The sequence below is a fragment of the Anabas testudineus genome, chromosome 7 (assembly GCF_900324465.2).
Source record: "Anabas testudineus chromosome 7, fAnaTes1.2, whole genome shotgun sequence".
Classification (NCBI taxonomy): domain Eukaryota; kingdom Metazoa; phylum Chordata; class Actinopteri; order Anabantiformes; family Anabantidae; genus Anabas; species Anabas testudineus.
Genome location: NC_046616.1, coordinates 13,992,893 through 14,135,806, shown reverse-complemented (window position 1 = coordinate 14,135,806; position 142,914 = coordinate 13,992,893). Strand labels below are relative to the sequence as shown.

The window sequence follows — 142,914 nt, the reverse complement described above, 5'->3', positions numbered from 1 at the left end:
TATTATTATTCCACGCTCAGTCCAAATAGTTTCAACACTACTGTAATGATAACGAAAGCGGTCACGCTCTAACTAGAAGACTTTCAGTCGTGACTTGTGGTGATATAGTATAATGCTAATGACACAGATGGAAGCTTGTAAAGCTAAAGCATGCCTGCTTAGTCTCCGTAATGTCATTCTCAAGCTATGCTAGCCTGGTACTAATGAGTCCCTCACCGCTTTGTGGTTAGTATGTATGGAAAATCTGTAGTGGGGACTTGAAAATTAGAACATCTTAGCATAATGTAAAGGTCTGCATCACTTAACTCATATCTAAAAATGCTGTATTTGCTGGGTGCCAGTTCATTTCCACTGTTTAAACCTTCTTGCTATTTATCATTTAATCATTTATCAATCTTCCAGGAAACATACAAATATGTATGTATGTATGTGCATGTACTCTATGGGTGTGTACTGTATGTTCATGTGCATACAGTCACCTTTCAGACAGTTACAATTACAACACTGTAAAAACTGAATTCATGGCAGAGCTGCTTTAATGGATTACACCGGATTGCTCTGGTGTGCCTAATAAATCAGGGTGCGTTGAACTCCAAAGAAGGTGCTAGCTGCTGCTGACTAAACTCTCCAAGCAGAGGTCTCAAGTAATGAGCTGCTGCGTGTTCCATTAATTCACCTCATAAAGAAAAGGAAACAGACCAACATGGATCCTAACATGCTGTGCTGTGAGTGTAAGCTACTGTCTTAATCATTAAGTTAACATGTGACTTTTTAGCTACTTGTCAAATGATAAAAAAGCTAAATTGACTCTTGGACTGTGCGTTAATACTGATGTAGCTATGAGCAGATTAGAGGCACAGCTTTAGACACTCATGCATGTTTGACAACCGGCCCTGGAGACACCTCTGGGTCTGACATTGCATTTTTTTTACCTGATCACATGACGTCTTGCAGATTTTCCCGTACAGAACTTTTATGTTCAGCTGATTTAAGAGTCTAGAGGAGTCGTGGTACCACAGGTTCCCAGGATCACGTTACAGACTGAAATAAAAGCCCTTTAACAATGGTTAACAATAAACCTACATACACTACTGAGTTTGTACTGCAGATTTCTGACAACAGTACAAATTGAAGCCTTTTAAGGATTTCATGAGTTGCTTCAGTCCTAAAAATATCATCTTATGTGTTAGAACAGTGATCCCATAACCTGTGGACTGACCTTCAACACTGACGTTGCCAGGTTTCTCCATTTCTGTATAAGGCAGGGAAGGACAAGGCAATCCCATGGAGATGAAATTGTTATATACGGATAGCAACCCAAATGCAAACAATGGAGACGACTGAGTGAAAAGAGAGCAATGGAAGTGTTTAAATGCAGGAGATGAGCAGTTGCGGGTGTGGATGAGCGTGGCCAGAGGGTGAGTGACACTAAAGCAGGCAAAGGAGATCAAACTCACCAAAATAAAAGCATGAAACAATATAGACTCATCCCAGATTTTGAAGTTGTGTGGAAATAGTGGTGATACACTTTGTTGTCTACTTGAGATAAACGATGTGTGTGTCCAACATTATTTTATTATTTTTTAATACCTGACTGCTTTCTTTTAGTTTTATTGTTGCCAAGTTTGTTGTGTTGCTCAATCAACACAATGTATGTTCTTCCTCTGAAGCCTACAGTAGAGGCCACACTGTAAATGTGATATGATTACACATACTTTGTGCTTGTGTCTGAACAAACAAGTGTTAATCATCCGTTTACATGTCTGACAAATGATGCCCAAGTGCAAAACAGACGCATCCGCTTGCAGAAACTCCACCTGCTTGGAAAGCAATTGAGCCTGTGTTTAAACTGTACAAATTCCAACTATTGCGCCAGAATACATTCAGCCCCTCCGGTCCGCGCTCATAACATGTCCTGTCCAACCTTGCACTGATTCAAGAATTTCACAGAGAGAACTTTACGTGCACACAAGATGAAAAAGACCACTGTGTAAAATAAGTTGTGTTTGAAATAAGCGCACACTCACTGTAAGCACCAAAATGAACTGAAGTGATGCAAAAATCTACAAACACAGTTGATAAATGAATCTTCTCATACATAGGATTTGACATTTGAGAGGACAACCAGCTCCACCCCAATCCACCTGTCCTCCTGTTCATCTCTACCTCTCTGTTGAAACTCTATCCTCGTAGAGAGAGAGGTATACAGAAAGAGGGAACCAGGATTCTACCTATACCAGTCTACCTTTGTACTCCCTGCCTACTGTCCTTCCCCATGCCCACCCCCTTCTACCTCACCCACCTCACCCAGGGTAGGGATTAGGTGTCCCTCTTTGAAATCTAGGATGAGATCAAACACGGTGCAGGCATTTGACAGGGCAGCCTCACTGCCACCGGGACCCTTAATGGAGGAGTAGAATGACTAGAACCTGGGCCAAATAGTGTGTGTGTGTGTGTGTGTGTGTGTGTGTGTGTGTGTGTGTGTGTGTGTGTGTGTGTGTGTGTGTGTGTGTGTGAAGAAAGGAATGAGAGATATAGAAGGAAATTTACAACTAGGAGTTGAGCAGTGGGGAAGCTGGTGTTCTTTGGGTGTCGGGGATACATTTGAGAGCTAATATGCAGACAGGGAGGTAAAACAGGGAAGCTGCGTTCTCTTTAGCTAACAATGTGGCAAAGTGCAACCTGCAGACACACATCTGGAGCACATTGGCTGATTGGAAATTTCACAGTTTAGAGTCATTCTAGGAATGCATTCAAAAAGCAAAATTCAACCAGGCAATATGAAACTTGGGCAGAGTTACAACATCACAGAAAATTTATAATAAATGTTTTTCTTTATAATCTCCATTACAAACCCAAAACTTTGTCCAGCCATCGAGGGAATATGGGTGGTATGGATCATGGCCAAAAGGCTGCGCAGCCATATATTGAAATGCATGTAGGTTCTGTTCTTGTCTCGCTCAGTAATTGTTTTCAGATTGGTGTTCCAGGCATCTTGAGAAATTTCTGCTGAACTAATAATACTGCTTGTCTGAGTTGTGATTTAGTTATTGCTTTTGTGGTCAATTACAGTGGCATGTTACATTCCAAATCATAGCTGTGGAAAGATGGACAGATACCGACAGATTATGTTTTGCTTTTGTGTTTTATGTCCAGGAATTGTATTGTTCTTTGTCATGATATTCTCTGGAAAAATGTCCCTACGCTCTTTTGGTGTGGTAGACAGCTTAAAATCTCCATTTATGTTTTTAATATTTTGGTAATACAATATGTGCCCAATGTGCATGCCCAAACATGGACACACATACAGTATGATTCTACGTTTGCTTAGAAATGATTCAGCTTGTGGTGACAAGTTTGGGATGGGACATAAGTTCCCACATGTTAATGTGCTTGTTTGATGTTTGTATTTCAATGGTTGCAAGAGTCCTATTGTACACATGTATTACAAAGGAACTAGGCTTAATCATTCTAATTATATGCTTAACATGAACCCAAACCTGATTCTCACCTTAACCTTAACAGTTGGTCTTAAGCTGAGACTAGAAAAAAACATTCGCTTTCCAACAATGTAAAAAGTCTACAGCCACTCTTACAACTCTTCTCCATCACAACTGACCCTGTAGGGGACACAAATTCTTGTACCAAATGCCACAAATCCATCCAATCACCACTGAGACAATTCCCTGGAGCACCAAGAATGTTTATATAGCATTTCACAATAACACATTTAATAGTTGGATTATAATAGCTGATGAGATCATTCAGTTCCACCAACATTTTCAAGTCTGGAAATCAGTCTCACAGGTCCTCACAAATAGGAACTCTCACACAGAGATCTGAAACTAAGTCTTAACCCAAAAAAATATATAGCTGCTCGTGTGGGGACTGGATTCTTATCCCCATATGAAAGGCGAGTCACCACATGTGATGATGTGAACAGATTTTTGCACCAACAATATAATGAATTGCACACGCTCTCCTTAGTAATGAGAAAAGTGTCGTGGAAAGATGCCAGAAGACCTGAAAGTGTTACCTTTTTTTAATCTCTTCCTTTTCTAACACAGGTCACGTTCATAGTGTTTCTTCCCTTTTCATCTTGAACACATGATTTCTAGTTTTAGAAAATGTACATGTACTGTTCATGGCGTCAGGGGTCACCGTAAAAGGCCATGTTTAGCTTTTTACACAAGCGGCTCTATTAGTTTCATGTGATCACCAGGAGCAACTAAAAATCTTTGTAAAAACACATCAGGTACACTTTGAGGTTTCAGGCCGCTCACACACAAATTCATTTACACAAAAGCGCAGATCATAATAGTGCTTTGGACTGCACACAGAGTGCAAGTCACAGACAAGTTCTCACATTTCCCTAATGCTTACATTCCACTTACTAGCTCGTACTGCCTCTGGTGAGTTTACACAGTCAGACAACCGAGCCGTAGGATGACAAGGTGACATCCAGGGCTTTACGGCTCTGATGGATATACACAGAGAGATGAATCGGGTGGTATTTGTGTCTCTGGACAAACGCTTGTAAAAGTGGGACTGTGGAGCTCTGTAAGACATACACAAAGAGGGAACAAAGAGGAGGGAGGCTTCAAAACCATCAAAGAGTTACCAGAGAATTCACTCGGCTTGAGTGATTCTGCCAAAGATTAGCCTAGCCTCTGGGAGTGACCTGGGTTGCTTTGGGGCTGACTGCCTACATATGTTTCGCAAGGATGACAGCTCTCTAATTCACTGTGTATACATACAGAAAGTACGCATGTACTAAATCCCTCTTCACCTAGCTATTAATGTGTTATTTTGTTCCGCTGCGGCCTTTCAGCCTGTCAGATTAGGCAAAATATACTGTTTGCATTACAGGTGGTTGTTTAGCCACTAAAGTGGAAGAGGAAGTTATGACTCTGTCTTTCAGGAAATATGCACGCAATAAAGTGTTTGCCCATGTGTGAGTGTCTACGTTTTTTTATCTATTCATCAATCACAACTTTTCATTTGCTCCCTTGTATTTGTGTTCCCTGTGTCATCCCCTGTGCCACGAAAAAGGATGTTGGCTGATTTGTATCGGAGCTAGAACGTGTGTTTGTATGTGCTGCAGTATATTGTTTCTTTAGACGTTAGGATTTAGGAGATTTAGAGAACATGTTGCTTCATTGAAGCTCTTTTTGTTTAGGTTTACTCGTGGGGTTAAGCTCAGAATCACGCATTGGTTAAGTTTTGACAGTGTGCACAGTAACATTTACTTTACTGCAGTGAATGTGCTTAACATGAGGGCTTTCATTTTGTACTTTTATATTATACTCCTCCTGCAGTACATTTTAAATTAAAATATTTACTTTTAGTCAGCTATTTTGCAAAATACAAATGTACTGTACATACTGTATAGAATATGTAATGTGCCTATAAAGAATGACACAGTGCTACAGGTAAACTACCCAACAATAAATAAAGTAGCCCAAACCAGCTCCATCTCAACCAGTAATAGTCCAGGTTAGAGTTAGAAATGATAGTTAGGGAGTAGTGGGTTGAAAAAGTGTCAGTGAGGGTCTGTATGAGAATAAACATGTGTATTGCTAGCTGTCACTTGCTGCTATCACTAGCAATGCACATATTGCTGATGATGAAGAGGCTGCCGAAGGTTCTTCATGGTGCTTGGGAGAAAACACTGTGGTATCCGTGTCATTTGCTGCCCCCAGGTGGTCGATAATAACACTACAGAGACAAACTAAATGGAAAAAAAGCCAATAGAACAGGTTTATCAAAAATAATAAAAAGGTTTTCAGGTAGGTTTTCAGATTTTACATTAATATAATAGAATTAAAAAAGCTTCACAGCTTCAACGTGTGAAAACCCTAAGCATCTATTATTATCTGGAGTTATCAAAGTCCACAGTGACACCTCTGCTCCCTGTGTGGTAGTTCGAGACTGACGGCTGTTAACCGCTATCTAGATCAAGCGCAGCTATCTTCATTGATACCCACTGCCCCTCCTCTGTTCTCTTCGTCCCTTGGCAGTCTCGGGCCGAGCCGTGGTGCACTTGTAATGCAGCTCTGGAAACCCAAACCCTCATTACCTCCCTCATTACTCCCCTCTGCACAATGGGAACCTGTTTTCTGGTTATCACCCCCTCCCCAGATAAAACACACACACTCACACAGACACACACACACACACACACACACACACACACACGGACGCGAATGCACCTCATGCCCTCGTCTGTCTCTCTAGTTATTCCTGCAGGGTCTCTCGCTGGTCCAAGGCCGTGGTGATCAGGTGTCTGCGGCTCTTTGTCTGCTCTTTTGTACTGAAGAACAAAGACGGGCTGTCTCTCTCTACTTCTTATTTCTTTTGTTAGTTTTTAAAATCTACTTCTTTAAGTTGAAGAAATACTAAAATTCTGATTCCTGATGTGTTTTTATGTGCTTTTCCTTCTGAAAATCTTTCTTTGATCAAGTTTACCCTGTTTAATTCCCCTTTGAGACCACTGGGGTGCAGCAGTACTCACCTGCTCATTGCTCTTAGTGGAACAAAATTATGATAACAATTCATCTGTCAGCCTGAGTCCTTGTGGTTTATGATGTACTTAACCAAGCTTTCATAACCACACGGATCACAATTAAGCTCTGTGGACTGATCGTATCTGTTTTAGAGTCATACTGCATTTGGCCAGCCAGCAGGTTTTAAATGATCTGGTTAAGATGACAGCTGCCAGGGGTGTGTTCTTTAAGGCTGCAGAAGTTGAGCTCCTTAATGTGGTAACACACAATGCTAACCTCTCTGGAGTGTCTTTAGGGTGAAACTAATAGCGCGTTACATTCTCAGCTACGCATCAAATCCACACATTCATGTGGTTTCTCAGAATGTCCGCGTGGATGTGGGCGTTATTGTGTGTGTGTATGTGTGTCTGTCTGTCTCCATGGGGACACTCAGACCCCCCATGTGAAACTGGAGCTCGTCCACATTAATGCACACATTGGACTGCGGTCCAGGCATCTACAGGATATGTTCAGCTGTTTTGTGCTGTTGTCATAACACAGCCTTCACCAAAGGAGCCTCTTATCACTTTATTAGCGGCACATCCTGCCAGGAGAGTGGTCAAGCCTGGTAGTCTGTTTAAGGCGGCACTCACGAAGCAGAACAAACATATAAACATGTTACCCAGTGTCTGGGTTGAGTAGAGGCTTTCCCATAAATGTGCTCTCAGTGCCACAGGAGTGCAGCTACAGGTGTTTATGTTATGAGAAAGCTGCCTCATCATCTTTTTCTCTTTTTATTTTTAAATGTGAACACTGGCTAATGACCCAAATGGTGAATGACTGCAGATGCATCACTTGTGATGGCTCAGGAAGTATAAGAAAGGCAGTGAGTCAGTCTTGTCTAGTGTTGGACATTTCCTTTCATTAGTATGTGCACATGTTGTCAAGCAGCTCATTCTGTTTCCCTTTCCGGTTCATCGACTTATTTTAGTGGCTCTTATTTTGATGCAAAGAAAGGCTGTGTCGGGTTTTCTTGTTGAATGTGAAGCAAACATGAATTTGATTGTGTAGCTCTCACACACTGAGTGCCTCCATCTGGTTGCCTGAGGTGTTATTCCACCATGTGTAATCATGACAAAAACAAAGCTAAGCAGTGTCTTACCACCCTCGACACATACGCATGCATGTGCAGACACACTTAGACACACAGCCTCTCTTTCCATCTCTCACTCTCACACACACACACACACACACACACACACACTTGTCAAATGGAAAGTGGATGTTTCATCCAACAGTGCTCCATCACAGAGGGTCGTCCTCAGTCCTGGAAAAACACTAAACTGGGTCATGAAGGAAAGACTGGTGTGGTGGTTTACTACTGTAGCACATTTGGACCACTGTGTGTTTACACACATGCTGTGATGAGCGGGGCAAAGCCAACCAGAGATCTAAACACTAATGAACTAGACAGAGATCCCTGGATCTTGGATTTGGATTTGAATTGTTCTTTTCGGACTTTGTTTAAACTCTGTCCCTCTGGAGCAAACATGAAGACCTGACAGTTAAAACAACTTAATGAGCTTTGAACATAAATTGAGCTCTGCTTACGGAAAAAAAAAACTATGTGCGTGTGTGTGTATCCTTGCCTGTCTGTCTTGTGTGCTACATGTGTAAATGATTACGTGAAACGTTTCCTCTTGTGCCACAGGCTTCTAATTACCAGCTTCTTTCCATGCCTGCTTCGCCTTTGCGAGTATGAAGAGATCATATTAAAGGCTAAATTTATACATCAACTCAATGTACTTAATTGCATCCTAATGACTAAATTTTTTTGCCAGGAAGCATTGTGTTTCAAGTATTTCAAGCATTGCTAACTGAAAGAGCAGGAAGTGGCGTTGTGTGTGAGGGAGGGAGGCAGAGAGCGATGGAGACAAAAGGAGAGGTGAACAGCAACAAGAAGATTTGTGAGTGAATCGAATGAAATGTGATCAACCATCCTTATTGCACATTTCTAATGTTAGTGAATGAGAATCTTTAGGGAAACATGATATTATATTATCGCACACACACTTTCTCTCTGTGACACACACACACACACACATAGGAACACGTGCTACAGCCCTTTCAACTGAGTGACTGTTTTGTCCCGCACAGTGTTTGCAGCTGCTCGTCGGAAATCTGCATTCCTGTCAGTGACTAAAAAGATGACATGCTTACATATGCCTGTGCTGCGTGCGTGTGAATGTGCATTCCCACCTCTGAACTATCAGCTGTTTTGCTCACAGCTTTCAGAGCACGGAAAGAAAATGGGGGAGGAGAAGAATGAAAGAAAAAAAAAAAACCTGAGGACAGATAGAAGCAGTCAATAAAAGGTTAGCGGAGGTAAATCGGCAACGTGGTGTTACATTTTCACCATCACGGAAAAACAGGTTTTTACACACAGAGACACACACACACAGGCAGCACGCTGTGTTCCAGAGCTTTACTGTACCATGAGGTCGCCACCCTCTCTTTTGACAAGACTGATATTTTGTCTTGAGCTGTTTGTAATGAGCCACTACCCTCTACTCTCTCCTTTCAACTCTTGAGTTACGTAACAGATGAATACCTTTCTTTCCTCCTCTCATCTTTTCTGCCCCGTCTTTACCTCCTCCCCTCCGAGTTACGTCACTCTCCTTTGTCACGCTCTCTCCTCACCTTTGTCACTCTCTCTCTCTCTCTCTCTCCCTCTTCTAATCTGTGCCTGTGGTGAATAATTCACTCAATGCAAAAAGGACTGAAGCTCTTTGATTGGCAGCTTTATTCACCTCTCTGTTACATTATTAACATGCCTCTATTGGACATTGTTGCTATGGTAAAGGCCATCTCAGGCCAGAGGAGACTCAGCAGTTTAATAGCACGGCCACTTCTCAAATACACATCCTTCTGAGTGCCGGGTACCATTTTGATTGAACACAATTACATATAATAAATAAAGGCTGCCTGGACCTACGCAGCACACAACAGCATATTTTGAACTTTTTTGTTCATTTCTTTTTTACCATGACTTAGTGGTTGAGACATATTTAAGCACTTTTGAAAGGTTTTTAATGATATCAACTTTCTATGTGTATGTTTAGAATCAACCTAAAATGAACTGATGACAAATCAAACTATTTAAAAAAGGACAATTCGCAGTGTTAGTACAGGGAAGCACAGGGACTTGTTGATCAAACATCAGTCAAGCCTTTAGCTTGACTGATGTTTTAGGAAATATGAGTGATGAATTATAACTCTGAGGCCTCTGTTCTGCCACATGTGCCTGAAATTACTTCCTCAAGAACAGTCATGATTCCTGCAGCTTCCCCTGGACTCGGTAGATTGCTTTCTTTAATATCTCAAACACAGGTCCTCATTTAGGACAAACACCACAATGAACATGAACATGTGTGATTGCACAAAATCACAAACATTCAAAAGAGCAAACAAATATACTCCACAAGTATGATAAGGCAGGAATGGGAGTGTAGTGTGTAAGTGTATAAGTGAGTAAATTGAAAGTTGGAAGAATGGAAAAGCACAGCGGAGGACAGAATGACGCTAGAGTCTTGTAGAGATTGAGGGCATCATGGGTGCAACGTAATTGAGATTTAACTGTGCCAATGTCATTCTGTTCCATGGTTGTGTGGCCGAGTGCATACTTCTGTGCATGTGTGTGTGTGTGTGTGTGTGTGTGTGTGTGTGTGTGTGTGTGTGTGCATGTTTTCTTTTTTTCTGGGATTCAATTCACACTGTCTCACATCCCCCAAGATGCCTGAGGAAGTCATCTGTCAAAGTGGGAAGCTGGGGTGTATGTGCCTCTGCGGCATGCGTGTCTTTGTGTGTCTCTGTAGGTCTTTGCACGGCACTTCTTATTTGCTCTGATTCCTCCAGTCGCTCAGGCCTTCCATAGTCTCAGCACTATTAGCCCTTTGCCCTGTTCTGGTGGAGAAGCTAGAACAAAAAACACTTTATAACCTTATACTTGCAACAGCTTCTGTTCTCTTGTCTTTTCTTGCCTCCTCTTTTCCTGTCCTCCTCTTTCTCCAAATAGAAACAGCGCCGGGTCCCAGGACAGCGGCCTCACGTCCACCAGAGGTGAGTGAAAAGCACAGATGTACTGACTTTGTGGTCTCGCAGTGATGTCACTCACTAAAATAGTGTGCTGCAGTCATTATCTCACAGTAAGTTAACAGGCTGTTTTGAAAGTTTTTCTATTTTTATGCCTTCAGCTCCAACTATTCAAGATTCTGAGCTTCTGTCGGCATTTGTACCTGCATGTGGGTCCATCAGGAGGGATTCTGTGTATCTTCCCAAACTTACAGAAGGAGAAGTCATTGAACTGCAGTAATCATACATGTGTTTATGTATGCGTGCAGCTTTGCCTGTCTCCGTGTGCCTCCGCACGTGCACGCGTGAGATAATCACATGAGGAGCCTTTTATGGGAAGCCGCGAGAAATTGGGTTAGTTCTTTCATCACATTGTGCTCCCTCACAACAGAGAACAGAAAGCTCGTGCGTCTAATTAACAAGCACAGAATCACAGGCACACGATGCACCAAATGACAGAGGGACTTTTAAAAAGATTTTTGAAATGTCTTTTCTCGAGCCTTTAAAACAGGTTGGAAATCTGTTGGCGTACAAACTGACAAAACGACTTTCTGTTTCTTTTCTGGCTCTTAATTGGTTCGTGCTTAGCTAATTTTGTGTCCCACCAATTAAATTTTTATCTCTGCTCCCAGGACCACTGACTGGGCTGCTGGGTAAACTGTTTAATAATTGAACGTGTTTCAATAGGCTTTCATCCAAAGGTCTACTGCAGTCCTTGATTTTTGCACTGTGACGTTGTCTCCTGAGACTGTTTCGTGAAGATCCATCTTTTGTTGCTATGTTAAAATAAATACTTCTGGGAATGTGAAGCCTTAGATACTTAGACAAGTTTCCACGTTACACAATGACAAGTGAGCGTGCAAGGAGTGCAACTGTGTCCACTGATTCACGGTTACATGATTTCCAAGTTAAACGTTGTAATGCCTCTTAATGCAACAGCTCCTCTGGCCTTTAGACAAAAAAGACGTTGAGCTCCTGTGATTTCAAGTCCGTCCTTCCTCCACCAGGCTCTGCTTTGATTGGCCAGCTCGTGGGAGGCTTCCTGTCAGTCCAACTCTGCCCCAAACAGTGGTCGACTGTGAAAAAGTCTACTGTGTACTGGGGCAGGAAAAAAGTCATGAAGCGATAGTTGCTGACCTGCAGCTGTATCCATTGTTGTTTCATTTGTTTTCAGTTGTGAAGGAAAAGTCATGTTTATTTTTCTTCACAGCTGTAAAAACACTTTCTGAGAGAGATATATAAACCTCTGCATGAACTGGCACTCACCATGAGCGAAGTGGTGAGAGCTAAACTCAGAGGGTGGGCGGGACGAGATACGGCACCTGTTGATATATTGAACATGCCGTGTACTTCTGATGCCAGATCCTCTTTAGGAAACTTTGACAGCAGTGCTAAATTATTTCCATTTATATACAATTTGTTTAAGTGTGCACCACAAACTAATCTTTAAATGCTTTGAATTTCATGCAATTCAAATCTCAGATCATTTATGTTCAATAACTACTGATAAGTCAATAAATAAGTATTCTGAGAGTCTCTTTTGTTAGAGTTCCCTCCTCCGACCAGCTGGGGCAGTGTTCCCGGACATCTTTGTGTTTTCGTGTACCTGTTTTTGTTTTTTGTCTCGGCTGGCTCGAGTGATCACAGGTGTGTGTTTTTAGCAGGTGTTTAGTGTTTTTCATTACTGTGTCTTGTATTTGAGTTAGTGTCTGTCTTTTGCTAGTGTGTCACCTGTCTGCCTTGTTTGTTCCCTGTTCCTGCTACCCACCCTTTTCCCAACCTCTAGCTCTCTTCTCCATGGTTTGTATTTCCAATGACTTCTCGTGTTGCTAGTTCGTTCCAGCTTGTGCTGTGATATTGTTTTTCTTGATTTTGCAGCCAGTCCTTAGTTTTCTCCTCCTTTTGAGGTTTTAGTTTTTGCCCCGATAGTTGCATTGTAGGAAATCTGTTCTGTTTTTTTTTTTTTGTATCATTAAACCTTTGTGGGAAGTTGCACTCTCTACTCGTATTTCTGCACCTGGGTCCGCTTGTTAGCCTGTTTGTAACATCTTTTGCAAAGTCACCCATATTTGTTATTGCAATTTCTATTTAGAAAATAAGCATAATATGGCATGTAGCAATGACAAGAGGCTGTACAGAGCAGGATGTAAGAGGGCTGTGTTGCAAAAGATTTATGTGACGCACACATTTAAGTGTGTGTTCTCTGTTGACAAAGGCAGAATTTTCTAAATGCCAAAACTGAATAATTTATCAAGGTAACACCTTTCAGTGAGATCAGAGATGGGAGTTGAAGACAGAAATAAGATGAGTCTGATGAATGAGTGAATGATGAACGATGGCTCTCTAAGATTGATCACAAAAATACATTTTGTCTTAATGAATTACTTTTTCTGTAAATATTGAAGGTTTTAATTGATATAACGAAATCTCAAGGATTCTATCTTATGTTTAACTACAAGGTGGTGTAATGGAAAAATACACATTTATTTAAATCTAAGATCTTCCTGCAGAGAAGCAGTAGACCTACATGCCTCTGACTTGAAACTTGACTCAGCAAGCGCCTGTCAGCAGGAAGGAATCCATGCTGCAAGGCTCGGCAGACATATCACTGACAAATGTACAAGGCTGCAGAGAGCTAAGGTGCAAAACTTTATTAAACAATAAAGGAAAGATCAACTTGCCTGTAGCAAATTTTACAGACTTTTCCATCTGTCCATCCCTCTTCTTCTGCTTTTTACAGACTTTTATAAAGACAAAAGATTTTTCAACTCAACTGAAAGACTTTGCTGCTATAGTGATAGTCAGACTGGTACATTTTGATAGATTAGAAAGGGAACAGAGTGCAACAAGATGCAAACTCATATGTCCATACATACAAATGAAAACAAAAATTGAATAGTTTGCAAAGATTAGTGGCCACAAGTAGCTGTAAATAATGGAGCTTTTGTGAATAGTGTCATTAGTGCGGCCTTTAATAGTGAGTAAAAGTGAATGCAGATGTCAGCAATTCATCATTCATTTGTTTCAATGCTTTATTTTGTCACCATGTGTCATCGTGCAAACTTAATCATGACAGTATAAATGCGTAACAGCTACTTGATGGATTTTCTTTTTTAAATGTCATCTACACACACCTAAATGCATGTACTGTATGTGGAGTGCATAAGATACTGCAGAGGTCGAGGAGTTGATGTCATTGGTAAAAATAGATGACAGAAGATTAATTTACACTGTTAGTGGGTGAAGAGCGTGATCTGAGGTGAAAGAAGTAAAATAAATAAATAAATAAGTAAACTGAAGGAGAGAAGTGTGTGATCGCACTGTTGCTGTTGGCAAAGACAAGATGACCCACTTACCAAGGATGTACGGCCTCAGAGATAGAACGCACATGGAGGCCAGGGAGGCCACCAAGGAGCTCGAGCCACAAAGTGCGTTTGTGTGTCAGCTTAGTTCTATTAATGACTTATTGCCTCTGCCTCTGTGGAGTCCAGGCAGGTATTGGAACTCCTATAACTCAAGCACACACCACATGCGCACACATCTTGGTGCTTCCTTTTCCATTTTCAATCATCTGTTAGGCAATCTGCAGGAGAAAGCCACAAAATATGACAGTGAATGTGTGTAGCTATGCTTTTGAGTTAGTCTGTCGGTGCACAATTTAAGTCCTGAGTGAAACAAAAACACAATCTCGCAGAGCCACTCACATGTCTGTGGACACTTGTTTCTTGCATCATGACTCAAATGCTGCATCTTTTCTTGCTGAAAGGATAAAAAGGTAGAAGCTGCACATCGGTGCCTGTTGGAGTGCATTGATTTGTTTTGCAGCTATTGTAACGAATGCTAAAGCTGTAACCAAAGCTTCACTATTCAGTGGCTGCATGTTGCAGTGAGACTAAGTATTACATTTTCAGATATCACTATCTGATGAAACTGTGGCCCTGCAAATCTTTTTAGTTGCTGACCGAGGTGGTAAATTTAGCTTCCTGTTGGTGGAGTGCAGGCTTAGTGATGTTTAGCAAATGGTTTTGTGTTTCATGATATCTCAATTCCACCCTTTATTGATTGAAAACAAACAAAAAAAAAAGCATGAAGCATATCTATTACTGAGGATAAGATGCTCTGTTCTGTTTCGACGTCAGTCTTTTTGGGCTGAATAAAATCATTGTAAAAAGTTTGTTTTAACAATTCAGTTGAGGAAAAGTGTTGTTACACTTTATTCTAACATGTAATAATTTAGCTATTAGCCTGAGCAATATTTTATATGTGCTTCAAATAGTCCTGTGGTAGCTGAGGACAGTAGGCCTCTGTGGTGACACAAGAGCATATTTCACTGCATGTACCAACAACCATCTGGACCAACTGGGGCACAGTGGCTTTTCTGAGCAGGGCCTTGGTGAAAAGACAGAGTCAGGGTGGAGCATGTCAAACAGAGAAAAACCATGAACACAGATGGGCGCCAATATGTTCCATGTATAAAAATATGTCATAAGTAATGTTACAAAATGCAATGTTTGCATCAGTCAATCCATTCAGTTGAAGTACCTGAGTATAATGATTTGGAGATAATAAAATACTCAGTGATGAAACAATGATAACAACATTTTGCATGATATAAAGTCTACATTTTTAAAGATCTTTTCCTCTTCAAAAGCATAAGCTGTTATCACTTCTATGCTGCCTTAATTACACCTTCATTTCCAAATTAGTGACAAACACAAAGCTCACAAAATAAAATCCTAACGATATATGGGAAATACATTTTCTACTACTGTTCCTCATAAAAGTAAGGAAATAGCAGACAGAGGTGACGACATGCAGGGTGAAGAAAGGAGAAATTAAGTATTTTGCTCAAGGGAGAGAACTGAAATATTGTAAGTTGGTAGATGAGAATAAAAAAGAGTAGAGTGTGTGGAAAAGACTGAGAAGAGGTGAGAGACAGGGAAGGAGAGACGAGAGAAAGAGGGAGGCGGGGATGTAGACAGGAGGGCATGTGATGTCTGCTTCTTTTTTCATGATATTCCCACTAGCATGAATTTCCCAATCCTTTAACCCCTAGATCTGCTACCACAGCGAAGAATTTGCACGCCGGTTTATATTTTATAGGCTGACAAATGAAGTAACTCTTATGTAATGCAATTATTCGGCAGCTGTTCTCAGGATTGAACCTCTTACTCATTGTGACTCTTCGGCAAGAAAAAAGATTTGGTTTCTAAGTAAGGTCTAACTAGGACAGAACACAGGGAAAAACACTCTAATTAATAGATTATTACATGGCTTTATAATTCATCAAAGTCCTGCACGGTCTCAAGAGCTTCAACATGGATAACACATTAAAGTCCTCACTTCAATCAACTTTCAACTTTGCAGTATTTCTATTTGCAATTATGGACTTTTTTACATTTTATTGTCCTCATTCTGTTTCTAAACGCAACTGATAGTTCGTGTGTGAAGTAGGGGAGTCCTTCTCTCCAGCTGCTGCAGCTGATATGATCTGGTGGGACCGTATATATTATGTATACATATCGCCTGCCGCTACATCTTCATATTTATGGCGTTCCAACCATGCAGGAACTCTCCCGAAACCCAACGTACTGGATCCAAATCAAACTGAAAAGCAGATGTCTCTAAGTGGTTATGTCAGGTTCAAAATGGTGAAAAGTACGGTGAAGCAGGGAATGGTTATGTCTGTAAGTGGTGTGTATGTGGTGGGAAGATACTATTTGTTTCCCTCTGTGTCTCCAGCCAGAGGACAGAGCTGATCATCAGGCTCAAACAATAACAGAGTGTCACAGGCAGCCAGGCTTCAGCCTCTGCCCTCTGCCTCACTACCACATCCCTTGCTCTGTTGCCGGGGTTACAGCAGGACCTGATGTGGCTCCTGGCCAGTCGGGCTTTGTTCTACAGATGGCTCTGTCTTCTGTCTTCTGTCTTCTGTCTCCTGCTTTGTTTCTCCTCCTGTCAGCTTCCTCTGTGCCTCTGTCATGTGCAGTTCTACTTCAGCCCTGACATCTATAGTTATGCTAACATAGGCAGCTAATTAATTAGGCTGCACACACAGGTGCTTTGTCCACATGCGCCTCCACTTCATTTGTGAATATTCCCATTACGGCACGCCTGAGTCCTTGTAGGAAGAAGATGTTGGAAGAGTGAGAATATGTCACTGTCCTGACTGAAAGTGAAGTGATTTGAAAATAAATCTAATTTATCACAAAGATTCCTGGTGCAGTTAACAAGATGGTGAGGACGGGTGGTAATAAAAAAAAGACTCAGACTATGAAAGCAGTTTCATTTTTCATTACCTAGCGACAACAATAAAATGCAAATGATGTTTTGCATATATTAACCATTATAATTACAAAAGCTGAGAACAGCTTGAGAAGTAAAAAATATGAAGTCAAAATGTTCTATATTAACCCTGCACTGCATCACTCATACACCATATTAAAGAGACTCCCACTGCTGTTCCCTTGTGAATAAAATATGTCTGTCTACATGTCTCTTTCAATTTGGTATTAGTCGTTCTGTCATTGCCTACAGTCTGTCCTGGGGAATATGACCAGAGAAGCACTTAAACTTTCTCCACAACTCAGGTTGAACAAGTGATATGTTTCTCCAGAATCACACTGACAGGATGCTTCACCAACATCAAGTGACACATCAAGAAAAGCAAACGTTCCAATACAGCAATAACAACAACAGTGTGATGGTGGTAATAAGTCAAATATCAATGTTTACACAAAATGAATGTAATGCAATCTGTTCTGAGCTTACACACACTAAAGCTGACCATTAGATGGTGGAACAGGTTGTCTGATGTGGTATGTGACCCCCAACAAAAGTTTTCTCTTAAAGGCATTAACTTCACCCTTTTTCCAGGAACTATGTGGATGGAGGCTGCTACGTTTTCCTTGCAGAAGATCCAAACCAGCCTATTTTCTCAAATGCAACCAGATGTCCATGACCTCAGCCAGCTGAGCTGTTCTCTCTACAAAACAACCCACTTCTGCCGCAGTCTTTGGGCCTGTTTCAATGCCTTTCAGCCAAACACATTCCAGTCTGAGGCATTCAACTGCAATGTGCAAGGTAGCCTAATTTTGCAGGTTAATAAGGGAGCTGGGGTGGTCCTATATTTAACATGGAGGGTGGAAACCACATTAAAAGGCCCCGTGGCCGTCCCTGAGCTCTTTCCCTTAGGATTAACTGGCCTTTTTAAAACAAGGCAGCTTCAATGTGGCCTCGATAGAAAGACAGGCCGTGTGTGTATCATCAGTCACAATCATTATTACATAGAATTGTTAAGCAGACCAGAATTCAACTTAATCTTTTTAAGTTTAATCTTACAGTTTAATCTGCAACAGTGCAGCATTTTTTATTTAAAACATTTAAATCTGAAAATAAGCAATAGCTGTAAAATGAATGTAGCGATGTACAAAGCAGTTCTTCTCCCTTTGTTTTACATTCATTTTTAATTATGATCTAAATCTAAATTTCAAAGGTAATTTTGAACCTCACACTCAGTTAATACTGTTTCAACTCCTACTGGAGCTTGTCGATGGTGAGACTGCCTGCTTCTAAAAATATTTAAAACAGCATGTTAAACCACCCATTTTCTTAAAGACTATGTTCAAACTGCTGGTGGTGCCCCCCAGTGGTACTAAATAAAAAAAAAAAAAGAAACAGTGTCCATGTCTGGCAGTTCATTTCAGTGTAATGTGTGAGATGTGAAATGCAGGGAGCGGGTGTAATAACCTCAGAGGTACAGTACCAGTAACAGTAATGTTTGTTGTGTGAACTTGTGAAGAGGGGGGGGGGGGGACTACAGTAGATGTGTCAGGTCGGGTGTCGCCACACAGCGCCCATGTTGATGGATGTCTTCTCAGATCAGTCCAGTCATAACATCTAATTTAATCAGGAGGAAGCAGATGTTTTTGAGCAGCAAACAGTCATTCCTCATAATTAGCCCGAGGTCTTCATCCTGCCCTCCTCCCTTTGGGGAATTTTTCTTTTTCTTTCCACTTGTTGATATGTTGTCTGAGAGTGTGTATGCAAGGCTGTCTGTAACGTAAAGAGTGTGAAGGTAAAAATACAGAATCCTAAGGGGCGCTCGCACAATCAGCTCCATTTGGTGAAGACGTCAGAGGAGCTAATGCTTCAATGGCTGCTTTTATGTTAGGTTATTTTCTTTGTTCTGCAGATTCAACTTAGTAACCAGTCAACTATCTCTCTCATTTTATTCTCAGCTCACATATCCACCACCATCCGCCTACACACACACACACACACACACACACACACACACACAAGGCGCTTGCCAGTGGCAGTATTTAGCTTGAAGACCTTTGACTTACATTGATTCCCAAACTCAGAGCAGCTCTTTGGTTGGATTTTGATTTTGTTTTTCACCTTTGTGAAGTAGTTGCTGCAGATTACACATGACTTAATTCATGAGATGATTTCTGCCTTCACGTGAGTTATGCCAAATATGTTATATATATAAAAAAAATATCTTAACTCTTAAGTGTGTCTTTCATTTCAGCACCTCGGACAGCAGCCCTCAAGCTCAGTTCAGGAAACGCCTCAAAGTGAAATATCATAAGTCAAGTAGTAAGAAAAATGTGCAACTCGGACATGTAGAGCTTGTAATGTCTCATTTCAGCTTTGTCATGTACTAAAATGTTACCATGTGTTGTCACATGAGCATCCAGGGATCGTCACTGTTGGTAAAAGTAATATAACGAGCGAGCACAGCAGAATTAGTCATCCCTAAGTTTATGAAAGCTGTAAAAACAGGTGGGAAAGGGCAATGATCTCTCTCTCTCTCTCTCTCTCTCTCTGTGTGTGTCTCTGTCTCTGTGTCTCTTTCTACTTTTGTCTTTCTATGTGGTGAATCTACCACAGAACTGGCGATGCCGCGTAACGACCCTTCTTGACATTGGCACTATTTGCCCTCGTGTGTGGACGTCACATTGTTTTTGTTTTTATATTATACCACATTGTAAATGTTCTGATGCTATTATTTGAACAGCATTTATTTCACTCCCTTCTCATTTTCCCTTCTCCGCCCTCTGTTTGCTTCTCTTCACTTCACAGTCACTGCTTAAGATTAAAAACTCCACTCATCATTTTATGTGTGCGTAAATATGAAAGACTGACCGAGCTGACTGTTTTCAATCCTGTATTTTGCCGTTTCTTGGTTGAACAAAACATGTAACTAAAGGTTGCGCGTAACTCTGGTCCATCTGATGAGAGTGCTCCCGGAAAATTAGGCTCTGATATATTTATGAGTAGCCTATTTGAAAATGTCCTGTGTGCAATGACCTTGTTTGAAAAGGAGACAGTCTGGATTCCCTTAAGTGTGTGCGTGTTTGTGTGCAAGAGCGCGTGTCCACAAGACGAAGTGGGGGCAAAAGGGGGGGGCGGGCACGCCCAGGCCATGGTGTTGAATGACGCCCGTCTGTTGCTCCTTGTGTGTATCGGTGCGTCCTGTGATTGGCGGAGGGATGGGGAAAGGTACCCAGCGCTGGCGCGCCGTGGGCGGGTGTAAGGCCTGTTTATAAACCCAGAACTCTCCCCGTGGGCGGGAACATCAATAGTAGGGAGCGAGAGTGAAGCGCTGAAAGAGAGTGAGGGAGACGGTGGAGAAGACGAGGCTGTGGCGGCGGCTGTGATTGACCGGGGTTCGCGGAGGGGGCGAGGCGGCCGCCCCTGTATGCGTCTTCAGCCGCGCATGGACGACCACCTCAGCCTCCTTCAATCACCCCCACCAAGCGCGACCAAAACCCGGGGCGACAACCTGGTGAACCACGGATACACCGAGACCGAGGCCGACGTGATGACGGTTGTGGCGTGTGACAACATGCTGGAAGAGTCGGCGGCTCTGCCGGGCCACCACTCTCTGGATCGGTACGAGCCGGATCACGAATGCTGCGAGAGGGTGGTCATCAACATCTCAGGGTTGCGCTTCGAGACTCAGCTCAAGACGCTCTCCCAGTTTCCAGAGACGCTGCTGGGTGACCCCAAGAAAAGGATGAGGTATTTCGATCCTCTCAGGAACGAGTACTTCTTCGATCGGAACCGACCCAGCTTTGATGCCATTCTGTATTACTACCAGTCTGGCGGGCGCATCCGAAGACCAGTCAATGTGCCCATTGACATTTTTTCCGAGGAGATTCGCTTCTATGAGCTGGGTGAGGAGGCTATGGAGAAGTTCAGGGAGGATGAGGGCTTCATAAAAGAGGAGGAGCGGCCGCTGCCAGAGAACGAATTTCAGAGACAGGTGTGGCTGCTTTTTGAGTACCCAGAGAGCTCGGGTCCCGCCCGGGGAATAGCGATAGTGTCAGTCCTGGTCATTCTCATCTCCATTGTCATCTTCTGCTTAGAGACATTGCCGGAGTTCAGGGACGAGAACAGGGATCCCATCACCATTGCGCCTGTGATAAATGGCACACTCCCATATCTCATCAGCCCCTTCTCAGACCCGTTCTTTGTGGTGGAGACGCTGTGCATCATCTGGTTCTCCTTTGAGCTGCTGGTGCGCTTCTTCGCTTGTCCAAGCAAAGCCACGTTCTCCAAAAACATTATGAACATTATAGACATTGTGGCCATCATTCCCTATTTCATCACCCTGGGCACGGAACTCGCAGAGAGGCAGGGGAACGGGCAGCAAGCCATGTCACTAGCAATTCTGCGCGTAATTAGGCTTGTCCGGGTCTTTCGCATCTTCAAACTCTCGCGTCACTCCAAGGGGCTCCAGATTTTAGGACAGACTCTGAAGGCCAGTATGCGCGAACTGGGCCTGTTGATCTTCTTTTTGTTCATCGGTGTCATCCTGTTCTCCAGTGCTGTCTACTTTGCTGAAGCGGACGACCCAGATTCGGGCTTCAACAGCATCCCGGACGCGTTCTGGTGGGCTGTCGTCACCATGACCACCGTGGGCTATGGGGACATGCATCCCGTGACAATCGGGGGAAAGATTGTTGGGTCTTTGTGCGCAATCGCCGGTGTGCTGACCATTGCTCTGCCTGTACCTGTCATCGTCTCCAATTTCAACTACTTCTACCACAGAGAGACGGAGGGCGAGGAGCAGGCACAGTACCTGCACGTGGGCAGCTGCCAGCCTCTGGCAGACACAGAGGAGCTGAGGAAGACTCGCTCCTCTTCCTCGCTCAGCAAGAGCGAGTACATGGTGATAGAGGAGCACGGGATGAACAGTGCGTTCAAGCAGCAGCCCAACTTCCCCACCACGACGCAGAACAACTCCCAGAATTGTGTGAATATAAACAAAAAGATCTTCACCGACGTGTAGCCAGTTTTAGAGTCATGGCCCTGAACACGCGCAAAGAGGGGGGGGGGTATGTTAACACACAGCTGGTTGTGTCGTTGCGCACCAGCGTGTGGAGGCAGCGGTACATCAGAGGGAGAGACAGAGAGAGAGAGAGAGAGAGAGAGAGAGAGAGAGAGAGAGCAAACCCTCTCTGTTCAGAGACGCTGCTTTGTGCTCCATTCAAAGAATCAGGACTTTTCCATTTCACTGATCTGAATTCATAACTCCTCACGATTCCATTCGCGCTCGGAGAGAAAGAGCTCCTTAAATCACCAGGCCTACTATTCTCTGACAGGGGGAATTGACCTGTTGTGCGTTGTGCAATAGCCAAAAATATTCTCACAACAGGTAGAACTAGAAGCTTTATAACTGTGAAAGATCCCAATGTGCAGATGTATGCTACTCGAATGACACGTTGTGTCGACATGCGTTATGAGTCGTGATTCGTCAGTCATAGCCTATGTATAATATCCAGAATCATTAATAATGTGTGTGTTGTTTAAACACATGTAACGTCTGAAAACACAATGCGACATATATTATCTCAATTAGACCGTTCTGTGCTATGCCTTTACTGTGCGTTAAAGTCTAGTCAAATGCTACTGTCTTTAATTCAATTATCTTTAGTCCTTAATTTATAACAAGACTAAACAATATTTGGTCTTTAATATCCCCCCTATCATGTGTTGGTATGACTTGGTAGGCTATTTAGTGCGTAAACGGCACCACATATACACAGAGGCCAGCCTACTGTTTGTGTCTCATTATCGGTGCAAGACACGTGAGAGAGGAGCAAACACGCAGCTCCTCTTCCACGCACACACACAGAGATCAAAGATGGAGCGTGCTTTTCTTTGGATGCCTCAAATATAGCCCGCTGTGATGCAGTCTCCATGGCGACGGTCGTTTCCTCGGTAACCCCAGTCACCGTTGCCATAGCACCCTTGTTTCCACAGTAACCTCCCAGATGGCTTGGAAGCTCCGTTGAAGATTCTCGTGTAAAAAAGCTCTTCAGTCTTAAATCAGGCTGTTTTTTTTTTTGTCATTACGCGTTGGGTGCGTAAAGTAGAAGCCCAAACATGCCCAGCGCCACTACCCCTCACCCAGTGACACTGACGGAACCATTTGGAGTAAGGAGGTCTGTTTACAAATTGCCACCGTGAACTGTCCCCTAAAAATAAACCGTGCACAACTCAGAGGGAGAGGCAACGCGTGTGGAATTATGAATGGACTGTGTCTGGCTCTCACTAGTGTGCTACTGCGGGCGCTCGACAGAGGCTGCTGTTCTCCCACCGATAAAATAGGTAAGTCCTGAGCACTACGACCGTCTCCTTTTTTAAATGCTCACTTACACTGCTTGTGAGCATAAAACCAGGGTGTTTAATAAAGTATTTCATCTCATTCATGTATGTATGTAGATTAACACAACTCTTTTATACACTTGGTAGCTGGTTATTTCAAATTACAGACTAAAAGTGTATTAATAGCCATTGTCAAGTTCACTTTTTATAATTAATATCACAAAATGTTATCATTTATATTTATTACTTTCCATTATAGTCACCTGTCGCCAGTTGTGCGTGTTTCTACCTGTCAGTCTGATTGTCTATTTAGTCTTTAGTGTTCTGGGCGTGATGCTCCTGCAGTGATCTCAGGTTGTCTTTCACCTTCACGTGACTTTGTCAATGAAATGAAAAACACCCAACTGCATTCCACCCATTGTTCCTCTATGCTGCCCCCGGGTGGCCACCGTCTTCTGCTGGCAGAGCAGGTGGCATGTACCTCCACATGACCTCTCCGTTATTGTTACTGATGTTTACAGACACACAGAGGTCAAGCACCATCGCAAGAGCAGAAAAAGAGTTTCTGGTTGTTGTTGTTTATAGGGGCTGCTTTCTCACTTAGTCATTTTATTCTGAATTCTACTCGCCAAACCAGCAAATTATAATTTACATGCTTAGAAAAACTGTAGACTGTGACTATGCGGTTGTATATTTAAAAATTCTCTCAGTTACAGTGTGAGCTTCTACTATGCTTCCCTCACCCTAACCTCATTAATATCTAGATTTATGCTCCGTGACCTCCCTGAATGTGATTGCTCTGACTGTAACAGCAACAAGGAAAGAGAAGATAAGAAACCAATAAAAATATAAAAAATAGGCAGCGAGCATGTTCTGAATGCATTTGTCCACTTGCATGCTTCTTTGTGAAACTAGAATAATAATATGTACATACTTGCAGTACTGCTCCAATCATGGTTGAGTGATAATTAAGTCCCACAGAATGACCTCTTCATTGATTATCCCTTTCTATTTTGACCCCTCTCCATATTTTCTTCTGTGAAATCCTCCGTATTAATAATCAGTGAAATTGCCTGCTCAGGTCACATAGAAGCTCCAGTGAGGAGAAACGTTGATCTATGGATCAGAAAGGGAGCTGTGTTATGGAGGAGGGAAGAGCTACTTATTTATGTTCTAATATGATCGGTGAGTCTGGAAGCTACTCTCATGGCCATGGACAGCCTGGATTGTTAGAGACTAAAACACAGACATAATAATATTCCACCGTGCACCCTCCTCTTTTCAGTCTCACTCTGCCCATTAGCAGAGGCTAAAGTGCATCTTCACTCCAATTCAATTACCCCTCCTTACCCAAGCTCCTCTTGCTCTACATTCACTACACCATAGGCATGTAGCTGATAACCATGGGTAACTTGCAGCTAATGAGCTGTTACAGTAAACATGTTCACCTAAACACACTTGAACATGACATGGGGCTGGAGATCCGAAGAAATCTGACTGTCTTGTTACAGGACAGTCTCTCTTTTTCCAAAGTGCCCTGCACCCTCTAAAGTGACAGTGTTTACAGTTTGACTTTTGCATGAGTGACAATGAGACAGCAGGGAGTAAAAGGGGCAGCCTTGTGTTATTAATAACACCACCGAGCTGTGTGATCCTGTGGGTCCTGTTACACTGTGTGGTTCTAACAATTTAGCTTTTTCTATTTCTTCTCTTCTCCTCTCGTTTTCTCTCAGGTAAAAAAAAAAAAAGGTTCAATTTCCTGCTCAGACCTCCTGGAAAACCCTGATGACCCCAACAAAAGTGCCTTCTACTTAGGTAAATAGACTGTGCTTGATAAGGAGAGTAAATATAACGTGGTTGAACTTCTCCCAACATCGCCAGATAATTGCTTTTAAAAGCTGCAGAAAATACCCATTAACCTGCAGTAACCCCCCTTTGTTCCTGCAGGGGTGCAGTGACTCTGGTCTTCCTATTGGGCCAGATGGGCCAGAGTAAAGAAGTCGAAATTCCCACTGGATCAATTTGAATTTCCCAGCCTTCCTCCTCCTGAATGGTGTCCAATCCAGGACTTCAAAGCAAGCGGCTCCTAGCAGTTTTCCCCTCCTGTGGACGACCGATCCATCCAAACTGCAGCAAAATGCAAAAATGAGATATGAGAAGAAAAACACATGTTCCACATAAAGTTTTGTAGCTGCTCTTTTATGGCTGCTTCTACTCTGGATTGAACCCACTGTGAGCGGAACCATCACAGGATTAAAGGTGATTCAGACGGTGACAGAATTCAGTCGGAGCCGTGTTATAGGCTGTGACATTTCTCCATACTGCTTTCTATAAAAAAACACAAACAAAAACAAATCAAAAGGACAGATTCAGGAAAAAAAACACAGCCAGCAGTTTTGCAAAGCATATTCAATTCCTGGCTTTTACAAGGATTTCTACATTCTGTATTCATATTTTTCAGAACTGATGTTCATTACGGACAATAACTGACAAACAGCTTTTGCTTCAAGTCAAGAGTGGCAAAAACCGACGCCAGCCATTATTTGCTGATATGAAACTGTGATACAATCAAAGACTGTTAGCCATATGCCTTCGTTAGCTCTGTGTGCTCTGTGTCGCTACTATGTGAAACAAACATGTACGTGTGCTGGTTTGCTGCTATTCCCCTGACCCACACATGAAGAACAGCCACACTACACCAACACGGAGACACAAGCATTCACACACGTACACACACGCCTGAGGATGGCACTCTTTGATCCCACGGAGAACTGGCGTTTTTTTGGGGGGGGGAATGGGCCAGATTATTGTCAGGGGAAGGCTGTGTTTACCATTATTTGTTCTGTGTTATTCTGTGCTGTCTTAAACATGACCCGTATAAAGAGATTCTGAGTTGTACTGTCTTTATTTGAGAGGAGCCGCAGCCTGATTTCACTCGATTACTGAGAGAATGGTCTTCATTTATATCTGAAAGAATATTTACGTCCAATTACAGCCCTTACCTATTTAATTATGTCAAATGTAACCAGAGGCTGTATATGTGGATGTTAAAGCAGAGTGAAATACGGGCAGAGCGAAAACACTAAATACTTCACAGCAGGGCCGTGGACCAAGTGATGACAGCAGTTCTACCATATGAAGACGTGATCCTGTGCATGACAAAACACAGTGACATTTTTAATTGTTTAATCATTCCGTGTTGCTGTTATTTCCTGAATTAATTGGAGCATTAGCATCCACAAAAATGCTGGAGGCACACAGCAAATGTCACTGTTTCCATGCAGGGCTTTATACTACTTTCAGATGATAACAGTACACGCCTTCCAGCCCTTCAGACGACTGCTACAGAAAACTACACGAAGACAACAGACGCTTCTACTGTAGTTGTTTCTCTAACAGCCTTTAATTTATGAGAATATCACATCAGCAAAATGGATGGAAATTATAAAAAAAATACAACAAACTCATCTGAAGCACCAGGGACCTGCTGTATATTTGGGAAAAGACGTGGTGGTTCCCAGTTTTAGATCTATGACAACAGTATTTCACACTTCCGCACATGTGGCTGTTTCCTGAACCACATGGCTGAACGTTTAAGAGAACTAAGCTGTGTGAGAGCGCGCTGGAAAATGTTACATCATTTCTGAGCTCAGGAGGTAAATATTAACATTCTAACTGAAGTTTACAGGCATCGCACTGTCACAGTGTGTATGAGCAAGCGTGCTTTATTGTTCCAGTAACCCCACCAGCTCGCTAATAACTCTGCCATCGCCCTTTCTCGTTGTGAGCTCAGGATTATTCACCAGTCTTTTTGTAAGGCTTATAGTGAATAAGATAATGTAGTTCAGGACTCAACATTTCCTCTGTTAATGAATGAAGCACTGTTATGAACAAACCTCCCTTGTTTTTAGCCGATTGCTTGTTTTCGCCTGACTCGTGCGTCATGTGTTAATGAAAGGTTCACTACACTCTCTGAGATCACTAACACACCTGTGATGTCATCAGCGCTCACCACCAGCCAGGGCACTACAGCAGGAAATCTCCATAGCAACAAGGGATGGTTGTTGGCCATATAGAGCAGACAGCCCTCTGCAGGTGCACGGAAAAGATCACTACTTAAGCTGTCTGTATGGGTGTCAGCTGTTGCAGTGTTTGTGTGCACACACAGCTCCTGGCAAGGGCAGGGTTTGGCCGTGTCTCAGTTTTAGGTGTCTCCGTGTGGTAGTGTATCCAGTATGAGTCTTTGGCAGAGGATCAGTGGATCGCCCTAAAGGCAGAGTGGGTCTCACCAGGCAGGGACTCCACTTGGACAGCAGGTCCAATTGGAGGCAAGATAATGCAAACACTGCCCAGTCAGGAGCACATCTATGAATATGTATTAACTTAAATTCCTGCCATACCTTGCTTACTTACCAATTTATCCATTTATTTAGTTTCTAGTGGTAAATCTGGTCAGCGAACACTTCACTGTTTATACATGTGAGAGTTATGGAGCAGCACTACCATTTCTTTGGACTTGTGTTTCTGGACATCTGGTAAGTGTTCACTCCAGTATATAGCTCTTTTTTGGCCTCGTGGCTGCTGAGGAATAATAAAGTTAAGAAATGAGCTGAAACTTGCCAAAAAAAAAAAAAACTGAAGGCAGGGAATTGTGATGATTCCTGCCAAGTAGTCCTCTGTAGGTTCATCACCACAAATTACCACTTTCATGTCATCATATAATTTTCAAATCGTCATTTAAAGTATTTGTATTATAAAAATATTGGGTAAAGCTGCTTTAGAGGTACATGGTGCATGGTTTCCTTTTATTTTCATTATTACTTAATTAAGGATGTAACAATGGTTGAATTTTCCGATTTTAGTGTGCTGAAATAAAATTCACTCAAATTCATTAAAGACTCTCAAAAGCTTCTAATAACATCCTAACCTCATGAGATCCTCTGAAATAAACTCACAGACATTCCTGACATACCCAACTTGAAATAAAGACAGGTTTTAATCCTTACTTTTCCTTAGTGATTTTCAGTTGTCTGATATCTCCATGTTCACCAACAGAGCCACGCCATTGGCACTGCCAAGAAACACGGTTGCTAAGGATGATGATGCTGTTGCTAGTGCTTCCACAAAAATTGGATTATTTCTGGATGCTGACAGATCCAGCCGACAAGGTGGAACTCCCTAGCTATGCATATGTTCTGCTCTAGATGCAAACACATGCAACCATCTCAAACACGCACTGACTCCTGCACTCTTGTACAATGCGCAAGCTCACACAGACACACATTCAAAACAATAGGTTCTGCATATTCAGACCCAGATGTTAAGGAAGATTTTTTTTCTCACTGTTGAGGTGCTGATCTGACGCCGGTCATCTCACTTTTTGCTGTCAAAACAATCTGACAGATGGTGGATAGGGTAATAGACAATATGGAGAAAGAGAGAGTGAGAGAGACAGGACGATTCTACTGTGATCTGCTGGATGACTCACCACTCGCGGTGACCTTTATCTGCCTCAATTTCCACCTCTATTCGTCTTTCTTTCTCCTTTGTTTTCATTTATTAAAATAAATCTCTTCATATTCAGCTTTGGATACAGTGCCTACTCACACAGTACAGATATTATACTTTGCTATCTTTGTCTTTCCTCTCTTAGCTCATCCATGTTTCCAGATCGGCTAGTTATTGATTTTTCCTTGTTTTCTAAAGCCGAGAAATCAACAGTAAGATAAGCCACATCCAGAATCAATACTAGGGTACTCTACTCCGAAGGTAAGGACATAATGTATCTTATCATGAAAGCAGTGATCCTCATTAGCCTGGCTGTTCTCAACAGGCAGGTAGATCCAAGTTCCAAGGTCAAACTCTAAATATAGTGGAACCCCAGAGGGACGCTAGCAGAAAGAGGAGTGGGAGGCGAAAATGATGAAAAAGCAGTGTGAAGAGTCAAAATAAGTTGATGTAGTAATTAATTATTTGGTTGGCTGCCAGCCAGGCTGCCATCTTAATGTCTAGATGTCAAAATTAATGAGGAATAGATCGACTATCGTGCATTCACAATGTAAAGAAAGATTCTAATGTCATGTGAAGCTGTCAGATAGTAATTTAGGTATATTTGAATACCTGCAAAAGAGCCCAGAGCAGAACACAGCATGCATTTCTATTAGTGTGATTATGTGTGTGATCGTATGTTTGCAAAGGACTTTTAGGTGCACATGTATGTGGGCTGAGTCTGTGTGGGGAAAAGTGTTGTTTTCAAGCTATAAAGAAACACATATTTCAGTGTGTGCGCATGCACCGGTTCATGCACATGCTGGTGTTTCATCTTCTGGAAGCATATTGTGTGTGTTGGGTGTGCGTTGTGGTTGGTCATAAGTGAGCGATCACCTGCTGCAGCACCAGCAGAGGTCATGTAGGACAGAGCTCCTCCCCTGCAGTCTACTGTCATAAGTTGGATCAACGCCCTCTTCTGTCCTTTACCATGTCTCTTTCTCCTTCCCCTAACTGCCTCTCTCACTTCCACATGTTCTACCGCATAGAAAAGGGTGGGGATTTTAGGTGCGCAGGTCCGCTGCACACATGCTCATACACAAATATGCTGATCACCTTAAATGAATTACTTGTGCACGATTGGAGAGAAAAGCACAAAAATCTCATTTATCATGTGAGTACAGCCAAACATAAAGCAAAATGAAATTACTAAAACACACCTTTTAAATTGTTTTACGATGCTTGGGCAAAGTTTCAGGGTCACGGGGTCAATTGGAAACCATTCTTTTGTTTCTGTATGAGGTTCCATCTGGTTTGCTCTGCTCAGTGGTAGCATTGTGCTGAGACTTGGCCCGACCTGAAGGTGAGCGGGAACTACAGTAGACACAGAAATGAGAATCTTGACTGGTTAGAGGTTTAATGGCCATCAGAGCTGTACATCAGCACACATCTGTACCTTTCAACTTACATGGTACCTTTGGCTGGTTGCAATGCTCCCTGCACATTTCTCTAAAATAAATAAGGCATGAAGTTCATCTGAGCCAACTAAAAATCAGTTTAAGAGAAATAAAAGATGGTGGTTGTGTTATGAACACTGAATTCTGACCTGAAATGCTTTCCCAATTCACAAAATGAATCCCATACTGTATTCTAAGAGCCCCCTTTCTTCCTGCTAGTAAAACTGTATAGACAATTGCTGTGCTGGGTGTGTGTGTGTGATCAATCATTACGTTACTGACACCCAGCATTGAATATCGGTAGCTGGGCGCTCAGCTGCCCTGCATTAAGAAATGAGCCTTCTTCATTTGTATTCATGTATGACAAGGATTTAAGAGTTCATGGCCATCCATCAGCCTCCTTATTTAAAAGTGCCAATAGCTCATCACAGAGACTTTCAGTCAGAGTGGCAAACTGGTAATCAGTCCTGACACCGCATGAAAGTGAAACTGTACAGTTGCAGTCCCTGTGGTCCAATGTCATCATCGTAACCACCACTGTTGACACTTTTACTGGAAAAGAATTGCATATGATGTTGAATCTGTCCTTGCACAGAGGATAATGTCAGACCAAGAAGAATCCAGGGGGTGTAGACGTGGTATTTCTCATCTGCTGTGTTCTCTAGGGATTTTAGGAGTCTGCCTCTCTTTCTTTCATGTGCAATTCCCATTCTCTGCCTGAAGACGTATTTGGATTTTCACATGGCCCATTTTTAAGTAGTGGAGGAAAGACGCGCAGGAAAGACTGTCCACTAGTTGTATAATTATTAGACAATCAGTAGCATGAAAATGATCTTGTGATTGCATTAAGTGCTGTTACCACCAGTCCTCTGTGTGAGTGTCCGCCTGCTTAATGGTTCTTAATAGTTCTGGACAATAATTAATAAACTGTGATACTGTATGCAAACTGTTCTGCAGACTTACAGGTGGCACACACATTATATCCACACAGTTCAAATCTGCTATGGATGTTACACGTATGCATAGGTACAGTATTACAGCTGCTGGCTCTCTGGTCCCTCGTCCCCTCAATTCATTTCCTTCACTCAGAACAAAATGTTCTCTGCTGGGTTTTTGTAAATTTCCCTGCATTCTGTGAGAGCAGATGAAAATACTATAATAATCCTTAGTATCATAGTGCATATTCTTTAGTTTAACTTAGACGTATATGCACAGTTTCCTGTACCAGGGACACAGAACAAGTTTCAAAGTCTATTACTGATTTTTATAATACTGTCACTGTCCACCTCCATAACGCGTCACACCCTTTATTTTCTCCTAATATGTGCATGTTATGAAAAAAACAAACATTGTCCACACTGTGGTAGTCGATGCTTCCCCTTTAATGTGGAGCAGCGGGGACAGGAGTGCCGGGGAAGTGCAAAGGGATGGGGCGAGGCGCACAAGAAGCTTTTAGTATGCGCTGCGATGCCCAAGTGCAGCCCACGCATCTCAACAGTGGTGAATTATGGTGAAATATGACAGTCATGGGAAGAGCCGGCAGCCCAAAAACAGTTGGTCGTGATGAGATGACACACTCGCTGGATAGATTAGTGAAAAAAGCGAAGAAGGGGATATGAAGGAATGGATTCACGACCTCAAGGCACCTTTTAAGCGGAGACAAACTGGATAAAAATACATGCGTCTGCGCATCAACAGAATCAGGGTGAATTCCTGCATGTCATTATCTGAAATTATGCTGTAGTCCGACAGATAATGCTCTGCTGCTGTGTTTAGTGCATGGAGTCTATTGTTGCTGTCCAAAGGACAGGGCTGCAAATGGCTTGAGCATGTCTGGCACCTACCACTACAAACAAACTCACTTGTGCTTGCCAATCAACTACAACACTACCATCTGAATATCCCCGTGCATGAACCCGGCTGCTTTATGTGACTTTTATATAGAAAACATGTTTTTTTGCACAATAAAAATGCCATAAGACGACTGCGTTATTCCAGCCAGTGTATGGGCTGTGAACTGAAGCGCCGATATGTTACTAATGTGCATTATTGGTGATTTCATATAGATATTACCCATCACAAGAAAATAGGATGTCATTTAGTTTGCTGATAAATTATAAAATTACATTTTCACGTGTTTAAACGCCGGACCAATATGACCAGATCAAACAGGTGATTTCACCAAGGCATGGGTGCTTCCGCGTACAAATGCTTGAATATGTCTCTGCAGATATCAGACTAGAGAACTACGTTCGCTATTACTGTTGACGACGCATTGTTTTTGAAATGGATGCGTCAAAGACTCGCTTAACAAAAATCCTTCCCACCAGTGTCCCCATCAGCTACCCGCAGCAGCAGCATCATGGTCACTAAGGCGACCGAGGTAACTCTTGCATCCTGGCGCCTTGTCTTCTCTCCTACTCCCGTTGCTGCAGGCGATATCCTGTTTAAACGGCTGCCAGAAAGGAGCTGCTTTAACCATTGGGGTCTGGTTTTGAACTGGACACTGGTCCATTACCACCAGAGGGCAGACTGTAAACAAGTCCCACAATTGCCACCATAAACTGGCATTGGTGATTTTTGTACAAATCCAACACCCCTCACCTGAAATGTGTAGACCCCAATATTCAGTACCATCTTTCTCGCACACACACACACACACACACACACACACACACACACACACACACATATACTTTTACCTTTGAAAGTTATAATGTAGTGTTTAAACAGTTCTGCAGCCACAGAGTGGGCTGTGTCACCCACTGGCTATGACAAATATCTCTAAATATTATCAAGAGACAAACTCTTGACTTGACGAAGATTTTCTCAGCTATGGGAAGGAATGTTGGTCACATCACACATCCAGAGAGAGGAAATTCATCTCCGAGATTTGCTGGAGCACTCAGCGTATAATCTGATTTGTTGGTTGTAATAGCACCCTGTGAGAGCTGATACAGTATTACTTGCCAGCATATTGATCTTGCTCAGACGAGAGAGGACTCATGACCTATAATACCCATAGACATGAAGGAGCCAACGTGCACAAATGGCTCTGCCCCCGCCCGCCTGTTATTTTTGACTGCCCTGCTTATGCCTGCATGCAGGAAGGTTTGCAGTTTAGTTGCATATTTTTTAGAAGAAGGTCTTGAAATAACAGCATTCCTGGGAATAAGTGGTGATTTTAATCTCTGAAAGCTGTTACACATAACAAAAGGATCAGATATGTATGCAAGTGAATATGTTGAGGATACAACATGAAACAGAAATAACATTAATATTGCTGTCTGGCCTGCTTTATGTCCTTTTCCTGTAGCTCCTGACCGGCAGATCCGCCTGTACCTGAATACACAACTGTGTGGAGTCTTTATAACCTCGTGGCCCAGCGTGGCCCCACTCTGTCTGAAAGCTGCAGGCCCCATCTCCTTCCAGCATGACGGTTGCTACCAGCGACCCTGCAGATGAAGCAGCAGCACATCCGGGCCAACCTCATGACCCGTATGACCCAGAACCCGATCATGAGTGCTGCGAAAGAGTCGTCATCAACATCTCAGGGTTGCGCTTTGAGACGCAGCTCAAGACCCTCTCCCAATTTCCAGACACGCTGCTGGGTGATCCCAAGAAAAGGATGAGGTATTTTGACCCTCTCAGGAACGAGTACTTTTTTGACCGTAACCGACCAAGTTTTGATGCTATTCTGTATTACTACCAATCAGGAGGGAGGTTGCGTCGCCCTGTTAATGTGACCCTGGATATTTTTTCTGAGGAGATCCGGTTTTATGAATTAGGCGAGGAGGCCATGGAAATCTTCAGGGAGGATGAAGGTTTCATAAAGGAAGAAGAGCGGCCTTTGCCAGATAATGAATTTCAGAGACAAGTGTGGCTGCTGTTTGAATATCCAGAGAGCTCAGGTCCCGCTCGTATCATTGCCATCATCTCTGTCATGGTCATTCTTATCTCTATTGTAAGTTTCTGTCTAGAGACAATGCCAGTTTTTCGAAATGAAGATGAAGAGATGTACAATAACCGCTTTCAGTCCACGTCCAACACCACGTCTACCTCAGACAGCTCAACATATTTCACAGACCCTTTCTTTATTGTTGAGACCCTCTGCATCATCTGGTTCTCCTTTGAGTTTCTGGTTAGGTTCTTTGCATGTCCTAGCAAAGCCGGATTTTTTGGCAACATCATGAACATCATTGATATTGTAGCGATCATCCCCTACTTCATCACCCTGGGCACAGAGTTAGCAGAGAGGCCAGAGGACAGCCAGGCGGGCCAGCAAGCTATGTCTCTGGCTATTCTCCGTGTCATTCGTCTAGTCAGGGTGTTTCGTATTTTTAAACTCTCACGTCACTCCAAGGGGCTCCAGATTTTGGGGCAAACTCTGAAGGCGAGTATGCGCGAGCTGGGTCTCCTCATCTTCTTCCTGTTTATTGGTGTAATTCTCTTCTCTAGTGCTGTCTACTTCGCAGAAGCAGATGAGCCACAGTCCCAGTTCAGCAGCATCCCAGAGGCCTTTTGGTGGGCCGTGGTTTCCATGACCACTGTAGGATATGGAGACATGGTCCCGACAACCATTGGAGGAAAGATTGTGGGGTCTCTCTGCGCAATTGCTGGTGTGCTGACTATTGCCCTTCCCGTACCTGTCATCGTATCAAACTTCAATTACTTCTACCACAGAGAGACGGAGGGTGAGGAGCAGGCACAGTATCTGAATATCCCAAGTGTGCCTAAAGCCAGCTCAGCCGACGATCTGAAGAAGAGTGGTCGGAGCGGCAGTGGATCCACTCTCAGTAAATCTGACTATGTAGAGATCCAGGAGGCTGTAAACCACAGCACTGAGGACTTCAGACCAGAGGGCATGAAAACAGGAAATTGCACCCTGGCCAACACTAACTATGTAAACATCACTAAGATGCGTACCGATGTATAATGTGAGCTACTGTAGAAGGTTAGCTTCGGCTGGGGTCCACAGGGACTGTAACTGGAGACTAATGGTGTAACTCCCTGTTTTGGGCAATGTATGGTGCCCAGTGTGGGAGTTCAGGGCATATGAGTGAGATTAACTTGGAGAAAAGGTCAGTAGAGAGGACCTCATGTTTCCCAATGTCCTACGAACCTATCAGCACATATCATGTAACTGCCACCTGTCTTATTTAGGGCATTGTGAGTGTCTGCATGGAGTTAGTATTACTATTTGACAATAGTCATCCCGCCCGCAATTGTAGCCATATAGTAGCTTCAACATTAATAATCAATATTAACAGTGTAAAGGGACCATAACTTTCTACTTATTGCTCAAGCTGCCATAAAGAGAAAATGCGCGACAACAATAATTCAGACCCATGTAACCTTTATTTTCAGATGTAACTTAACTTACTAGCTATGCTATCAACATTCATGATAGATCATTTTACTGCTCTAACTGCCAAGGTCCTGACTCTGAAACAAAATCACCTAAAGAGAGACAGGGAGGGATACAGATATGATTTTGGCCAAATGGTTATTTGGGTGAAAAAGGCCTAAGTGCACTAACATTTTTTTTCTTGGGCCCCCACAAGCCATTGGGCCCCTTTGGAGACCAACAGACGTGCTCTGCCGTAATTCTGGACCTCAGCGGCACATTACCTTTCCTGCCGTTTTCCTTCCTAGACGAAGCTCCAGTGGATTTGCTCGATATACAGCCCTCGCTAAGATTCTGCCTTTTTGTAGCCAATGCAGGTTAGCAGGTGGACAGAAGAAATGTTGCTCTTTTATTAATGTGATGAATGTGTAACTTCCCACTACATTTGAATGGTTAACCAAATGTAGAATTAAGGATCATCAGTATATTCTCTCTGAGTGAGTGCCTATTTCTCCACACTGTAAGCCCAGTTCATTGTAACTGATGTTGTGCAATGAGTACTGTTTAGTTTGACACCACTGCCCAGCATACATGTTGCTGTTCTTGACTTCACAGCATTCCATGTTCGTATAAATACTGTAGATCAAACGAAATTAAGGAGTAAATGTAGTTTCTTTTCATTTATTTTTTTGTCAGAAGCTAATTTGGACATAGTTTAAGGGTGATGGCTGCAAAGTTAGCTAGTTTTATTTGCAATCAATTGAGACTTTTATGGTACTAAATCATGAAAATGACACAGTTTCTAAACGACAGCAGAAAAAGAGTTGTTATAAACCAACATTAATTTATTAGACTATACATTTCAAGGTCCATCCACTGTCATTTCAGCAGTGTAAGCTTTGTATTATTTAATCTTGCTGGTTAGGAGGTAGAAAGTGATGTTAGTGTTAAAGTAAACATTAAGTTTGCTTATAATATTTAGAAGCTTGTTAGCAATAGGCCTATTGGTCCAACGGATATGCTGTATTTCTATATATTTCTTGCCTTAAGCAAAATTAGCTAACTTTGTCAGCCTCTGGAATTAGTTAAAGAGAACGACGGGTTTTTTGATCATGTGTCGCTAACTCAGTTATCAGGTCACCAAAGACAAATGTGATGCCACTAGGCATACTGTAAGTTAGGTTGTAAAAGAGACTTTGCCTCAGTAATTTTTTTACCCATGCAGATTGAACAATCATTCAGTTGGTGCGTTTTGCTCTCATAAACCTAGACTATGTGTCCTTCATGAGCTTGTTATCAAAGAGATGTTATTCTGCTGTAATAGAGCTGCATGTCCTTTGAAGTATTCATTGTAGCATGCATTAGTATGAATAATACTGAAAAGGCAAATCTACTGAAATATATTCCTATATCTCCAGAGATACTGGCACTATGTGCAATATATGAGAGACAAGTGTCTTGTTTTTAGAGGTGTGTGTCATGCTCTGCATATGCATCTTCCTGCCATTTGTATTTGCCGACTCATAATCCATTTGAAGTATTTACCTGGAGGGGGTTGTGTATCCAAGAGAAGATTTGTTAATCTGAAGAGTGAATGAGAAAGTAACCATGAAAAGGAACAGACAGGGTTTGTGAGGTGATACACCTATTGAATCCAGACCAGGAATTGTAAAGGTTCGAGCTGTTTGGTGCCTCTGACCTTTATGGTCTTAGTCAGTTGGACTCACAAACCAGTGACTGTGTGTGTGTTATGGCGAAGCACAGCAACAGCTACTATCTGATGTCATCCCAGTGGATGCACAGAGATGCAAACTGTTGGGAAGTGAGGCTGTTTGCTCACCCAAGTGCATCATACTGCTCCAAGGGACTGTCTGATGGCCCCTATCTCTGATCCATCAGGTCCATCGTGCTCAGTGTGTACAGTTGTCTGTGCGTGTGTATCTGCTTGAGACGGAGATGGAGGCAAAAAAGATTGTGCGAGAAATAAAGAGCTTTTAGGCATACACAAGCTGAGTGTGTAGCTTTTAGTGTCAATGTGGTAGCAGTTATCTAAATCACTGCTCTTCATGACTACAAGCCAGAATGACTATGGTGCTCTGGATATGCTATTTCATATTGGCACACTGTTTACAGTCTCTGCACACAGCATATTCAAGAAATGCATATAGCGTAGTAAAGGAAGAAAACAGAAAGGAATTTCATGGTACACTCACTGGAGATGAGATCCACAACCATGTGTTGACTTATGAGATAAGCTCCAGTATCAGCCTGGGCCAGTTGCTGGCAACTGAAGAAAGGAAATTGAAGGAAGGAGAGGAAAGGTTGGGAAGGAAAAATAAGATAATGAAAGTAAGATAAACACTGCCCACACCCTCCTTTGCTCTTTACTCTGATGTGTACATGTATTTCTCGACGCTGCTCTTGTTTACTGGTGTGGTATGCCTATGTGAATTTATGTAGCTTGAAAGATTCGTTGTTTCCACCTGTGTCACAGAGCACACAGCTGAAATGACGTCTGTCAAGACAGAAACCCTCTCTTGTAGAAACCAACAGGACGGCACATCAGGATACAAACCAAGGGAAGTACAATCTTTGCTGTACATTGCAACACAAACAAGAAGCTTACGATCGCATCTGTTGTCAGGACAGACACCTTCCTATGGTTTTATCAAAGTTCAACGCCACAGACTTGATAGACTTAAACCCACTGCTGGTGGTGAACTCATGTAGCCATGTGAACAATGTATCTAACTGTAAAAGCTGCTTTTAATGATGTCTTTAAATGCCTAAAGCTTCAGCTTTCAAACAAGCTTCTGCCTCTTTCAGATTCCTGTGTATTAGGGAATCGATTGTATGCTTGTAGAACTAATCCAAGACACTAAAGTTGTATAGTCTGTGATTTATCTCTTAGATATAGTATTCTCCTGGGACAGAGGATGGAAGTGAACAAATCAAAAAGGAAATATTATTTCTATAAGAGCTCTAACTTATTTTATGTGAAATCGATCTGCTGTTCGTGTGTGTTGATTTGTTTGTTTGTTTGTTATTCAGTATGAAAGTATGAGTGAAGCGGCTGAGGTTTGACTAAAATACAAATACAGGCTTTGGTCAAAATGAGTCTGTTTCAACCCGAGACAGTTACAAATGTGTGTTTCTATGTGCTTTGGTCTCAGCTCCTTCACAGTTTTAATTTCTTGTGGTGGTTGATAATCAGCTTACTGTATTGCTCTGTCGTTGTATGGAAAGACTGAAGAAAGATGCAAACAGACCGTTGTTACTCACAAAGGATCTGAATGCTTGTCAGGACTTTCATTACTATCAACTGAATAGAGAACATATAGAGAGCGCTGCTTTCATCATTCAGAATAATTGTATATTATAGAACTATTATGAATAATAATGTTCATGATGATTATAACAATAATAACACCCTTATGATAACCTCTGGCTGCTCTTGTGTTTTTCTCATGTGGTACAATATGTTCTCAAATTAGGTTTCGTGAAGACTGAGGCAAAAACATAAATAGACCATATTAGCTGATTTATTATTATGTTTGCTTCATAATGGTGCTTTCATTTTCATGATCATCCAAACCAACTTACTAGGTCTCTGAATTGAAAACAATCCCTCAAATGATAAATCAGTGTACATGAAATCCAACAATTCACTTTAATAAAGTCATGAGAAAGAAAACCTAACAATTTGACATGCACTATACTGTAAACTGGTAAAAGCACCACTGGAGCGGTCGCTCTCGTGTCCATTGTAGAAGGTATATTTGAATCGACTATTGACCTTCACCTCTCGAATGGCTTTGTGTCCTGCTTCTCTCCTTAAGTGAATCTTATGCTCACTGTGGTTTTCTGAGAAAGCAAAGTGGTCTATTTATAAAACCAGGCAGAGAGAGTGAGGGAAACAGAGGAGAACAAACCGCTCCTGACTCCTGGTTCAACAAAGAGTGGGACAAGCACAAACATTTTCTGTGTCAGTGTCATCGAGTCGAGTCCAACACTTTGTGCCTCGTCCTGAACAGTTTTCCCATCGCTGCTGCTTGAGTTTGTTCCTGCTTCCCCTCTCTATTATTTGGCCCTCTCACATTTCACTTCCCAAACCTATTCCCCACTTGTGTTCTCCTCTCTTGATGTCTCTTTTACAGCTCAAAGCATCAAAGGAAAGTACACTGGGTGATCTGATTTCTCTACCAGACATATATTAGCACTAATATAACACTCTGACCATCTCAGTTGACTGGTTTTTGGTATGTCAAATAAGGACATCAGCTCAGCAGACTTCCTGACATCTGATGGGTATTGATCCACTGATTACAGTTTGATTAGCTATATCAGCTTTGATTAAGTTCTCTCCAGACAGCCAATATTACAACTAGATTTTATGTAAAATTACGGTGATATATTAATTTACAAAAATTATTTTCCATTTCTCAGTTAAGGTTTGTCATTTTGATACACACAAACATGTTTATGTCAAATCAGGCAATAGGCAATAGACCAACTGAAAGGCTTATGCCATGAACATTTGCCCTATGTGGCATCATGATTTATAGCCAAATATACAGCCCCGTTAATGGCCTGTCAACCTGAACTTTCCTTATAGCACCAGCTTCCATAGAGGAAACGACTGTATGTACGGTGTGTCATGTGTCTGTGTGGAGGAGGGGAAGCCCCAACAGTTCTGGGAATCCCCCTGTGTTTACCTCCTCTAATAATAGCAGTAGGTGTTCATTTCTGTTTATTGGGAATGAACAGCTGGAAGACTGTTTATATTTATAGTGACTATAAGTACAGGTGAGCAGCGTTTAGTTGAAGACAAAGGAAAATGGTCAAGAATTATTTTTGAAATGTAAAGGCCTCAATGTATAAATATTAGGAAAGATGTTAACAGCATTACAAGAGAGTGAGCAATAGAGTGGTAAGGGGAGTAGCAGCGGGTGGATGTATGGGAAAATAAAAGCGTCACTGGGGACTCCTGTCTATCAATGTGTGTAATGAGCTGAATTGATTTATGGGTCTGGCCTACATATTGTGCATCATATAGCTTATTTTAGAAGCTGCGTATATGACCACTGTTTCTTTTTTATATGAATGCTAGTTTAATTAATTACAGTGGAAAAAACAAATTTTCATGCATAATGCGTATACAATTTGAGTTACATTTTTTATTTCTTCTCATTTCTGCAGTTAAAGTTCAGCTATTAGAAAAAAATTCTAGTACGCCAATTCATAAAAATAGTATATAGTAGTTCACTATTCAGAAGGAGGCATTCTTAAGAAAATTAAACGACTGCTATGAATAATTTGAGCCACTCTGTGTCTTTACAGTACTCCATCTATCTTTATCTCAGCTATCAACTAAATTAGGTACGCGGAAGCAAAACAAACAACTAAATCACTGAAAAAGACTTTTAGATGTAAAATAGCTCAGCAAGCCCTGCAGTGACCTTCAGAAAAAAAGGAATTATGCATGACAAAATTAAGACGTTAATGAATGCGCCATGTTCCTCATTTCAGCACAAACACGGCTGCAAAACAGGAGGCAGACAGCACTGTTGAAAACACAGAGACTAGTTTTCAGACAGAGGTAGACATGACAGCAGGAGCCTTCCTTAATCTTTTGCATGTGGGTTTTTACTGGCTAGGACGACAGATGGAGGGCTTCCTAAAAAGATGCTCACTGTGCCTAGTTCATGATTTTGCCTTTATTTGTTCAGCAACACACTAACATGACTTTTCATTCATTAATTACCTTGCTGTTGGCTTACCTGCCATCTAGTGTCCACAAGAAGACATAACATTGTGTATACACCAATTCTATATCTGCATATCTGTGTTTTTTCAAGTCATATAAACCAACTCATTGTTTCACGTTGTGTCAAAGTGCACCATAGACATTACAATAATAAAATGTTAGCAATTCCTTTAGTTGTTTGTAGTTTAACCCAACAGAACGAAATGAAAACATGAAGAACCAAGTGAAAAATCAAATAACATTTTTATTTCATATTTTGCTTTCACTTGTGTAGAATGAAGACATAAGTTTCACTACTGCTTTCTTACAGCGAAGCTCTGCAATAGAAAGTAGGACTGTGGAAAACAAAATTACCACCATGGACATGTCAAACTCAAAGACAAGACGACTGGGAGACATTCTCCTCTCGTTTGTTGCTAAACATCAAAGATTCTTTTACGGCTCGTTGCATGAAACCATGTGAGGATGCATGCAAACACGCTGTCTGTGTGTGTGTGTGTGTGTGTGTGTGTGTGCGTGTGTGTGTGTTTGTGCACGGTAACAATCACTACAATAAGAAAACAGGCACTTCTTCACCTCCTCTCTGTACCTCCACCCACTCATTTCTCAGCGATATGATATAGGGGGCTTAAAATATCCTACCTGCGTAAATTATTCATAAGCTGAAAAACCATTCCCTGCTGGTCTCGTTTCATGTTTCTGCTTCTCCGTGTGTGTTTACTTTAGTATCACTCAGATTTAAGTCCTTATTGTTTCATTAATGATTTTGCTTTTCTCTATACAAAAACACTGGAAATTACACATTTACACATGTGGTCACACATCCCCCACTGGACACACACACACATACAGACACACACACACACACACACACACATACGGACACACTAATTGACTCTTTGTTTTGTTCTTCACCCCTCTTACTGCATATTGTTTGCATCAGAAGTGGATTACATAATGGGGTGGCGTTTAGAGGGCATTAGCAGTTAATGGTTACTTAGCTTCACTTACTGTATCTCAAACTCAAAGTTTCATTGGCTCTCCATCCATCTCTCTGCTCCCCAGTGTTCAAACCTCAAACCAAGAAGGATATACTGTAGCTGAGTTTTGTAATTAGGATTGTGGCATGTTTTATGTCTACCTGGAAAGTTTAATCTAGACAGTTCACAGTTGATTTGTTTTTTCACTCATCACTATTCTTCACTAAGTAGGAAAAAGGACACTTAAAACACCAGCTTCTGGGTTGAGCAAAGTATTAGACTGAATATTATGACAAAATGGTAAATAGGACAAACTGTTACTTCCAAGTGTTGGGAGTAACAGCTTTGGAGAGAATAGGAAAACACAAGTGAGTGACAGAGAGTGTAGGAGTCTGAGAAGTAGCTAAAGACAATCTGGCAACTGACTGATTGCAAGAGGAGGGTGTGAAGACTAAGGGGAATGGAAGAGTAAGACACAGCAGGTGCAAGGAGGAGTGGCAGGAGTACTGGTGGGAACTAGAGACCAACAAAATACCAACTTGAAAGTAAAGCAAAGAGGACAGCATGGGAGAAAACAGGAAGTTTGGCGATTACCAAAATAAATCAGGATGAGCTGTGTGAGGAACCTTTAAAAACTGATAAATATGTTGTTACCTAACTCAAGTGTGGACGTGCACACTCAAACAGTCAAAGTTCAATCTAAGCAAAACCCTTACAAGTGTGAACAAAGTGTGTCCCAATGTACAGTGTCAACCGTAGCCAGCAGAGGGAGGTCTATCTACACTGTGTAGTAATCCTTATGTGACTCTAGGCTGGTCCATGATCAGGAGTCAGTGTCAGCTCCTCCCCAGCCGGAGGCTGACTGCAGGAGCAGAGGTTAGCCTGGTGTGCCAAACACATCAGTTAAAACCATGATGGTGGGAGATTAATATGATCCACCAAACTTCAGGGACTTTTGTATACATAAGGGCATTTGGATATGCAATGGATAAGAAGGGACAGGTTAATATATCTTCATTTAAAACACTTACATGCCCATATGCACATACGTAAGTGGTCACCGTGTTCATTCCACCTTTGCCTGTTGGCTCTAAGAAGCTGCCTTCTTAGACAAAATCCACAATCCTCATTCCGTACAGTTTAATTATTTAGCAAATCTAATGCACTGTACAACTAGAATTATGGGTAATGTAGGCACCATGGAAAAAGTGTGGAAAAAGAAATGTGTGGAGTAAATGACATCGTTTGTTCTGAAATCACTTCACATCTTCACTGACAATATGGACAAGAGGGACAATTGAAGCCACCACCAGCTGGACTATGAGGTAAATATGGAGCTGTCAGTGGTGGCAGTGATTTAAAGTGACACAAATATTCTTTGTTTAAACTCTGTGATTAGAGATGAAAGAAAAAGCATCATGACTGATGAAGAGAGCATGAAGCAGCCAGGCAGAGGTTAGGAAACCTTTTTTTTTTTTTTTTTTTTTAATTAATCTCCTTAGTTTGTCTCCCTCTCTTTCTCTCTCTCTCTCTCTCTCTCTCTCTCTCTCTCTCTCTCCTCCTCCTCTCGAGATAAAGTCACACAGCTTTGGTTGGAGGACGAAGAAAACAGGGATTTTGCAAGCGGGGAATTGGCCAAATTAAACGTAATCATGTTGTTGTTGTTATATCACTGTCACATCTGGCCCCGGGGTGATTGGCCGGGGGACCTGCGCTGCGCCTGCTGTCGGTGCGCTCGTCCCGGCTTCGGTCCATCCAGTGGACACTAACCATGCCTCCGGCACCGTCCGGAGCACCAAACTTTCCTCAGCAACGGAAGTTCGGATCGTGACGGCACCGAAGGTAAGATCACCCTCCCCTCCTACAGCAGGAGGATGTGATTTCTGTGTCTTCTCAATTCAACCAGCTGTTGCACAGTGTGTCTTATTTCCTGTGCGTATCCTCTTTATTGCCTATTTCTTATCATATATATATATATATATATCTTATCACATATATATATATATATATATAGGGAAGTCAATTTGTTATGTTCCTCATTGCCTACTGCTCTTAGCCTTTTATTACTACATAATTATTAGAAATGTAAACAGCTGTAGTTTTGCACGTTTTCTGATAAGTGTACAAAATAAACACACTTGTTACAAAGATGAAGTGTTCAACTTTGATATATGCGCGGTGGAAACCCTCAGGTGAAGAGGTCATCTAATGACCTCTGGCCAGAGGAGATGACATAGCTCAGTAGAAAGCAGGAGACTACTGCTCTTTGCCCAATGTGTAGTTAATCTGGTGTATCCAATACTGGAATATACAGTAAATTCCCCGTAATTAAATAATAACTAAACCTCTGTCTCACCATCTTCACATTCTGTTTCATTCACTCTTTAACTTCTTTAACTAGACTCACAATCCTCCGCCCACCTGTGACGGCACAAACACCATGGTTTCGGTATGTAGGTGTGAATACAGGTGAAAGTAATTAAATGTACCCTGTTGTCTCATTTAACGCAGTATCAGCAGCAGCATTTACGTAAGCATGTTTGTATAACTCGACTTTTTGTCCGTCCACACCGTTCATGATACTTGTTACTAGGAGAGAGAGACAAAAGGTGTTTATGGAGATTCGCATTCACTTAATATGTGTAGTCTATTACGTTGTGTATGACTGTGTGTTGCTTATTTAGATGCCACCTGAAATTAGTGATATGTAATTGAGAGTCCAGACCAGATGGCAATATTCCCCAAGTCTGGATTTGGCACAAAAAAGTAATAATACAATATTCGTGTAAATGAGATGGGCTTAATCAGGGATAAAAAGGCTGTATGTGACTCATTGCTTTTGAGGTAATGTGAAATGATAATATTTAACCTTTTGGCAATGTCTTTTGAGCATGATGACATGCAATAGTAAAAAATATGTAATTGAAAATTACAATAGAAATATTTCTGTTCTGATGTTTGTGAGGTAGGGAGGTGTAAACATTGCAGCTTTTGTGCATTAAAAAATGTTTCAGTGTGTGACCTAAGTTGCTTGTTTTATAATCAAGAAACTGTTGTACCATATACTGTTTATATACAATTGCAGCCTCTGGCTGTGTTTTTGCACATGTGTGGCAGGAGTGTAATATCTTCATCCAAAGAGACACTTGCTGGCATCTGACATCAATCTTTTTGACAACCTCCCTGCCAATAATTGATGATCTCCTGGTAAAATAACAAGACATGACTTGTGTGGGCTTTTTTCAAAACTGACAACATTCAATGTTTGTCCATATTGATATTAACAAGAAGCATTTTAACTTTGACATACAGAATTAATGACATGTTTATGTTCTACTAGCGAATTGAGAGGTGGACAGTAAATAGAGATACTGTATAGTAAATATAGTATTTCACGAATAGTTGTAAAGGGACTATGATTGAATCTCCACCATCTATTTGCCTCCAGTTTCTGCAGTGTTTAAAGATGACCTACTATGTGCTGATTTGGATCCTATACAGGAAGTATTTAATTTATTAGGAAGTGATTTGGCTGTATTATTATGCTGTTGTGTGTGTGTGTGTGTGTGTGTGTGTGTGTGTGTGTGTGTGCCTTGTCAAAAGGCCAAGGGAGGATTTTGGTCCCAGCTGCTGTGCACTGGGACTTGGCCTGGAGCCGGCAGACACACCCATGTCAGCAACAGCAGCTTACATCTTATGAATGCCTTGCGGAGAATAGACAACAAATCTGCTCCAGACAGACATGTGGAATAGGGATGGTTTATATGAGCACAAATAATATTTCAGTATTTTCAAGCACTTTGTCACAATATTTCTTAGTAGGGTTCATTAGTTCAGTTTACTTGTGTACTTGTTGTGGTAAGAAAATGTATAGTAAACACTGTAATTCTAGATATTTTAAATAATTAGTCAAATCTCAGCTGGTTCTAGTTTCTCTTGAAATATATTCTCTTTACTTTTGCTTCATAAATCAGTTTTATTTATTGCGGCAGTGCTACACAGTACCACAATGTATTTTATAGCTTAACATCAAAACAGTAATCAAGCTAAAACGTGATGTATTCTGTAATATTACAAAGAGTACCATTATCATTCACATAAAACAGTCAGTCTTTATGGTGCCCTTATTTATATTTACATGCAGATTATCCTGCACATTCATGTGTATATTTTCATTTTGTATTTCATCTTTAAACAATATCAGTGCAGTGTAGTGTGGTCATCATTCAAAGTCTTTAGGAAAGAGCACATGACCATATGCTGAGACACACTCATGGCAACATGCAGTATAGCGTCACCTCATAATTGGCACATACTGAAATTCATTGAGGGTTCATTTTGTATCTATTTTTAGCATCAATACTGGGAAGCAGCTTTTGGCTCTGGTGACAAGAAGTGCATTACCAAATGGACATTTGTAATTCATATGTCACTAAGTGGTTTAAAAGCTCAAGAGAAATGAATTAGTTCATGATATTCCAATAAAAAAAAAAAAAAAACACATACAGTATTATGCCAGTTTACATAAGAATTGTTTGTACTGAACAAAATTACAGTATGAACTTTATGGAAGTTTGTTTGTTGCTATGCTTTTGTATATTTACATAATATGAATAAATATATACTAAATATGTGCAGCACCAAGTAAGGATGTGGATGATTTTAAGTGGACATGCAGCTGACAGTTATTTTCATTATTAATTAATCTACTAAACGTTTGCAAGAAATTTGTGGCTCAGGCGCTATTATAGCGTGTGTATCTGAGTGTATCCCATGGTCAGAAAAAATATGTGAACCTTTTGGTTTTCTTAATCTGATCTGATCTTCATCTAAGTCAAGAGTATTAACAAATATAATGTGCCTAAAATAATAACACAAAAGAAATCTGATCTTTTATCTCTTTATTGAGAACAACAATAAACACCTCACAGTGATAGTGGAAAAACTATGTGAACCCTTGGAATTAATAACTGATTGAATCCCCCCTTGGCAGCAATAACCTCAAACTGGCATTTCCTGTAGCTAAGGATCAGACCTGCACACCGTTCTGGAGGAATTTTAGCCCATTCTTCCAATCTGGGCTGCTTTAGCTCTATCATATTCTTTGGACATCTCATTAGTGTAGCTCTCTTCAAGTGGTTCCATGTGGGTCTCCCAGCACAGTCTCAAGAGCACAGAGAAGATTCCAGGAGACAGGCGGTTACTCTAGTCGGGACTCATATCTGCTACTTTGTGCAAAGAAGAACCAGTCAGAGCCCTACAACATGACCTTCAGCAGGCCACAGGTGCGAATGTCTCTAACCAAACAATCAGAAACAGACTTCATAAGACGTCCTCTAGTGAACCCTGTGCTCACTGCCCAGCACTATGGAGCTTCACTGGCATTTGCCATAGAACCCTAGACTTGGCAGGTCTGCTACATGGCCCCTGTGCTTTTCATAGATGAGAGCAGGTTCACCCTGAACACATGAGACAGACATGAAAGGTCTGGAGGAGCAGTGGAGAACGTTACGCTACCTGTTACATCGTTTAGCATGACTGGTTTGGTGGTGGGTCAGTGATGGTCTGGGGAGGCATGTCAATGGAAGGACGCACAGAGCACAGGGCTAGACAAGCGCACCCTGTGCTCTGTGCGTCCTTCCATTTTTTCAGGTTTTTGAGGTCATTCTTGGGGTACTGTGAGGTTTTTATGGTTGTTCTCAATTTTGTCATTCATTTAGGTACATTTTTAGGTACATTATATTTCTTAATAATTGACTTAGATGAAGATCAGATCACATTTTATGACAAATTAACAAACTATTAAATTCCAAATGGTTAACATACTTTTTTAGATTATTATTGTCATTATTATTTCTTGTCACTGTATGTGTCTGTACATGTGTTTATGTGCCTGTCTCTGTGATGGCTCGCTAGTTTTCTGTGTGTTGATCTGATGGAAGAGATCCCTCGGCTTATGGCAGTGAGCTGCCCAGCCTGCATTAATCTGCTTAATAGGGTCAAAATTCTGGTCCAAAAATACCAGCTCTACCAAGCCGTGCTCTCACACAGCCAGAGACCCCCTGGCATATCATAAAAGAGTATGAACGGAAAAGGTTCAACATAGAAGGTCAACAATAGTGCATTCGCTGCTCCTTGAAGTGAGATTGCTTCCAGAGGTTGGTCTTGACACAGAATTAAAAGTTCACTATAATGCCTACACCTACCGTACTTGTGTGATTGCACTTAACATATACACCAACTGTGTCCAGCTGCAAACATCTGGCATACTGCAGATCTATTCTTGTTGCAATGGATATTATTTAGAGCAAGTATATGATTAAGATAATTCAATATATATTTGTTTTGTATTAAGCAACAAGCACGTGATTAAAACATATAATTACAACAACAGAGGCAGCTTTAAGCTATCAATGATTTTGCTTTCTATAGTATATTCATGTATATATTATTATTGATATTAATACATCCTGTTCATACTACAGAAACTATAAACTACAGCTACTACTCCAATTACTACATACATTATTATATGTATGTATCAGAAATGTAAGTGTTAATGGGGTAAAAGTAAGAAAGTAGCAAAAATAGCAGACAATTATAGAACTAAAGAGCTTGAGAAATAACAGGAAAATTTCTGTTTCCAGATGACATTTTACAATCGTTTATCACCTAAGACATAAGCAGGCCTGAGGTCCATCTGGACTGGCTCCATGCAAAGGTCAAGGAAACATCTGTAACAGATACAGTATTTGTCTCAAGCTAAACCTCTGTAGCTTTTAAGCCCTTTTATGCCTTAAAAGGTCTAACGTCATCAGTCTTCTACCTTAGCAAACAAAATAGACACAATCTATTCTTTTTTAATGGGGAATAGAAATAAAAATATGACATAATTGATTTCAGTTGGAGTGAGAGACTGTGTTTTTATGTGCATGATTGTGCTTTTGTTTGCCAGCCTGGGTTCCATGCTTTGCTGAAATGTAGTAATGTAATCAAAAGTGTGCTTTTCAGCCAATTAAAAAAAAATCTAGTTTATCTTATGACTAATGCATTGCAATGGTGTTGTAGTGCATGGTTTAGTCAAAATAAAATGGTATACTGTTGTCAAATGGTACACAGTGCTATGATGTCTTGGTCAGATATAGTCATATACATGTATTTCTTGTCTACCAAAGGATTGGCTTGTAGTTAAGCTAGATCTGCCTGAACATCTGTTCATGTTTACACACATGTGGTAAAGTCATAGAGGTTAGCTGACTGAAATACAGAAGTACAGTTTCATAGCACAGGGTGTAATGTCACATTTCTGGAGCAAATTCCCATATTGTCCCTCTGACATTTTTGTCTCCTCACTGTGTGCAGTGAGCATCACACATAGAAAAAGATCTCACATGTTTTTCCACTCATAACTTCGTGTATATTTATAGCATGGCAGTAATAGCCAGAGCACCAACGACTGACATGGGCCCCATATGGCACCTCTGTTTTATCTGATATACCATGAGTCAAGGTCACACTGCCTCCTTCTCGCTCTCACTGTTACAGGGCACAGCAGCTATGTTTTAGCAAAGCTGTTTTTCCAAATCCACTTTTATTAAATTTTATTGTGGTTGAATGTTTAAACGGCTTTTGTGTTTAAACATCTGTTCCTCACATGATAAATAGTGCTGTAAGTAATGCAGATTGAGTTAAGTAAATAAATACATATTTTTGAGAATCCATGCTGAGGGTGTGTTGCACATGATGCAGATCACCCACACTTTCATTGCCAAGCATCCCCAGATCATCACTCTTCCACCTCCATGCTTTACTGATGCTGTTAGACAGGGATCTATGAAATATGAAGAACATGTTTTCTGTGTTTTAGTATTTTTTACATTTTATGTGTGAAAATCCAATAATGTCTTTTCCTGCAAGTATAAAAGCAAGTTTAATAAAAAAAAAGAAAAATCACAGTAGAACAGCTATGTTGCATAGCTACCACTATGATGGTTTTCCTCTTGGAGAAGGCATGTTAGTTAAACAGTGTTGGCAAGACTCTCCACAGTAGCTAATCACACATGGTCTTGGAATTATATGAGTGAAGTGGCAGCTTCACAGCATGCCTGTGTGTGCAAATATGTTTTATGGTGTAAAGACAGGGCGGTATGACCGGGTGTGTTGCTCTGTGGAATCTGACCAAAGATCATGTACAGTGTAACCTTTGCAGGTGTTAAAAAAATACCTGATGAAGTCATTTAATTTCGATTTTTTTACTGGAATATATTAGACAGTGATTTAGAATTACATGGAAAATGAGTTTTATTAGTATAAACTTCAAAAGGCAGCCTGAAGTTGAGGAAAGTGACAACATAGTACTGTACAGTAGCTCTCTTGAATTGAAAGTGAAAGGTGGGACACTGTATGGGATGAGGTAAGGAACTTTAGTTCTTCTGTTCATATCACTCTCTTGTCATTCTTTCTTCGTCTTGTTGAACTTGATAACAGAGTTGTAAAACATCAATTATTTATTGTGATACTATAAAGAAATCAGATATAGACATGACCTCTGTCTATGTGTGCAGAGTGACTGAGTCAAGCGTGGAGCGATCTAAGGATCTACTTGTACGGTTCCGGTCTAGAAGGCTTTCAGCACATCACAAAGGTCACCGGGTAGAGGCGGCTTATGGCGCGCATGGCCCAAGACACACATGAAAGCATGTATACGTACAAAAGTGATTTTCACACGCTGACTTTCTGCATGCCTGTTTGTCCGTGTTTATTTGTCCGTGTGTGCATGTGGCCTTTGCAACAGCTCTTGTTTCTCCTCAAGCATAGGGTTACAAAGTGTAGTGTGTGATAGATTAGACATTCTGGTCCCAACTGGAGAGGTAGCAGAAAGCTGCAGCACTGGCAAAACTTGTGGAGGACTATTTCCTTCCTCTCGTTTTTTTCCTTTTTACAGCATATCTCACACACATGACACAGACTTCCTGCTAAGGACGGTAAGGTGCATTGCTCTTTGTTGCTCTGAAACAACAGAATAAACTAATCTGTTGTTCCCTTTATCTTGTTTTATCTTTAACAGAAAGAATCCACAGAGCAGATTATGCATTGCAGATTTAAAATCCCTAAGACAGAGACTACATTAATAGCTCACTCACTCAAATTTTAGGAGAAAGACGAATATTAACCAAAGCTCTCCACCTTTCTCAACAGATCTCAAGGATTACTGTGATTAAATGTAATTAGCTGAATCAGTGCAACCATGTTGATCTGTTTTGAAGCCGTTTGTCTTTTTGGAGAGGAAGCAGTCATACATCTTCCATTCGCTTCTTGAGACTGATGTTGACTGTAGGCGTTATTCAGTAGTTATTGATGTTTCATGAAGCAAAATTACATAATGATAACTTCTCAAATTATTAATTATTAATATATTATGACTTGATCAATCAGAACTATCGCTGCCTGGTATATCCAGGCGTTGATCTAGAAGGTTCAGAGGGTCAAATGACATCATTTGCACAAGACTACAGTGAAGAGTTTGTCATGATTTACTTTCTGTGTGGCCTTTATTATATCATTTTATCATGTGTTGTGGTCCTCTGCATTAAAGATCACCTCATAGCTGTCTTAATGTAGCTGTTCTTCACATTAGTATATTAGTTTTATGTACAATCAATCAATCAATTTACCTTGTCGTTGTCATCTGTTTTTATCTAATCTTGATAAACCACCCATCTTTCCTTGTCACAGTTCTCCTTCTCATCATCCTGCCTATCCGCCCACTCCCATCAACTCCCATTCTCTTTTGTTTGTCACTTTCCCTCTTTTGCTTTCTGTCCTCATCCCACCCAGTCCTTCCACCCACATCCGTCTTCCCAACAATTTTCGTGTCATCCTTCCTATTCACTCAGCTGGCCCTTCTCTCTTTCTTTCTTGATCTCTTTTTTTTTTTTTCTTTCTCTCCTTCTCCCAGCAGGATTTGTATTACCGACATTGGTTTTAGGTGGTGACTCATCTCTGGAGTCTTTCATTAAACAACTGTAGACGTCAGCACTCGGTCACACACACACATACACACACATATAGTATAAGCACACTGCACACGCAGATAACATATTGAGACAAATGCTCACCCCACAGTTACATTAGAATACTACTGTATTTAATCTTTACGTTGATGAATTTTCATGCAGACACTAAAAGCAAAACAACAACAGAGATTCTCAGTGCCAGAGCTTGAGGAAATTATGGGGCACGGTGCAGTTTAAATGAAAGCCTTGGTATCTGGAGGAAGCTAGGCCCGTGCTATCATGGCACAGTTAGTTAATTATGCACTAATGTATTCACAGTCCCAGTTATCCTGCACTGTCTTCTCTTCCAACAACCTCCATTAGGTCATTACAGGGTGTCTACCCTGATCCTCCTTTCCCTCTGTTTGAGAGGATTTTTGCTTGTGAGAATGACCAATATTGTACACTATTATCTGAATGGTCAGGTTTGTTATAACATTTCACAATAACTTCCTTATTAGCTACACTTACATCCATATACTTAGTTACTGTTTTGTTGTTTTCATTTTCACACTTACATGACTCATCACAGTGCCTCCATTATAATAGACAGTGGAAAATATTAGTCAGGAGTTTCCTACTACTTTGCTCTTTCTAGACTCAGATCTTCTCTGCCACTGTTATAACCCTTCCTCTGTTCTAATTGTCCATCTTCGTCTCCCTCTCCCATCCTATTCCTTCCCTCACCTCTTTATCTCCCTATGTCACTCACCTTCCTGTTGCTGCCGGTTTCCAGAGAGATGGGTATCTAAGAAACGAGGAGTCATAATAGAACATGTGCTTTCAGACGTCATACTGTTGTCACCTGAAGACAGTTAACGCAAAACAAACCCTTAATCATTGACAGGAGCACACTGACTCTGTTTCTCTCTCTGTCTCTCACTGTACAGGTGTTGGTAGGGAAAGCAGAATAGAGGGGCCTGACACTCGCCTGTTACCCTGAAGACTGGATGCACTGGTACTCTGGAGCTGACTTTGGTGACTGAGCCCCCCATCTGTCCATCTGTGCGTGCGGAATCCCAAGTATTTGTACTGGCCGAACCACAGCCATGGAGGTGGCACTGGTAGACTTTGAAAGCCTGGATGAGCTTGACGGCAGCCTTGAGGATGAGGTGGACACCTATGCTGATGAGACAACAGCTCTCACGGTGGACATGCCGCCAGAGCACAACAGCGCAAGCAGCAACTACCTTCTCCAAGCCTCTCAACCTCTTTCTACACCGCCCCACCACAGTCCTGTTCCATCCTGCATTTGGGAATCCACCTCATCTTCACCCATTCCACAGACACAGATGCTGGGAGTGCCTCAGTCCCAGACTCCATGTAAACAGGGCCCCAGTAGCTGCGCCAGTATGATCTCTAACTGGAAGCTGCTTCTAAGCAGTGAGGGCACTAAGGAGAGTGAGACGATCTTCAGCCGACTTGCTAAGGAATGCTGCGAGGATTTGTTTGTAGATAAACGAGGGCTGGATGATGGAGACCAGAAAGTCATCATAAACATTGCCGGTCTTCGTTTTGAGACGCAGCTCAAAACACTGGACCAATTCCCCGAGACGCTGCTGGGAGACCCTCTGAAGAGGATGGACTACTTTGATCCAATGAGGAATGAGTATTTCTTTGATCGCAATCGACCCAGTTTTGACGGAATACTGTATTATTACCAGTCAGGTGGTAAGATCAGGCGGCCAGCTAATGTTCCCATTGATGTGTTTGCTGATGAAATTCTGTTCTACGAGCTTGGGAGCGAGGCCATGGAGCAGTTTAGAGAAGACGAAGGATTCATAAAGGATGTTGAAATCCCTCTACCTAATAATGATGTGTGTAGGCAGTTCTGGCTGCTGTTTGAATACCCAGAGAGCTCCAATGCAGCTCGGGGGGTTGCACTGGTGTCTGTTTTTGTTATAGTCATTTCCATCATTATTTTCTGCATGGAAACTCTTCCAGAATTCAGAGATGACTCTGACCCAATTGTGCCCACAGTGGTGCAACCTCTCAATGGATCCAAAGGTTACACATCTGTGGCTCTACCTGGTGTAAAGACCACAACTTTCTCCGATCCCTTCTTCATCATTGAAACCGCCTGTATTGCTTGGTTCTTCTTTGAGCTTTGCGTGAGATTTTTTGTCTGCCCTAGCAAAAGGGAATTTTTCCACAACCTCATGAATATCATTGACATTATATCCATCATCCCTTATTTTGTTACTGTGATTACAGAACTGGTCACAACACCACAAGAGAGCTCAGGACAAAACATGTCTTTAGCCATTCTGCGTATTATCCGCTTGGTCAGGGTCTTTCGTATATTCAAACTCTCACGTCACTCCAAGGGGCTGCAGATCCTGGGACAGACTCTGAAAGCCAGTATGCGTGAACTTGGCTTGCTCATCTTCTTCCTTTTCATTGGAGTCATTCTGTTTTCAAGTGCAATCTACTTTGCTGAGGTAGATGAACCTAACACACAGTTTGTCAGTATACCTGATGGCTTCTGGTGGGCTGTGGTCACCATGACCACTGTAGGTTACGGTGACATGTGTCCCATTACTGTGGGGGGTAAGATGGTGGGCACATTGTGTGCAATTGCAGGTGTACTGACCATTGCTTTGCCTGTTCCCGTCATTGTTTCCAACTTCAACTACTTCTATCACAGAGAGACGGAGGCAGAGGACAAGTTGCCCTTGGCAGATGCTGTTGAGCAAGCGATGAAGGCTGAGACAGGTACCAAACAAGGCAGCAACACCTCACTCAATAAAGCCAATGGCATCTGGCAGAGTGATAAAGTGAAATAACTGCAGAATGATGCCAAGGAAATGGAGAGACTTTGTCACGAAGCAGGAAAGAAATATTGAAGAGGAGGGAATTAACTGTGATGATTTCCCCCAAAGAACGGTCACATGGGATCAATAAGATGTCTTGTTTGTTACCTAGTTAAACATACGTTTTATATTGATACACTGGATGTACCATACTTACCTCTTTTGTGTTAAATATGAAAACAATACAGTAAAATAATAAAAACAAATCACTATAATCATGTTAAGGGTTGTATGTCAACATATTTGAAGTTTACTTTCTGTTACTCTTCTTTTAGCAGCATACACATCCTTCATTGTAATAATTCAGCAGTGTATATCTTCAAATGATTTTTTAAAAATATGTTTTGGTCTTATTTTATTGTCTTGGCCATTAATTCTAAGGCTCTTAATATTTTGCACATCGGCTTAAATTTTGAGCTTTTCACCACAACATTTCGTCTTCTTAACACAATCACAAGGTTTTAACACAGCTTCAAAACATGCTTTGCTAAAATGTGGTTTAAATAATTTGACAAAGTTAAAGTTTAATGTCACAAGACAAATTGTTTACAATTGTTTATTATCATTGTTTACAATGATTTAGCATATAGCAATGACCTTTCTGCTGCTCAATTAGCCGAGAAGTAAGATTTAATGATATAGGTTGTGGAAAGGTGCGTCATCCACTGTGTCTGGGCAGCACAACAAGGGAGCTGGCATTTACATTGAACAATTTAGGTAATGCTATCTATAGCCCATCTTCAAGAATGCTGTTTGACGCATATGCTTTGTGGTATCCAGTATGAACTGTGCAAAATGATAGCTGATAGGAATAGGAATAATGGCCGATCCTGCACAAATAAGACCAAAACATAAACATAAATTAATAAAAACACAAAAAATGCAACAGTCTTCCTGTAAATGTCTTAATGTGTAACCTGTGCAGTTTCTAGATAATAGCTGTGCTGTATTCATTTATTTATTTAAAAATGTATCACACTTCTATTGTATTTATTTATTCTCTTTCATAAGTAGCAGGGGTAACAATGCTCCTCTATTAATAGCAGACCAACTGAGACCACTTTATGTATTAAAATGGAGTGCCTTAAGCCTTATGTTTATCATGGATACTCAGTATTTTTTATTTCTGTTTCACCACTGTAGCAGTTGTATGCAAGAGTTATTTTCCAGTCAAATGCTGTATAAATGCTGTACAAAAAGACCTGAATTCTGAGCTGAAATGCAATCGAACATTAATCAAAATTTCACGACTTTCATCTGTTATGCTGTCGACACAGTCTTTCAAAATTTTTTTGATGAGAAAATGATGTGAAAGTAAAGAGCGACGAAAGAAGCCAAAGATAATTGCTGATTAATGGAAATAAAGGGAATTGATACAGGGCCACGGGACATTGAGCCAAAATGTCCCATGATCCTTGAGTAATTGTAAATTATGCTGTATCAGTGTAATATTGTAGCTGTGTTTTATGAATATTTCTTTTATAAGCTGTTGTCCTATTATAAAAGAAATCCTAGAAAGTGACATATTAATCCGATCCAGGAATTGATATTGATTTTATCTCAAAATAGCTTTAGACTTGTGTAATGTCTGACTCTCTGGTGGAGCAATGACTCTGCTGTATGTATGTATGTGTATTTGGTCTGTTTGTTAATCAGCTTCATGCTAATGATGATGGTTATGGTACGATTCTTGGTTTTGTATGATGGTACGATGTATGGTGTGATGTCAACCTTTACGGTAAAGCCAGTTGTCTGTAAAATCACTGTTTTACAACACATTCAGAGGTTGTCTGGCCTGAAATGATCATTGTCATGGCTACAGCAGATCAGACATTGTGACAGCAAAAAGACCATTACACTGTACTTGTATTTGTATGTATGATTTTCAACATTTCAGTATACAAGTTACTGTGATTTACATGCAATATAATCTAGGATTTTGATTCATCTCCTCTCATGTTTTATTTTCTGTGATGACTTTACAGGGGGCTGCGTGTTTGCGTGTATAATTGTGTGGATGTTTGTAAGAGACAGACAGAGGACGAAAGAGTTAGGTTGGCGTTCTTCTATTTTCTTGTTATCTCCACCTGTGTTCCCCTTCAGGGAAGAAAATCCCTCGTGTTAAGATTTCGTATTCACTTTCAATAACCTGTCTCTGCTTTCACTGTAACGTTAGTGCTGCACACACACAAAGCTAGGGGTCACGTCAACAAAGCATGGGTGTCAATGCAGCAACCGTATCACTGGAAGTGGTCCAAACAACAACAGGATGCCTGTCTCTGGTTAACATAGAGTAGTCTGCTGCGTGCTATCCTCACCTGATACTCTCTGGGGTCACCAAAGAAAAGTACTCCTGGCCAACAAAGTACTTCTGTAAGCTAAACTTATGGCTTGAGTAAATGCTTGAAGAGGCAGCTGGTGGAGGAACTCCATATGGTACTTTGAGACACAATTTCCCAAATTAAGTTATCACATAAAACAATATCTCACTTGATCCAAATATAACTGGGTACTTCCCTTTGGAGCGATGCAGTGTGAATCCCGGTGGTGAAAAAAGTAAGTCTGTCTCCTTCACACCTACAAACCAATAAAAATGTGCTGTGCATGTTCATATTGGGTGGCTGGGGAGAAATCAATAAGTTACTGGCACAGGATTCAAGTAAGAGTAATCAGAGCAGTAATAAAGTGATGACATACTGATATGAAAAGACAAAAACAGGATTATGAAAATAATTGTTATAAATACTACACATATTGAAATATACATTACAAACAAGCAAATAATTAAATTAAATAGGTTGCTGATTGTACTCAACCAGATATTAAGTTGCATGGTTTATGTTAAAGTCTAGATAATTATGTGTAAATATAATTTACTGTATAATGTGTCACACAACTGATGACAAGAAAAACCTGTTCCAAAAACATAAAAAAAAAAAAAAAGACAGACACAGTTAGGACAATTTAGCAAGTCGGCTGAGGCGACTCTCCTTAGCACCCTCCCTGCTTATTACATATTAATATTCTCATAAAGTACCTCAAAATTGCAGTGTGTAATGTGCTAGTTACCATCTGAAAGACACTGAAAAATCACAACCTAGCTGCAGAAAATGCCATAACTGATAAGTCTTGATGACAAGACGACAAAAGTTTTTTCTTTGTTCATGCAGAAGATTTTATTCTGTGTCACATTACAACTGTTTGGTCATTATGCAGTGTTGGAAACGACACAAGTGCAGTGTTTTCAACATTTCAGACTTTTCAACTTTTCATTTTCAAGTTTTTCGAGTATTATTTAACAGCTCTTGCTCAAATTGTTTTCCAGCACATCTAGTAAAAGGGCATTTCCTCCAACCTGAACACAGAAACTCTAAACTTTGAATGGGTGTATGACGCAGATTATCGCTGCAGGAAACAAGGGACATCCAAGGACAAACGGTGAAAACAGAGCTGATGATGAAAAGAGAGAAAGGAGGGATTAATGACACTTGGGAAGAGAGCAGAGCAGGGAGCAGAGAGTTTACACACTACCTGGTCTCTGATACTGGACATGGATAGATTACAAGCAGGTGAAGAAACAGGTTACAAGTGTAATAGATCTCTGCCCAGAAACAAACTGGAAATGTCCAAGGGTGGTGCAACGGGGCACACTCTCAGTTACCCACTTCTGAATGTAAAACTCGTAAAAGGCTTTATCCTTGATTACACTTATTCTACATTTGAACCCACAGAAGTCGGAGTTAAGACACACTGTTTACTCAACATGATATGTTAACAGTCAGTGAGAGTAGAGAGCTGTGCTACAGGATGTCCACATCACTCTGCAGAGACCCCCTGTCTGGAAGACAACATGCTACAGAAACAAATTGTGCTCATTAAAATATCTTAAGCCAATTCATGGCTGGTGGATATTATTCAGCAGGATTTATGGAGACAGCTGGCATCTTACTTGTCTAATCATTTTGTCAGATAATAGTGGTATGCCTTTGGACAAGGTCGGGACATACAGTAAAAATGTTTATTATACATGAAACATACTCAACTCAGTGCTCCCTTTACATCCAAAAGTTCTCTTCAGCACACAGAGCACATTTCTCCAGCTTGCTTTAACAGGGCCTCTCTCATAATACACTATCGAAACACACTGAGCTTGATCCCCTTGATTATTTCTTATTAAAACTGCATCATGATTGACCTTTGAGCTGCTTATTGTTTGAGAAAAGTGTGAAAAGTGATTTATTTTTTGCTACTTACCTGCACAAAGTCAGGTGTCAACAGTCAGCTGCTTCAAGATAGGTTCAGGTTTCTACGAGTGCAACAGTTTATTTTGAGTATAAAGTACAGTTACTGAGCCTATTTCCACAGATTCAAACTCAAATTTGAAAAGGTCATCATGGCCATCAAACATTTAAATCCAAATATCAGACATCCCATGAGAAAGATAGCTTTGATATTACTGTATCTTTTTCGCATGTGCTGTGTGCATATGTGTGTGTGTTCCATATATCTTCATGGCAATGTGAGTTTTTAACCACAGCCGGTCAATCTAACTACATCCTCTACAAGGTTGGACAGATCACTAAAATTGTATTGCGTTACAGCCACTAGATACCTCATCAAAATTGTAATCGGTAATATAATCCAAAGGAATTCCCAACCTCTGTAATAGATCCCTCCAGATTACTTTCTGTATTTGTTGCAGAAATAAATAAGGTATCATATTTGGAACTATATATGAAATCACAAAATCCTTAAATCCCTAAACTGCCCCATACCAAATAAATACCCATTTTCACACATGTACATGTTACATAAATGCAGATTTAGGTCAAAATAAGATTCTTCTGCCGTTCCTTATAGTACAAACGTCCAGCATCCAGTTTAAAAATGTTGCATTTTGTTTGCAAGACATTCTCCTTTTTATTTTTAAAATGCAAATGAGGTCGATTGTGTCGTCGACTTGTTCAAAAAGTGCACAAGTGTGTAAGTTTGTGTGATGAAAGAGCTGTTACTGCTCAGTGGCAGATCCCAGTCAAGTGCTTAAAAATGCATGAGGGTGCTCCATCATTAACGAGATGCTTTGATGGAAAGTTCCACAACGAAGTGAGAGATATGAGGAGCAAGTGAGAAGACAGACAGAGGAGGGCACAATAGGCGTAGGATGGAGAGAGAGTTTGTGTGACACGTAGGAAAAAAGTGGCACACAGTTTATTTTCTGTTCAAGACTGGGCCTCCCTCCGACAAGCAACGTGCCGCATGTGTGTCAAGGTCTCGGGTTATAATAGCCCACTGTCATATTGTGTGTGTGAGCACACACACACCCATACACAATCCCTGATTGAAGATTTATCAGTGAACAAATCACTTTTAAAAATACAATTAACATTCTTCTTTTGACATTTAGATTGAATCTGACATTTTCACATGTGCATGTCAGACATCGACGAAAGTCCAAATGTAATTAGTCCACATTGCCATGACAACAAGTTGGCCTACATTATTATGATTGCTGTTACAGTTTTGGTCGTCATGACGCTTCACTATAGCAAGTATTATAATGGTAATGATAAGGATGAAAACTATTTTAATCAGTGGTGATGGTTATGACCTTAACTGAGTAAATGTGAAATCCCAAATATGTTCTGAGAAGTTAAAATCATCTTCATCTCTGAAAACTAAGTTCTTGTTATTGGAACTACAGTGGTAGTTATTGTCTCTTTTTCCAGGGCTTGTGACTGAAAGGTCAAGCTCTGCGAAAGCAAGATAAATCTATGTGAGGAAAGTAAAAACACAGCATTTGCAACTACATCATTGCTTCCAATGACGTATCTCTAAGAAATTCACCTAACCCCAAAGGCCCCACTGAAGCATCTGAGGCCAAAAACCAAATCAGACTGTGCTTGACATGGATATGAATATGTTTAATTGTGTTTGCGGGAAGTAAGAAAATCTCACCCAGTGACACTAACCCGAGTTTTAAAAAAACAAACATCAAGGATACTACTGTTTCCAATGATTTTTACTTGTCTAGCATGACAGAATAACACAGCAGTGGTGGCTGAACGATTTTGAGGGACCAGATCAGAACAAATTGTGTTTCATTGCTGCCGGTCATGGGAAACATTAAGATGTTAACTTCTGACTGTTCTTCACACACAATTTGCATCAGACTGGAGATGACGAATCCTTGGAGTTTATCTGTGACTAGTTACTGTGTCTGCTCCAGAGAAATGAGGAACAGAAAAAAGAATTTGTAGTTTCATAACACAGTACTTAGCCTTTTTACTCAATAGTTAGTAAAAAGTAAGTAATTCAAGCAATGAGACTGGGTGCTTTTTAACAGTTTGATAATAGACAGTAGAACTTGTATTGGATTTAAAAAGGTTGCATATTATTGTATTTTTTATGTAACTACCAAATGGCCCATTGATAACAGTCACATTGTCACATTCAGTATGCACAACGATAAAATAAAATTATTAAAAGTCTAAATATTTGTAAAGATTTGAATAAGACAAATGGAGCACTGCCAGTCTGCTTTACAAGGAACAGACTTTCCTTAGAGCTGGGAATCAGCGTTGTAAGATGTTTTCTTCATCTAATCAGAGGGCTCTAAATTCGTAAGAACTCGGAGGAGGAGGAAGAAAAGATTAGAAACAGAAAACTGTCATCTGTTGCTGTTTATTACTTGGTTGGATCCAGTTGAGGGTCTAAGAGATAACACACACACACACACACACACACACACACTCACACATCAAACGGCCGTCTCATTCATTAAAACGTATAAGTTGTTCTGCTAGTGAAACCTGACAACATCTGTTTAGTTGCTGTTGATTGAGTGGACAGATTTAATCAAAATGATCCCTGCCAGATCCTGCAGATTACTCATCTTCAAGACAGACAAATAAACACAGAAAGAAGAGCTGCAATGCATTCAGCAACGTACTAACCTGCAGTATCCGGTTTGATTGTCGTAGACATTTTCTTTGCAAGACTTTCACCTTTTTATTATTTAAATGCAACTGGGGAAAATTTAATTTAATTTCTTCAGCACTAAGCAACTAGTTGTAAGTTAGATAAACAGCACCCGTGTTGCCTTGTCCCCACCCGACCTCTCCTCGACATCTTAACTGCTCATGTGCCATCACGTCACGTAAATGCGCTCTGTTGTCAGGCGAATTAGTGAAAGGTCATGTCCTTTAAGAGGGATTGTCGCCAAAGAGACAAGGAGCAGCCAGTGCTCTGATTTTAGCTTCATCAGTCATTTTGTCAAATCAAATATTTATGGCCCTTTACACTCCAAGAAGGGAGTAAAGAGAGGAGAGGAGAGGAGAGGAGAGGAGAGGAGAGGAGAGGAGAGATGAGATTAAACTTGCTTGTGCTTTGAATGAACCCCCTGCATGTTTGTGTTATATATTCAACACACTGTGGTGTCCGTTCTGTCTTTACAAATCCAGCTGACTGCTGGTTGACTGGCTGGATCAGTGGCCGGTGCAGGACAGCAGCAGATGTGTGTGTTATCCGTATGATCCGGCCACACTCATTATATAAGAGGATCTCTCCGCAGGTAACAGGCCATCTGTATGAAAAGGACATGGAGCGCAGAGATCAAATGGTCTGTTCCATGTCTGCGCCAACACATGTTACCATTCAGGAAACGAGCGTGAAAAGTGGATTAGCTGGTCAAGTAAGTATGTGATGTAGCTTGAGGGTAAAGGCAATGTCTGTGAACAGGTTTCCTCACAAAAAATACTGTAATACTGTTCTATATTAAATACATCTGTATATAAAAGTTATCAGTAGAAGGATTTTTTTTACTGAAATTCACAGTATATATTTATATTTAGCAGAAATCATCTGGTGCAGGCCTGGCAGATGATTGACCCACTCTAAGTAAAGCTGAAGCTTATGATTTACGCACATATGCATTCAAAAAGAAATGTGTACAAAAGGTCTTTAAGGCATAATGTCAGATATGGTCTGATGGTTTATGCATATTAAACAGAACAAATAAAACAGTTTAATTTATTTATTTATTTAAAGTCAACAGCAGGATCAGCATGTCGATCCTGGTTACATTGTGTGACATGCATGTGGGTGGAAATGAGGTCAGGAACACTCATAACACTCCACATAAGTGCCGTACAGTTATACTCAACTTGACTTAAATGCTTGATAAGTATTTTAGACATTAAGCAACATTAATACTGAAGCAGCTGTTATATCCCGACCCAGCATAATGAGACCTATCACCAAATCAGCCAATGCTTTCAATTTCCAAACAAGCACATTTTCTGACAGCTCAACTGTGACCACGCAATACTCATGATGCCATCAGCATCAAGAAGAAACTGACTGTCACATGCTAAACTGGAGTCAGCCTTAGAGGAGGTCTACAGTCTGCAGATACAGTGATACAGTTTAAAAGTATGAAAAATATTTCTTAGATAAGGTGAAAGCCACTTTAATAACATAAACAACTTTTCATTGCTCTTTTTGGTGGTAATATATGTAACAAACGAAACAAAAAGACGTGTTTGTTTCTATTTATATTGCATTTCTGTTTTCCTGCAATCCCATAATGCAGCCCAAGCGATCTATGCTTCTACGACTGACATCTTCTTAATGGGCAGAAGAGTAAAACTTAGGTTTCTTAGGAAGGTCGTTGATTGCCTCTTGTGCAGCCTCATAGTGTGAGTGAATTTTCAGCCATTGCAAAAACAGGATGATGGGGATAACCCTAAAACACAGAGATGATGCAGTCAGGTCAAGTTTAAAAAAAAGTAAATGAAATGAACAAACACCTATTCTGAAAGCATCCGGAGGATGTGTTCGTACCTGTTGTTTATACTTTTCTTGAAGCTGGAGATAAATATGCTGAAAACAAAGACAGTAAAATGTCTCAGGCAATGCCAAGCCAAGAAAACCCACTCTGGAGCCTGCATGAACAGCCACTCCAGTCTGGGGAACAGAGACAAACAAAAGCATTTAAACTGTATGAGGCTGTTACTTTATTTTTTCAGTGCATGCAGCTAACTGGTCAATTGTGGTACCATTTCATGTTTGCATCAACATTTCTTAATTTGTTCCATTAAATCTGAGCAGATGAACTTAGTGGTTGTATGTTCAGTGTATTTTTTACCTGCGCCGACTCTGGAGTACGGTGTAAAATGACAGCATGAGAGGAAAGAGCAGGTAGGATAAGATTCTTGCTGGAAGTTTAAACATGCTCATATAAGCCACCACATTGCCCAGAAGAACTGAAACACAACAAGTAAGAAAAGCAAATGGTTTGCATAAGCTCAGCATAAACATTTCTGTTAAATCTAAACAACTGTGTTAAACAACACAGAAAATAGCACCTTTGAAATCAAATTAACAAAATTTTAAGTGAGAACTGGAGCGTTGTAAATATTGGAACATATGACTGACAGGTGTTTTTTGGTGCCTCGGTGTACCCTGTGAGATTGATTTTCAAATAACTACCTCTAAACGACTACACTTGGTTTTAGCCTTTTACCCGTAAAGACTGTATTGTTTAAAAATGTTAAATCAATGTGAAATCAAGAGAGCTGTCTATTTTTGAAATGCAAGCCATTTTCAATCTGAGACAAGAGCCTTTGCACAAATATTGGGAACCAAAAATACAACAATTTGCCATGATGAAGAAATTATCTACTAGTACAGTGAGTAACACACATATAATGGGTCAGTCAAGCGAAACAACAACAGCTGATGACAGAAGCAGTGCACAAACTGTGAAGAAAAAAAACCCAAACAACAACCTCCACAAAGCAGGGGTAAAGACATCGCAAGGGAACAAGACTTCATGAGCAGAAATACTAAGGTCATAATACAAGATGCCAACCCCTCATCACTAGACAGAACCAGAAAGCCAGGATGTAATTTGCAAGAAGGTACAGAGAGGAGCCACAAAGGGTCTGTAGCAAAGTCTTACGGGTCAATGAGACATGAATTAACCTCTACCAAAGTGATAGAAATGCCAAAAAGTGTGGAGAAATAAAGGATCTGATCATGATCTAAAACGCACAAGCTCATCTGTGAATTAATGTAAACATGTCTCAGTAATCTTAATAACAATTCCTGTTGATAGCAGCAAGATAAATACAGAAAAGTATACAGAAACTCACCGCCAACTCATACAAGATTTTATCAGGGGGATAAAGTGAAAGATTTTAGACTGGACATTCAATCAGCAGAGCTTAACCCAACAGAAAATAAACAACAACTGGGTTATCTGACTTCAATAAAGCATATCAAAAGAAGAAACGGTTTAGTGAGCCTCACAGGCTTGACGCACTTGAAACCAGATATTATTGGTGCCATCTTCTGTGTTGTTCAATGTGTGGTGTGTGTGTGTGTGTGTGTGTGTGTGTGTGTGTGTGTGTGTGTGTGTGTATGCGAGCCATACCATTCTGTACCATGTCAAAATGCATAGTAGCGTCTATACTTGGTTGATTCCTGGTCAATTCCGTCTCTTTAGAGCTGCCAATCTGCATGCACCTATTATCTATGAAAGATGTCTGTGAAGCAGTTTCCTCCTCCACCTTCACCTCTTCCTCATCCTTTACAGTACTATCTAGTTGCATTAAAGTTTTAGTCTCATCACCGTTAAGTGGCCCTTCGCATAGTTTGCGTATCGTCAAACACGGGGAAAGATCTGCACACGAGAGAAAGACATAAGAAAGTTGGCCAGATCACATGTGACTTAATTAAAAATGTCTTTAGTGATGCAACTTTCCCCTCACCATTGTGCAGGAGGAAATGAATGGCGTCTTTATAGCCGCTGTGGTAGGCTTGTTCCAGATCCTAAAGAAAGAAAATGTTACAAAATCATCTCCAATTTAGGTGATTTAATGACAGCTGTGGAGTAAAGAGCACAGGGACTAGAAAATGATCTTCAAACGAAGAAAAACTGACTTACATCTTCTATTGAGTCCCAGGTGTTGTCAAATATAACTTCCTGTTCCACATATGTGCTAAACTTTTTACCTACCTAGGAGCTGCAAAAATCTGCACATGGTCACTTTAGCATCGAGTGAATGCAAAAGATGTCTGACCTCTAAAGTCATGGGATAGATGGCATTGAACATCCTGACGATGTTTGCTACGTTGCCCTTCAGGGTGGCTCCACTCACTACTAAGTCCCACGTGCAAGTTGTGTCGGCAGGGCAGATGTCAATGTCTCCAGAGAACGGAGACACTGTCAAGGTTTGACTGGGCACTACTGGCTGGAAACTGCTGAAACCTCCATCCATATAATACTGTGAGAGGAAAGATGTGAGATTACATATAGGATACCGGGATACAGAACTAACATTGTGCTCTAAATACGTATGTGAAAGAGTTATCAAATACTCACTACTCCTTTGAAGGATGGAGGATGCGTACCACAGTAGCCAGGTACAAAGCAACTGCACAGCAGAGCCTGATGACAACATTGAACAATTAGTGCTATGATTCCGTATCTGTACAAACTTTTCTTATTTGTCTATCTTTTCCTTCCAAACTGCTCAGTTTACAGTGATCAGTCTTGATCATCATCTTCATGGAACCTCACCTGCACCACATCCTCTTTGGATTGAAACTCAGACATGACAATGTGCTTGCCGTCCGTCAGGCGGGTCATAGTCACAGCAAGACGACCACTGGCCATTCGGTGCGCATCAGAGGGAAGATATTTGGGTAAAACATATTCTAACCAGTGCAAAACGTTGATTGAGGGGTTAAATGGTCCAAGTGCAAAAGCTTTCATCTGTCTGGCAAACTGCAGCATCTCATCCCGAATCATTACTATAAAACAGAAAACGTTGAGGCAGAATTAATGTAGTAAAATAATAAAATAATGTAAAATTACATGTGGCAGAAGTAGATTTGGAACAAATTATGTTGAAGGAAGTCACTCACTCAGGCTTATTTCACAGACCACAGCAGCTGCTACCAGAGATCCAGCAGATGCACCAAGGACACATGGTGCTGTGCGCACTATCCACGGTGCATGATTTAGGAAGCACTGGGCTACCCCTAACTGGTAGGTTGCCATGAATCCAGATCCAGAGAAAGAGATGGACTGAGGAGCATTAGGATGATGCCAACTGGAAACTCCTGGAACCATTTTCTAAAGTAACTTAATGTTTTTTTAGATATGGTGAAAAAAATCTAAATTTTATTTTAAGTCAAATCTAATTTAATTCCAACAATGTTAAATGTAGACCATGTAAAAGCAGGCTGAGATATCCAGTGAAATGTGGGCAGCAGTTCACAATCGATGTTTTTGAGCACATCTCTATTAGACAAGCCACATTGGTCACGTCCATGTGACATAAAATGACTCTCAAAGACTTCTGTCTTGAGACTTCGTCTGTTTTTCATCATAAAGTCGAAATTGATTTTGGTTTGCTTATCACAGACTGGCCTCCATGTGATGCTATTAAATAAATGAAAACCAGAAATCCAGCTTTTAGAAATAAAGAAATAAGAACTAAAGAAGAAGTACAAATTCATAGAAAACCAATCTGATCACGCCACTTCATTTAGTCACTTTCAGCATTTGACAGCTACTGTTACTGCTACTGTAAAAGGACAACTAAAGCACTTTATACACAGCACAGCTAGAAATTATTACATTAGACTGTAAATATATGTGTAAAATAAAAATGTTAATATTTTTCTTAAACCGTTACATGTACGTGACCTTGTATTATTTTTTCCCAGTTTGTGCTGCTAAACGACCAACTGTAAATCTCAGTGCAGCTTTTGCACCATAGATAGTTTGAGACTATTACAAAAAGCAATTTCGAATTTTCAGATTTAGATCTTATAGTGTGTTTCTCATATTGTCATGGTATGTTGTGTCTCTGCTCCCATTTGTCTCTTGCTTTGATCTTTATGGTGGAGACTAGATCATTTAGCTAAAGTTCTATCTACTATCAGCACCTGAGGTTGCTTGATGATCATATCCTAATCTGTTTGCTTCTTATTGTTCTTGTTTTCTCTGGTTCCACTCAGGCCAACCTGTCTAAGCAGAGGGGCACACTGAGCCTCCAATGCCACCTAGTGCTTGCTCCAGTGGGGTCGGTTGAATTTTTTCTCATTAATTCTGAACTATCTTAACCATATTGAAAATGAAGTACCTTTGAGAGGATTTCTGTTGTGATTTGGTAGTATGTAAATAAATCTATAGTAGAAATGCCAGTATGTTTTTTACTGACCGTTCTGGCTTTTTTAATGCAATCACTGGTTTCATATGATGGACTGAAGTAAATTAAGAGATGAAGTTAAATAAAGCTAAAGCTAAATGGAGCTCAAGCTAAATAAAAATTGTCCTTATTTCTTTTTGTTTGTCTAAAGTCAACTTATTGTGTGTAACAGCAGCTCAGCCACAGCCCCTCTGCAGGTACAGATGACAGCATTAACACTTGTGCACTGTGCACACCTATGCATTTTCCTCGTGTTGCCTCCTTGTGACCTAGCTAATACTGTAATTAACACATTTAAACAAAAACGAAGACCTACGTTATGTGTGTTAGGGGCACATAACTCTAATTGTGACCAGAACTTTATAAATAAATGCATTCATGACAAAGTGTGTAGTGAAAAAAGAAGATGATCCATAGCCATATAAAAAAAACATTTAACACTGCACTCAGGTTTTATGCCATACAAAATATTTATTTTACAAAGCATGAAAAAAAAGAAATTAGCCTATGGACAGTGCACAATTATAAAGTTACAACAAACAACATAAACAAATATCATGCCCTTAGCTCCTTGTAAAAACTTGCATTCAAATGTTTTTGTGTGAACATGAACAAACTTCCATCTTTCCACCTTTTACCTGCAGGATTTCGATATTGTATGAAAATAGTTGATTAATCTGTCCTACAATTGTGTTGAGCAAGCCTGAGAATTGTAAGTTATGATGATTATGTGGCTGGTTGAACATCGATGTGGTTTTCCTCGTCCCATATTATTAGTGTTTGTTCTGATCACGTACACATTGATTCACAGCATTACGAACAGCAATCACACAGTGCAAAAATTCTAATGCCAAACAGTGCATTTAGTTTAACCGGAAAGTTCATGTTATTTTCAGAAGCTGAAACAAGATAAATACACTTTTCTATTTCATAATGTTTGTGTTGTTATAATGTACTTGGCATATTAAATGAATTTTTTATTATCTCACTGGAGCACCAGCTGGAGGAGTCTGTGGAGACGCACGGTCAGGGGAAACCTCAAAATGGTCCTCACTGAACTCGTGCACAGGACTGCTTTCTGGAAATTCCCCGTCTTGAGTTGGAGTGTGTTCTGGGGACTCAGCGGGGTCAATCTGCTGTTTCCTTATGTCCTGTGGAAGTTTCAGAAACCTGACGGAGGCCAGACGAGAGACAATATCAGTGACTCTGCAAGTTTTTTGTGGAGAGAACAGCGAAACTGAAGGACAAAAAGAAAGAGACGGAGACCTGAACAGGAGTTTTTGTCCTCGTTCTTTTTTAATGATGTTCAGCTTGTAGTAGTGCCGCAAAGCACGGGACATTTTCTCATACGTCATATTGTCTCGGTTCTGTAAAAGGGATCATACATCATCAGAGTCTCTCCACTTGTGCTCATTTTCTCTGTATGATGAACCAACGAGACCTGGATGCTCACCTTGTGGTTTCCCCAGAGACGTGCCAGCCCATTTGGATCAACCACCCTGAACACCAGGCTGTCCTGGTCTTCCCATCGGATGTATTCTTGGTAACGCTCGTCACACAGGAGCTGATACACGTAGTCCCACAACAGTCTGCATTCTGGCAATGATTAAAAACAACAACAGTGCTTTAGGATTAAAGACACTAAAAGATATAATGCTATGATACATTTATTTAATGTCCATGATACAAGCATGTCAATCTAAGAACTTAATTAAGCACTATTTTAGATATTATAATAGAATAAAAAGACTTATTTCAACCAGCCAGTCTAAGTGCAAGTGTGTCTGAAGTTTTTGCCAGGTTTTTGCTTGATGCAGTTTAAAAAAACAATACAATTTAACAACGTGAATCACTTTGTTAATATTAATGTTGCTGTACTACCAGAAAGCTACTTTAAAATGTAATGTAACTACTAGTTTAATTACAAGTTCACTGTGCCCCAACACTGCATTTGTGTCTGAATGAAAACTTTACTATGAGTGCTAAGAAATGAATGCAAAACTACCTGGGATACGGCCATTGGCTTTGTGCAGTGGGCTCCTTGGCTTCTCTCGATTGGACAGGTTGAGAGGCTCCTGGACGATGTTCTCTTTTTGAGGAGGACACTGAACTTGGCTGTGGGGCAATGTAGTGCCAGTTGCTGACCCATCTACAGAAGAGAGAGAAAGACACATCATAGTAAATAATCGACCACTACACACCACCATATTTGTATTTTAGTGGTTTAATTTACGCACTACTGTGGGTTACTCGAGTGGGGTACGTGTAAAATATTAAGGGCTGATCTCTGCGAGGCGACTTTGGCTTTGCCTGGCTGTTCACTGTAGTTACGACAGCTGCCGACACTGCGGTGGTGAAAGCGACGGAAACTGTGAGAGAGAAATATGGGGAACTGTGAGAAAGAGCTAAACTGAAAGCAAAACTGATTTTCGAGCAGACTGGGCGTTTTACATGAATAGGTATATTACAGGCTAATGCAACAGTTTAACATAAGGAGGCCACTACAATACTTGAATACAGTATGAAGGACAAAGTTATTCTGGACTGGATTTGTAAGATCATTGGTTTCTAAGTAACCATGACACACCCTCTGGCACAAATCCTACTTCCTACAATGGAAAGCACCTTGATAATACAGGGAGAAATGAGAAATGTGTGTGTTTGTATCCCTCTACAGATGAGGAAATGTCTTCACCAAAGAAAAATAACTAAGTACTTGAGTGCTTGACTAGGGTTTTTGCTCTTACGCATGTATGTGATGGCTGCAGTTGCAACTAAGCGTTTTACATACAATGCAGAAATATTATTAAATATTATGCTATTCTTACTAATAGTCTATATATGTTAATGTATGTTTGAGACAACAAGCCGCTAGTGCTAAAATTAAAGGATATAAGTTTATTGTTAGAGCTAATTTTTGTGGAGTTTGACTAACATAGAGCTTAGTGGCAAGCCTGCACCGGTCGGGAAGTGAGGACGTAGAGAATCAGAAGCCATATTATTATTTTGTTTTGTATTATTATTATTATTATTATTATTATTATTATTATACATGTCCTCGCAGAAAATGTGAAACCAACCTGGGAGTAAGCATGAATTCCTGCCATGATGTGTTTGTACATGCAAGTGTGGCTGATAAGGAAGTATTTGCATCAGCTATCAAACCAGGATAAACAAGTTTGATTTGAAACTCAACACATTTGACCAAGCACCATGTATTCATGGTTCTGAGCTTTTGTCACTGCCCTGCATTCACGAACTCTGTTCCACAACCTTAACCAAACTGATAGATAGATAGATAGATAGATAGATAGATAGATAGATAGATAGATAGATAGATAGATAGATAGATAGATAGTACTGTACAAGTAAAGTTAGTCTGCATTGCCTTACTGAGAACTAGAAGTCTGACCTTGGATGTCATTGACTGAAGGAGGCTCGGGTTCTGCGACATCTTTAGTGGCGATCTGGCAACTGCCTGGACTCTGGATGTGTTGAGTTTCCAGGGAGGTGGATGCATTAGGGGCTTCACAGACGGCACTCCTCCTTTGCTGTTTTACACACTGAAGGATCTCATACAGAACATCACCTACAGAAATCCAGGGAGCACATGTGAAAACGTGCAGAAAAAACCAGCCACAGTACGGTTGTAATGCCATTAAGCTCATGTCTACCTGAGCTCGGGCAACGCCGTCTGAAGTCTTCCTTGGTGAGCAGACACAGGGCTCTGCCATTCATCTCAAAGCGTCCCTTCTCCGGCCTGCGCAGTGAGTACTCCTTCTGAGCCCAGTGGAGCCAGTGGGCCACGTCCTCCTTATCCCACAGAGACGGGTTTATTCCTGGAAAAAACAAACGCACATCATTCACAGACCTCAAGGTTACAGGTGTTGTTTGCGCTGGCAGAGCATGCTGCCTGAGTCAGGTAAACAACGACTTACGCAGCCGTCCAGGTAGATGCCACAGGTCTTCCTGGGTGGGAGGGCTGACAAAAGGGGGCTGGTGAGGGGGGGAGTGGTGCACACTGGGAGGAAGGTTGGCTTGCCTTCCATGCATGATGGATGAAGGGTTGCTTTCTATCTGCGAAACATCCACACATATGCCCATAAGTCCACACAAACACTCACCTTCCAGTGGTCACACAGAATCAACAACCCTAAACTAAACTGTACCACTTGTTTTTATTATTATCAAAGTCAAGCTGCAGTTGGCCACGTCCTTAAATGTAAAGCATTTAATCTCCCCATCAATACATTTAAGCTCCCAGTTTGTTTGTTTTTGTTTTTTTTTTCACAGACAGCACAGTTATTGCACAGTTAATCCCTAAAACCTAACCTTACCTTGACCAAAGGTGACGGGAAAGCTTTCTCCATAGAATAAAGTCTGTTTCTAATCGAGTGCACTGAACACAGGACGAGTCCTTGAACGAAAAACACGCAACTTGTCCAACAGTGAAACAAACTTCGAGTCAAACCTTCCGAAACTCCATTTCAAATGAAGACTGGAGAATAACTTTCGAAGTGTTAAAACTCTACTATTTTCACAATCGACCCTTCCGGGAAATGAAAACGAAAGAAACATAATCCTTGCAAGAGGGGGGGGGGGGGGGTGTGTGCGCAAGATAGGCTGATTGGAGGAAGCAATGGCAGAGGACACTTCCAATATATCTGACTACAGCTGTTCGCAGCGCGATCCAGCAGCATGTTGACAGTCCTGCCAATGATCCCGTGGTAATAATCGATAATAATGAATATATAGAAGTGAAGTGTCGCTCACACTTTCGTTCTTTAAATATTTGGAGTGAGAAAAAAATCTGATGAAAGCTGGGAGGAATTGGTGCGACTGAGGACTGTGGGAGTGTGAAAAGTGAACGTGATCTCGTCCTCGGAGCTCCTCCTCTTCCTGCTCCTCCTGCACAACACCAACAGACCTGCGACTGTTCAACCCCACGTCCGCGGAGCGACAGCAGCCGCAGCCGCTTCTAAACTAGCGTGACGGTCCAGGTGAGTTGTTAATCCAGCCGAGAAGCCTGTAGTGGTCCAGCCTCATGCAGGCTGTCATTATTCAGTTATTACAGACGATCCCTGCATGCAGAAACAAACAGGATGAGCAAGTTGGTTTACAGTGAACAATAATAATAGTAGTCCAAGTAGGAATCACTGTAAAAAGGTTTCAGTCTGACATTTCTTTCACTGTATAACATGCCATTTCCCACACTACAGACCCACAGGAAGGATCCCCACACTACAGTAGATGACAAACTAGTTTCAGTGTTTTCATCAGACTTTGTAGTTTTGAAAATAATTTGAAATCATAAAAATTGATTTGTAGCCAATTTTATATGCAAATATCTATGTGTATTATTTATCCTCCCCAATCATATTTCTCCAGTGATGTGGGCTGAAAAACTGGGGAAGCAGTTAGGCCACCCGACACGATCAGTGGCCGGGTGGCTGGTCAGTAAGATGCTCACAGTGCGAAACCGGGTCCTCGAGGAGAACGCTGTGCAGTTGTGTGGGATCCAGCCTGGGGATACAGTGCTGGAACTGGGTCATGGCCCAGGTCTGGGTCTTCAATCAGCAGCCAAACTGGTCACCGGGCCCACAGGACACCTTATCGGAGTGGACTACTCAGAGTACATGCATCAGGTGAGGCATGAAAAGTGTAGCTGCTAGTCTGGAACAGTACGGGATGCATCCTCCTTTGATAGTAGCCTTGCAGCATTATTCCTCTCTTGTAGATGGCAAGGGAGCAAATGAAGGAACTTGTGGCCAGTGGGAAGGTGACCCTGCACCATTGTGATGTAGCAGCAATGCCTCTAGCAGACAGCACAGTGGATAAAGTCTTTCATTGTAACTGCTACTACTTCTGGCCTGATCTCAGGAAGGGAGCTGCAGAGATACGCCGGGTAATGAAACCAGGTAGGACATGATGATGATGCAAGACAGTTTTCAAGATAGGACAGCACTCCTTGTCAAACTTTAACTTTCATTCTGACTCATGTTTTCAGCAGTAACCCTTCTTCAGTGTGCATGTAGACAGTGATCCAAGTGATCTTGAAAGAATGAATCTGTCTGGTTACAGATGACTTGTGATCATGATTTTTAATCAAGCATTGATGTTCAGGAATACACATTTTTAGATTTACTCTTACCCACATAAAACAAGTTATATGGATATTTCTGTAAATAAACAACAAAAGGAGTGTCCCATGCAATTCTGCCCTTGACAACAAACATGCTTGCAGCTTATCGGATGGGAAAATTTCATTATGTGCAGCTATGGCATTGAAAGTTTCTACTGTGTATATGAAATATTTATTTGCTTTAAACAAAGGGCTTGGGACCCAACTATTCGCACTGGACTGAGTGTGTTCTTTCTTGTATTGATGTAACACAAAAAGAAACACTTCATTTTTAAGGTACTTTTATAATTCACTGTCAGTGTCTCAGATGGTCTATTCTGTAGTTTAGATGTCCTGAGTCTTTACGTCATGCTTTTATGCACAAATGTCATTCATTTTCTCCCTATTAACAATCCCCAGGAGGCCTGATGGTGACCACATTGAAGTTGTCCAGTGTGGCTACTTTTGCAGCAAAGCGAGTGCTTCCAGCGGCGAATTGGCGTCCTGAGTCTTACATGGAAGCTTTGATAGATTCTGGCTTCACTGATGTCAGAATGGAGGACAAACTGTTCAAGCACATTGTTTTTCAGGCCATCTATGCCACTGCCTTAAAATGAGATAAAAATAAAATTGCAAATAAAATATTGTGTAGGGTATTTCTGCCCCAATTCTGTGACTGAGAGATTTTGTATAATTCCACTGAACATGAAGAAATAATAACTGTGTATAAGTGCCACGTTTATAGATGAAAATAATACTATCTACCATATTCTGGAATAGTTTCAGAAATGTAATCAATATGCATTGTTCAAATAAATGAATTAAATAAAAATAAAATAAAAAGAGGAAAATGTGGTTGATGCCATTTTGATTTTCCTAAACATACAAATGAGCCACAGGACTTGTCCAGGAAATGTTGTTGTGCATAAATCAAACAGTAGGTGGCGACCGTGGCCGGTGGAGAATAATCTGCCATTAAAGCAGCAGTAGAAGAAGAAGACGACGTTGAACGCGGGTGACGTACGGAGGGAAAGTCAAAAAGAGGTAGTGTCTGTTTTTAACAAGTCAAAAGTTAAAGCTAAATAACTGCTGTGAAGTGACCAACAGCTGTCAAAGCGGATAAAAAGTAAGTGTTTGGCATTTGATGTTGAGTAAGCCACGTGTTATTTTAATTCCGGTGTTGTTGTTGTTGGACTAGCATCCAAGCGGATCACTGAACGTTAGCTAGCGTTAGTTTAGTTAGTTCTCTGATAACTAGCTCGTTCAAGTAGCTAACAATTGGTAAACTAACGCTGCGCAGCTTATCATGTCAGAATGAATGAAGTCGTACTCAGTAAGTTACATTTTGATCTGGTTCAAATGTCAAGTCACACCAGTATCCCATTTAAAGGATGCAGAAGGCTTCACGTTTGAAGCGCGAACTTCAGATGCTCAGCACGGAGCCTCCTCCCGGGATAACATGCTGGCAAACGGAGGAGCGGATAGACGACCTCCGGGCACGTAAGTACTTTTCCACCACATGTAAAACAACAACTTCCAATCAGTTACAGAGCAATCTTTGCGTGGTTAAATCCAAGTCCAACTGTTCTGACACAAAGTAATAATGATCATTCATAGGAATGATCATTTAAACTTCTAATTCACACTTAGATGTAATGAACTGTTCTTTGTTATTAGCTTTATATGTTGTGCATTGCAGCAATTTGCGACTGTATTCCAAATAATTAGGACTTAAACGTCCTTGTCAACATTTATTGTAAATAAATTCAAAGTCCAGTAGTTTCAGACATGTATCTAGACATTATCACAGTGAGCCGTATATGAGAACACAAATGTCCATGTCAGAATGCCTGGTGGTTACCCAGACTTTATCTTATATAGGTAATGTCAGAGTGACATGTACCCAGGCATCCCTGCCCCTTGCTAATATCAGAGCAAGCTAATTTTCTCCCTGTGTGAGAATGCATCTGACTGCATCTGTCCTCATAATGCCTGGACTTGATTCTCAGGTGTCTGCTCTTATGATGATGTCTGCTCTTATGGCAATCCTCCCAATCAGTCAACCGCGATCAAATGGGAAATGCCACAACTTTACTTACATTTAATTTCTAACGTAAAAATAGTGCAGAATCTTAAATACTTCATCTTCAGTTTAAATATTATTACTTCAAGCTATTTTAAATGTTACAAAATCCTCATATTCTTAAATCCTCATTTGTTGTTCCCAGGTTTAAATGGTTTGATCTAGGGCCTCTGGACTCCACTGCAAATGACAAATTAAATGTTGATGTTTCTTTCTTTCACTCTACAGAGATAGTGGGTGGATCAGGAACTCCTTATGAAGGTGGACTCTTCTGCTTGGAGGTCAAGGTCCCAGAGAGGTAACTTTAGGTTTAACAGTGATGGACAAGTTCTCCTATTGTATGTAAGTAGGACTGACCTGCTGTTTTCTTCTTACAGGTACCCATTTGAACCTCCCAAGATGCGATTCTTGACCCCCATCTACCACCCTAACATTGACAGTTCGGGACGTATCTGCCATGATGCTCTCAAGCTCCCACCAAAGGTTGTGAAAGATTTCAGGCACAAAGAACATTTTGTTTCACCTTAGCTATCTGTCCCTGTTAGTCGGCTGTCAGATACATTGGACAATATATCATTGTACATATGTTAGATTTATTGTTTTATGTTATATTTTTAAATCAGGGTGCCTGGAAACCATCTCTAAACATCTCTACAGTCCTCACCTCAATTCAGCTACTGATGGCAGAGCCCAATCCAGATGACCCATTAATGGCCGATATAGTGAGTCACAAGTAATTGTGCATACACACACACCAGACTGTAGTATTTTAGGGTAGCATAACTGTGACAATCAATCACCCTGTGGTTGTTTATCAGTATTGTAGGTTGTTATGAAAAGTTTTAGGTTATATTTGCCTGTTACCAGTATTCAGCAAAAAAAGAACCAGTAAAAAAAAAAAAGCAACTTAACAGAGCATTCAGCTGTGCATGCCTGTTAGACTCTGGGGAAAATCGCACAGGTGGCAGAAGAGGAAATAGCAGAGTAGTGAGGCTGATTTCAGCAGTCTCCACCCCCAAAAAGGAATTAAAAATCAGCAGTGTGGGATTACTTTGGTGTCCCAAAAACTTTCTTCCTTGAGGGTGGATATGTATTTTGCAAAAAATGTGCCCAAATAATGCATTCAATTCTTGACTACGATTACTAAATAAACGTGAGTGTGTGAGTGGAACATAAAAACAGGATCAATCTGCGCTGTGGTGCACCTTTAGCAAATTGACAGGTATTTTAACATTTGCTTGGAAAACTAGTGAAGGCATTTCTCACTATTTTGAGAATTTATACAAACCAGACAATAAACAGGTTAATGCAGAAAATAATCAGCAGCTCATTTCATAATAAACTAAATGATGTTATGGTTTACACTTTGTACAGGGAGTAATTGAATAATATTAATAATTGAATACTCAGTTTACTGTTTTATTAAATGTTTTACTACATGCCACAATAACTTGTTTAAATATGACAATGTCTTTACCACCATCACAAAAATTCTGTCACAGTATAAAGGTTGCACTAGAGAGTATTTTGATCATAATTCCGTGAATTATCGATCTAACCCCAGTGTGTATACTATACACTTATACTTTTAAAGTATACACATCGGCAACTTGTAGCTCAGTTGGCAGTCGTCTTTAAACCCCAGAGTCAGTGGTTCGACTCCTGGTTCCTCCTGGCTACATGTCGAAGTTTCCGTGGACAAGACAGTGACATCCCACAGTAGTGCTTTCATCTACTATCTAAAAAACAATTTCCTCAAGGGGATCAGTAACGTAAGTCATTATTATTCATCATTAAAGAGATGTTTTCATCTTTTGAATGCAGTCATCAGAGTTCAAATACAATAAACAGCTGTTTTTGGAGAAGGCCAGGAAGTGGACACAGGAACATGCTGTTCAGAAGAACACGGTAAGTGTACTGTGGTCTGTATTTAGAGTGGTTCTTTATTGAAATTGGTTTCCTCTTGAAGATTTTAAATTATTTAATTTGTATTTAGCAATTGTTTCTTTCACTACTGCTGCTCTAAAGCACTGTTCTTCAATTGTGTTATCGGTGCAAATGGCTTGTTTTAGCCACAGGGTGGTGCTGTCTTTCCATAATAAAATGCTACTTTAATATTACCCTCTAGTAAATTTGTGTAGCACCTATGATATATAGTCTAGTGCGAATACCACATTTCATACTTTTCAAAGTGGAGTAGTGTTTCGAAAGTGGTTTGTTTGTCTGAATAGTTTATCTTCCCTTCAGGGAGTCATGGAGGGCAACAAAGAAAATACTCCAGATCAGAAGTCACGAAAAAGAGAGGCTGACAGTGATCAGCAGGAGGTAGAGGAGCCAGCTAAGAGAACCTGTCCATAGTTCCCACTTTTATGTGTCACATGTTCCTTTTCTCCAGAGTCACCATGTCTTATACACCTGTCTTTAAAAGAATGTTTTTTATTTTTCTTGTTTTTGCAAATATCTTCTGTCTACTATGTATACAGTCCTTAATCACGAAATATGTACATATTTATGCAGTGTGTGCTTTGTGTTATAAATGCTATGTGATATTAAAATTTTGATCACAAATTGATAATTTTTTTTTGTCTTCTTGTGTAGTGCAAAGTTGTTTCAGAATAGTGGCATAAGCAGAGTGGTTGATTTATATACAGTTTGAAGATTTTATTCAAATATATGCTTAACAGTTGTATACATAGTATGTACATCCTAGATAGCAAGACAGTTTTTTTTTTTTTTTTTTTTTTTACAAACTAGGGATTTATTTCTTAATATATAAAATTATATATTTTTTTGCTGTTTATTATATAAAAAAGGAGACAAACATAAGGCTGTAGTGAGTCAATACCATGCTAGATCAGAGGTAGTTACATCTTATTTACATATTGCTTGCCTACTCTAATGTCTGTAGAAAGATAGCTTCATCCCATTGACTCTATATGACTGCTTGCCTCCTCTTGGGTCAGAGTTGAAAATTGGAGACAAACCCATGTAAACCATATGAAACTGTATGTGCGATATGTTTCATGTTGCATTTTCCTGCTAGTTGAAGACAACAGTTTTAAACAGTTATTACAGTTACAGAGAAATATACTGTATCCAGTAACATTTTTTTGTGAATGAAAAATGTTAGCTTACCCTGGTAAAATGTATTGGTGTGTGTGTGAGAAATCCCTTTATTTAGAACAGACCTAGCAATAGGAGAGAACTTTTAAAATTTTATTAAAAAAAGAAATAAGATACCTCCAGTTAAAATGAGCAATCTGTAACCTCTACGCTGCATGTCTCAAGATCACATTCAGTATAAACATGTACACTTAAAATTTTACTGGTTCTACCTAAACTCCCCCAGGCTAAACCACTGATTTGTCTGATGCTTATATTTCCAATGTAGTTTTAATTTTATGTTTTTATTATTTGAGTTTTTTCTTTGTCGTGAGTTAGTGGCTCATAGTCCATCAGATTGTGCTGTATTGTGGTGTTTCCTTTAAATAGTCTGTTTCAGAGGGAATTTTTCTCTGCACGCTCCGTTTTCAGAGGCACTTTGTTGTGTTCTCATAGACTTCTCAATAGAGTACTCTGCAGTCTCTTTGTGTCATTCTGAGGTGCTTGAGGATTGATAAACCAGAACTGGTCTTGCTGCTGCTGTTCTGTCAATGTTCATAGTGTCTCAGCTTTTCAGACAGCTAGCTTGGAGGTTCATGCATGAGAGGCAGTCATGGTAGAGTGATAAAGATGGCAAGTGTTATGAATCACTTCTTGATCCAAACTCCTCAGACATTCACTGTCGTCCAGGCTTCCACTTTCTGTCACTCTGTCTCTATCTTTGATTGTGGTTATCTGGCAAGGGATGAGAGCAACAGAGGAAGCAGAAGAGCAGTGGGAAAATCTGATTGGATCCAATCTGGGCTGGAGAGAGGACCCCCCACTATATGGGGGGTCAGCATCAGTGAGCGACACGTGTGTTGAATCGGAGTAAGAACTCTTCTCTGTCTCCACAGAAACTAGAGAGTCCAGAGTGCGATCCCGGCGCAGCTGTGGACGTGCTTTAGGGTGAGGCCAGAAGAAAAACTGGGATTGGTCTCGTGTAAAAAGGAGGAAGAGGAGGGGGTTGAGACATGCAGGAAGGGGCTGGAGAAGCAGCAGGACTGATTTTAGTACCTCTTCTCCCAGAGAGAGGAGACCCAGCAGGGAGCAGAGGGACAGAAAAGCTACTGGTACATAAAGGAGTCCATTGGTGAATATTAGCCAGGCAACATGTTTGATCATAGCACAGTCCCACAGACCCTCACACTCCCCTCTAAGTAATTCCCAGTAAAGGCGGATGTATGAACCTGTGACTATAAGCAAGCACAGGGTGTTCATCATAATGAGCGCCAAGGGGAAGCCCAAAGAGGATGGCAGCCGAGAGGGTGTTGGTGGCAGTGGTGAGGGAAGGCAGAATGGTGAGGACCTGTACTCCCCAACTCCCACCAGTGGAAGAGAGGCAAAGGTAAGGGAAAGAGTGAGGCAGAAAAGTGCACATGTGCGTACACTTCCAAGGGATGGGGACTTTCCATAGGCTCGGGCACATGTCACGCTCACGCCGCACTGAACAGCTGCAAGAGTCAGCAGCAGCACACTCACTTCAGATGCAAACACCCAGACCCAGCCTGTTGCTTGACAACCAGGACCCCCCTCCCAGCGGGCTCCATGTTGACCAAACTCTCCTAGCGTAAGAGCGTCCACGAGAGCCAGGGTACACGTACACACGCCTGTCAACAGATTTGAAGCTCCCATGCACGCCACAGTGAAACGGAGTGGTGAAAGATAGCCGGGTGAGCTGAAGAGGGACAGGAGCAGGAGGGAGTTCCCCAACAGAGACACCAGAGAGATGGACCACAAGCCAACACGAACAAGCCAGCTGCCCAACAGAGAATCACAGGGACGGAAAGGACCTGCAACACAACAAACATACAAGTCATCAGCTGGCATTAAACAAACTGTTAATGGTTTCTTATAATTCTTGTGGCAGAACATTCTACCAGTTGACTGCTAAGGCTTACTAACAGCTTGAGTTACCTGGTGTAGGTGTGCACTGGACACTGGTCTGTAGTTTGGATTCCTCTATTTCCAGTTGGAACTCCTCTAGGTCAGGGTCATCTGGAATCAGTTTGAATTGGTAAAATCTGTTTAGCTCGTGTGAGGGTTACCTAATTCTGTGGTGTTTATACACAGTAATTTTGTAATGAGAGAAAAATGCTTTCTAGAAGATAATAGGCACTTGCACGAGATGAGATCATCATGACTGTTTTTCTAACTATTAAAGGTGAATAGATTCCAATCTGTCATATCCCATAATTTAATCATCTTTTGTTATTTTTGTATGTCATTGTTACCTTTTGGTACACCCAGCTTTTTTTCTCACCTTTATTGCTAGAGGTTTAATGGTTTTAATTTCAACTTAATTTTGGTTTATTGGTGGTAGTATTTTATACCTGCCAGCTGCCAGGTAGCTGTGGTTTTGATAAGGTCCTGACATGTTTGAAGTTGGCTTGTGTCAATAATTTGGAATGAGCACAGGCATAGGGCTCAGATTTCCATTTATTACTTATCTCATGATAGGTAGGCATACAACGTGCAACAAAATCTATATGATGTGCTTTCTTACAGTGTGTGTCGGTGTGAATAGGGTACATGGATACGGTCCTCTTGTGTAGGTCCTCGTCAGCGTTACTCTGCTCAGTGTCCCATTGACTGTTTGCCTTGTAATTGTCACAGGAACCATATACACAGCACTGGTAGGCGTATGGCATCTCTATCACCCTGTAAAAAACAGGTGGAAACGATATTTACAGTACATTAGGAAAAGATGCTTTTACAAATTGTGTCACCCAAATGCATGGAGAAGGGTCTACTAAACCTTCAGGCTTGCATGACGACCTTTTTATTTGCCTTTGAATCTGTTTCCGTAACTTAAGATAGTTTTTTCAAGTGTCTTAAAACAATAGTCAGGTGCCCATATGTACAGTACACTGAAACAGGTTATGCTGGTCATGTGAAGAAAAAAGATGGATTCCTTTTTTACTAGAATAACTGTAATGTTGGACAATTACGTGAGTACTGAAGAATCTAACCCCCATAATGTACTTTGGATGCACATTAGGAGTGGATGTGTTGTAAATGCAGCAAACAAACTTTTAATGTGTCTATGTTTATGTGAATATTGTTTTAAGGCCTAGAAAAAGGTGAACCTACATGTGAACTATATAAAGGAATTAGCCATCTTGAGAAATGTGGAATATACATTGGCTCAGCTGTCTTCGTTGTGGATGTTTGTGTGCAAACATTTATTGTATATGTTCAGTGCTTTTATAATGGCTCTCTGCCAGGAGTTCTGTTTGGTTTGATGTTCTACAGTAATGCTGACATTGCCTCATCTCGTCTGTCTTTGAAGCTCACTCCATTTTTGCTTCACTGCACCTTTTTAGGCCTTTAGGGATTTTTGTAACAGGAATTAACTTGCTGCTGAAAATGCTTCCTCTTTGTTAACATTCAGTTCATGAATGACTTCACATTTATTGTCAACCTTGGTTACTTTCTGTAAAATGAAGATATTATTATAACATTGTGAGAGAAAGGATAATTAAAGGTATTGGAAGGGATGTATTGTTCTATATAGCCACAGGACACACACCTGGGTAAGCTATTATCCTAAATCAGTTTCTTGTGATTTCAAAAGAGTATGTTCCATATTGGGAAAATGATCAGTGGTGTATGTATGTGTTACCTTATGCGGGGGAAGTGCTCGGGACTAAAGGACTCATATAATTCTGTGTTTCCCCTCAGCTTGAGATGTGTGAGACTTCCCAAACCAGCAACAGGTAGTGAGCTGAGACGGTTTTCAGTGAGGTCCCTAAAATAAATACAAATAAAAAGAAATTGAGACACGGGTGGTTATCAGATCAGACCAAACATAAACAAAATGTGTTTTCATTTCTGATATTGCAGAAGGTCATCCATGGTAATAAAAAGGCCTTGTCTCTTAGATTGTGTAAATGTTCTGACAAAGTTCTCTAACAGATTCCTGCTAGATACGTCTGTCAAATGTAATGCATTTACTTGTTTAGCTAGGCTAGGCATACTTCAACTAGTTACCGTACAAAGAAGCAGTTTGTTTTGGCAGGATGTGAGATGAGTCTCATGGCCACACAAAGGGGATTTTTCAAACAGTTAATGCATGTCAGTGTGTTCTGTAGACTCAGCCAAAGACAACTCGTTTTTCAGTGGTACCCACAGTCAAGTATGGAGTGTAAGGCCAAGACTCTGACAGCCTAACTTTAATTAAAGAAACACAAATTTGTCATGCCTCCTAGGCAGAAGAGTGACACTGCTGAACCACATGAAATAAAGAGCAGCCTTAGTTAATGTTATTTATCTGTGTTTACTCACAGTTTGATCAAAGAGTGAAATGAGACAAAGGCATCCGGGTGGATCCACTCAATCATATTCCAGCTCAGATCCCTGACAAAAACAACAAAGTTTACAGAAGTTACACACTTAATGTTGCACCTTAATCACCACTAGATGTCAGTACCAGGTCATAAGTGCACACAATGTATTCTTGCCCAATCCATTTTGGCCTATGATATGTATCTAGCTGAGTCCCTCCAAACACTCCTGACCTCTAAGGCCTAATCCTGGAGATAGAACGAACTAGCAATTAATAGAAAAAGCAGAATATCTATCAAAACATCAGAATTATGTGTAGCAGAATCATGCTTAGTCTTTCTTCTTTCCTACTCAGTTAATCATCTAATGAAACCTCTGATATATCTTGTGACTCCATGGTGGGGCGATGACCCTGGTGTTGGTGACCACATATCTAGAAAATGTGTTTCCACAAAAAAAAAAAAAAAAAAAAAAAAAAAGAATTCATACTGTGTAATGTGTAGTTGCATCAAGTTTACTTACAGTGCTCTTAGAGATGTGAGCTGCTGGAAGGTGCTTGACTCTATCCTCCTTATTTTGTTATGCTGTAGCCCTCTTGGTTGGTGAAAAATACATACACATAAGTACAGTAACGTTCAGAAAATCTGTGACCATTTAGGTATATTAATGCATGCATGTGTTTAATTGTTATAGATATAGATATATAATACTCACATCTCTTGCAGTGCAGAGCAGTAGTAAAAACTGGGCAGTTCCTCTATCTGGTTGTAAGACAGCTCCCTACAACAATACAAAAAGCACACACACAAAATACACATAAGCACAGCAACCAGATGTGGATTTGTAGCGTGGGAAATTATGGTGGTGACGGGATTATTTGGGTGAACAGTCGGCTCTGTGAGCAAGGCGATATAGCAGGACAATCATTTCGCGGGGGGTGGATTGGATTGCATGGCAAAGTGATTGTATGAATGATTGCTTGGGGGTACAACTGTCCACAGTTGGGTTTTGTGTATCAGTTTTTGTACCTCCACCACCAACCCCCCACCCGTGTGTATGTACTCACAGCACTCTGAGGCGAGGCAGCTGCTCACACAGATCCAGAGGGAGAGTTGAGAGACCAGCACGAGTTAGCGTCCTATACAGAAAAAGAGAACCCTCTGATCATTGTTGAAGTGCAAGCAAGCGAAAGGATCCCCCAATCCCGTGAGTCTAACTTGGTCAGACAGGGAGCTGTGTAAGTTTGCCAAACCTGGCACTGGCTGGCATAACTAGCCTACCCCTCCCTGTCCTTTTTTCAGAGTCTACTGTTTTTTTCCCTTTCTCCCCTAAAATCCTAAAACACATATCTCATTTTTTTCACACCGATTTCTTTGCATGTCTTTTTCATTTTTCCTCTCACCTGTTTGCACAGTTTTTCCTTTCATTCTCACTCGGGGGCTTGTACTACTGAACTAAGTGTCTTCTCACATTCTTTGTTGCTTTATGTGATGATGCTCTAGTGATGAAATAACACTTTGAGTGTGTGTGCGGTGGAATAAAGGACACACTCACAAAATTTCCAGGCTGGTGGTTCCTTTCAGATCGGGAAACTCTTGAATCTGGGTTGCTCCATTAAGGGAACTACAGTGAAACAGGGAAAAAGAAATGTTGGAAAACTTTTTTCTTTCCCTCTCTCTCTCTCTCTCTCTCACGCGCACGCACGCTTACAGACTTTGTCTAACAGCTCATTTCAGCCATCAGACTTAAACTCCAACATCAACACAGGCTGTTTTGGCTGTCTCAGTAGGCATCATAAGTCACACCATTCAACATGTTCTTACAACACACTCTCTCTTACCACATCAGTACACAGCACAGCAATACACTAACACAACATCATTCAGTAGTCCATTACACATGTCCACTCAATTCTCACTGCAAGAGACAGAGGATGATTTAAACAGTGTTTGGGCTAACTCACTGGAATGGTTTTTACTGACCGCATACTTACAGTGTGTGCAGCTTAGGTAAGAACTGGAAAGCAGATTTTCCCACAAACTGGATGGGGTTCTCATAGAAATGACTGCAAGAAAGAAACATAGAAATTCCTTTGAACATATTCAGATTAATTTGTTTTGGGGAATGAGTTGTGTTGTACATGATAGTTGATATTAAACAGCAATTATGCCTTTTTCTACTCGGTGCACAACGTAGCAGTAAGGATAAGAACTAAGCTCACATGGTTTGAAGCTGAGGGTTTCCCACAAAGGCTCTCTCAGGAATGGCTTTGATATTGTTGTTATGGAAGCCTCTGCAAATATAAAAACATACTGTTAGTCTGACAGTTTATCAATATGTTTCAGATTTTGGGTGTGTGTGTTTGGTGAAGCGACAGAGTGTGTGAGTGAGAGGCAAGTCATATGTCCTCATGTTGCACCTGCCATTGCACAGCTGAAAAACATTTTTGGATACATGAGATGTAAACAGGCACACATATGCTGTATCTGTGACACATATGCACAGTGTGGAACATCTGCTGAAGCTGAGCGAAAACAAGGTTTGTTTTTATGTGTGTGCATGTCTGTGTGTATGTGCAGGCAAGCGGGTGCGTGGGTGTGTAGCCAGCACCTGCTTAGGGCGAGGGAGATTGTATCCGAGTGCCACATTAAAATCACTTAACGGGATTACTTGGGATAATGCAACCATGATAGTCATGTCGGGCAGGTGTGTTTTCGTGTATGTGTCCATGAGTGTACTCACAGTTCTTGAAGCTTGCTCAGTGTCCTGATGGCCACAGGGAACTCCTGCAAATCATTGTAGTTTAAATCCCTGAGAGAGAAGCAGTAAGAGTTAAATTAAAAAAAGACTTTAAAACATTACAGAGGTCTGTTTTCCTATTTCATTTTCTGCATGTTTGTGTGCATGTGCATCCATATATATGCATAGGCATTTCCTCGCCATTCTAAAAGGACGACAGCTGTAGAGTGAGAAGTTTGGATGTGACCCTTGACCTTTGCTGCTCTGACTTGATTATTGGTTTCTGGGGAAACACTGTATCAAAACAACCGTTGCCATAGTTGACACAGCTCATATGCAGGTGGCAGAAAAAAAAGGACTTGACTGTATTTCGTGTTCAAATGTGAGTATGTAGAGCATGTACTTGTGCACATGGAAACGTCTATACTGTGTGTGTGTGTGTACGTACATACTTTGCCATATTAAGGCATCTTTCGGGACATGAGTGCATGTATTTGTGCTGTCTTTAAACGTTCGTACCCCTACAGGTCATCTAAAAGGACTACAGTAAGTTACACTCACTTTGAGATATCTTTTTTAGCAGACATTGTGAAATGTTTGCCTGTCTGTTTCTCCTGTATCTTGCTTGCATATGTTGTTGCGTATTCAGCAGACCCCTGGACAGCTCCTTGTAGTAATGATTTTATAATACACACCAGGGGCTGGGGAGGGAGGTGATGATGCAAATGGTCTCTCATATTTCTCATAAGTTAGGCCGCTGTGAGAGATTAACCCCTCATACCAGCGCAATCCCCACGTCAATGACACCTGTCATCTTATCCTGCTGAATCATCTGTCTCTTCCCACTGCTGATGGCCCACACACTTTAACACATACTATTCTGGTACCGAGAGCACCATTCCCTTTTTTCTCATTCTCTCATTTCCCTCCATCTACTTAACCATGGCTCCCCCGAATTACACACCATTCCCTCACATCTTCAACCATGGATAATGGCTTTTAAATAGACAATTAAACTAGTCAGATGCTTATGAGTGTACAGGCGGAAGTGCTTGCTTCATGTTTCTACACATTTGTGCATGTGTCCGTACATGCTCACAAAAGAAAACCTTCAATTTCTAGACTTTAACAGGTTGGTAAGCAGTGTGCCAGAAACTGTTTTCATCCACCACCATGAATTATGCAAGAGACACGACTGCAGTGTCTCTGTTTTTCTTTCTTTCCCAATCTCCTTCATAAGACTTTTTTTTTCTTTTTGCAGTTTCCATATTTTTGTGTGGTCAGGATCTAGTTATTGAAGCTATGGTGCTTATGTTCAAACAACCGTCTTGTAGCCACCCTGAGCTATATCTGACCTAAGTACTGCTTAGCAATTACTAAAAACAGGAATCAGAATCTTTACATTCAGTCATTCAGTTTGTTGGTTGTGGTTCTAATATACGTTCAAGCACCTGCTGAAATTACTAAGACTTTATGTGATTTTACTTTGTGATTTAGCGCACACTTCGTACAGATGATTTATGAAACCGCATCTATTTCAGGTGTTTCAAGCCCAAAACTAACAAGGCTGTAGTCAGACACGTAGTATGAGTAAACTGATGGCTGTTCTTAAATTTCTTTTCTGAGGTTAAATGTCTCGGGCGTTCTTCACATATGTTAGGGCCCTTCTAAGTCACTGTTGTTTTTTGTTTTTGTGGAAAGAAGAGATACCCAATTCGGCCCATGAAATGAAATCACTTCAGTGTGTATATATACTGTACATGTATATGAGTTTGTATGTATGTGTGTGTTATGAATATTATATCTTATGTGTCATAGAAACAACTGTCCAAATAATATGTGTGTCTGCCTGTGAGTATGTGTGTTTGTGAGATACTCACAGTGTCTCCAAACTGTGTAAACCTTCAAAACATTGTGCACCCATGCTGTGAATCTGGTTGTTGTGGAGATGCCTGGAAAAAGCCACAAATATTTTTCCAAAAATCAGAAAAAAAAAAAAAAGTTTGTGACTAGTGACTATAATGTGAAAAAAGTTAGTCATCACCGCACTTTTATTTAATCAGTGGAAAACATTATTTTGCTGGTAAGTTGAAAAGCCCAGACTCAATAGCATTTTAAGTAAACAAAGTAAGATGTTACTTACAGAACAACAAGTGCAGAGAGGTTGGTGAATGCATAGTCTGGGATGTGTGTGATCTGGTTGAGGGCCAGCGTCATGGCCTGCAGGGAGGGCAGAGAGTCCAAGGCTGTCACTGGGATCTCTGTTAGAGAGTTGTCATCCAGCCACAAGTGTCTTAGAGAGCGAACCCCTCTAAAGGCCCCAGCTGGAACCTCAGACAACAGGTTAGCATCAAGACGCCTGCAGGGTGAGAGGAACTGAACTTAGTGAGATAATCACAAAGTCTGAGTACAGTATATTTGCTTATGTGCATGTGTATCCGTGCTTATGCATGCATTAGTGGTTGTGTGTCGTGGCATTGAAACACTTTGGCTTACAGGAAGGTTATTATGAGAATTATGCATCCTTTATTCTCTCACTTTCATCTTTGCTGCACCTTCTTAGAAGTTCCTCATTATGACTTATTCCCATACTAAATAAGCCATGTTTAGCTTCGCTAGCACAGACATGTATGAAATGTAAGATGAGGAAACAAAGACACAAACGTGTAGGAATGATTGTGTAGCCTGTTTTATTCCACCTTATTCATTTATGTTGTATTAGGCCTTCTTGCCTTAGTGTCTGCAAAGATCAGGAACAGATAAAGATGCATCTTCAGTTGTTCCTCTCTCTTTTGCATTTTAAATTTGGGTCTCACTGTCACCATTATTGCCAAAACTCACAAACACCACTCCTGTTAGCTGATGTATTTACAACAGTGAACACACACAGACACACATACATTAGCATATACTCTTTCATGTCCTTGATAACACTACTAATAATAATCAATAAGTTATTAATCGTCTTTGGGAAATTGTTGTGGACAGGCAGCCACATTTAAAGCCTTTAAAGGGTTTGGGGTTCTGTGTTCAGGGATACTACGGCATGTGGCCAGGAAGCTTGTAGTCAAACTAAAACCTGGGCTTTAGTAGATAAACCTTTGTTCCCTCTCTTCTTCAGTGTCCTCGACTGTGTCACACACCACATTAATGCATGCACACATCCATACACACTGTCCATAGTGGTAAATGATCCCCTCAGGGCTGAGTTGAGAAGCTGGGGTCACTTCATCCTGCTATGCTCCTTTTTTTTTTTTTTTGGCCTTTACAGTCATTCATTAATCTATCTTTTCTCCCTCCAGCCTCTTTCACACTCACATTTTGTTTCTTACTTCTTCACCGATGAGCTCCCAGCAACAGCGAACCCTTTTGCTCTTGTTCATCTTTTAAACATCCTCCCTTATCAATCTTCCACTGAGGTTCTTTGATTCTTGTGCTACAGTTTCTCTTCAGCCTCCTCACTCTTATAGGCTTAACCAAACAAACAGCATCATCAAAGTGAAATCTTAAGTTGAACTCTGATCTCAGGGCTTTTTCCCCAGGGAAAATTTCCATCAGGAGAGGCAACTGTATACACTGGCAGATGCTTACACACAGGCGCACAGGAAAATGCCCTCCAACAGACATGCAAATACACATGAATGTGTAAAAAAAATGTGCCCAATATAGTGGGCACATTTTTTTTCCCTGTTAAACAATATCCTAGTGCATCCCATGTGCTCAGTCTATGGACGTTGTTTGTCCCTGTCCCACATTGCAGAATGAAAGCTCCGAAACTTTCTGGTTTGTTCTGCAGGGCAAAATAATAATTGCTCCTTTGGGTGGACCTGCCAGGTCTCTAGAAGGTCCAGACAGAATCAGGAATGTTCCACAGAAGCCAATAAAGCAGCAACCATTTCCTGTCCATCACATCAAAGTCTGAGGTACAATTACAGGAGAGAGAAGGAGAGACAGAAAGTGAAAGTTCTCTTAAATTAAATCTGTGGACCCACTTCCACTGGTTCAATTCTCCAGATGGCCAAAATTTCATACAATGGAGAAGAAGAGGAGCATATTTAACTGCCATCACGTCAAGCATATAAAAATAGGGTTTCTATGATTTAATGTGGCTTGTGGAAATCATCAGTGGTTATTATGCTGCTTAACCTGTGGGTTGGGACCTCAGACACGTCTGTCTGCTTATGATAGCACCAACATAAACAACAGCACCCCCACTGCAAACTGTAATGAGTCTCTTTCAAATAGTGGTACAAATTTCTTGACTTTCTTTCAGTTTTCTGCGAACAAAAAGATCCTTGTCCGAGATTAAGTCATGATTTATTTTGGATGAAAGCCTTTATAAATTTATACCAATTTGAAACCCATGTTCTGACACAGATGCCATCTCTCTTTCTTTTTACCTGGTGTGTTTTATGTCAGCGAGAGGCGCCGCCAAGCTTCACTCTCCAAAGCCTTTCCAGTAATCTCTCCGCTGGGCTTATCATTACTGTAATGACAAGGTGCGTCTCTGTACTCTGGCTGTGTGTGTGTGTATTTGTTTCATTACTCCAGACAATCTCTGTCTGAAAAAATTACCACACACACAAGCTTGTGCACATACACGCACACATAGACTCAAGACAGATCTTTGAGACGGAAATTCTTTAATTCAGACACACACACAGGCATACACACACACATGCAGCTAGAGCTCGAGTATATTCTGCTTGTAGGTAGAGTATGTGTGAACAGATATGTTCAGTGTGTGCGGGCTTAGTGACTGTACTGAAGGAGAGCAGGCCTGCTTTATACCAGACAAGAAAACATTGTAGGTGGTAGAGGAGTTGTATGTGCACACACCTCACACACACACACAGTACATGCGCTAACCCCACAGATCACACAATTAAGCCACCAAACACCCTCATTAGCCAGGGGGATAGCGGTGTGGGTGGTGGGAGAAGAGCGGAGGAGAGGGACGGAGGAGGAAGAGAGTGGGAACTGATGGAAAATGGGGTTGTTTCACAGCTCATTGGAGATGCTCTCCCTGGCCTGCAGTGTCTGCTGTTTCCCTCATGACTTCCAGATGCTACCATGAACAGCACTGAACACTTAGGCTGTGACTCCTACTGTAAGGCAATACAGTATTGAATCCAGCTATTGCAGCTGCCACTGGGGTATAGTTGGTAATATGTCAGTGGTACTCTATACCTGCATTGTGGTTAGAGCTGAGATGTGTGGGTGGGTGGCCTGGAGATGTTTCATTCCCTGCTGGATGAGGTAGAGTAGCATGATTAGTGTGCGTGTGTGTGTGTGCGTGTGTGAGTGTGTATATGTGAGACACTCACAATGACAGGAGGTTGGGGAGATCCCATGGTGCATCATGGGGAAGCCTCTCCAGTTGGTTGTTTTGTAGCATTCTGAAAAGCACATACAGATCATTTAGTTATACTGTAAGTAATATGTCTAAAGTTGAGTATGTATGTGGAGAGTGTATGTGGTGTGTGTGAAGGCACATCAGGCAGAACAAATAATTCCATATTGAGGGAAATTGAGCACAAGAAGGAAAGAGAAGTGAAAGCTTCAGAAGAAATAGAGAGAACCTCCTTGGGTGGGCTGCTGATGTCATTCTCAGAAGAATGGAGCAAAAAGCGAGGAGGAAGTGGGGAGCAAACAATAGCCTCTCTCTCCATTTGTTTCTGTCTTTTTCCCCCCTTCTCTTTTTTTATGGTGACCAGTCATCTAACATGAGGGGTAGATCATCTTCAGTGTGTCACCCTCAGCAGAGCAAAAATTATATATCTAAGCCTACATTAAAGTTAAGGTGTGAAACAATCTCGATGCCTTTCTTGTAATGAATGTGAGAGAAAAGAATAATTCATTGTTCTTTTCAAATTAACTGTAAGTTTTAGTATTTGTATTTCAGGCTAGAGGCTAGAGGATCAGGGGGAATGTTTCCACTGGGACAATGACAGCATGAAAAATACATGAAATTGAGTTTTCTTTTATGTGCATGAGTCAGCAGGGACCTTGCAGTCATGCTCCACAAGGTTAGTAGTTCATTTGTGTTTGTGACAGCCTGAGTTTAACTAATAAATTGAGGAAATCAACAGCTCAGCTCCTCTGAGGACTGTCATAAGCTTTCTTGGCTGTTAAAGTGTGAAGCATGGCAGTTTGCAAACGTATTAATATTAAGATATGTTTGTCCTTCTTCAGTAATGGCATAATAGCCCAGGATTCATTGCTGGCTCATTCTGTCTCTGTGAGTTTCACAAGACAAGGTGGAAGAAGATTGACTTTTGTGCCTGGTAATCCCCCAGATTCCCTCAAATTACAAACCACAGTTTTCCAGTTGAGTTTATATTCTGTGGCGGGGCTTCTCAAACTTTGCTCAGCCAGGTTCCAAAATATATTGAGTTGATTGTGCACTAAGGCTCATGAAAACCTTCTTAATGCCTTTGTTCTGCACCCAGTAGAAATATGGCTTCAACTCATTAGACGCTGCACTCACATGTCAGAAGGTACTGTGCTTTTTATGGTTGCTTTGCACTTTTTTTTTCACAGCAGTACTAACACTTGGTGGCTATGTGAAAACACTATGAGAAATGGGGTGTTAAAAGAACAGCTTTAAATGGGATTTTTAAGTGCATTTTTTTTGTCACTTGCTGTAATCTTGGTGGGTGGTGTGACAGGGAGGTCCCTCTATTCCACCTGTGTGTTAGTGTGTGTGTGTGTGTGTGTGTGTGTGTGTGTGTGTGTGTGTGTGTGTGTGTGTGTGTGTGTGTACTTGCAATTGAAACAGGGCTTCTTTTGGAATGAAGAAACTATAAGCAGGGCAGGTCTACCCCAGCCCATAAACTTTAACTGCAGTTAATGATGCATGGCCTGTGTGTTTTATTCAAGCTAAGAGCACAGAGCTCCCCCAAAAGGCTTGAGTGGAACAGCCCACCTGGGATGAGGACTGAACCACCTAGAGTGGAATAGGGTGGAAGTTAGAAAGAGGTTACTTACAGAACTTTGAGGTTGTAGAGACCCTGGAGAACGTGTCCCGAGATATACCTTAGCTGATTTCCTGAGATACGCCTGGGGGAGAAATACAGAGAGTAAAAAGGAAAAAACTGAATGTAAATGTGAAAAATTAACTAATTTACAAGTCTCATAAGAGACTGTTGTATTTTGCTTGACTTCATTCTTAAATTCCCGCTTCATGATTTTGTCAGGACAATATGCAAATAACAATATTCTATTCCAATAATTGTGATTGCTATTTGCTATAGAACAAATTCTATGAGCACTGATGGGAGTGACTGAACTGAATGAGACTGAGACTGGGTCAATAAGTACAGCGTGAAAGTATATTTGTGAATGCGACACACATGTGAATGTGTTTATGTGGGGTTGTACACCATATACAGTATGTGCACATGAGCACATGTGTGTGCAGTGTGAATGTGTGTGCTATTTTCCATGTCCTTGAGGTAAATTGGGCCTATTCTGAGGGGCCTTGAGGACAGCGAGGGAGAGAAACCACACACATTCACACAAGCAATCCAATCAGTTTGTTTATTAAACACAGCACCTAATGGTCATTTGTGAGTGTGTATAAGATGTCCAAATAAATAAGATTCAGTCCAATAGAGCAACTCTCAAGGTCATGAGCTGGAAGCACAGTTTAAACACAGATTTGGTCTTCACAGCTCGAGACCACCCACTTTTATTAAACACACACACACACACGTTAAACGTTACTCACTAACATACTCCTTCTCACACTGTTGCTCTACAGGTGAGATTTGCCTGACATTTCAAGTTACTAAGCAGCCTGCCTCTGGCTGACTCGTTCCATCAGTTCCACTATAATGCAATATTGATACAAAGCACTGACAGCCTCTCCAAACCACCACATCCAGAAGGTAATAAGGGCTCACAGCAACCTTCCTCTGAGTGATGTTCATGTCGACATATCTGATTCCAATTGCTGCGCAGTGGCAAACCACACAACCCCACCCAGTTCTGCCAAATCTTACACTGAACCCATTTTAGAGCTCTTATGGAGGTTGTATTTATCAACACAAACACACACACCCGCACATACACATAGATGCACACCCACATTGGCATACCGAAATACAAAATGACCTGATGGTTATCCAAGCTATTGTGCTGCCATTTAGTCATGCCTCTCAAACCACAGTCAAAACTCATTCAAACAGACTTTAACTGCGCCACTTGATTTCTCAATATAGATTTTACAGAGATGAAAGGTGCAGATCACAGAGGTGATCTGTAGTGGCTGCAGCTATTTTACCCCTCATATTCCAATATTGACTCTTAATTTAAAATAAATGTGTTTATTTAGCTCTTAGATCTGATTATCACTCATAAAGAATTGTCTATTTGATGTCCCTCAGAGGGCAACAAGTTTGCTACTTTAATGCCATTTGATTTAGCAAAATCTTGTCATTAGTGAAAAATTAAATAGCTCCAGCTCCAGGGATAAGTGTTTCAGTAGGCCTTACTCAGTTCGCTGACACCAGTAAGGTAGATCTACGAATGTGTAAAGATTTTTATGCAAGGTTCCCTAAGTTCCTTATTTTGGCTCCTGTGCATACAAAATGATTGGTTACAGATTCATGAGACAGACAAAGGGTATAGGTAGCACCAAAGAAAAATAAATGTCTTTTCTATTGAGGGATGGAGAGCAGTAAAATTCTAGAGTTTTACAGAATTTAGAGAAAACAAACATTGTAGTTAAGGCCACAGAGGGATGTGCATGTCCTGCTGCCAGCCCAGCCTTTCTCTATTAGCTGCACTCGTAGAGCCAAAACTGCATTAAAGTGGAATCATGCTTTTTTTTATGCCAACTTCATTTGTCAAATGGATAATTATGTCAAAAGTGAAGATGGATATTGAAAAAGGAAAGAAATGTCCAGACGTTCTTGATAGACATCAGCAGAACACAGGGAGTTGCCACTGACCAACTGTTTCCATGATATCAGCGTGGGTATTTGTGTGTGTACTTGCGTGTAAATGATTGTTCGTATGAGTGAATGTTCTGCACATAGCCTCCTAGTCATTCCACATCAATCTCATTCTAATGAAAGGCGCCTTGCTCTTGTCAAGTTGCGGCTCCAATGTTTTTTCCATTTAATTTGATTTGGGGATGGTTAAAATTTTTCTTGGCCCCTGAACTACGTAGATAAAAATTCCACCTCAGCATAATTCAGCTGTATTGTGTGATTTTTACAGATAAAATAACCAAAAACAGTGCAGTTCAAATGCATGGGGGAACAGTGGGAGGGTGCCAGTGGTTATGAAGGTGAGACCACCGTGTTATCAAAGCTGACTAGCGTTGACTCTGAAACTGCTGATTTTCCTATGTATCATCATGTTCTATTGCCTCAAAATAACAAACACAAACACAGATTAAAGATCTAGAAAGTTAGGACTGCATCATATTTTGGGAAGCTATCACATGATAAGACATCATAGTGGCTGCAGGGCCAGGATGGTTGATAGGAGTCCATGATGAAAGAAGGAGAGGATAAACAGGTCTTATCAAAGGGGGCAGTTCATGTGTGGGTGTATCTGCAAGTACATGATCTTTTCATGATCTCTAGCCCAGGGGTCAACCACTTAACCTGGTGTTAACCTCTGCAATTACTGGTGTAAAACATAGACGTGTCAGAGAGAGAAAGAGAGGGAGAGATTGTGTATATCTACATACATATTTGTGGGAGAGACAAACACGCAAAAACCAATGTTGGCAACACTAAAAGGAAAAGATTTAATTGACCTACATAGTCCCAGCTGTGTTGTGCACCTGGAGTATGAAAACAGCCAATATTGTAACCCCTTAACCCTCATCTACGTCATACTCCGGGTCTATCAGCAGACAATCTTATCATCAAGGGGAAGACAAGCAGGGCTGCCCTGGTCTCCACTTACCACTTCTCTACTTACATTTGGATTTCATTTGCGTGATAGTTGGAGAGCACCTGAGTGCATTCTCGCTGGGCTGGAGAAGCCCAGGGTAAAAGTATAATTCAGGGTTGGAGGATTCTGACAAGATCTGCCAGCTCATGATAAAACGGGCTGGCAGAATGTTCTATGCACATTCGTATTGTGCATCAAGAGAGTTGAAATCAACACTGATAGGGAGCATAAAAAACACTGAGGTTGTTTTGCAAGTCAAGCAACTCTGAATGGTTGATTTCACCTCAGTATTTAAAAGGTGAGTGCTGGCTACAGATAATGATAAGATGAGCTTGAGACACTCCACCCAAACGGCTGATTAGGAGGTGAATTGAGGCAAAACGGCAGACTGAAATAACTGATCTCAAGATTTATGAACAACATGATAGTGATGATAGATAAAAAGCATTGTCACCTTCTAATGTGTTCTTAGGAGTGGCTTCTAGGGGGACAGTTTCATCTTAAACCACCTCCTGTTACCTCCAAGTTGCAATTAGATAAGAAATAGGAAATAGCGCATCTTTGACATTAGAGCCGAACATCTGAAGAGAGGGGACATATCAAAGAGATGTCTCTGACTTGTCGGGTAGATGAGTAACCAGTCTCAGAGTCTTTACCTGAGTGCAGGCCTTGCTGCCCTCTCATTAATCTATAGACATGAAGTCTACTTCTCTTTTCTTCATGCGTCGTCTGACTGACATTTGCGTGCAGATTGGTGTCTTTGAATAAAGACGCAATTTACTGATCAAAGCACTAAATGAAGGCTTAATGAGAGGGATCGAAGATCAATAGAATATGATTTAGAAATAAGGATTTAGAGTTAGAGAAACGGCTGGAGGGTGTGGCAATTACACTTACATCTTATTATCAGTTTTAACGCCACAATGAATCAAAGGGGAGTTTAACCTGGTGAGATTTGCTACCTGCTTTGTGAATTTATTTAATCGCCTCATTTGAGACTCAAAGGGATTAACAGTTTGCACTTTGATACTATATAGATGAGTTCTGAGCAAAGAGATAAGAGGAAGCATGATGCAATTTAAGTTTATGATGAGTGCTTCAGAGGGCTATTCTGTTTGTGGCTTGTAAGATTTTATTCCTTCTGCTCCCAAGAGTATTGAAATTGGATGTAAGCTGGACTTCTTGCTATAAGCAGATTTGTTTTGGTTTGTAATAATGTGGAGTGTGCCAAAAGGGAAAAAAGGGGAGAAACTATTAAAGGCAGTGAGTACAGTTTCCAATACCCTGCAGTAAAATGGAGATCAGGACTGTAGAAATGAATTGCAAAGGGGAGAGATAGAGTGAGGGAGTCCAGGCAGGGAGGTAGAGCCCAACATCAAACAATTTATCACTCTACCAGTCACAACATGCCTGGCCCTTGCCTCTCCCTTTGCTACCAACAAGTGCTGTAGAACCACATCAAACGCTCTCACTCTCAAACCAACTTTGTTTGTGTTTAGAGCCTCGGTTTGTTTTTCTAAGCTCTATAAGTTGTTGTAATTATAATGTGTTTACCATAACCTGCCATGCTTCATCTTTCGAAACCTCCTAGACAGGAGTGGATGTCAGAAATGTGATTCTCCCTTTTCTTGGAACATCATCATCATCTCTGCACATCTCCAGAAATGGTCAGCAGGCTATGAAATTTGGCTTTAGGGCAGGAACATCCTCCTTGGAAGAGTTACAAAGCAACAGAAAGTCTCCATAAAATGTCAGAACATGAGAGCGATACAGAGGAAGCGAGATCAACAGGGTTGTAAAACACTGGGAGGATTGTCTCTGGACAAACACTGCAGGTGGAGCTGCATCCAAGACCCCCACCTCCTATTCCCCAATGTGGAAAAATGTCAGACTCAATGTTCAGCATCACTCTGCACTGTGTGGTTCTCATTATTATGCCATCAGCAATATTTGACCGGTACCATTTTTACAACAGCGAAAGTTTAGCTCAGCAATTCAATAAATGACAATAAATCAAAGTCTTGAATTTAATCCTGAAAGTTCAATTTGTCACAAAATGTCATTGTTCAACTCTGCAGATCCGTTTTGACTGTGGCACAAAGTCAACTGAATGGTTATCCAGCTAACCTTTTACTTTCATCGTCATTAGTTCATGCCTCACAGGCTGCAGCTGCAAGAATTAGCAAAGAAAACAGCGGACTGTTCAAACACAGAAACACTCACATACGCTGCAGGCTTCAGAAGTAAAAGAATCAGGTGAAGGCTGACATTCGCACATAAGCCTTCATGCATTATTACACACTCACACACACATTCACACCCTTTGGGCAAATCTGTGGACAGTCTTTGTCAAACCAAGTCTTAGCTGAATACTGCTGAGTGGTCAGATCAGATATCAGTGAGGCTGACCAAAAATGTCCTCAGAAAGTTTAGCGATTTTGCTACATCGTGTGTTCTTTCATCAGCTCTTTGAGAATGAAAGCAATACTTTCTGCTGACCAAACTGTGTGTGCAGCATTGTGGCAATGTAGAAGTTTGAAACCAAGGCCAATCACATTTTTGTTCCCTTTTTCAGATGATATTTGATTCAAATCACATTAATGTGACTTTTTAGTCGGTTTCAGCATTTAATTCATTTAGTGTATTGGCACTTCAGTCATTTCTAATCATATATACTTAATGGTATAAACAACAAAAACAAAAAGCTTTGCTCTTTTCATTTTCTCCAGTCCTGAGGTACTATACTGTGCGTTTGTCTTGGCTAGGACTTGTGTCTATGTGTACACTGCTCCTGCTAAGCTGTCCAGCTGAAATAAGTCAAAGAGGGCAAGAAAGCAGTGGCTTGGATGCTGAGCACAGAACCTGCTCCCTGAACACTTAAGGACCATATATTTGCTCTCCGAGTGAATATCGGGTTCCCTTTGCTTTCCTCTTTTGTGCAGCCATCCCAGAATCTACTAGCATATTGCTGCAGGCAGTTTCTTGGTAGGAGAGATTAGAGGCAGGCCAGAGTCATCAATCCCCATCAGTGAGGTCTGTGCATATCATCGACTGGGGGAATGACTGTTTCTTGTCATGTATGAGTTGTGATGATGTAGTTTTATTAATTGACTTGAATGATTTTCTACTCACAGTTCTGATAACAGGTGCAGTCGGTGGAAGGCTCCGGGCTGGATTTCGCTGATGTTGTTCATACTCAGATCCCTAGAGAGAGAAAATAGGGCGCCATCATTATCAAAGAATCAATCAGTGGAGGTTCTTTGAAGCTCCTCGGGACATGTAAAATTACAAATGTTTTGAATGTGTTTTTCACATGGCAATCAGTCATCAAGAGTGGGAGTAGGACACAGAGAGAGGTTAGAAGGTTAGGTAGAGAGGTTGCAGGACGAAAGGGAGGAAAAGGAGGTATAGAAGAGAATTTTCCCCAATGAATCATTGTTGGGCAGCTGTAATTTCCTTCTCGTCCCAGTGACTTTTTCTCTTTTCCAGATGTCTCACTCTACCTTCTTTCAGATCTGACCCCTTAGTCTCCTTCCATATCTATCTCTCTCTCCCTCCCCATCTCTCTTCTTCCTTTTTTTTTCTCCCCCAGGTTTCTCAGGAGACCACCTCCTTTTTCTCTTTGTTCAGAAATGTACCATAGACACACTCCATTTCTTTCTGCCTTTATGACACACACTCTGACGTGAGAGGGTGTGTTGGGGGGTGAGTGTTGACGCAGCTGCGTTGCGGTCAAAGAGGGAGAGGTGCAGGACACTTGGATAAAGGCACACACACACACACACACACACACACACATTTGGAAGAAACACATAACCCACTTTTTTCATCATTTGGGATAGTATGAGGACAACTTATCTTTAAGCCTCTGGTAGAAAACATGTATAACCTTGTGGCCCCAGTGATGTAAGGTTGTCTCTTTGATAAACACTATGAACGCAATGAGGTGTTACGTCACCCCTTCTTTGCTTTCACTGCCCTTGGGGTCTCGCATGAGTTTTCTAGAGTGTGGTTTGTATGTGCATGTGTGTGTATATGACACTAACCATTGCTCATAAAGCCAGACCACCGTGCTAGCAAGTGTAAACTGTGCTCTCAGAAGCCCTTAGCAGTTGGAAGTTTTGACACACTGGTTGTTTGTTTGTCAAGTCAGCCAAGCTGATGGGGAGCTGGATAGATCTATCCACAGGCGTGATCTGTATTCAGCTTGAGGGGACGTGTGGAAAAACACTGCAAGCAACACACTGGTTCACAATTTGGCTATTTTAATGGCCTGCTATAATTAGAAATTTTAACAAGTCATGTATACCATCAGGTGATTCTCTAATAATATTACTTTAGTTTGCAGAACAGAAAAAAATAAGAGAAAAATCTTTTAATTTCATTAATCACATCACCATCACTGAGTATGTGTGTTTTGAGAGGCAGATCTTATTATTACTGCAAAAAAGTGGTATGCTGTATTGGCACCTGGTGGTGTTGATGGGCCATGAAGATGGTTCAAGAAAAGAGGATCAAAAAGAGTTCAAATGTTCAAGGCAGTCATTCAAGTAATAAATAATAGTAAAATAGTAAGCACTGTCAATCTAAAATTTCTTTCAAGTGCACATCAACATCGTCTTTAGGCAATTCTTAAAAAATTAAGTAAATTAATTCACACTATTTTATGAAATTAAATAATAACATTTAATAACAATAGCAACATTTCTTGCTTTTCCTTGAGACGACCCCAAATCTGAAGTCTCACTGTTCACCAAAGTATTGCGGTGATGTCAGGTAGATTATGTTTCACGTTGCTTGCTTTATATGCATGTGCTCAGGCTCCAGGCAGTAATTTGGGAATAAATACAGCACACGTAATTCACTAATGCTTAATTCAAATCTCAGGTAAATAGGAGTGATAACAAAGTTGCCGTGGGGATGACACAGCAAACAAATTAACATAATCAAGCCTAGGTGGTTTGCGTAATCACCTCTCTTGGCCTTCGTAGCAACACATACATATATAAACCTTAATTTCAGCGTCTGTGTACAAATATTCTACTGAGAAAAGATTTGTTGGAACATTCAAGGGGGATCATTAAAGCATTGCAGCACACACATACACCCAGCTTCTGGGGATGCGCCCACTGATTATCTGGTCCTGATTAAAGAAACCATAAACAAACGTTGTGTGAAGTCCATAACAGCGGCCTCACTCAGACAGAATAAACACGCAGCAATGGAGAGAGAAAATGTTTAAAAATAAAGACACACACTGGTGAGTCATGGGGAAAGGTTGAACGCAGCTCAGCTAGACTCTGCTCTCCAACAAGCTCACTGGGAAGGCGGAGAAAGAGACAGACATTTCTGCTGTGCAGGCCAAGGCCTCCGCTGACAACTTGACGTATCGTTGGAAGGCACTGTGCTATGGCTTGTTTTTAAAATCAAATAACAGCTGTGGCTTTTTTAAACCATGATAATTATGATTGATGACTACCACATGTGCATTGTGTCGGCTGGCGCTGTGACGTGCAGATATTTTCAACGCAAATAAACGGCCGCAAAAGAAATGAGAAAGAGAGCGGTTAAAGATTTAGCAGGCTTTGCAGCGTATGGGAGTTTCACAATAAGAGCTGGGGTTTCTGTGTCCCCATTTTATGGGTATATCTAATGTGTGTGTGTGTGTGTGCGTGAGTGTGTGTGTGTGTGTTTAAAAGAGTGTGTCGGTGTCTGTGTGTGTAGTACAGTGTTTTATTTCATTTATAGGTGGTTACAGTGTGTGCGGTAAAAGCCTGTCACTCATTTTCACACCCCTATTGTTTTCCAGTGAGCCTGCAGATGTGGTGGGTACAGTTGCTGGTTATTCTTTTACCACATAATACATGGATGCTGCCAGGGCATCGAAACAGATTTCTGTGTGGGTCTGTGTGTGTGAGAGAGACTGGAACATAATTGAAGTTCATGTGGTTTCTTTTTTTTTATTTATTTTTTTATTGTTCTTGTGACGAGGTAGTGGGAAATCAGTAGGAAAGTGCCCTGCCCAGTCTTGGCCATCTCATCATTAAGGAACTAGCCTGATATTGTTCATCCTTCAACTAATAGAGGCACAAGGTCATCTCCTTGATCAGGGTTTCTGTTAAATAACAAGCTAAAACTAAAGACTGCTGAAAAGTAATAGAGCAGAAGATGCAGGCATGGAAACACATGTTCATCCCTCAAAAAATGCACCCACAAATGTGCCTATTTATTCTTAGCACTGGACAAGCGATAAAGAAAATGGATGGATGGATCTGCCTATACTCTTAATCTGCAGAATGACTGACAAAGCCCCCACGGATCTCTTTCTGTTTCCCTGGAGAAGAATTAAATTTTAATGCACGTATTTCATTTGGTGTTTCAGCACAGTAGCATGTGTGATATTGAGGCCAATATTGTAGCAATCAGAAGAGAAAAAAAATTATATATTTCCATTCATAGTCACTTCGTCGTTCCACGATTTTCAGATATACAATGTGCACTGATAGATCATTTAGCTCGTATTCTCCACAGTGTGAGTTTATGCATGCTCATGTGCATGTCAAAGTAAGACAGGAAGGTTTTGGCATAGGAAGAAAGGTAAAGCACTGGATATTTGACTGCTTTATGCTATAATTGATAGGGTAACCACGGCAAGCGGCTTGTCTTAAAGGGGGAAAGGAAGCATAAAGAAGCAGAGGTACATTTCCATTCATCAACCTTGGCCCTTTTTCTTCCTCTGTTATGTCACTTTATCGCTCACACTCACTCTTTCTCTCCCCATCTCTGTGTCAAATTTCAACTGGAGCATGGGGTTACACAGCCCAGTAGTTACAATAATGTGATTTATCATATTTCCTGTTAGCCGTCAACAGAACTACTGAAGTATGTTATCAGCTCTGTGATCAAAGGCTGTGTGTGTGTGGGTGTGAATGTGCCCCTAGCTCTGTTGTAGCCAATTTCAAACTGGAAGCATTTCTGACAAGAGCTGGTGATTTAACACAGCAAACAACTCACCGTGTCATTTGAAAAACACCCCTGTTTACGTTCAGAGATACATACACACACCCCTGCTCCATCCGCAAGCAGTCATACACACTTGAGGCTCTGGATGGCTTTTGTGGGGTGGATGATGGACCACCCTGGTGAGTGAATATACCCTCAGACCGGGGGACATCAGCAGTCAGGTGTCTGTTTGTACCCTTTTCAATGCTGAAATGTTTTAGTTAGACAAAGCTGAGCATGAGAAGCCTAAGGAGAGATGACTTAATAAATTTCAAAGGAAAAAAGATGTAGTATGGATTAGCTTCTGGCACATTGCTCAAGCATAAAATTGCAAGCAGGTACAGTGCACAAAAATGCAGGCAAATTCATGTAAACAAACGTACATTGTTGCCCTTGAGAAGGATGTTTTTCAGAACTCTATCTCTCTCTTACATATACACACATGCACAAAATCATTTCACAAGAGCCATACCCCGAGGTCTTCCTTCTCACTTCCTCCTCTGCTCTTTGTCTCTCTTTCTTTTAGCCTGCCTGCCAATCCTTGTTCCCTTACTCAGGTGGAGGCTCTTACCAAACAAACAGCCAATAATAGCAGTAAGCTCTCCGCCTTTGAAGGTAGCTTATCTGCGAGGAACATTAGAGTAATAGATCTTTAGTGGAAATCAACAACCAGAGTCTTGCCCAGAGGGCAGGAGTTGTGCATTAGCAATGCTTGAGCCACACCTTGGCAGTCTTATACAGTAACTACGACAGTAATGTCTTCAGTAGGATTCAACCAGTCTGATCCTCTCCACTTAGTTCTTTGAAACAGTTAAGGCCACGATGAAAGAGGATCTTTTATGCCACACAATGCAACTGGTAGTCAATGTTCAGGCGTCGCCTCAAAGAGGGCCTAAATGGCTGTGTGTATAAGTGTGTGTGTGTGTGTGTGTGTGTGTGTGTGTGTGTGTGTGTGTGAGAGAGAGGGATAGAGAATGCAAGAGGATGTGTGTGTCTACTGTGAGTAAGGGTGAGGTCTAAGTGTGTTTGCTTTTTTCTATCTGAATAGACTGACTGCTTTGGCATTCAGTTTCTCTTGCAGTCACACATGACCATGCACACACACACAAAGAGTCAGGAAGGAGGGCACAATGCTGTCCTCCCCTCCTCCTTCCTCTAAAGATGTTTTCTCTCTCCCTCTCTCCCAGACTTCCTGGGAGGGGTACACTGCCCTTTGTGTCCAAAGGCACTCTCTCTTTATCTTTCCCTCTCTTGTTCTTTCTTACGCTCATTCACGGGGCACAAAGAGTGAGGGAGAGGGCGAGGAGAAGTCTTTCACCTGGACAAGAAGGGCCACGGGGAGGACTCGGCTACAAAAGAGCAGAGAAAACAGAGAGGAAGGGAGGAAGAGAAAAGACGAGATAACACGACAGAAAAGGGAGATGCGTCTGTGTTTTTGTGTTCCCATGTTTTGTGCTCTTTTCCGCTCGCTGCGGTTTAGCAGGGAGAATGACAGGCGGATGTCTGGGTGGAGAGAGCGGCTGTTTAGTCTGAGGCCATGTCATGGGAAACATATTCATGCCCTCTGGGACTTATTCATGCCCTGGTATACTACGTACACACATACACATGTGCACATGCGCACTCTATGTCCGCTCTTTGTCCTCCCACACACACACACACCCTGTCATGAGACAGAGGGGAGGGGGGTGAAAGGTCAAGCACTTCAGTAAGAAACAGGAAGTGTTGGAACAGTCGGCCCTATACAACATACAACTAACTCCAACATGTGGACTGGAATGACAGGCAGCTGTTGTTGGTAGGACATAGCTTGGAAAGGCATAAAGGCTTTCATAGCCCTACCCAGAGTCCACTAATCGGTTGCTTTGGCATGTAAATTTTGTCTGGCTTTCATATATGTTCAATATAACAGGTGCCAGAGGATTTTTATTTTTTTTTGATTCTTTCTAAATCGCACATGCCACAGCTGTGTGGACAAATTTCATTATTTTTCCACACATCCTGAAAAGGTATCTCTTACACAGGTGTTTTTGACTGCATGCTGATTTGAGGCAGATTCTCATCAGTGGATAAAACAGCAAATGAAACCCGATGAGTATTAGTGTCAGGCTCTATTATGACTTCATTTGGTTGAATGGCAGAAACAGGAGGATGGTGGATGTAGTTAGACGATTGCTCAAATCCCATCCTGGCTCACTCTCCCCTTACTCCTGCACTCGCAGATCCATGATCAGCTCATCTGCTCCTGCTCCATATATTTAAAAGTATCCATAGTCACCATGCAGACTTCAACTAAGATCATCACTTGATGAAATTCTACCTCATACCGATGAGGACATGTGGCTGCTGTTGGTTTAAAGAGATTTAGTTTGGCCTCTTGCCATGCATGTAAAAAGTCCAGATTTCCTCTTTTACTTCTTCTCAGATATGTAATAGAGATGTGAGTAAGTCTGGCTGCAGTTGCAGAGGCTCTGCAGTGGCAATTCCCTCCAGCCTGCCTGCAGATGGAAAATACACCTGTGAAGTCAAGTCTTAACAAGAAGTAATACTATATTGCCTTATGCCATCAGAGTGATCTGACTGCTGTTTCTGAGTTCAGTACACTTAACCCTCCAAAACCGGGAGTCCTGAAAAAATGTTTTATCGTTCTCTTCATTCATCTCTGTACTTTCTGTTTTCTACATCCCATCTCTTTTTTAATGGACATTCCTGAACTGTTACCAGCTTTTGACTGTTTGTGTGTCTGCACGCGTGATATTCAAGTGTGTGTATGATTGCATCAATTCACCTGACCTAATCCCTGCTAGCATCTTTGTGTCAGCACCGTACAGTGGGATGCTTTGATGCTGCACACAGGGATTGGATAGAGCATTAACTATTATCAAGTTAGTATGTGCATATAAGTAGATGATTGTGTGTGCATATGTACAGGCATACATTGTGGAATACGCTTTCTTGCATGTAATGTGCACATAAATCATAAGTATGCGTGTTTGTGTGTAAATGTGTTTGGATGTGTGCATGTACACAGTTGAAAAGGGCATTAAGTATCATTATCTCTCACTAGTCATCACCTGCAGTCTGCCCGCCCTACATGAGCCACTTTATTCGTCAAGGCTAGCCAGCGATCACAAAGATATGCAGACAGGACAGACAGAACCATGTTGAGGTACAGATTAAGATATGCCTTGCACACACTGCTATTTGGCTAATTCCTTTTTCTGTTCAGAAATACTATAAAACTGTGAACATGCACCTTTTTATGTTAATAATTAAAATTCCGTGTTCAAGGGTTCAAGGTTTTCTACCATTTTTGTCCACATTTAATACCAAAAATATTTCTTGCACCAGTTTTTATCAGAAAAGTAATAAACGTTTGTCAAAATAGCCCTTATAAAATGGTTTAGAGAAAGGAATAGAAATAGAAACAAGATCTAGTTCATGAAAATCTCATTTAAAATTTTACAGTCAGCAACTTGTTTGGCTCTTGTTTTGTGCAAATAGCTGTAAAACAGTTTTGCATTTGTAAGTTTGTAAAATTAGGATCAGCCAGTTCTTTGAAAGTCAAGAGAAACTATAAATGATTAGCGTCATGTACGGCATGTGTTATCTGTGTGTTTTTATACAGATACAAATGATATCACATGGGTCCTGGATGCAGTGTGTCTATGTGTATATCCACACATGCATGTCCACGTACCAGGAGAGTTAGGGACATTTGCTGTGGCCTGGCCCAGGAGAGGACAATGCCTTCTCTGTGGTGCAAAAGGGAAGGCTAGTGCACTTGCACATATTCATTCACACACATACACACAAACATTCCCATGGATTCCCAGGGTTGGAAAGGGCCTGAGTAGGAATCTGGGCCATGCAAGCATTCTGAATCCTCTCAGTCCGAAGCAGCCCTTCACCCCTCATCCACACGTCACAGGGTGCACATTCCAAGCCCCCATGTCATACTTGCGTCACTCTGCTATCACACGAAACATACAAATTGACATATTCAGTCAGTGGGCATGAGTCTGACCTCCAGAAATACCAATTGCTGTTGTGTATAGTCCACATAGGTTTGTGCCATGCAAGTTCATGTGCATTTAGTCTTCAACCACATAATACACTTTAGTGTCCTGATCTCCACCTCCTCCACCCTAGTTAATTTTAAGATCTTGTGTCACGATTGCTTTCTACTTTTTTCTAAAGGACAGGATATGGAGCGGTAGAGCACACTATGGCCTCTGTGTCTTCTCTGCCTTCTCCTCCCGAGGGAATTATCATTGTTTCCATTGTTGTCCTCTACCTGCCTACCTGCCGTCTGTCCCTGAGCGACATTTAAAAGCCTCCCAGATTGCTCTCAGGAAACCACAAACCATCGCACTATCCAATGTTAACTGCCTATCCCTCGCCTCCAACACCCTCCTGGCATAAATATCACTATTGCAACAGGCGGAAGTGACTTTTTGTGCTGGTGTTCATTGCAGTACCTCCAGGGAATTTAGGAGAGAGCTGAGAAAGTGACACTTTGAGGCAAACACACCACAAGGAAGAAAGAAACAAAGAAAAGCAAAAAATGGGCTTCTTTATTCTTTTTTTAAAGCACAACAGAGTAACTACTATGATGGCATATGTCGCTGTTTTCTTCTCCTTCTAATGAGAGGTGTGTAACTCGCTTCTCCAACTCTGATCACAGTTGACAGTTAGTTGGCTTAAGTACCAACACCTCCTCCACACACACACACACACATTGAAAACATTTACAACATTTGGCATCAGTACACACCCTTTACTTATCTCATTCAGCTGCCCTGAGCTATATGCATTCGTTTTCTTAGAGGCACATTGCACATCATTTATTTTATCATATATTTGCACTAAGTGCTGCATGGCCAGGTTCAACACCTGCTCAGAAGACACAGACACACAAATGCTCAGACACTTAATATATGGATTCTTGTTCTATCGGAATGAGGCCAGAGGAAACAGGTGAGGAAAGGAGAATAGGTGGGGAAGTAAGGATAGATAGGCAGCGTGAGGGAGAGGAGCGTAGTTGAGGTGGGGGGCTACCATTGACGTCTGGAGCCAGGACACTGATGCTGGAGCTGATAGCTGCTCTATACAGGACCCTCCTCTGACCGCACACACGCGTACACACACACTGTTCTGTTTTCTCCTCAGTTCTCTTATTTTTGGTCATTCCTTCCATTAAAATCCTCCGCCCTCTCCATCCCTAACAATTTGTCTTTCTCTCTGTCGCATTCTCTCTCAGACATGATGTTTACAGTGTGACCCCCGGTCGCTTGTGATAGGAATCATTCCATCAACATAATGGCTAAATGACACGCACACGACTGTAACAGCCACCACACAGAGGCAGGATGTTGTCTTAGGCATGCAGGCCTTTATGTACAGTACAGTGTTTGTGTGTTTGCTTAATGAAAGTTTTCTAAATCTTCCAGTACACATTTCTCTGTCACTAATTTCTAATCCTCACCATTTTTCTTGTACGTTTTCACCTTTTCTTCATCCTCTCTCCTTTTATTGTTCTTGCTTTACCTCTATTGGATAAAGAAAAGAACCTCAGCAGCCTGGGTGGTCTTCGCACACACGTACACACACACACACCACACACACATATGCACACACTCCTTGGTTTTCCTCCGTCTGGTAATGCACTAGCTGTGGTTTCCTGGCCTCGGCCAAAACACTGTTAGAAGTTCACCGCACTCGCCGCTACCACAAAGCATCACCTAATCACTGCTCGACTCTAGTCACAGACCAGCCCTGTACTCACATACAACTGCGTATGCACACATTTCCTCCAAGACACAAAATGTGCACAGAGCTCTGAAGCGGAGTGTAAACATGAGCACCTGACACATTTCCAAACTGATCTATGGATGTGCAGGATATCACTACAAAAAGAATAGGTAGAGTTTGTGGGTATGAGAGTATGAGCACAGCTGCTCATTAATTTGCTCTCACCTCACACTTGTAACCTACAAGCTACTTATTGTGTCACTGTGAAGCCATCTCTTATGACAAGTTACTGTTGCTTGCAGCTACACATAAAACAGCACAGCTCTCCAAAGCACATACAGTGCAGTTCTCAAATGCAACACACATGCACACACATGCACGCACAGACATGCACCCTTGGGCACAGTCTGTCCTCTCTAATCTGTTATCAAAGAGGAGGTCTTTCAAAGCGTTTCCTATGACAGCTCATTTCATGCGTTGCCCACAGAAACGTTTATTGTCATAAATCTCTACCCAGTCTGCTCCAAGTTGCTCAGAGCATCTTTGCCTCAAAGTAGTTGCATTCCTTTGCAGAGTCAACTTGCATTCACCTCTTTGTTGTGATACAATATTTTGTGCCGGTTATGATTTAATTACACTTCTAACTATACTGAGTGTGGTCGTCCAACTATGCAAATAAACACTAGAAAATGGAGTGAATCATTGCCTGGATTGCCCTCACGGTCACTATAGTATGTGCTTGCGCTCACTTTGAAGGGCTCTCCGATGACACGGGTGAATGATGTCATATACTTTCACAGCATTGAATGGATGTGGTTTGTAATGTGGACTGTTCCCAAGCAAATCCCTGTGACCTCGGCAGCCTACAGTATGTGCTTGGAGACTAATCCAGCCGCCACGGCACAGCGGGGTCTGCTAGACGGTTCCACAGATCCTGATGGGAATTGGACCGGCTCTCCGCTGTTGTAACCTTTTATACTCTAACATGAAATGAAAAACTGCAGACTGCTGCGCTTGGTTCAGGGTTATGTGTGTGTATCCATGCAGGCACGGTTAGGGAGGGGAGTTTGTTTTGTTTGTGTTTGGTGATTTTTATCAGCGAGGCAAAAGAAATATCTGTGATTCTTGTGTGTGGTATCTTAATTTGTTGCAGCATCTCCCGCTGTCCCACATTCCCTTCTTTCCTCCTATGCAGTAATGCAATGTGTTTGTGCGTATGTGTGTGCGACTGTGTGTGTGGGCGTGTGCGGTTGGTCGCTGAGTTTATTTATCTTATTCTAAATCAGCCCTCAAACTCACTAATTGGTCCAGTTCCACTGTTAGGTAACAAGGGGAAATGAACAATTACTCCTGTGTTTGTAGGGAATGGTGTGTGTTTGTGTGTATAGCCGTGGGTATCTGTGGTTATACCGGTATCGGTTAAGAGCAGTGTAGATTTCCACATAGGGAGTCATCAATGTTTATATTGAGGACTAGGTGATTCAACACTCTCTGATACGACCATCCTTGTGTGGATGGGTGCTGGCTCAGCTGTGTACCTGATGTTCCCATAGGCAGCATCATTCCTGGATGGAGCTAGAGACCCTATTTCACCACTATAAACGCTACGTGTTTTAACTTTTAAGTGGATACTCTGAAATCTGGCCATCAGAGGCTTCCATAACGCTTGAAGTATCAGGGAGATTTTTATTTCTGTCTCTCCCTGCCTGTAATGCTTGTAAAGCCCCTAGTGAGCAACAGCTCCATCACACCCTGTTTCCTGGATGTGACCTCTATCACTGCAATATTAGTTATCACACAGTGTCTCCATTCTGTCCTCAGAAGCTTATGCAGTGAAGCAATTTAAAGGATCTGGCTGTAAGCCACAGAAGGGTGGTGAAAGTAACTGCTCATATCTCATGTATTTGACATTATGTAAGGCTTCTCTTATTGCCTCTAAAAAAATCCTGATGGTGAGGCGCTTTAAGCCTCTCAGGTCATTATAGTAGAATATTACTGATGAATAGTATTAATAGTGGTATTTTAACATAATTTACAGTTTTGTTAGTGTATCATGAGCTCTAGCCATCGTTTCAAACACAACTCACAAACGGCAAAAACCTCCTACAAAGTAATCATTATTATCAATTAAATTGAATTCAGTTTTATTTGTATAGTCACAAGTTTAAGGTTTGAGACCTGATCAAATATAACTGTATAAAGAATTATATAGAAAACCTAACAACCCCACTTAGCAGCACTAGGCGACAGTGGACAGGAAAAACTCCCTTTAACAGGAAGAAAGGTTAAAGGGAGTTTCTATCATATGAAAGAAAATTGAGAATTATTTTTTCTTTTTCACAAACCAAAGAGCTACATCTGTGGCAAATACATGTAGATTAAACCTCACATTAGATGTTTGATCAGACATTTCCTCATTCACACACAAAAACACATGCTTGGGTTATGTGTCTTGCAGCTTGCCCACACACATATAGACTGTACACTCACACACAACACTCAACACACTTGCATGCATGTGCATGAGGGCATACACATGTGCACACAGAAACACACTCATGCAGGGTCTCCAGTTGGCACTCTGAAACCTGACACTAAAAGACGTGGTTCAGTAACTTTGCTATACTGGTCAACATACACACACACACACACACACACACACACACACACAAACACACACACACACATGTTCCCACTTGGCCAACTCTGTATTTATCTCCATGCAAGTTCTGCTGATGTGTCCTGGTCAAACTCCTACTGGATGAAATGCCAGCTTCAATCCAGTAGCATAAATAAGGGATTTTCATCTACTAAATACTCAAGACCAGCAGTTGCAAATCACGACTGGAAGATGTGATGTCTTTTTCATACAAAACAAATTGGCACGCAACCATGATGAATGAGAGGAGATGAAGGAGCTGAGGAGAAGGACTCACTATGAAACACAACAGAATGGGTCAAAGACACAGTGAGGGCACAGTTAGAGGCCTTCAGGTGGGAAGGTCAAGTGAAATGGTAGAAGATAACACACACATCAACTCCCTAACTGCTTTAACGGTAACGTGTTACTCACAGGTATGTAGTGAGAGGGCTGACGTTGTCTGGAATAGATGATAGTCCCATTTCTGAGCAGTCCACCATGACAAAGATCCCAATCTCTTCACATTGGCACGGAGATGGGCACACTGGTTCTGCTGGCCCCTGTCTGTCCTGGATTCTTCCATACCCCCATGCTCCAGGTGCAGACTGCCAGACTCCTCCAGCCACGCAGAGAAGCAGAAGTGCAGACAGCATGTCTCACAGTCCACCTGTCTGTATCTACACCTATAGGTTTTTCCTGTTTTGTCACACTCTGGATCACCCTCTCTGATGCCTCTTGTCTAATGGTTCTTCTGCTGTCTCTCTTCAGAACCCTCTTACTACCTTTTTCTTCTGTGCAGATTTTCCACAGTATAAATCTGCTCCAATCACAAGTTCTGCCTCTTCATCTCTCTTCTCTATCTGCCTGTCTCTCAGCCACCATTTAATTCCCAGGGGTTAACATTGTTATTACTTCTTTCCCTACTTTCCTCTCTTCCCTCTCACTCTGCCCTTGACTGTCTTTCTCCCCCAAACACAGTCACTCTTTCTCCCTTTCTTTATCTCTCCTTGCATGTATATCTTGCTCTCTCTGTGTCTCCCCCTTACCTATTGTAGAAGGACCGCATGAGTTGTGAATGAGGCACCCTCATTGGCCCACAATTTAGGGATGGGCTGGAGCATCTCCGGAAAGTAGGAGGGGCTCGCAATTCTCAAACGCTTCCCTCTCTTTCTCCCTCTCTTCTTTCCCCCTGTTTTACTTTGCCTAGATGATCACTATGACTGAGTGTTCATTTGGAAGAAGGAGAGGGGGGTAGCAGCACAGTACAGTGGTGTCAGAAAAAAATTCTCCATGCGGGACCTTATTGCATTGTTTACAGCAGAGAAACAAGAGGGGAAAGCAAGCCCTGGAGAATAGGAATGAAGGTAACAGACTGTGGTTAACTGTGTGAGAGAGATGCAGAGGGTCACTGTGTGACTGTTTGGAGAAAATTGGAATTCTGACACTTCAGCACCCCTCAGTCCCCAGGAAGAGCAGAATCCAGTGTCTCGTAAGTCACACCTTCTCAGGTTTCTGCTGCTGGAATGTCGCGATCACACACACAGAAGCATGCATGCATGCACACACGCACATGGACACCCTTAGTAAATAACAGATTATGAGTGACTGGCGCAAAGGAATATCCTGCATATCCATTTCATATACATACACTTGAGTCTATAGAGAAAAGAGTGTGGATTTGTGAAGTGTCAGCTGCCTCAGGCTAAAGCCCATCTGTATTTCACAGTGTATCTATCCTCACTCAGAGTTTTTCCACAGAATCTTGAAAATAGTTTCATCTGACCCCTCTTTCTCCCTCTCAGCACATAAATCGTGCCTGGGTAAATTTCATATTACATATTGGACCTGTGCATTTTGTGAGAGCCCCATAAACATCAGGAGGACAACGCTGTTAAATTAGACTTTTAACAGGATGCATTCAACTTTGATTCATGCTACACAGCTTTACATGCTGTGCACCTGCATGTGCATACCAGCCTAATGATGCATTCTATGATTATAAGAAATCAAAACTGGCTTGCTATTCAAAGCAGCACCGATTTTATTCTGTGCTTTTGTTAAGTTTCAGGTGTTTCTCTTGGCAGGCAATAACCAGTACAAATCTGCAGTAGGGAGGGGGTATAATGAGTTTTTCCCAAGAAGCTCAATATTACAAAAGTGACTGATAATCATGACATGTAGAAATGTTAGCAGAAATGCTTGATAGAGGTTTGGCTTCAATCACACCTCGTAACGCCAACTTTGGTGATGTTCCTGTTTTAGTAGAGGGATTACATGGTTTTTTATAAGTTGATAAAATCTGACAGCCACTTTGGCTCGTAAACTTTTTTTTAACCCCACGGGATTATGTTAAAAAATGCACGGTATTCAATGTGGAAAACAAGGCTGTTTTTTTAGTTCCTGGAAAGCCGAGGCTTGAGGAACTGAGGATTTAAATCACCGACAGCAGTATGCTACATGCACACAAACACACACATGCAGTCAGAACAAAGATGCAACATACGAATTTATGACATACTGGGCCCCGTGTTAATGCACACACTGCTTTTTGAAATCTAATGCTTCTCAGATAAATGTCTTTGCACCCAGTTTGACTTTGTCTACTCCTCTGGCCACTTAGTCTGTCTTTCTTTCTCCACCATTCTCTGTAGGCTGAATAGTTTGTCATTAATTAATTAACATTCCTATGCCACTGTGTTTTCTGAGGGGCCTTTGTTATGGCCCCACAAAAACTCTTTCAGAGCTGTTCTTCACATAGTCTCTCTCTCTCTCTTTCTCTCTCTCTCATACTCTCTCTCTTTTCCTCGTCTTTGTAGTTGAATTTCTGTTGTGGCTTCCTCTGTCTATTGTCAGTTTAAACATGTTGCGTGATTTGTTTTATAGAAAGGATATTTTATGGAATTCTTTGCACAAAGAAAACCTTATATGATCGGTACACCTACATAAAGCGCACGCACTTTCTCCCATAGGCACATGTGTTCATGCCTTTCACACACCTGTAATCTCTTCCACTCCCTGGGCTCTCTACCTCTCTGCTTCTTGCGCACAGAGCTCTGTCATCTTTTTTAAATGCTCATTAATTGTCTGGCCCCAGGTGAGCCCTAAAACACACATACTGTAAAAGCCTGCATGTCTGGTCTACTGCCTGTCTCTCTTTCCTCATTTATTATCTTTCTTCTCTTCAAAAAAATACGCACACACCACAAAAAGTAAGATGGATATTTGTTTTCATTGCACCTGTTCTGACGCAGTTATAATGGATGTGTGCAGGGCCAAATGTGAGTCAGGAAAATTCAGCCTTTGACTATGGGAGATGCAACTATGGGATGTTGTGTACCTTTGCACAGCTATTTAACAGCATTAGCTAATGTAGTCATTATGTAGCAGCTCCACCTAAATGTAGGGTCTTATTATTCTGTAAATCACATTTTTTCTATGTTGACTTACTTGCATTTGTCCTGCTCATACAGTCGATACGTGTTCAAGACGTATTTCAAATAAATTATTTACATTTGTCTTGTTTATTTCCTTATGCATTGTGACATAATATCTCATCCACTTTGCATCACTACATCATACTAGTTCACCCTGTCAGCTTTACAGTGTATAATGCAACATTATAATGTGATGATATCTACATTGATGTGGTTTTGTCCCTTGTAGTATGTGTTATGACAACATGCCTTGAATCTCTATCTGATTACATAGGTATTGTGGAATGATGTTGTTGGTAGAATCACATACAACGTAGGCTACTTAACTAAATTGCCTAAGTCAGTGGAGCCAATTTAATCACCTTCACCGCTACTGGGCCGTGCTACTGCTTCTGTCTATGTGAGGCATTTGGTGTGTGATAAATCCATCCACTGGTGTGTGAGTGTCTACTTTAGGGTTGGAAAAGTTGAAGTTTAGTGATTAATGCACTCTGTGTGGCAGTAATGTACAAATCACATGTTCAAGTAGAAGATCAAATAAAATTCTGCTGAGGGCTCCAAAAAGGTTGAGTTTGAGCTTTTGGGAGCACAAGGCAGAATTTAAGTGAGCTACATATTCACTTTTCTCACATTCTAGGTACTGGATCAAATTAAATTCTGCTTAGGGCCCCAAAAACGTTTAGTCTGCCTCTGTGTTGAATGAATGCCTCAAACACACACACACACACAGTTCTTAGCATGTGTGCAGATATTTGTACACGCCACTGAAAAAGTGTGCATGCACTCATACTTTCTCTCTCTTTCTCACACTCACTCTTTCACTCGAACACACGCTATCAAACAGTCTGCGACAGATCAAAGCAAGAGCTCCCTCCCCCACCCTTCTCCCCCTCCGCTGTGCTTTCTGGGCTGTAAACACTATCCAAGCAACGGCAGCCTTGAAGACACAAAGACAAGTAGCTACCTGACACCTGACACTAACTTGAGAGCACTCACCGTGGTCTACCTGGGAAAAAAAACACACACACACACTGGCTACCTGAGATCCTTGCAGCAAGAAGAGTCCATTCAAGGAGAGAACAGAGAAAGTAGCCGTGCAATCAACCCCCACCCAACACACACACTCCATCCCACCTCACCTCCTCACCCATGTCCCCTGCCACACCCATACTCTCCCCTCATAAAACGTCTTCCCCCCAAAACCCCTGCACATCCAACATCTACAATATCTGTACCTACAGTGTGTGTATTTGTGCATCTATGCATGTGTCTATAGATTTATGTCCTTGCAATGTGCCTCTGTCTGTATCTGTGCATGCCTGAGGTGTACAGAAGCAATTGAAGGCAAACTCAGGTATACTCAGCGGAAGCAAGTGAGACGCTGGAGCGGCAACCTAGGTGTGTACTCTGGCTTTTCATGTGAAACCACCTGAAAGCCAACAAAAGGTCCCTCCATCCCTCCCCCGTCCCCCTCTTCCTCTCTGCATCTCACAGTACAAAAGAAAAGGAATGAATAAAAGAAAAAGCAGCAGAGGAAGGCGGAAAGGTGGAAGAGGTAAGTGGATGAGGATGCAAGGGTGGGACATGCAATGGGTGCCTGCAAATGTACAAAACATGGGTGGTGGGTGGTACTTTTCTGGGTGTCTGTATGTGACAACAGGAGGCCTCAAGAAATGTGGTAAGTAATGAAATTATGAAAAGTACATAACATCCATAACACAATTAGATGACACTTGTTGGTTTGTTCAAAAGCATTGAGCAGCATTGTCTCATTAATAATTACATAGAAACATCACAGATCTGTTATCTTACACAAAAAATCACTGTGATAAAATTGACTGAGTGTTGGGTCAAAATAGCACTTACAGCATACTGGGTTACCTTTAATAAAGTGGGTTGTTGTGACGCAGTATAGTGTTATATTGACCCAGCAGTTTGAAATAATAATAGACAATAGCCATGATGCCTTGTTAGAGTTGAGCAGTGGGAGTAATTTTCGTCTTTATTCTCTTTCAGTCAGCTAAATGTCATCTGCAGGCAACAGCAATAATTGTATGTTAGACAAATCAAAGCTACTTTAAAGACTGCAGCTCTTTTTGCTGTCTGAGTGTTGCACTGATTTTTGGCTTACATATAGAGTGCAGATTGTCCAATAGCATACGTGTCACACAAAAAACTATTCTTTAATAGTAAGGATTATATAGTGAAAAATAACAAAGTAGGGTACAGTAACTGAAGATGGAAGGAAGGATGTTTGAATATTTTTATAGAAGACACACCTCAATATATGATCTATAATTCTGTTATGCTTGTTGTGTTTATAACTTATGTGTGTACTCATAAAGGATCGAATAAAACATTATCACTATGGCCAACAGAGAACATAGGAGGGAGTCCTGCTTACACCGCACACTGGGAACTGTACACAGAACAAAAAACGGTGTTATCAACAGTAACAACAACAGCCACAACAAACCTTACTTCTCGCATCATCGTGGATTTTAATCATTGTGAAGTGTGCAAATGTTGACAAAAAAACATAGTTTTGTGCACCAAGATAGTATCAGCTTTAATTGCCACTCATAAAACAGTATGCCCTACCTGTGCATATTCATAGCTAAGCCATAGTGTCAATAAAAATGCTCCTGTCGGCTAAATAAAATATTTATAAAATGGCCTTTATCTTAATCTCTAAATTAAGAGGAAAAAGAATCTTACATCCAAACACGTTCATTCATCAGGATGTCTCTGACACAGCACTTACTGATGTAGCAACACAAAGTCTCTTGAGTTTCTCCATTCTGCTTGTTTTCTCTGCAGTGACAGTGTGATATACGAGGGTTAATATGGTGAAATAGACTGACTAAAGCAGACAGGTCTACACCTGCACCCTTGAAAAGAGAGGCACTCCACTCTGTTTGATGCTATTCTGAACAACGCCACTGGCGCCGCATTCAGAGGCAAGGGTGACTTTTGAGTGAATTTGTAGGCGTATGTCTGTGTGCCTGTTACACCTGCACAATAAATACTATCTCTAAAAGGTTGATTAGCCTAGAAATGAAGTGGTGGTCTGTAGCAAGGTCTGAATAATGGTTCTAGTGTATGTGTGTGAAAGTTCATGTGTGCAGCAGTGTGTGTATACTCGCGTTCATGTGCACTTGTGCATGCATGCATGTGTGCGAGTGATGAATGCTTGTGCCGCCACTGTAGTTGTACCCAGTTCTACATGATATCAGCTGTGTCAGTGTGTAGGGAGACAGATATGGCCTGTTAACAGTGGCTGAAGATATCTCCATAGAATATCATCCATGCAAAACCTAGATAGGACTGGCAGGAGACTCAACACAATACCGTGAGAGATGCAGAGAGGAACCTTATTATAGGTTCACACCAACATCAAAGATTTCCACTTTTCTGAAAAGTACATGGCAGCAGCTGAGAGATTACAGCTATTAAAACCAATGTGGACCACCTGGAATTATGAGACTAATTACTGAGGGCATGTTTATCATAATCATAATAAATCTGATTATGTTGTGTGAGTTGCTCTTTTTGGGAGCCAGAGAAGAATTTTGGATTAGGTGGTCAAATGGTGCCATCCTCAGACCAATGATGGAACTACACTGAACTGTAGCAGGTCTGGAAGTGCATGAGAAACAACCAGTTGATGGCGACAACCCTCTGGTCTGCACTAACCACTGAATCATTAAATGTCCTTTAGTATGCAGTTTTTGGTGATTTGGGAACAACTTACAATTAGTATTTTCTATTAGTCAACTCCCAGGGGACCTAATGTGTCTGCCTCTTATGAAGTGTTTCCTATCTTTCTACTTGTTGGGAGACTTCAGTGAAAATCCAAACGTATACAATGTGTGGAAAACCATTTTTTCTCTCATTATTGGAGAATGATGGTGATATAGTCAGTACAGTATAAACAAACACATGTGGATTCAATATAAATACAAATGGAAATTTAAGCCCCTTGCTTTGTTTTTAAGCATATGACATATTTAGTTAAGAACATTACATATGCTGTAAAAAAGACTTCTGTAATTTCTATTTCTAACAGACAGACAATATTGAAATTAAACGCTCTCCGCTCTCCACACTCCATACACGTGTTGGTAATTCTCAGGTTGAAGGTAGGTGGGGCTACAATATGATACGAATTGAGTGACATAAAGAATTATACGTTTTTGCATTAATTTCACTTAACAGCAAAGTTGTGAATGTCTTTACCAGGTTTAGTCTGCACATACCTACACAGCACAATCAATCAATAATCAATCAATATCTCTGTGTGCCAGTGGATTTACTAAAACACTAAAACATCTCCATCAAATCGTGTCATAAGAGATTTGGTAGTGATCTAAAAGGCCAAAGTAGGACATAGTACCGTAAAATGGATTTAAAAAATCGAATTCATCTTAGTTTCACTTTCAGGTTTGAGGCTCTATGCTGGAAGGTACAATACCTGTCACACCGGGATAGTGTCATAAAACAAAGCCACTGTTCTTACTGCAGTTAAGACTGAAAGCCAAATAATACCTATAAATTATCCAGTGCATAGCTTGGTCACTAATCTGTATTGTACAACCCACCTCAGTGATTAATGTAATAAAAAAAGATTATCAGCCTATTTACTTTATATTTTCTTCTCTTAAATATTAAGGTAGTGGGGGTGGGCCTCAAACCTTCAGATTAAGTCAGGCTATGTTCTTTATCACTGTTAGATAATAGAAGCTTATTTTCATAAAATGTCATTTCTCTTTTTCCTTTAGTCCTTTTTGTTGATCAGGATGGTGTTTTCTGTTTTTGCTGAGGAAGCATTTCAATGTGCAGTGTAATCAAAGTCTTCTATTGGGAAATGAAAATATTGCAGCAGGATCATAGATGGACGCTAACTGCCTATTGTGGAGAGTCCCTTTCAAGTTCCAGGCAAACTTACTTTGCTTACTTTTCAGTAAGTCCAGGTGGTTTAAAGCAAGTTGTCTTTATTCAAAACAAGTGGTTTACATATGTTATCACAAAATCGAATACTTCAAACTGGTGTTACTCTTCAGCACTTTTAGCTTTGACATAGACATTTGGCAACTGCACTTTCAGCACAAAAACTCAAACCACAGGAACTCACAGTCCCATGAACGCAAGTTGTCCTGTCATGCACTCTGGCCTCTGACCACATTCAGGCCTTTGAAGATTTTTGCAAAGCAGAAGTGATAAATATCCAATAGTCACAGAGACAATGATTCGATTTTCGCTGGAAAGAGGAAGCCTTTCGTCTGCCTTAATATTACAAGCTCTCTCTACAGTTGTTAGACTAACCATAAATTGTAGAACACGCGCTGACACAGCTTTCCAGACTCTACTGGACACCCCTAAAGGTGCAGAAATCACAACTCAAAAAACCCTACTGGATGTAGTTTCCATGGATTCAACATTAATCAGATAAAACAGTTGGGTATATTGTTGTGACATATCCCTTTTGGATTTTTGCTTCTCCACTACTGACTATTTCTAAAAATATCATTTGTGCTTAATAATTTCTCAATTATTTTACTTTGATTTGTAATTGTATTACTTAATCATGAGGTTTCATGTCTTTGTCCACACAGAGCTTCTGAACCCAGACATTAAGTTTGGATCATTTTTATTTGGACATATTATTTTTCGTTGTTGCACCTGTAGTAGTCCCAGTCAAACAGGGCTGGTCATTAGAAATGTGTTTAAATTGAGTTTGAGGCCTTGCTGAAAATACTAAATACTAAGAGTGAGCTCTTGATCTTATCTTTAATATAACACTGGTGAAGAGGAGAGGTGACCACACAGAATACGATCTAGACCAAGATACAGCTAATGTAAAATAATCCACTGATGAGGAAGAGGTGCCTGCTGAGGCTGTTCTATTCCACTTACAGTGTGGGACTATACAGTATGTTTACTATCTTAGTTTGGGCTGCAGATGTTAGTTAATCATAATGTTTACAATGTTGATACACCTGATACTTTTGCAGTCAAGCTTTGCAAACAAAAACAAAACTTCAAATTTTAAAATTGTGACCTTGTGATAATACCAGAGCATCATCTCTGAGACATGAATACTGTTTCAACTAATCACTATTGATCTATCCAAAAGTCTTTATAGTCTAAATATTTCTATCTGAACCAAAGTGGTGGACAGACCTACTGCATGCTGCAAAACTGGATAAAAATCTTAACCTAAAACAAGTGATAAAAGTGCTACTGACCATAAAGTAGATCTCCAATGTTAACAGTATTTATGAATCCACTGCTCCTACATTTACTCTGAAAATGACATTTTTACACTTTAAACGTTATGAAGATATTCAAATTCGCAAATTGCAGTTTCATGGTCAAACTGTTGTCTATGTCTTCCAATCAATTTTGAAACTGATAATAAATATACAATAATATATATATTATCACCTGATGTTGTGCTGGATCTTTTTACGTTAGGTTTTGGGCTTCTGGTAGTTGCCTCTAGGCATCACTGACCTGAGCTCATACAACTCATTTAGATTTACTGTAGTAAAAACCCTATCTGCTCAACATGCATGTTAGCACTCTGGGAGCTCACATTAGCATGCAAGTACCATAAATTCAAAATCAATCAAATCCCATGTCAATTGTAAGTGCACATAAGTAAAGTAAGTTTTTATTTTGTGTTCGGTACAAGTTTCTATATTAAGGCTTTAAGGTTTGTGAATAACCTATAGAAGAAAACTTCAATCATAATGCCAACTTTGATATTCCACTAATGGGAACTGACTGAGATTCCCTTGTGTCTATGACATCACACAGCAGTAAAGTATAGTAATGTATTTTTCATGACAGAGTGTAAATTTAATTTACCACAGAAAAAGCCAGAGTACAGTAAAACATTGTGTTCTGTAATCTTAACATCATAAGAAGATCAAGCACCATCACCACACCAAAGTATGTAAAGCAGACAGGTGTTACATGTAAGTCTGTTGTTAATGCGGTGACAAGTTCAGATGTGGGAGGTTGATAGAAAAGACACCTATTGTTTTGGTCGACCCTCCTTTCATGACACCAGCTGTGAAGTGGAGGTGTGGATCTCCAGCAGGAGGATACACAACGATCCGGTCAAGCTCTGCTTACACTCACATGCACATTGGCGTCGCTGACCGTGTTGTGTGTGGGCTTTCCTCTGTGCAACAGAGACTGGTTTCAGAATAGCTCATCAAACACCCTCGGGCCCTTTATTGAGTTCTTTGGAAAGCAGATAGAAACTCTCATAGAGGTGTTTTATTTTATCCTCAGAGCTCAGATAAAATAATAACTTGCTCTGCTCTCTTTGTCTGTGCTTATCTCACTGTGAAAACAGATGATTTATGTACAGTCTTCACACTGTAGTTTATGTGTTATTCTGATAAGGCCAGTGAGCTTGTGTGTCTGTCTGTGTCTGTGTGGTTTATGAGTGTTTATTGAGACCACAGATTGTAGGAGTGCCCACTGGAGGACACGGACAGTCTTCCGTGGGAATGCAAAGCTCCACCAGTTCCCAATCCCATTCCTTATCTTCAGCATTCCCATATGAGTGATGTATATTATCATCCTGAACCAGCACAGCTTGGGTGCTGCACTGCTAATGACATGCAATACATGTAATGTATGTGCACGCTGCAGGGTTGTTAAGATTAGTTAAATTATGTAATAAAGCTGTAGGAAAGGATGCACCAAACAATGCATTAAACAGAGAAATACAGAAAAATGAAGCAGCATAAATGTGTGACAACAATAAAAAAAAAAAGGAGTGGAGGAGGAGATATTGTGTTGTCAACCTCAGGTTTTGCATACGGTGTGTCCGTGCTTCTGATGCACAGTATGGATGCCAACACGATAGCACACCCAACTGTCTCATCTGCAAAACAGTTCACCTGCCCCTTCCCATGGGCGTGAACATCAGACAGTTTTTAAAACTGTTAGATCATTCACATCATAATATGGTCTACCACCATCACCACACAAATGCATACATTAACTTCAGTAACAGACACATGGAAAGGTGAATCCTTTAGTTCACCCACTGTGACACAGCTGCTGAAAATATAAGTAATTCAAATCAAATCTATGCACGTTATAACTGTATTAGTCACTTTGGTTATTCTACTGTCTACAAGACATACTGTTCATTCATGCAGGGATTACGGCTTTGCCACTTATCACTTGACACACACACACATACATGCACACACTCCAACACACACACACTCACACACACCTTTTTGTCTGGGCGTTAGGGGAATTCCCAGTAACCTGCATGTGTACAGGTGATTTGCGTATGTTCGCTAATCTAGGGGGTTTGACTATAACTGTAAACCCACTACACCTGGACACTCAGACACACACGCACACACGCACTCAGCAACAACTATCACATCAACTGATGACCAAGCTGATAAGCCCGCTTAAACCCTTTCTTAAGTGCTTTAACACTTGAAACACTAGCGGTCAGCGGTGTTTACATGTGCACACGTGTAGTCCGTTTTTCAGTTCACCTGCCACTTTGTGACCGTTAAACATCGCAAGTGACTCAGGTGTGACACAGCTAGACAGCTGATCAAATCTCGCTCACGCTCTTATGCACAGAGGCTGGTGGTCATGCTCACCAACATAATAAATAGTATAAATTCATAATAGTTGAAACTAAACACTAGTCACTTCATTATGGCCTGTATGACATATTGCACTTAAGAGATTAATGTACTATAATACTGTATGGTATGCTGTTGCTGTTACGTCACCCTGGGTGGAGTGTAGTAACGCCTCGTGTTATGGAAAGAGAGAGCCCTTTCCTATCATTGCCATACACTTCATAAAATCAGGCTCAGATTAAAAATCTGTTCACCTCCCCACCACCCCCTTCACTGCCTTTCGTTTATTTTTAGATGGAAAGTCTTATTTTTAGCTCAGACTTCCCCACGCATTCCTAGAAAGGTGGATTGACAACATTTCTAAGGCTCCAAAAATACACCTCAGATAAGAGCAATGCCTGCTTGCCTTAATAAAGTGACAGTTCTTGCATTTCACCTGCCTCACGCTGGGTGTTTCTGACTGCATGGGGTCCAATGTCCCTCTGGCCTTATCATTTTGTCTGGATCCTACAGGTGCAAGCTGGGTTATAGGAATCCCAACCGTCGCCCATGTCACTGAGTGCTCAGGGTTTTTCCGAACACGTTTATCAAGTCTTTTTACAAAGCTCCTGAGAAGTGTTTTGTTTTAGTTACTAGCTGGCTAACCAATCATTTCTACTGCTGCAACCACTACCACTAATAAAGTGTTACCTCACCTTAACTTAATGCACCATCTACTTCTACTACTAGAAGTAGAAAAACCTTTGCTGCTCTGCCAACTCTTACTATTAATATTACCTGTTGTTACCACTGTGTAGCTATAAAGAACATCACAAATAATCGAAGACAAAAAAAGAGGGTTCAAGGTGCACTCAACCAGAGTTTATTCAAAAAATAACCTAATACATAAGCTTCTGTCTGACATGCCTGCTGGTGATGAGTGACTGAAGAGGATATTGCTGAAACACGCTTTTCTACCCTGTAATGACCTGTACCCTTCAAATAAATACTGTAAACGTTGGTGTGTTTAAGAGATGTCACCCTTTACCGCTGTTAGAGACTCAGCTAGTTGCTATCTCTGCCTTTAAGTAAAGTCCACATTTCACTACAACAGCTGCTGTCAGTGTTTTATTTAACCCCCAGATTATTTACCCTACCCTGATTGTAATTCATTTGAATTGAATTGGTACTGCCCACAGCCATGTGTTGGCCTTGACATTGATTTTATGTATGATATTTATTTTATTTTAATATTGAACAACACAAAGGAGTAAAAAGTCAAAGATGGAAACAGTGTGTTGATCCTTGTATCAAGTTAGATACACCTTAGTGTCAATTCATACAAAAAATAGTGACTGTAGTGTTTGCATCATCAGAACTTGTTGTTTGAGTACTGACAGCTAAGACAAATAAAAGAACAATATAATAGGGGATGGGTGTCGGACACTTCTAGGAATTGTATTGGCAACTTACCACATCATGAAGAATATGACCCACACTTCAACCTGCAGTTTGATTTGTTACTTATGGAGTTGTTTTTATCTCTCATTCATCTACAGTTATTATTGGGAGGGTTAAAAAGGGTGTGTGACGTCATCTGTTTCAAGTGCGGGAAACTGTCTTGATGCTTCACGGAAGCTACTTCTCATCTTGCTGAACAGGTTTCTGTCGGTGGTACTGACTTCACCTTAAATACCACAGGCTTCTGTAAACTCACATAAACAAACAATTAGTGTAAAGAAATCTACTCATGACGCGATCATCCATCAAACTGAATCAAAATGTTGGTAGGTCGGAGAGAGCGCGGGGGAGGTTCGGAAAGGCTGCAATATTCCAGATGGTCACACCGGGGAAAATCACTGTCGCTGTTGGCTCGGTTCCTGTGCTGTTTTCAATCATTCTTCACAGTTTCACACATAAATACATAAGATCTGTGGACAGACCCATAAGTACATGTACACCCAACAGTACATTTTATTTGTACAGTTCATATTTATAATGTTTTTATGAGCTTCTAAAGCTTCTTAAGTATTTGCTGCACTTTGACATATTAACCTTCTATGATCTTCCAGCATCTCTCTGTATAGTTTACAGTGTACAGAGTGATATTTCAGTATGATGAATTCCTACACTTAACTTTGACAAGCTGTAAAGTTACTGGTGCCAGTGAGCTCAATGTGAGTTTTTATCATGCCTAGGATTAAAACAAAGGGCGGACATATGTGCTGTCTGTTGTACTTACTTACTACCTCATATATCATCTGTCCAAGCATTTGGATTTATTATGACGCTTATCTTTAATACCTGGGTCAACTGTGTTCTTAATGAGTGCTTGAGGTTACATCCAGACTACAGTGTATCATGCTTCATCTGAGCATGCACTGCTTGTAAACACACTGGACAGGTCTCCAGTCCATATCACAGCAATTTCACCAGTGTTACATCAACTCTGAGAGTGGACTCAGTTAGTTGAACACTGGTGATTTTACATGACAGAATAAACCCGTTTAAACCAAGACTCACCAATATTCCCATTCACACTTTAGGAACAATTAGTTTTTGCATTTGACCTGACATGGCATGTGTTTGGATTGTTTGAGGAAAGTCATTTAACCACAATTTGAACTTTGAGTGACAGTCACAGAAACTGTCTTGGTAGTCAGCTTTTACAAGTTTGGTGACAATTGTATGCACCCTCCTCAGTAAAAGAAATTTAAAAAGGTTTTGAGATTGAATATAAAGTGAATCAGACACTGTCTAATTTTCCCTTTGCAAGTTTTTGAACCAATTCTGTCCAAAATCAGACGTTGATTAGTTGTCCTTCATGACCTCATTTCCTTTGTATATTTCACAACATACAGATTCAACAGATCTTCGACCACGTACAATATAACAACTCTGTGTAGTATTAAACTGAGCTGAGCTACTTCACTCTTAGTATCTGTAGCTTAGACCTGTTTTGGGGAAATCCCTCAGCTACAGACACGCTGCTAGAACGACGCACGTTGCAGTGCCGGTAGTGCACTGGAATCTACGTCTGAAATAATAAAACACGCTACAACAACAAAAAGGAACTTTCTCATTGTGAGACACGCTCCCATAATATAGGCTATGTCGAAAGCAGATATGAATGGTGACACGTGTTCCCAACCTGGGGTGTGATGCAATGCCTGTAACTTGTAGTTTATAAAGAACAATGTCATGTTCACTGAGTTTAATTACATTAGTACATTAGTGTTACAAGGTGAAGGGGAGGGAGATATGTATTTAGTGCATTAACATTCCCCAGAACTTTGTACTGAAAAGGCAGTGAATGATCTGGGAGTCAGATGAGTTTATAACCATACTGTGCCAGGTGTAGTTTATTATTAACAGTGTTACAGGGTTTATTACTCACTGTGATGTTGTTGTAAACAAATAGAAATGTTCACAGTCTTTCTGTCGTCAAGAGACGATCACAAAAAATACATCTCAACGAAGTTAGAATTGTTCTTCTTACTGAATAATCCACAGCCAACATAAGCATATACACATTTTCTCACAAAGGCAGATTTTCAATCACAAATATTTCCCCACACATGAAAAGCATTATGCTAAATATTGTACAGGAGCATGTGGGTTTAGAAACCAGTGTTTTTTTTTAATTGGTTTACAATAAACATTCCAGATATTACATACATCTTCATCAAACCACATACAGATTCCAAGTGTATCGTGTTGGCTTCCAACAACAACATAAAGCCAAAAGTATGAAGCCACAGGATTATCTCCTGTAGTGCTTTACCTCTGCCAGGTCACATCTAATGATAAGAAACCACATACATGACCGAATTTGACTCCATAAAAGAAGAAAGACATAAAACTATGCACTGAAATGCTAAAACAAACAAACAAACAAACAAGTTGATGTATAAAACAAACATCTGACAACAGCAAAATGCAAAGTTCACCTCCCTTTTGTTTAAACTATACAACATGTGTATGTGTCTCTGTCATAGTTGTACAGATGGAGACAGTATGAACCTGCAATAGCTCCTATTTAAAATGTTTTATTTATAAATGAATGTATTGTCTTAACAAATGCTTGCCAGAATTTTATAAACCACTCCCACACAGGGGTTTGGCCAAGTAAAGACTACATAAGAGAGGTGACATCCAGGTGGAGCATCATACAGGTGAGCCCTTACATTCTCATGTCTCCACCCTCTACTGCCTGAGGATACTACCTCACTGGACCAGACACAGGAGTAAACCTCTGACTTGACAAGGTGCAGCAGTTCTCCTCTTTGTGCTCGTTCATCCTGAGTTTGTAATATTTTTCCCTGTCATCATATGACTGTCTCTCAGCCTCTGAGAACGTAGAGAAGTATGTGTGACAGATTCTTTCACTTCTCTTTTCGTGTTGTAAAGTCTGGTGTCTCATAAGAGTGTTTTCTCCAATCTTTTCCAGATTGTCCCTGAAATATGTCAGCAGAAATGGAGATGGTGAGTGTGATGTTATTTTATTAATTGTTTTGTTATCAGTCAGTTGGTTGTTAGTAGTTCATTTTTTTATTCATTTGTTATTCATATGATGATTTGATATAATAGCACAGAGAAGAGTTTATATTTCTAAAATCAGGTGATCCAGTAGTGGTTGTGCTCAAGCATATTATCTTATTGACTTTATCAGATGTGTGTAGGCGAAGGAGAAAAGGGTGGTGTGTAAGAATAGCAGCTAAACCACATATAACACTGTTACATTAATGTTACCTGTGTGGGTGAAAGCACAAACACTTGCATAAATTTGCCAGTCAAACTAAACTACACATGGTCAGTGTTTCATCTGGCTCTACACAGAAATGCTACAACACACATTGGGACCAGTATAAATCCAGTGTGGTTGCACTGCAGACTGTGAATTGCCAGTGTTACTTTGGAAAAAAAATCTATTGTAGTCTGTGTGGAAAAAAATAATGATATTACAAAAGTGATCTCTACTGTTTAATATCATAAAAAAGATGATTCATAGATATGTTAAAGCTCATATAGTGAATAGTGTCAATAGTGCACTATGAAACAACAGTAGGTTGTCACAAAATCAAACAGCAGGTGTTTTATCTGATACTAACAACACCTCAGGCTATGACTGGCACAAAATAAATGCAGTCATGAAAAAATGGTCCTCACTACTAACATCACACAACAAACACAGTAAGAGCCAAAGCCTGAGAGTATGCCATTTCTGTCCCACTCTGTGTCTGTCAGATATCTTGTGTGAACGAGCTCAGGCTGAGTGGCAGTCGGGGGGCCTGGAGCGCAGTGGCCCCCTCCTCCTGCCCCGAGGTGGATCTGGAGGTCATCGAGGAGTACCTGCAGGAGCATTCACTGGAGGTCCAGCCTGCACACACTCCCGCATCACCTCCGAACTCCATGGGGCAACAGACACACACACATTCCCGTCATGGCACTAGGATCATAGGTTAGTGTGATGATAATTAAACAGGCAGTAATAGTGATGATGGAGCTGTAGCTCTCGTATGTCTGCACCTTTTATCTGACTGGATCTTTTGCCTGATTCTTCGCAGAGAATAGCTGGTCAGGTCAGCATGCGTATGAGTGGCACTGTGGTTCCCACACTCCAAATGAGGAATATGAAGTACAAGCCCCTCCTTCAGCCTGGCCTAGTCCCCATGACAACCAGTGGGTGAGTTCAATGACCTCATTCTCTTTGTAAATTAAAATTTAATTACCTCTAGTGTAGCATACTTCAACATGTCACTGTGTGTGTATGTATGAATTTAGACTAATGTAAGAAAATTGACTGGATTTATTTATCATTTATGAAGATGGATACACCTGTAAATTATTGATATGTTTTACATGTGTTTGCTTCAGGACCACATTGCATATTCTTACGAGGCGCCTACATACATTGATTCAGACTCCCAGTCCAGTAGCTCCCAGTACCAGGAATATCAAGATTCACCGTCACCATTGTCTGACAGAGGAGGCAGGGAGGACAGACACTGCCTGCCTCTTGCCCCACTGTCAGGTACAAACACACCAAACTTCTGTGTATTTCATATAAAGCCCACTGTTGTGTTAAACAGCATGCAAGTTCACACAGATACAAACATGTACGGCATACATCATTGTGACCTCATATTTGTGTTTATATCCTCTTCCTCCTTGGTAGGAAAAAGGAAGGAGCGGTTGTTCCAGTTCCTGTTTGAGATGCTTCAGACACCGTCGATGCGAAGCTGCATCTGGTGGGTCCATTCCTCCAATGGCACCTTTCAGTTCTCCTCCCAAAACAAAGAGCGCCTGGCGCAGCTGTGGGGCCGGCGGAAGGGAAATCGCAAGCCCATGACCTACCAGAAGATGGCACGGGCACTGAGGAACTACTCCCGTACCGGTGAGATTCAGAAGGTGAAGAGGAAGCTCACTTATCAATTTAATGAGAAGACGCTGAGAGGCCTACAGGGAGACTGTAATACAGTGTAGGAAGCACGACGATGCCTTTATAGAAAGACAGACATAGAAGAAGCACAGCAGATATTCAAGTGCATAGAACCGATGAATGTCCTTTTTGCTGACTCTAAATCTGTGTCATGTGGAGATAAATGAATACTGAGTATTGTAAAAGCCAGATGAAGCACTCTAGGTCAGAACCACACAGAACCATCCTGGAGTTGGTACACATAATTGGCAAACCAGAACCGATGCAAACTAACTCCACAAGCAATGTGTGGAAACTACGCTGGCATTTAAAAAATACGTAAATCTCAAAGGTTGTCACATAAAATCTACTTTATAAGTAGAACTTTATTTGTTTTCAAAGCAAAAAGTTGTGGATTTCATGTTTGTTGTGTTTTGTTGTAATTCTGTATTACAGATGCTCAGTAGATATGAAATCGTCCTGACAAAAATGTGGTTGTGATAATATGATCTGTTTGTCTAGAAATATCTTTTCTGAGATTAAATAAATCTAAAAATATTTTCAGGATCTCTCTGGCTGGCTGTCTCTCTCTCTCTATACTGTATGAACAAAAAATATACTGTATGGTGCATATCAAAGAATACACAGATGTGCTTATAAACTGAAGCAAACACACACACACATACACACACAGCCAAAACTGTATGCAAAGTAAGCTTATGCTGGAGAGTTGCCAGTAAAAACAGACATGTTTATCAGTAACATCTAAAAAGTCCCCTCACACGTACAATACAGTACAGTAACACAACACACACTGAGCACATTGGAGATTAATATTCACTATACTTTCTTGGATAAATAAATGTCATTTAAACCAAATGACACCGGACTAATACATAATATTCACACATAAGCACAGAAATTGTATATGTATAATATACTTCATAGCACATGATTTATACAAAAATTGGTCTTGTGGTATGGTACAGTATTTGTGGGAATGAGTAGTGAAACCCTAAAGTTACTCAGGTACTCCATTTTTGCATTCCATTTTGCTTTTAATGACGACTGCCGTCTCAAAATGTTTGAACCCTGCGAATAGTATCTCTCACAAGAGCACACATTTGCAAAACAGGTATTGTCTCAGGCAAACCTGATGCAACTAACCAATTGATTTGCATGTTAGAAATATGGCTAAATCAAATAAACTGTCAAAAAAAGGCAAGAGAGGAGATCATTGCCTTTCACAAACCAAAAAAAGTATACAAAAAGGAAAACACAAATAGTGAAGGCTCTGAATGTTCCTAGATATAGTACACCACTAAAAGCATAGTTTGCAAGTTCACAGTTATAAAAACAAGGGCTACACTAGCTGGACGTTGCACAGAAAGGAGTCTATCAAGAGCTGCAAACAGATTTCTGAGAAGGCAGGGGGAGAACTACCTGGCTGCAGTGAAGCATGGTGGTGGCTCGGTGATGCTCTGGGGCTGCTTTGCTTTCCTCCGGCACTTGAAACCTGCAGCAGGTGGAAGGTGAGATGGACTGGGTATCAGGACACCCGTCTTTGAGAAAGCTGAAGCTTGGGCATCACTGGACCTTCCAACGGGACAATTATACCAAGCATAACAGCAGGTCCACAAGGGCTGGTGCAGAAAAAAGGATGGAAGATTCTAGAGTGACTGCTTACGTGAGCTGCAAACGGGCTCGATGCCACAGGCTGTGATAGCCACCAGTGTGCTCCACTACTGTAAGCGTTGAAGATGCTTGTCACCAAGGATTTAAATAATTTTGAGGCTGTAGAACTCACTAAAAGTTATGTTTTGTCTTGAATTTGGAGGAAACACTTGTGCCATTAGTTGTGTTGACGTTTTGAAATTGTTCTTGTTTCATTTCTTCTTTGCAGACTTTTATTTCACTTTTGTAAATATAATAATTGTAACTGAGTATTTTTATATTGTTCCTACTTTTTATTTGCTACTTTCCGAGCTCCGAACACACCTGTGTGAAAAAAAGAACATGGCTCATTCAGAAGTCGTATCCTTTAATGCTCCTGAAGCACATTCATTAGCAAGAAAATGTTTTGCTCCACTGATGAGATACAGATGTTGTCTCCACGGAGTGCATGCCTATTGTTGAGTGTGCACGGAAGCGCATACATGTTTGCATATAAAACCGTCCTCAGTTGTTTTTTTTTGGTCATTTGAAGCTGAGAGCTGACTGCAGCAATAAACTCTCTGAACAACAAATTAAGGATTATGTAGGATTTTACTCTGTGGAACTTGTTTCACCTGTTCACAGCTGCCAAGGAAACCTGCTCCATCGGACTTACAGTAGATAGATTCTGTATCTTCCCTGCTCTCTCTCCTCAGTGATGGCTCAGTGGAGTTGGATAGCTTACACAGCATTAGAAGTGTTGATTGCTGTGGCGTGTTGCCTTGGCAATGTGTTGGTGGTGTGTGCAGTGTGTGTCGGTATCCGGGATTCCCTTCGGGAGCCAACTTTCTGCTTCCTGGTTTCCTTGGCAGCGGCTGACTTCCTAGTGGGCATGGCTGCTGTTCCTCTGGCTGTTCTCTTGGACGGCTGGGTGAGCCTGACCCCTGACCTGTGCCTGCTTCTCAGCTGTGTCATACTCGTGCTGACACAGGCCTCTGTCCTGTCTCTGCTAGCTATTGCTGTGGACAGATACCTGCGGTTACACACACCGCTCAGGTGGTATGCATTTTAAAACTGTGGTTCAGAACTAAAAAAAAAAAAAAAAAGCTTTATGAATAACATGCTTACGTGTTGTCCTCTCTTTTCCATTTCTTTTTCCTTCATTCACAGATACAAATCCCTGGCCACACAGAAACGCACCTGGTTGGCTGTGTCTGTGTGCTGGATACTTTCGTGTTTACTGGGGTTCATTCCTCTGTTCGGCTGGCACAACTACTCCCCTCCAGCATCTAACTCTACCAACTCCTCTGCTTCCTCCTCCATGTCTCGCCCATGCACCTTCCTCTCTGTCATCTCGCTTCCCTTCATGGTCTACTTCAACTTCCTGGGATGTGTCATGGCACCCCTGCTGGTCATGATGCTCCTCTACGCTCGAATCTTCTGGAGCCTGCAGGGACGCCTAAAGGAAAGCTATCCCCAAGTTCAGGCCTCTCTGCTCAGGGAGAAGAGGCTGGCCTGCTCCCTGGCTCTGGTCCTCTTTTTGTTTGCCAGCTGCTGGATTCCACTTCACCTGATGAACTGTCTGCTACTGATTCATGGCCCTCAAGCTGTCACACAGGGAACATTATATACAGGTGACAGTAGCTTTTCTACTCTATATATCTATACATTCATTTTGTTGTTGTTTGTTTACATGCTCAGAGAATCAGTGGCATTTTTTCTCCACTGTTCTGGGTTTTTATTATGACGTCAACATAGATCAAAATACTTACCAGGTTAAAAATATATATGTTTTCCCAGGTATTCTCCTATCTCATGCCAACTCAGCCATCAACCCTGTCGTCTACGCTTATCGCATCCCAAAGATCCGGCAGGCCTACAGCCAGATATGCAGGCGTTTCTTCATGGGGCCAAACTGTTGCCATGGGGACAAGCATGTCAGCAATCAATAACATGCAGTCGAGCCAATCACACAGAGACGTGTGGATCGAGAGGGAAGACCACACCCTAGCAAAGACTCAGGATCATTTTAACCGCAGTGTGTTTGACAGTTATTCATGGGACTGTGTCAGAAGGTCTTTACCTACTATAACTATAAAATGTATCAGTGTATCCAACGAGCATTTACAGTTTTATGTATTTACAGTGCGTGTTTTAATGTGTAATCCCCACGTGTAACGTCTCGTTCGAATGAAACCCATCTTTCTCAAGTCTTCCGTGGTATTCATCGGCCCTACCCTCGTCTGCAACTGTCTGTGTAGTTAGAACGATCTTGTGTGTCTCCACTAGAGTGTGCACTACACCAACAAACTCAACAGCTGCTGTTGACCATGGACCATGAAACCATCAGAATGCAGTAGGTGACAAACAACTATTTCAAGACCTCATTCACTGGACAACTGATGTGAGCCAAGCAAAACTTTTATTGAGATGTACAAATACTCAAGCAGGGCATGAGGCATTAATCCGTCGCAGCACATACAGTATTTACGCGATCTTTTCTGTTATATCTAAGAATAAGTGTGACACGTACCATGTGTGTTGAATATTCTTGAGTGTTCACGGAGCTCCTCAGGGAAGGCAATAGACTGTATAGTTATCACCTGAGCAGGGTGTAATCCCACCCACCAAACTATACAACCTACTACCTCACCCTGACAGAGTCCAAATCAAACACACCACACGTTCAGCTAAGCAGCTATTTCACCTGCTCTAGCATAAAGCTCCGTGCATCACAATGAATTATGTTAGATTGTTGCAAATGTGTGCTTTGATTGGACAACACTATTGCCCATGTGGCGACGACAGTCGGCGAGTAGCTGACTCAGCTGTCTCCTTGGGAAAGACAGTAGATTGTATAGTTATCTCAAAAAGAGGTCACGCAACCCCACAACTATTCAATCTACTACCTCAGCCCCAAGGACAGCATCCACGTTGCTTCAGCACCAAAGATCCTCAAAGGTAAAACTCCTGCAATGGCACAAAGAAAAAGAGGGTTATCTTAATTAACTAGTCCTTCCAGTACAATACATGCAAGATAAAACTTGATAGGATTATCATTTTAGATGTGTATACTCATTTAACATTTTCAATTCATGTGTTCCAATTAAATCCCTAAAGAAAGGTAATTGTATTTCCAGTTTTATCTGTGGCAGATTCTTTGTTTTTGTTTAAATTGGTTCCTGGAAACAGTTCAAAATCACGACTTATGGCGGAAAACTGCTCGTGCTTCATGACAACAAGTCTTCAACTGCCAAGATTTGGAGAACGTTTATCACTTCTTAACAAAAGAAGGACCCTCGGAGATTTTGCATGATGGCACATCCTCACTGATCAACCATGCTTTTTTTGTTGCAGAGCTGAATGTCTTTAAGAAATCCGTTACAATAAAGTGAATGAAAGACAAATTTAACGGTAAGCAGACATCGGGAAGTGAGAGCACTAATGTGTGAAACCCCAACAAACAACTCACTGGCTTCCTGAGACTCTGGCATGTGATCGAATGAGAAAAAAAAAACGAGCTGCTCAACTCTGTGCCAGGAATTTGTTTCCATTTTTGCCAAAAACTGAGTTCAATCCAGAGGGCTATCCCTGTGTAGGCTGGCTGCTGCGTCTCAGACGGAGGTACACACACAGATGCCTGCAAATATGGCTTCCACCAGCTGCCTCTGATTGAATACAAGCCTGGGATTCTGCCCCCCAAAACACAACAAGAAACACAAAATGGCGTCTCGCACATCGGCCATTTTAGGTCTGCCTAAAAAAACGAAAAGGTCCACCTTTCAGGTTCTTTTTTTTTGACTCGACCCTGCTGTCTCTTGATGAAGAAAGAGCGGCTGTTCTATCGAGAGTGATGGAGAATCAGTCTTGTGCCAAGCACTGAGACGAAGCCAACAGACCCAGACGGCACAATCTATCACAGGTACTTAGTGAGAGAGCAACTTTAACAGTTCTTATCAGACAACTGCAGAGTTCACAGTGAAAAAGCATGATCACACAGGGCACGTCCGTGTGCCTGTAATTTTATTATTAATAACAACGGTCAAAACGTCATAACCACAGAACTTTCACTGAGGAGGCAGACAGTATTTTCGGTTTCTTCACTGTTGATTAATTTCACAAAGATGCTTATGCCCAAACTGCTAAACTCTTAGTGAATAAATATAGGGATGAGACCAGTAGGTTAACATGGCAGCGACTGAAGGGTTAATGAGTGCCAGACTAAATGCCAGACCTGGGCCTCAAATAGACAGAGAAGAGGTTAAGAGGTACACTTCTTGCATAAATTAGCATACAACCACAACCCCTGAGGCTTGGTCCAGACCAGCCAATAGTTAGCATGCAGTAGACCCTGCTAGTCTGATTACAGAAGACTAGACAGACAGAAGGGGGTGGGGGTGTGCTGGCATGATGCCCAACTCTGCCACCATGCCAGGGACAGATCTATGAGCTCTGTTTAGTCGCCAGGAAACGTCTCCTGACTGGAGCTGCATTTAGAGGACAAGGGGACTAGACTAGCAGTGATATGACACAGTATAAGGGTCAAATTAATGACGACTTAGCATGACATGCTGAGCATGGCCTCAAATGAAAAACAAAACAAACAAACAAAAAAAACAAACACAGATTTAAATACTACATGTTTGTGTTTGCATTGTGTGCTTTTGGGTTAATTGCAAAAATTGGCATCCCATTCTCTGAACAACTGCTGACTGTTGACTGGGAGCACTGAGACTCAGTTAGTCATGTGAGCTCTACTGGGCGCTGTTGTCTGTGATCATGGACTTTGTCTATGGCACATAAAAGAGGCACGCATGGCTCATCTGAGGCAATCATTTTCTCTGTCAACAGCCCCAAAATAAATGCGCCTCAAGCCTATGGGGCAGCTGAGAGGATCTTGTAGAAAAGACAAGAAAGGAAAAAACGTGGTCCATTGAGTTCATTTCATCTGCCTATCAGACAGTCTGTCTGTGCATCTGTCACAGCAGAATTACGGCTAAATGCTAGTAAATTTACATTAGAGGTATTTCGTGCAAGCCAAGCAACACAGACCTTGTCCTTTTTTGCCCTTTGATAGCGCTGCTCTGTTGTGACCAACCAGGATATGTTTTTCTGGAGACAATTTCCTGCTTTAGTTTGTTAATCTTTCTTTGGGTGACAGCTACACGAGTTCCTTGTGCATTTTCCAAAACCTTCTGTCAGTTATAGCTCAGTGGAATTTGTGTTTTTTTTTTTTTCCTGAACAGATGTTTTACACCTAACCTGAGTCAGTAAAGCTCATACCTTCACCATCTAAAAAAATGAAAAGGAAATATCCAGAAAATGTAGTAATCCCACTCACTGGGGATTAAGTGTAAAGAATAAAACCAAATCAACTGCTGATCTAAACAACTGGTGTGTATTATATAGGTTTGACAAACTTCCTCTATACCACCAAAATCCAATTGAAAAATAAAAAATAAAAACCCTAATCGCATGGCACCATCTTTAAAAAAAAAAAAAGATTAGTTTGAAAAATATCATGAAAACAAATAGGTCTTCGCTTCCTCTCATTCACTGTGAAAGGATGTAGGATTCATCAGAGTTACTCCTCACCCACTGCAAACAACGTAAACACACACAAATTAATTAGCAAATCCCCGAACACACACAGCACACTCATATTGCCAACAAAACTCTTCAGAATTGGAGCAGATTTTCGCAGGAAGCACAGGCAGGAAAATACCTATTGGATTTCCTGGTCCCTTGGTCCCTGGTCCCTTCGAGACAGGATGAATGCTTGGCACAGACACAACGAAGGGGGCACCAGACGATCGGTACAGGTTCTTGTGTGTTTCTCTCTCTCTTTCTCTCTCTCTCTCTCTCTCTCTCTGAGCTTTGTGCCAAGAATGGGCAGTGTCTGTGTGCCAGGCAGAATTTCAATGAGGGAGGAAGGAGGTGGTGATGGTGGGCAAAGAGGAGGAGCAGTGGGGGAGTTGGAGTTGGCACAGGAAGTATGCCACACATTAAATGGCAGGATGAAGAATTCCCACAGTAAAAAAAAACATATAAACAAATGTCTTATCTTATTTGTGTCCAGTCTATTCCAGAGGAAAACTGTGTGCAGACATCTGTCATCTGACAAAGAGGTTATTTTATGATACCTGCTGTTTCATCTTCCCCACTCCCTAACGAATGCCTGGTTTCTACATTAAAGAACGAAGGACTGAGCTTCATCCATGCCCACTTGGCACGGTGCCCACTCTTGTGTTCTGTATATCCTCACTAACAAGGCGTAAACACACAGGGCTCATGCTCACATGCATGCATGTACGCAGAAATTGGTTGCCATATGCATGTACTTGCACACAACCACGCAGTGGTAGGCAGCATAGTCTACACAGCATAGTTACTCGACCCGTGTACATAAAAGAAGCTATCTGATCCTAATTTACTGAAGGCTAATTAAATGAAAATACTTCCAGTCCTTTGCCATCAACTTCTCTGTTTTGTGAGATAGTGGGGCGACACACATATGTTGGACTCACAGGCATAAGAGCTAGGTAAACATGTTGGGCAACGTGTTTGATGAAATGATAGCACTGAGATAAGGCAAGAGTATAAGGAAGCCTTTGTGTTGACTATTACAATGTCTAACAACCATTTCAACTATAGATACAGACATACATTTGGAGCCAAGATTTATTCTAATTAATGATTTAATCATCTGAATCAGAAAGGGTAGCAGAGCATTCTACACATTTATATATCCCCCTGCCTTTTAGATTAACACTCAGTCACCTTAGGTTAGTTTATCACAACATTAGTATCGCATTTTTAAAAATCAAGACAGTCACTGAATCGCTGCTGTATGGGGATACGTTAGGTTTTTCTCCTCTACATCTACCCTCTCTGTCCCATCTCTCTATGGCTTTGCTAAAGTGCTGATGAGATGTTTCGTTACCATGGTTTCAAATGTTTCTGATAGCTCAGATGCCTGGTCTGGCATGTTGCTACACGCCCACATGTTATAGCATTCACCAATGCCACACAGAGCAGGCCATAAACACACATATGTACAGCATATAGACACAAACATTTAGAGAGGCGTACCCTTTCAAAGAGGGCATGCGTGCATGTATACAAAGAGAAATGCGTGCAAGAGTGCAAAGTAGCATATGTCAGGTCGAAACAGCTGCAGCTTCCTGCACAAGAAGAGAAACTTCCTGTTGCCTCGCTGCAAACCACGGCCGGTCAGCCAAGATATCAACCAATCAGCTATGTTGAGGCTGAATGCAGGAAGTTAGCCTGACTGCCTCTAGGAGAAAAACTCAGAAGCATTATGAGGCAACACGATAAGTTCATCTGAGGATAAGAGAGGGGCGGGGAAAGAGCTCTCCCACTCCTACCTCTCTTTCTGTCTCTGTAACCCTTGTTCTCTCTATTTTCTACAGCTTCTTCTTTCTTACTATTTTCACTTACTATCACTTCCATGTCCATATACATAAAAAGAGGTTCTCTTGGTCCTTTTTTAAGAATGAATTTCCCGTTAAATGCTTTGCCAGCAATTTGAAATAACAGAGACTGATACAGCTGAATTGGGAGAAGTTTGACAACGAATTGTCAGGGGTATGTTGAAAGGGTCTGCCCATATTCAGTGTTTCTTAAACACGTGGCATGAAGGCGCCATCTTAACAACAACCCCTATTCAGATCAAGATACAGTACTGACAATAACCTGTCCTAAATGCCTACTTGTACATCTAACATGGATATGTTTCAGTTATTAAATTTCTCCTTCTACAAAGTAAGATGACAATCAGATCAAGTTTCGGAACGTAAAGTTGACATTTTGCTTTTGTCCTACCGTATTCTGGCCTCTAACTTGCGACTGTAATAAAAAATACAGTGTAATGTTAATCATTTGCTTGTTTTCTCACAACTAACTAAGATAAACATCAATCAGATAAATGCGATTGTTTTCATATTTCCTCCCTTTTGGACAGCGATTCAAGCTGGCGTTAAAAAACAGTGGTTTTACTGATAAAACGTAAAAAAACTGCAGACGATACCAAGTACAATTCTGCTTGACGATCTTTGTGTCGTCCGCTTGTTTGACCTAACCCAGTTTCATTTCTGCCTCAGTTTCCACCTAAAGTGTAAAGTATCATAAAGAGTAGGCTATGATGCATGTTGTGTGTGTCAAGACAAACATTACAGTTGCCACCTTTTCACAAACTGTCACACCCCTAAGTCGCAGACAGATAAAACTCATGCACATAAGCACACGTTCTTTGTCACATATACAAGTTCTCATAATGTTAGAAAGTGTGAAGGGAATGAGAAACAAAGTAAATACAGCCTTCGTTTTATCTATCATTACAGCTATGATGATAAGAGACCTGGCAAGTGCCTCACTTGTCCTGTGGGTGCAGCTTTTCAACACTGGCCTGCAGCTAAACTTATACTGATATGAACACAACAGCCCTCTGGCTCAGTTGACCCTCAGAGATCAGACAGTAACCGAGGAGGCCTGGCCTTCCTCTTGCCAGTCTACAAAGAGACACCTGTTCAGTATGGAAAGCAACAGAAACACTGTTTACCATCCTGTCAGAGCCTGATGTCCTAGAGCATGGAGAGGAGAAGAAGAGGGGGACAGAGGGAGATGGAAAGTTCAGGGAAGCAGGACAGAGACGATGGTCAGCAGGGAGTCGAGGAGTCCCAGAGAACACTAGAAAAGTTTCTCCTGTATGTCCATCTAGCCAAAATGGCGGCGAACGGAGTGCGGCGTGGCAACCGACAACGATAGACACATTTACAGGAGGAACGCCGTGACGAAGGATAGAGAAGAGAGCGAGAGGAACTAGAGGAGAAAGATTATAGTTAAAAAACACAAGAAGAGGTGTCGCAGGATAAAAGAGAAAAATACCTGAAGTCTGTATGTGAGCGGCGGGCTGGGCCGAAGGACTGGGAGGAAAAGAGGGCCGTGATGGCGGGAAGAAGGGAAAAGAGAGGAGTAGAGCACACCCTCTGGGAGCTACACCCCCTTCCCACAATCCCCTCCTACTGGCGTGAGTGCGTCTGTCCGTACTCAGGGTGACAGAGACGTCTGCTCACACATAGCTCTATAACACACACAAGCCACAGTATCAAACACAATGTCCACAACAAAAAGAGAGAAGCACCAACACGGACTCACAACAGACTCGCAGCACTTGCGGTTGCGTACGACCAAAACGGAGACAAGCGCGCAAACAAAGACACGCAGGACAGTTCAAAACACAAACATACACATAATCAATTCGCCAGCCTTTGGATCGCCCTCTGCTCTGCCCTGTGCTGTGTATGCCTCGGTCCGCCTGCCCACTTTGGCACTGCTGCCAAGAGGGACGGAAAGAAAAAAGAGGGGAGGAGGGGGGGTGTAGATACGGAGAAAAAGAGGAAGGGAGGGACATACTGTAGCGAGAGAGAGAGAGGGGGAACAGAAAGAGGAGGAGTCAGAGAAAAAAGAGTTAGGAAAGAGAGTGAGACACCGAAAGACAAGAAAAAGAAAGAAGAATCGTCAACTGTCGTGTACAGAGACAGTGACGCTAAACAGTGAGACAGCAGCTGGGAGCACTCTGAGAAGCTGTATGCTAACTGTCTAACGTCCAAAACACACCTATCGCCTCGTACCTCTACTGTCCTGCAGCAACAGACAGATGGTGAAAGAGACAAGACCCCAGCGCTTCTGCCATATTGTTCCATCTCTACATTTTTACAATCAAAAGACCAAAAAAACAGAACTGGCCCGAGATACGAACTCTTAAGAACACTGTTAGACGTGTGGAGTCCCGGCAGACTTACTTTCTTTCTCGACATCTTTATTCTGTCTGTTTTTCGCGGCGTCTCCCTCCATCCTTCCCTCAAATTGTCCTCTCCCTCCATCGGGGATAATATCAGCCCCCCCAAAAATGGGAGTAGTTTGAGGAAATTCAGCTAAATGAATCAATGAGCGAGGAGGGTGGATATTTCAGAGAATGTCACTTTTTTTTTTTCCAGCTGCTGGCATCTTTCCCAGGTCTCCCTTTGCTTTCTCACACCAGCAAGAGAGCTAAACACCAGTGCAGATCAGCGAGCTGTCGCCTCTAGATGACCTCAATCATTAGGAGAGAAAACATAAATCCATCTGTTCATAAATGGCCGACCTTCTCTATAGACTGCTTGCCGACCAATCACTGGCATTTGAGCGGGTATCCCAACACGAGCCAACCAATCAAAGTTCACATCTGCGCTGATGCCATTTTGAAAATACTGGGTGTAATTCTATTTTAAAAAAATATACTGTAATGCTTTTTACCCTTAACTGCAGACAAATACGTCTTCTTTCAAAACAGCCACATCAAGGCAAAAAGCAAAAGGTGGCTCTGTACGTCACAGCTGAAACAGTTCCTTGTTGCGGCTGCTGTAGCACCTGAGTTATTGAGTCCTCAAACTTGACTAAACACACACAAACACGCGTTTGTGGAGTGTTCACAGCTTATAGCGGAGACAAAACAGACCACAGTAGTCCAGCTCCTCTGCTTAAACTCCACAAGTCTTTTTTTCGAATGTAGGACAAAAGACACACACACACATTTATACTGTACACAAGCACACACGTGTGGTGCAAACAATCCGGTTCTTCGATGGAGGCTCAGATTCAGCCAGCAGGTTGGACAGCCCCTCAACCTGACGTCACGTCTCCTTTGTTGTTTATGAATTTATTTCTCTCCTCAG

The 142,914-nt window shown here is 41.2% G+C and overlaps 10 protein-coding genes and 1 long non-coding RNA gene across 18 annotated transcripts; 7 read left to right on the top strand and 4 right to left on the bottom strand.

Annotated features, from left to right (window-relative positions):
* The first annotated feature begins 20,059 nt into the window (after window positions 1–20,059).
* LOC113167434 (potassium voltage-gated channel subfamily A member 3) lies at window positions 20,060–23,247 on the top strand. Its single transcript, XM_026368051.1, is given in 2 exon segments — window positions 20,060–20,116; window positions 20,119–23,247. Coding segments are annotated over 2 exon segments (1,860 nt in total). The 3' UTR covers window positions 21,922–23,247.
* Window positions 23,248–31,662: 8,415 nt separating this feature from the next.
* On the top strand, window positions 31,663–40,591 carry kcna2b (potassium voltage-gated channel, shaker-related subfamily, member 2b). The gene is made up of 2 exons (XM_026368054.1): window positions 31,663–31,889; window positions 33,501–40,591. The coding sequence occupies exon 2, from the start codon at window positions 33,618–33,620 to the stop codon at window positions 35,118–35,120; it is 1,503 nt and encodes a 500-aa protein (XP_026223839.1). The 5' UTR covers window positions 31,663–31,889; window positions 33,501–33,617; the 3' UTR covers window positions 35,121–40,591.
* A 3,215-nt stretch (window positions 40,592–43,806) lies between these two features.
* On the top strand, window positions 43,807–57,071 carry LOC113167436 (potassium voltage-gated channel subfamily A member 10). The gene is made up of 2 exons (XM_026368052.1): window positions 43,807–44,120; window positions 53,224–57,071. The coding sequence occupies exon 2, from the start codon at window positions 53,383–53,385 to the stop codon at window positions 55,117–55,119; it is 1,737 nt and encodes a 578-aa protein (XP_026223837.1). The 5' UTR covers window positions 43,807–44,120; window positions 53,224–53,382; the 3' UTR covers window positions 55,120–57,071.
* Window positions 57,072–63,771: 6,700 nt separating this feature from the next.
* Window positions 63,772–67,285, bottom strand: LOC113167179 (patatin-like phospholipase domain-containing protein 2). Its single transcript, XM_026367593.1, has 9 exons — window positions 67,078–67,285; window positions 66,731–66,963; window positions 66,533–66,598; window positions 66,231–66,434; window positions 65,919–65,979; window positions 65,582–65,830; window positions 64,292–64,409; window positions 63,988–64,110; window positions 63,772–63,889 (listed from the first exon to the last, which is right to left on the bottom strand). Exons 1-9 carry the CDS (start codon window positions 67,283–67,285, stop codon window positions 63,772–63,774), a joined length of 1,380 nt encoding a protein of 459 aa, XP_026223378.1.
* A 1,530-nt stretch (window positions 67,286–68,815) lies between these two features.
* Window positions 68,816–72,911, bottom strand: etv7 (ETS variant transcription factor 7). Of its 3 annotated transcripts, none has more exons than XM_026368058.2 (9): window positions 72,707–72,911; window positions 72,308–72,446; window positions 72,044–72,208; window positions 71,782–71,958; window positions 70,607–70,738; window positions 70,375–70,518; window positions 69,823–69,965; window positions 69,636–69,736; window positions 68,816–69,539 (listed from the first exon to the last, which is right to left on the bottom strand). In XM_026368058.2, exons 1-9 carry the CDS (start codon window positions 72,737–72,739, stop codon window positions 69,350–69,352), a joined length of 1,224 nt encoding a protein of 407 aa, XP_026223843.1. In that variant the 5' UTR covers window positions 72,740–72,911; the 3' UTR covers window positions 68,816–69,349. The 3 variants fall into 3 exon arrangements, with proteins under 3 accessions (XP_026223843.1, XP_026223844.1, XP_026223845.1); XM_026368059.2 differs by having other exon boundaries at window positions 72,308–72,442; XM_026368060.2 differs by lacking the exon at window positions 70,607–70,738 and having other exon boundaries at window positions 72,707–72,909.
* A 143-nt stretch (window positions 72,912–73,054) lies between these two features.
* zgc:194242 (uncharacterized protein LOC100005854 homolog) lies at window positions 73,055–75,332 on the top strand. The gene is made up of 4 exons (XM_026368086.1): window positions 73,055–73,369; window positions 73,758–74,014; window positions 74,107–74,287; window positions 74,911–75,332. The coding sequence occupies exons 2-4, from the start codon at window positions 73,760–73,762 to the stop codon at window positions 75,105–75,107; spliced, it is 633 nt and encodes a 210-aa protein (XP_026223871.1). The 5' UTR covers window positions 73,055–73,369; window positions 73,758–73,759; the 3' UTR covers window positions 75,108–75,332.
* A 150-nt stretch (window positions 75,333–75,482) lies between these two features.
* Window positions 75,483–79,137, top strand: ube2t (ubiquitin-conjugating enzyme E2T (putative)). Of its 3 annotated transcripts, none has more exons than XM_026368082.1 (8): window positions 75,483–75,534; window positions 75,881–75,990; window positions 76,802–76,871; window positions 76,951–77,056; window positions 77,197–77,295; window positions 78,168–78,292; window positions 78,398–78,481; window positions 78,821–79,137. In XM_026368082.1, the coding sequence occupies exons 2-8, from the start codon at window positions 75,882–75,884 to the stop codon at window positions 78,900–78,902; spliced, it is 675 nt and encodes a 224-aa protein (XP_026223867.1). In that variant the 5' UTR covers window positions 75,483–75,534; window position 75,881; the 3' UTR covers window positions 78,903–79,137. The 3 variants fall into 3 exon arrangements, with proteins under 3 accessions (XP_026223867.1, XP_026223865.1, XP_026223868.1); XM_026368080.1 differs by having other exon boundaries at window positions 75,494–75,616; XM_026368083.1 differs by lacking the exon at window positions 78,168–78,292 and having other exon boundaries at window positions 75,494–75,616.
* Window positions 79,138–79,209: 72 nt separating this feature from the next.
* On the bottom strand, window positions 79,210–113,126 carry LOC113167429 (leucine-rich repeat-containing G-protein coupled receptor 6). The gene is made up of 18 exons (XM_026368046.1): window positions 112,485–113,126; window positions 99,788–99,859; window positions 93,731–93,802; window positions 92,068–92,139; window positions 88,884–89,099; window positions 88,621–88,692; window positions 86,744–86,812; window positions 86,223–86,294; window positions 85,995–86,066; window positions 85,556–85,624; window positions 85,068–85,139; window positions 84,716–84,781; window positions 84,524–84,595; window positions 84,002–84,073; window positions 83,340–83,465; window positions 82,221–82,375; window positions 81,632–81,712; window positions 79,210–81,507 (listed from the first exon to the last, which is right to left on the bottom strand). Exons 1-18 carry the CDS (start codon window positions 112,703–112,705, stop codon window positions 80,270–80,272), a joined length of 2,889 nt encoding a protein of 962 aa, XP_026223831.1. The 5' UTR covers window positions 112,706–113,126; the 3' UTR covers window positions 79,210–80,269.
* A 14,334-nt stretch (window positions 113,127–127,460) lies between these two features.
* LOC113167447 (transcription factor Spi-B) lies at window positions 127,461–131,092 on the top strand. Of its 4 annotated transcripts, XM_026368074.1 has the most exons (6): window positions 127,461–128,372; window positions 128,555–128,589; window positions 129,352–129,565; window positions 129,672–129,790; window positions 129,982–130,138; window positions 130,283–131,092. In XM_026368074.1, the coding sequence occupies exons 2-6, from the start codon at window positions 128,569–128,571 to the stop codon at window positions 130,588–130,590; spliced, it is 819 nt and encodes a 272-aa protein (XP_026223859.1). In that variant the 5' UTR covers window positions 127,461–128,372; window positions 128,555–128,568; the 3' UTR covers window positions 130,591–131,092. The 4 variants fall into 4 exon arrangements, with proteins under 4 accessions (XP_026223859.1, XP_026223855.1, XP_026223857.1 ...); XM_026368070.1 differs by having other exon boundaries at window positions 129,982–131,092; XM_026368072.1 differs by having other exon boundaries at window positions 127,461–128,470; window positions 129,982–131,092.
* Window positions 131,093–131,181: 89 nt separating this feature from the next.
* LOC113167448 (adenosine receptor A3-like) lies at window positions 131,182–134,465 on the top strand. The gene is made up of 3 exons (XM_026368075.1): window positions 131,182–133,234; window positions 133,349–133,812; window positions 133,979–134,465. Exons 1-3 carry the CDS (start codon window positions 132,897–132,899, stop codon window positions 134,128–134,130), a joined length of 954 nt encoding a protein of 317 aa, XP_026223860.1. The 5' UTR covers window positions 131,182–132,896; the 3' UTR covers window positions 134,131–134,465.
* Window positions 134,466–134,583: 118 nt separating this feature from the next.
* Window positions 134,584–141,514, bottom strand: LOC113167466. Its single transcript, XR_003299288.1, has 3 exons — window positions 141,448–141,514; window positions 141,086–141,281; window positions 134,584–135,148 (listed from the first exon to the last, which is right to left on the bottom strand). It is a non-coding gene; the product is annotated as an uncharacterized LOC113167466 (long non-coding RNA).
* Window positions 141,515–142,914: the final 1,400 nt, after the last annotated feature.

Bases quoted from the DNA above. Each gene is read 5' to 3' on its own strand.
- kcna2b (XM_026368054.1), top strand. From the start codon at position 33,618: ATGACGGTTGCTACCAGCGACCCTGCAGATGAAGCAGCAGCACATCCG.
- LOC113167436 (XM_026368052.1), top strand. From the start codon at position 53,383: ATGGAGGTGGCACTGGTAGACTTTGAAAGCCTGGATGAGCTTGACGGC.
- LOC113167179 (XM_026367593.1), bottom strand. From the start codon at position 67,285: ATGGTTCCAGGAGTTTCCAGTTGGCATCATCCTAATGCTCCTCAGTCC. The intron at 66,964-67,077 runs GTGAGTGACTTC...TCTGTTTTATAG, and splicing joins GGTCTGTGAAATAAGCCTGA to TAATGATTCGGGATGAGATG. The intron at 66,599-66,730 runs GTGAGGTTCCAT...TGTTGTCATCAG, and splicing joins CCAAAGAGGATGTGGTGCAG to GCTCTGCTGTGCAGTTGCTT.
- etv7 (XM_026368058.2), bottom strand. From the start codon at position 72,739: ATGGAGAAAGCTTTCCCGTCACCTTTGGTCAAG. The intron at 70,739-71,781 runs GTCAGACTTCTA...TCTCTCTCACAG, and splicing joins TTCAGTCAATGACATCCAAG to TTTCCGTCGCTTTCACCACC. The intron at 69,966-70,374 runs GTAGTTTTGCAT...AATCATTGCCAG, and splicing joins AGCCAATGGCCGTATCCCAG to AATGCAGACTGTTGTGGGAC.
- zgc:194242 (XM_026368086.1), top strand. From the start codon at position 73,760: ATGTGGGCTGAAAAACTGGGGAAGCAGTTAGGCCACCCGACACGATCA. The intron at 74,015-74,106 runs GTGAGGCATGAA...CCTCTCTTGTAG, and splicing joins ACTCAGAGTACATGCATCAG to ATGGCAAGGGAGCAAATGAA. The intron at 74,288-74,910 runs GTAGGACATGAT...AACAATCCCCAG, and splicing joins ACGCCGGGTAATGAAACCAG to GAGGCCTGATGGTGACCACA.
- ube2t (XM_026368082.1), top strand. From the start codon at position 75,882: ATGCAGAAGGCTTCACGTTTGAAGCGCGAACTTCAGATGCTCAGCACG. The intron at 77,296-78,167 runs GTGAGTCACAAG...ATACTTTTAAAG, and splicing joins ACCCATTAATGGCCGATATA to TATACACATCGGCAACTTGT. The intron at 78,293-78,397 runs GTAGTGCTTTCA...TTTTGAATGCAG, and splicing joins CAAGACAGTGACATCCCACA to TCATCAGAGTTCAAATACAA.
- LOC113167429 (XM_026368046.1), bottom strand. From the start codon at position 112,705: ATGCTGTCTGCACTTCTGCTTCTCTGCGTGGCTGGAGGAGTCTGGCAG. The intron at 84,596-84,715 runs GTGAGTATTATA...TCACCAACCAAG, and splicing joins TGCTCTGCACTGCAAGAGAT to AGGGCTACAGCATAACAAAA. The intron at 81,713-82,220 runs GTAAGAAAGCAC...AACTGATTCCAG, and splicing joins TATTCACACCGACACACACT to ATGACCCTGACCTAGAGGAG.
- LOC113167447 (XM_026368070.1), top strand. From the start codon at position 128,569: ATGTCAGCAGAAATGGAGATG. The intron at 128,590-129,351 runs GTGAGTGTGATG...TGTGTCTGTCAG, and splicing joins TGTCAGCAGAAATGGAGATG to ATATCTTGTGTGAACGAGCT. The intron at 129,566-129,671 runs GTTAGTGTGATG...GATTCTTCGCAG, and splicing joins TCATGGCACTAGGATCATAG to AGAATAGCTGGTCAGGTCAG.
- LOC113167448 (XM_026368075.1), top strand. From the start codon at position 132,897: ATGGCTCAGTGGAGTTGGATAGCTTACACAGCATTAGAAGTGTTGATT. The intron at 133,235-133,348 runs GTGGTATGCATT...CTTCATTCACAG, and splicing joins CGGTTACACACACCGCTCAG to ATACAAATCCCTGGCCACAC. The intron at 133,813-133,978 runs GTGACAGTAGCT...ATGTTTTCCCAG, and splicing joins ACAGGGAACATTATATACAG to GTATTCTCCTATCTCATGCC.